The 132,742-nt window shown below is 41.5% G+C and overlaps 10 protein-coding genes across 15 annotated transcripts; 5 read left to right on the top strand and 5 right to left on the bottom strand.

The window, feature by feature from the left end:
• The first annotated feature begins 16,433 nt into the window (after window positions 1-16,433).
• Window positions 16,434-20,700, top strand: LOC139218153 (terminal nucleotidyltransferase 5A-like). Its single transcript, XM_070849709.1, has 2 exons — window positions 16,434-17,493; window positions 18,511-20,700. Exons 1-2 carry the CDS (start codon window positions 17,077-17,079, stop codon window positions 19,324-19,326), a joined length of 1,233 nt encoding a protein of 410 aa, XP_070705810.1. The 5' UTR covers window positions 16,434-17,076; the 3' UTR covers window positions 19,327-20,700.
• A 35,430-nt stretch (window positions 20,701-56,130) lies between these two features.
• LOC139217496 (very long chain fatty acid elongase 4-like) lies at window positions 56,131-63,659 on the top strand. Its single transcript, XM_070848808.1, has 7 exons — window positions 56,131-56,352; window positions 58,093-58,184; window positions 58,822-59,009; window positions 60,083-60,163; window positions 61,560-61,731; window positions 61,883-62,010; window positions 62,402-63,659. Exons 2-7 carry the CDS (start codon window positions 58,118-58,120, stop codon window positions 62,681-62,683), a joined length of 918 nt encoding a protein of 305 aa, XP_070704909.1. The 5' UTR covers window positions 56,131-56,352; window positions 58,093-58,117; the 3' UTR covers window positions 62,684-63,659.
• A 4,235-nt stretch (window positions 63,660-67,894) lies between these two features.
• Window positions 67,895-73,042, top strand: LOC139218169 (microtubule cross-linking factor 3-like). Its single transcript, XM_070849727.1, has 8 exons — window positions 67,895-68,683; window positions 69,330-69,554; window positions 69,881-70,039; window positions 70,221-70,289; window positions 70,897-71,166; window positions 71,255-71,635; window positions 72,127-72,789; window positions 72,932-73,042. The coding sequence occupies exons 1-8, from the start codon at window positions 67,895-67,897 to the stop codon at window positions 73,040-73,042; spliced, it is 2,667 nt and encodes an 888-aa protein (XP_070705828.1).
• A 2,169-nt stretch (window positions 73,043-75,211) lies between these two features.
• On the top strand, window positions 75,212-80,538 carry LOC139217449 (uncharacterized protein KIAA0408-like). Its single transcript, XM_070848746.1, has 6 exons — window positions 75,212-75,454; window positions 76,485-76,755; window positions 77,682-78,017; window positions 78,513-78,592; window positions 78,683-79,601; window positions 79,709-80,538. Exons 2-6 carry the CDS (start codon window positions 76,612-76,614, stop codon window positions 79,949-79,951), a joined length of 1,722 nt encoding a protein of 573 aa, XP_070704847.1. The 5' UTR covers window positions 75,212-75,454; window positions 76,485-76,611; the 3' UTR covers window positions 79,952-80,538.
• A 9,328-nt stretch (window positions 80,539-89,866) lies between these two features.
• On the bottom strand, window positions 89,867-92,773 carry LOC139217797 (E3 ubiquitin-protein ligase rnf146-like). The gene is made up of 2 exons (XM_070849255.1): window positions 92,625-92,773; window positions 89,867-92,220 (listed from the first exon to the last, which is right to left on the bottom strand). Exon 2 carries the CDS (start codon window positions 92,217-92,219, stop codon window positions 91,140-91,142), a length of 1,080 nt encoding a protein of 359 aa, XP_070705356.1. The 5' UTR covers window position 92,220; window positions 92,625-92,773; the 3' UTR covers window positions 89,867-91,139.
• A 1,082-nt stretch (window positions 92,774-93,855) lies between these two features.
• LOC139218126 (R-spondin-3-like) lies at window positions 93,856-95,795 on the bottom strand. Of its 2 annotated transcripts, none has more exons than XM_070849679.1 (5): window positions 95,479-95,795; window positions 94,911-95,106; window positions 94,665-94,805; window positions 94,407-94,553; window positions 93,856-94,245 (listed from the first exon to the last, which is right to left on the bottom strand). In XM_070849679.1, the coding sequence occupies exons 2-5, from the start codon at window positions 95,047-95,049 to the stop codon at window positions 94,046-94,048; spliced, it is 627 nt and encodes a 208-aa protein (XP_070705780.1). In that variant the 5' UTR covers window positions 95,050-95,106; window positions 95,479-95,795; the 3' UTR covers window positions 93,856-94,045. The 2 variants fall into 2 exon arrangements, with proteins under 2 accessions (XP_070705780.1, XP_070705779.1); XM_070849678.1 differs by having other exon boundaries at window positions 94,915-95,106.
• Window positions 95,796-98,853: 3,058 nt separating this feature from the next.
• On the bottom strand, window positions 98,854-100,603 carry cenpw (centromere protein W). Its single transcript, XM_070849778.1, has 3 exons — window positions 100,446-100,603; window positions 100,214-100,327; window positions 98,854-99,013 (listed from the first exon to the last, which is right to left on the bottom strand). The coding sequence occupies exons 1-3, from the start codon at window positions 100,530-100,532 to the stop codon at window positions 98,987-98,989; spliced, it is 228 nt and encodes a 75-aa protein (XP_070705879.1). The 5' UTR covers window positions 100,533-100,603; the 3' UTR covers window positions 98,854-98,986.
• A 324-nt stretch (window positions 100,604-100,927) lies between these two features.
• hddc2 (HD domain containing 2) lies at window positions 100,928-103,438 on the top strand. Its single transcript, XM_070849107.1, has 6 exons — window positions 100,928-101,005; window positions 101,621-101,742; window positions 102,089-102,195; window positions 102,323-102,387; window positions 102,466-102,604; window positions 102,966-103,438. Exons 1-6 carry the CDS (start codon window positions 100,931-100,933, stop codon window positions 103,121-103,123), a joined length of 666 nt encoding a protein of 221 aa, XP_070705208.1. The 5' UTR covers window positions 100,928-100,930; the 3' UTR covers window positions 103,124-103,438.
• A 403-nt stretch (window positions 103,439-103,841) lies between these two features.
• On the bottom strand, window positions 103,842-117,931 carry tpd52l1 (tpd52 like 1). 5 transcript variants are annotated; one of them, XM_070849109.1, is made up of 8 exons: window positions 117,818-117,907; window positions 112,186-112,206; window positions 110,797-110,909; window positions 110,551-110,699; window positions 109,068-109,169; window positions 106,959-106,997; window positions 106,425-106,485; window positions 103,842-105,622 (listed from the first exon to the last, which is right to left on the bottom strand). In XM_070849109.1, the coding sequence occupies exons 1-8, from the start codon at window positions 117,834-117,836 to the stop codon at window positions 105,500-105,502; spliced, it is 627 nt and encodes a 208-aa protein (XP_070705210.1). In that variant the 5' UTR covers window positions 117,837-117,907; the 3' UTR covers window positions 103,842-105,499. The 5 variants fall into 5 exon arrangements, with proteins under 5 accessions (XP_070705210.1, XP_070705209.1, XP_070705212.1 ...); XM_070849108.1 differs by lacking the exon at window positions 117,818-117,907 and adding an exon at window positions 115,482-115,591; XM_070849111.1 differs by lacking the exon at window positions 112,186-112,206 and having other exon boundaries at window positions 117,818-117,931.
• Window positions 117,932-122,773: 4,842 nt separating this feature from the next.
• On the bottom strand, window positions 122,774-132,177 carry rnf217 (ring finger protein 217). Its single transcript, XM_070849317.1, has 7 exons — window positions 131,160-132,177; window positions 127,005-127,226; window positions 126,728-126,892; window positions 125,738-125,835; window positions 125,535-125,638; window positions 124,368-124,439; window positions 122,774-123,637 (listed from the first exon to the last, which is right to left on the bottom strand). The coding sequence occupies exons 1-7, from the start codon at window positions 132,138-132,140 to the stop codon at window positions 123,558-123,560; spliced, it is 1,722 nt and encodes a 573-aa protein (XP_070705418.1). The 5' UTR covers window positions 132,141-132,177; the 3' UTR covers window positions 122,774-123,557.
• Between the last annotated feature and the right edge of the window lie 565 nt (window positions 132,178-132,742).

Raw genomic sequence — 132,742 nt, 5'->3', positions numbered from 1 at the left:
TGAGTCACACACACACATATTACTGTTATGTTGACAAATGATGTTTGTGCATATGGGATTTAACAGGATTTAAATATAGTAAACCACCTCAAAGTTTCTACTGCAAACATTTAAAAAAATTGTTCCGTTGTTATTTGTTTCTTTTTGAATACATTGAAGAAGAACACACAACATTCAGTGTCTCTGCCAGCAGGTTTGCAGCATCGAACAACTAATCTCCACCGTGGTCACCTTTAACACCTGTCCTGGTCATCCACCTCCTGCCTCCCAGGACTCCAGCGGTCTGGTCTCCGCGGTGGGGCTGTCCCTCGGCATGACCGTCCTCAAAGCAGACCAGCAGCACCTGTCCAGTCTGAGCTGAGTCTGGTGCTGAGTTTGGCCATGTCAGACCTGCTCCTGTGGATTTATAGCTATCTGTAAAGCTGGACCTTCATCTCGCTGACTGTGATGGTGCTGGGTGTCCAGCTTACCTGCAGAGGTGCTTACACCAGGAGGCAGCTGGTTCTGCTCCAGCTGAATGTAAAGATCCTGCCCATCCCTGCATTAGCTGTTGAACAGCTGATCACAGACCAGCACTGGACAAACTGCCAGCCTCACCACTCTTCTCAGGCCCAGCAGGTGGCCATGCTGCTCACAGAGTCCTTGCTGGGACTTGTCGTGGGCAGCTTTTTTCAACATCCCACACACGACCCGGCTGGTCACAAATTTCATCGCAACCTCTTTTGTTTTGAATGCCATATCATCACATAAATGTACATGGTGTTCCCTCTATTCCACTCAAAAATGAAGGCCTGTTGAAGTTTTGGAGCAGTGACATTTGTGAATTGCTGCCTTAATCCACTCCTTTGTGCGTTTGCTTCTAGAAAAAAAAATGTGCAGCGTGTGCCAAAAACCACAAACATAAGTATTGTTGTTAATACAATCGATCCAGGAAGCCTGATAATTTGACATATCATGATCGATGAAAAGCCTTCAGATATCTCAAGAGTGCAGGCGATGAAACCGTTTAGAGAAATGATTTTGCTCATGTGGAAATAAAGTGTTTTTGATCAAAAGATCTCATCTCCCCTGCAGATACACAGTTCGAGGGTGTGGTTCTCTCATTTGTCATAGAGATCCATGGATGATTTGTGGTTTAATGATGAATTTTGAGGTTAAGCAACGTCTTGCCTCAAATCAGCTGTGTGCTGATTACGACGCGGCCCTCAGCCAGAGCTATAAACACAGGGAAGATCAACATGGAAATAATACATTTTTTTCTGAATTTGCAATACAAAACTGAATTTGCTCTGCAATGGAGTTTGGCCACATATTTTGGGGTCCAAAAGTATGAAACTATGCGTTTGTTTTTACTGATAATGATATTGCCTCTTTAAACATAACTTTAATGGAATGAATCCAGTCAGAGGAAACAGTTAATGAAAAGATTGAATAAATGTTTGTGTTGGAGTCTATCCAGCCAGAGGAATGACCATTTGTCTCCATTGTTTACGGACAAAGAGACAGACAAGAGGACAGATATAGAGAGCGAGAGAGAGTGTTGTACTGATAATACAACAAACAGATGGGTAAACTCATTCATTCATTCTTTACTTTGTTTAGGACAGCTGGAATCTAGACACATTTTCAGGCAGGATATATCAGCTGCAACTGCATGTTTTTTGTTTTTGTCACATTGTAACACACTATTTTAAAACATAAGGAAATTACAGTTACGATAAAATGCTGCAATGCATTATCTGGTATTAACTCAAACACTGATATTCAGATAATTTACTAAAAGTAAAAGTAACAACTCTATATTGTAAAAAATACTAATACAACTAACAGCTCTGCAGTGAAAAAAATGTTTCAGTTATTTGCTTATTTGTCAAGAGTTAGGAGAGACGATTGACACCTCTGTCATGTCTATGCAGTGAATATGAAGCTACAGCCAGCAGCTGGTTAGCGTAGCTTAGCACAAAGACTGGAAACAGGGGGAAACAGTTAGCCTGGCTCTATTTAAAAGTTAGAAAATGGACCAATCAGCACCTCTAAAGCACACTTCTCAACATGTTGTTGTAACATCTGGTCCATTTAATCTGAACAAGAAACTAAAGTTTAAAATGACAAATGGACATTTATGGGGTGTTATGACGCATTATATCTCAGTTGGAACCAGTTGCCAGGCAACTAATGGACATCTAACGTGTAAATTAATGAACTTTACGGATGCTGGTAGGCAGATGGACAGAGGCCTGGCTACTGCTTCCCTCAGCTTCCTGTGTTTGTGCTAAGCTACGCTAACAAGCTGTTGGCTGTACCTTCATATTTATCATACAGACATGAAAGTGATACCAATCTTCTCACTAAAACCTCGGCAAGAAAGCGATTGATGATATTAGTATTTTACTGTTATAGCTGATTGATGTAGATCTCATTTTTTAAATAAATTCTCTGTTATTGTTAAAGGTTTCTTACTTACTTCTCTGAATGGCCTCTGTGACTAATCCTGTCACTGAACAAATGCTTCTGTATAAAGCTCTTCTATTAATGTGTCTCATGATTGTTGGCTACATCCATCGCTGTATCTTTTCGTTCTCATTTTCTTCACAGTCTCTCTGGCCTTCACCTTTTGTGCTTTTTTTTCATTTATTACCGGAGGGACTGGAGCTGAGTTTGATACGTTTGGCGAACCTGAGGGTCCAGGGGGTCTTTGGTATGGATGTGAAGTGGGGCTTTTTCCTGGGGAGACTCAGCTGGTTGCGCTCTCAGAGGCCAAGGAGGCAACATCGGTTATGTTCTCTCCTCAGGCTGTGTGGACAGCAGGCTGGGTCAACTCATAACCTTCTTTGGGCTGAACTGTGTCTAGACACCACTGTTAATAAAGAAACTGTCCAACCAAAGGGTCAGGACTGCTGTGGGAGAGCGTGTTCTTTGTTTGTTTGTCTGCGTGTGTGTGTTGTTTGTGACTCACTGCTTCCCCCAGCTGCTCCTTTGGGTCCAGGCACGGTTTTCTCTCAACAAAGAAAGCGTCCCTTTCCCATGCAAAGATGACTTCTCCTCTAAAGTCAGTGTATGTACTGCTGCCAAGATGCTCGCTTGCAATTTTCATGAGCTGTAACACACACTTTTGGTCATCAGAGGGGGGTTGTCTTGACCCTTGGCTGACAAAGGAAGGAGAAAAAAATCTGAGGCCGAGTCCTTTTTAAGTATATAAACATACTAAAAGGCTTATATGACAATATGTGTGTGTGTGTGTGCATGAAAACAACATGAGAACAACCTCTAAGCAAATCATTTTCATTCTGTTGTTTCCTTGTTAATGCACTGCATGCAGTTTGGTGAAAAGATAAAGTGTATGGTCATTCAAAGCGTACATTATGGTGTAATTATGGTTATGACGCCTATAAATCAAATCCAGGACTTTGTGCAAGAAGAAGATTTTAGTGACTCACAATGCACCATGATAAATTCAAGCACACTGTTAAATCCATCAAATTTGGGAGTATCAACAGTTGCGCAAAGCTTATTCCTGTTTTTGCTCAACAGGCTGATGTTAAATTAATGATTCTACATTTTGGGGAATACTCTCATGTGCTTTCTTCCCAAGAGTTGGATAACAAGGTTGATACCACTCTCACGTCTGTACGATAACTGTAAAACTACAGTTGACCAGTAGACGACAGACGACCAGCTCAGTGTAGCAAAAAAATTGGAAACAGCTACCGACTCCAGGAAGATAGTCTAATAGTCAAGTCATTTTTACACTTTTTGGACGGGCAGCACAAACCAATTACAACGTGCTCATGAGTATACGCTTTAGAGGTGCTGGTAGTTGAATTTTGTTACAGTCACAGAGTCAGGCTAGCTGTCTTTATGCTAAGATAAGCTAACCCTCTAGCTAACCATTAGCTCCATATTCAACAGACACTTAGCAAAAAAGGCAAATCAGCAATTGCCGTATTTCTTAAAATGTCAAACTGTTTTGTTAAACAGGCCTTATGTGTCTGTCTTTGGATAAATTGTGGTTTTAACTAAAGGCCTAGCCTGCATCCAAATTAGAAAGCTTAGTCAATCTAAGATTTTAGATCATTTAACAGCTGAAGACGTGGGAAGCAAGCAACAGGAAAGAAGCTGATACTTTGACGTATTGTGGATTTTAAAAATAAGTTGGGTCAAGTCTATGGAGGACTAGTGATAACAGTTGCTTTATTGCCCTGGGATGGTAGATGACTCATTGCTCCCTGCTCATTCCTCTCCTCTCACACATCTAGGATTTTCTGTCCTTTCGCCGCCTCTCCTCATCCCTGCCCTTCCTTTCACTCTGTCTATTGTCTCTCCAATAAGTTGCATGTTTTATTAAAAGACGTCAAGTGTGTTTTTCTTTCTTTCTTTCCTCGCTCTTTCTACTCTCCTCCAGGTTTCTTCCAGCTGGTGGTAGTCACAGAGAAGCCAGGTGCAGAGATATGAGTGAGGAGAAAGCAGGGAGAAGAAGAGGAGCTGGTTTATCTTGGCTCCCCACACCTCCCTGTGTCTTGTAATAGAGCTTTACTGGTTCCTATCCAACCATAACTCTTAGTTTTAGGGGGATTTTTCAGCTTAATGGAAAGTTTCTCCCTCAGCACCATCTAATTACAATATTCAGACTCAGTGTGACCTTTATTTTTGATAACGTGGCCTTGGGATGCTCTGATATCTCCAGCTGCAAGTATAAATCAACAAAGCTATGTAAATGTAGTGACATGCAATTGAAAGGCCTCCTTTCTTTTCAAAGTTTGTTTTGGGAGAAATATTTGTAAGATGAAACAATCAGAAAATATATCTTGTGATAGTTGCGTGGGTGTGTATTTAGCTAATACTTCATGTGTGTACATGTCGTTGGATGAGTTGTTTTATACAGACGACGGATTCCAATTGCTTAGAGACTGCCTGCTGCTAAAGTACATGCACTGAAAGCTATAATTATGCCAAAGCATTAAGTGCCTACCAGAACAATATACCAGTGAAGCAATTCCGTCTCCAACAATTCAGACATAATCAGTGGAGTATTCAGGTCCTTTACTTAAGTATTAATACCAGGCTGCAGAAATACTTTGTTACAAGTAAAAGTGTTGCATTGACAATGTTCCTAAAATAAAAGTAAGTGAGTATAATCAAGAAAATGTATTAAGTCTTGAATGTGGAAAAAAGGTCCTCTGACTGTTACACCATTATTATAGATAGATAGATAGATAGATCATATTGTTATGCTACAACAGTGTAAAGAGGTACACCGTTAAACCTTTGACTGCCTGATATAGAGAAAATCCAAAACATCCTGGATGAAAAGCAAGCATGAATTAGCCTGAAATAATCCAGACAACAGAACCGTGTGCTGCACCACAGCTTTCCAGAAAGCCTTGTTTTCATTTGAATTAGATCTGAGTTTTCTGATTCATCAGTTCAGGGACGGTCAACTTGAGTTCCTGAAAAACTCACAATAGGAAAATTTGCACAGCTGCTTACAGATGAACTCCATGGATATGCTTTCAGCTTACATCGATGATATGGGCAATTTGAGCTCACTGTGTTTTCCGGTTTTCTGCAGTCTCAGTGGGAGACTTCTATTGCAGGCCAAAGGAAGAGCTGCTCTGTAAAGTGTACTTTTTTTTTTGCCGTAGTGGTTCTCAGCATTCACAGTGTTGCACTGTGGACTAAAGGATAGAGGAAGGATACAGACAGCAGATGCAGACACTGTAAATCCTTTACACTAGTTAACAAAGAGCTAAAGATGTTATACATCATGTGTGTGCAAGTTGACCCAAATGTGTTTGGTATGAATACAAAGAGAAAGATGTCCTAAAACCAAAATCATAATCTGTCAGTTGGTCCCTGATAGATGATTTCACTTTTAGTGCATCTTTGTCTTCCATGTTACACTCCACTTCTTTCAACAACAACATAAATATGAATCAAAAAGTTCTGACGGCAGAACTGTAGAACAAATGTAAGGTCCTGAAGTACACTTTTATGCAAGAGGAATCCAATTTATTTGGTCACATATCAATTGAAGTAATTAGCAATACTTAATTCAAGATTTATTAAGTGTGAACTAACCACATAAAGTCCTAGTGACTTGACTTGACTGATCTGTTAATGGCGAGCAACAGAAATTCATGAATTCATGAAACATCCTGCATTAATTAATGCGTTAAATCATCATGAGTCATGCATTAGTCAAGCATTACTCAAGACTCATCTACTCATTACTCATCTATAAATTGTTACCGAGTATTGTACATGAGACTGGTTGTAAGTTTTTATTATTCAGAAGAGCTTTATTCCCTGACCACTACAAGCCAAGTATGCTCATCATTTCCACTGGTTATTTAGGTGTCTTTGCAGTCATATATTCAGGGTGGTAGCATATTTTAATATGTTTGTTGCATCACAAATGCTAACGCCTAAGAAATCTTTTTTTAATATGTCTCCTTTTTCAATAATCATTACACATTAATTAATTAGATGGCATTTATTATAAAATATTCTCTCTTAAACCTTAACTTAAAAGTGTTCTCAAGTCTTAGTGTAATGATAAGTTGGAATAAACAAGCTGACATGTGCGCTGGCTGTCACCATGTCATCACTCCAACAGGAGAAGATTTTGTTGTTCACTTATTCCAAATCAAAACAGATGTGTGTGTTTGTGGGACTTGGACGTACTGCTGTTGGTATGATTGTTGGTGTGTGTGCGTTTGTCTGTGTGTGTATTCCTCAGTACAAGTGTGTGTGGTCCATTGTTTCTGTTTATTGCATCTCTGTCATGATAAGGGTCAATTGTTTGTGCTGTTGTGGTATTTACTCTCTTTTATCATTCAGAGTTACGAATCACAAATGTGAACACCATGTGTTTACCAGTTGGACAGTCCAGAGAACATGTCATCCTTAGATGAACCTGGACATCTATGCGACAGGCCAGTCCTCACTCAAAAAAAGCATGTTTTAGGCCTGGTGTTGGTAAGAAAATGTCCTTCAATAAGCCACTTAATTCCTACCAGCTTCAGAACGTAGATCTATGACTAAAACTTCATTGTGACCTCCCAATATTTCCCTAAAGCCATGGTCCCTCATAGAACAGTGAAGCTCAAAATTATAGAATGATTTGTTCAATAATCGTAATCATCTGGTTGTTATGTTCAGGTGTGCACATACTTTTGGCTGCGCCTTCCTGGCTCTATGCTTGTTTGCTAAAAGGTGAAAGAGCTGAGCCCTCATCACTGTAATAAATGAGGACTGCGGTCATGGGCAATTTACTTACTCCTGCCCTGTTAAAATGGGAAGTTAATTGAATCCGTACTTGTCTGTAGCTAAAACCCATAAGCTAGGGAGTTGTAGTCTTGGTGTAATTACAACATCTGACATCTTGGAAAATAAAATCTGAGGATTATATTAATAGCATATGCACTAAATTTATGCCATGAGTCAAAATTTGAGGGAAGAAAAAAAGCCTGTTTGGAGCTTTCCTTTAGAAACTGATCTGGGATGAAATCCGGTTAGTTTTGATTCACTTTTTGGATGTAACAACCAGGTCGGTATTGTTTTGGATGTCTTCTATGTGGAGACAGATGTTTACTAAACTGTATTTTGTCTCAGGGTGCGGTGCTAAATCATATGTGTTGTTTGCATGATTATGAGGATTTAGTACCTTAAAAAGTGACACTACCTCATATAATCTATGCTAAACTTCACATCAGTGTAATTTAAGGGCAGTTTGTCTACATGATAATCTCTCCTCAGACAGACGCCCTCAAGCTGGTGAATCAGGACACACACACACACACACACACACACACACACACACACACCATTTGTATTTCCACAGCTTGCTGCTTCTATTTCAGTTCCAACAAAAGAAATATGATAAATGCAGGGTGATGGCCAAGAATTTTAAACTTCTCTTTTATGTGTCAATTAACAATGCATGCTTTTGAACTGGGTTAAAAAGAACTGTCATGTCGGCTGGTTACTCTGCTTGTGTTTAGCAGCACACAGCCTGTGCATGTCACATCCAAAGCTCTGACTAAACGGAGGGACTGTGGCAGCATATAAAACAATTTGAGTGCAACCAACCTGGCTTAAAATACAACCACTAACATGGTGGTTAACTATTTACGTGACCTCCTTTATTTTGGCAGTTAGCTCCGTTTTTGTGTTGCAGCTCTGTGCTATTTCACGCTATAGGCTTTGACAGCCCTCCAGCTTGTTTAAATAGAGGGCTTCATGGTTTTGGGAGTGCAGCAGAAAGTTCACCTCAGTCATGTGAGATAGTGGGAGACAGTTTGGCGAGGTGTAGACTTCATACTGAATACATAAAGACATATGGATAAATCATCCACCTCTCTACTGTATGTTTTTAAAAAAATCTTATTTCAAGCCATTAAAATCTAATCAAAGCAATACAAAAATGTAAATGTGCTATATTTCAGATCTTGTCTTCTGGTTCTGCTTTTAGACTTCCATTAGCCAAAACTAACATACGAACACTTATACCCTCTACTTAAGACCTGAATTCTAATTTTATTAATTTATATCTTTATCCAGAATTTAAATTGTTTTGTTTTTTAAAACAATTTCTGTGCTGTTTTTACCCATTTTTTCATAGTTATATTATGTCTTCATGTGCTTTCTTTAATTATCTTTTGTCTGTGTCAACCAACAAAGTGGTAGACTGAAGTGACTAAAGTGCCAATAACTGCATGGACTGATATAAATGAAACACTCTTGACTGAACAGAGGAAGGAGAAAGGATGAAATTAAAAGGCAAAACAAAATGCCATGCTCTTCATGCTGCAGACACACAAACTTGAACTGGCCAAGGCTCTTTAGAAAGTATAATGATGAGGTGAAATAACATGCAGCTGTTGATCCTAATCTGGCTTTTTACATACGAGTCTTTCGCACGTTCCCAGTATTGGGTTTCACAGAATCATCATCAGCCAGCTGGCAGGAAACTTCGATTGATTGAACTTCAAACTCCTCAAGTTAATGTCCTGTTTTGCAGCTTGACAAAGGTGTGATGACCTAATTACTCACTGAATTATACTTAAATGAAGGTAAAAATAACAGGGTTGATCGATGAGTTGCATTGTAATCAGCTGTTGGACCCACAAGTAAAAGTATTGGTCCAATTCAGCATGTACAGTCTACATGGTGAAGTCATCTTCTAATTATTTTTAATGAAAAATATTCCATCTGATGTAATTCTTTAATTTCTAACCCACCACACACATGTAAGGACACAAATACACACACACCCACTTCTCTCTGACCACAATCCTTTTTAAACGTCTTTTCCTCTCTGCTCCAAACAGGAAAGACGCTGATTATAAAAACACAGCAATTATTTATGAGGCAACAGCGAAGAATCCAGTCCAAGAAATACTTTTTCACAAAAATCACTCAAGCAAATAGTTGAAGAGTTGATCATGAAGAACAAATGATCACTCAAAGCTGTTGATGGTCCCTTGGCCATGCTATTTGGTACAAATTTGAATGTCAAAATTACAATCACACAGTCCCACACAAACACACACACAGAAATGATAAATGACTGCTTGCATGAGAAAATGCAGAACCTTTTAACACATGTGCTATTAGCTCCAGTTTGTGCCTCATGCATTATCATCACATTCAAGTCACAGAGCTAAACATTTGATTTTCTGAAAAATATTCGCCCAGTGAGATTTACCTGTCACGTAAAGTGTTTTATATGTTTCTCTAATTACATTATTTACCAATTCAGTAAATGCTGTTATGACTAAATAAAACACATGAAACGCATGAGCAAAGGGAGGAAGCATGCACGAGGGAGATGAAAACTGGCACTGGAGGAAGAGAAACAAGTTAGAGCAAACTCAAGACAGCAAACAAAGTCATGTGGAAACGTGGGACGGTGTGAGAAATAGGCCGTGGAGGGAGAGCACTCTCGTGTGAGGTAAAAAGAAAAAGTTGTGATAGATGGACCCAGCTGGCTGGATGCTATATGAGAGTTATCATTTTTATTTTAGGCTCTCCTCATCTATCCACCTCCACTCCTCGTGCTTTGTTTATGCTTCCCAACGCCCCCCTTCTCTCCCACCCTTCCCTGATGTCCACTTCAATGCTCCACATAGTCTTCACTTTATTCTACTGTCTGTTTCACCCTTCTGTCTTGTCATCCACAACCACAATTATACTCCAGAGACAATTTCTCTCTTTACATCTTTCATTCACTGTCCTCCTCCCTCCCATCGCCCACCACTGTTCTGCTTGGTGGGAGTGAGAGAAGAACAGCTCACCCTAAATTACTTTTCGCCAAGGTTGTACTCTAACATGCGTCGAGACAGAGGAGCAGAGGAGTGGAGCTCCGCCCGAAACCTTTCATGATAGAGCAAAGTGCCAAATGGCTGACCAAAATTACTGCCACATCACCTGCAGCTGCAGCTCCACCAGGGCTTCAAAAAACCTAGCTGGGGTGGATTTCCTTCAAGATCTCACCACTAAACTCCTCTTTGTTCCTGTGGAGCCGAACACATCTGTATAAAACCCACCATAACCTGATCTGAGCTGTAAACTGTCGCATGATGATCCTATGAACAGATTGATTACTGTCACCAAGAGGGTGTGACTGCTCATGTGTGTTTGTTGTGGTCTTATTTTCTTTGCCATGTCAACATACTGCATGACTGAGGCTGGAGATTATGTTTTCCCACTCATGATGGTAGCTAACAGCTTTCAGATGCTGAAGCACAGTGCAAATGTCGTCTTTCAACCCATTTACTTGTGCAGATGCAGAAGATACGTACTGTGAGGTGATGTCAATAACTGATAACCGGAAAACTGTCTCAGAAATGTCCACTGACACATACACACACAACTTTGGCTGATCCCTCAAAGGCATTAGTTTCTACTTTTGCATCATTTGTGGCAATAAATCTTTCGGCAGAGTCAAAACAAAGCTGAGCCTAAGCATTTGCCTGCACATGCAACCAGTCATTTGAGTCATCTATCCCACAGACCTGGAGCAGACACAGTTGTGAGCTGTTGCCATGACCACATAAAAATGCTGACAAAGGCAACAAAAAAATTCTGCGGAATAGATTAAAAGAATATTTAATTAAGAATTAATTTAATTAAGTTTGTGTGGTCAAATCAGTCGTGCAACCTGAGTGACACTGAGATTTCCCACATCAGACACCCACAATATCTACGAATGTCAGCATTATTGTAAAGAGAACAAGAGCTGTGTCTCACCCTAAATCACTCTTCACATATGATGCATATGCGATGGAAGCAGGAGAAGGAGAAGCTTTGAATGATTGATAACTAATCTGAGTTGTTTTGTCAGAGTTACATGTATTTCATTAGTGCATGTCACTGTTCCAGCTTTTAATATCAGAATCGGAATATGTCGCATTAACGGATAAAATGACCTAACTTGGCTCTTGGATGACACTGTTTACCCAACACAGCTGTACAAATACATGTGCTCACATTTCAGTGCAGTCTGAAGTGTGGGAAAGTCAGACAGAGAGGAGACATAGAAAACATGTATCATGACCTACCATGGAAGTAGCATGGGGAGGGCGCCACCCAGCGAGGGGTCAGAGGAAGTTTTAATAGAGCCAGTGTGTCTTTAGGTAGTTCAGGACAGCATGGTTTGTTTGCTTAAATGCAGCAGATGGCGCTGCAGTACCTTCATGCAGTGTGACTATGGCCTTTGTTGAGAGTATTCAGGGGTTTTCCAGTTTCTCCATGAAACTGGAAGAAGGATTTATGAAAAGGGAGGTGAGAGTACATTTAAAGATGATAAGGTACAGCAATGATCTGCAGTTCATTCTGATTTATCATTCAGTCAGTTTTATTACTGAGACTCTTCAGTAAGAGGAAGAAAACATGAAAATACATGAATGTATAGATGTAACCTTTTTATTTCCGCTTCACTGGTTGCATGCATCCATGGCTGCATTAACTCAATAGGGGGGCCCCAGGGCAAAATGAGCTGCTGGGACCCTATAATCCCCCGTGTCACCCAGTCTCTGTGCATTTGTACCCTTTTTTCTATGCTAGAATACTACTTTCATCATATTGTTTGTATGGTGCGAAGTAGAAATCTATTTTTCTGCTTTTGTGTAATGCTGGTAAACCCAGGTACCCTTCAAATTTTGTTTGCATCAACCAGTTTGTTAGGTACTCTGACCACTGACTGAATTACCGACTGGAGTACATTAACCCATTAACCAATTTTTTATTTCTAAACTGCATATTGAATTTATTTTGAGTCACTGCTGAGCACACATTTGTCCATGTGTTTCTGCATGTGTCTGTCTACGCAGGACAGAATCTCATTGCAGAATCTCAATATGGTCTTGACATCTCTGACCACAGTATCATATGGGAAGTCACACATAGAGCAATTCACTTCCTGTTTATTTTGTCACAGCAGTTTGCTGGCCACAGTTTAGACAGGTCAGGAAAGCAGAACAGTCAAGTGTTAAAAATGGGGGAAAATATTGACAGTGTGGCTACATTAAAGTGCTTCTGTATAAATGATATATATATATAATTTAATGATAGAAGAAACGCAAACTTCATTATTTTGTATTTTTTATCCTGTATGCATTGCATGAATACAAAAACCTTTTATAAACATTTTCACATAGGCAACTTGTGTGTTTTTTGCAATAAACGTCTGTTAACTTGTGCGCGTGGTTAAGTGTGGTCCGTTATCTTCTGTGGTTATTAGCAATAAAGTTAAACTCAAAGCCAGAAACTTAAAAACGTTTAAAGCAAATGTGTTATGACGCTGTTTAATCTAGAGTTCACTGGTCTGTCTTTTTTTTCCAACACAATATTCTCGCAGTTTATATGCGTCGTTAACAAACTCTAACACAGAGCGCTGTGCAGCGCTGCAGCATGGCTTACAGCGGCACGTCAGCGAATCTCATTAGTGGCTGTGGAGGAGTTTAGTGGGGGCTTACACTACTGAGCGAGCTCCTCAAGGTTGATTGGTGTCAAGAGAAGTCAGGGTTAAAACTGATTGAAAATACAATAGGTTTTGTCCTTACCTGGACACAGTTTCATTGATTACATTTGCTACTATGTGCTTTGCATGTACTGTATATTGTCAAAGGGAAGTGGGCCCGACACTGAGAATGTGAATTGCAAGCAGCAACCCCTATGGACCATTTCTGCTGATTCTGATAACAAAACTGGATATGAACAAAAACGTATTGAAAACGATGCGTTGAAGGATTAGAGTTCCTTGACAATTAAACACTGTGGAAACAAGTTGAATCTTTTAGGATGCAGGCATGCAAAGGAAATTAATGCAAAGTATGGAATGTCATGTTTTTTCTGTTTTCATTAAGGCGTAGAGTGTGAAGCTTTTTAGTTTAGCATGGAAGACAGGAAATCTGTCTTCTTGTTGTAGTCCTGCCTTGGTCCTTAAGGTGCAACTTTAAGACTAGACAAATAAACAGCTGTGCAAATGGTAAAGGGGGACTCCACCCGTTCTCCATTGTGGGTTTTTTAAAATGAAATGCCCACTCAACCATAAAAAACTGTGACGCAGGTCACCTCAACCTTGCACACATTCTCACACACGCAGAGGTGGAAGAGCTGTGAAATGCTGTCATATGTCAATTCTTGGACAAGCAGTGGCCTGGCTGTTCACAAGAGAAGGCCAAAATTCAACATATGACGCGTAGCTAAATTCTAACCAGCTAACGTTAACATCTTCACTACACCCTCTAGTGTCCTGTGGACAATAAAAACACAAACTAGCTCACCGTTAGCTTGTCTGTACTAGCAACTCGCTAATCTTCAGGTAACGCTAGCTTAAATCAGTTAAGGTTAGCGAGGTTAAAAATTTGATTTTTAGTAATATTTTTTGGGTAACTGACCCTAAAACCAACACCATGGGTTGAATTCGACATAAGTAGAATAAGTGGCATTTTAATAATTGTAGCAAACCTCTTTTATACCCCAATCTACAACAGTGGAGAGAAGTGCTTGTTAGATGGACCAAATAAAAAGTGAATGTTGGATCAATTTGGGATCACCTGCAGTTTTTCCCCTGACAAATGAATATCCAGCAAATAAATAAATATAGTAGTGTGTTAGTAGTGTTAAGGGAATGAATTGGGAAAGGTAAAGAGGAAGACACCGGAGACATGTTCGGTTAACGGGCTCACTGTAATCTCTTAATGAACTTCCATGTGTAGGAATGGTGAAAAGGTCAATGGACCAAGAGGATGAGCTAAAAAAAATGAGAGTTGGGTAGGATGGAGAGAGGGAACAGGGGATTAATAGCAGAAGACAGGGGTGCAAAGGGTGAGAAATGTTAGTTGTGATCAGGAAGCAGGGGAGGGGGGGGGGCACAGATCAAAGGATGTGCTGACCAAGTCTGACTTTTTGAATGGAGCTCTTGGTTTCATTCACTATCAAGAGTATAAAGACATTCAGCTCATATAAGTCACTCAAACTAACATAAAGTAAACTGCACAATAAAATTACACAATAATAATAAATAATAATAAACTGGGACATAACCTGACTTGAGTTTTACAGTATATAAAGAGTGATGTATATAGAGTCTTAGACACAACACATGCATGTGAGAACGCACGTACACACACACAAATTTGTTTCCATATGTGGCGACTGGTTTGGCAGCCTAATAAGGGGTCTGTCTGAAATCCCCTCGCCAATCCTCTGATGTCGTCAGACATTTGAAACCAAGCCAATGTCATCCACTTGACAAGTCAGAGGTCAGGTAAGTAGCCGCCTCATGGTAAGAAGAAATAAGCCTGACATTGAGCCTGTTGGTGAATGGGGAAAGTGCAGAGTGTGACTGACCTGCTGTCGTATGTCAACCCACAGTCGCCTTCATGCTTTGTATTGCACTGAAATGTATTGTCATTTCCATTTTTCCTCAGTGTGACCTTTGCATATTGCACACTCATAGTTGTTAGTGGCTGCTGCTCTGTTCCCAGAAAAGAAGCACTACAAAGAAGTGAAAACAGCTACCACACACTTCACTGAATAAACAAATGCTACATAAATTAGTTGCATTAGTCTTGACCTAAATGCCTCATGTGAAATGACACAGTATACTCAAAGGTATACATGCAACAGCTCAAATGCTTAAGAGATAAAGTGCTATCAGATACAGAATATATTTACAGAAATATCCAGATGCCACAGGTTTTTAAACTACTGTGTATAAATGTGGAAAATGTTTTAATTATTGCTCATCTCAGTTATTCCACCTAAGTGTTCGTATATTTCTAACATGCTCTGTTTGATGGGTGTTTTCTGGTTTTGTCTTATGCTGCTCAAAAACTTTGCTCATTACAAACATAACTTTATACACTATGTTTCTCTCAGAATATGCATGAACTGTACCTTAAAATGGCATGAGCTGTGCATTATCTGCAGAGATGTCAGTGTGCACGCATGTGTCTCCATGTGCACAGCTGTCTGTATGTGTGTGTGTGTGTGTGTATGTGTGTGTCATTGCACATACAGGGTAATCTGTGGTAAGCTGGTTTATGGGCTCGTCTGCAGTGACGCAGATATATGCGCCCTAGCTCTGCACTGATAGATTCTCCATGACAAGTAACCTACAGAGACTATGTGGCCTATACCCTACATCCTGACAGACATCTTACACGTTACATGTCAGGGATGGTCATCAGACAACATACACCGAATAATTAAAGTAGATTTACAAATAGGGTGTGTACTCTCAAAAGTTTTCTGCATGTCTGCCTCAAGTTTGTAAAGATTGAAGAGATGTTGCACATTTACCTGAGGGACCAAATGGTGCCTAACACCCCTAGCATTCCCAGCCCGACCTGTGAATGATCAGACTCCTGAGTAACTGTAATACAAGAGTGAAATTTGTGGTGCTATAATTCAGAGTGAATCATGATAGAATTACAGTTCACACAGCGCTATAAAAAACTGCAGAAAGCAGAGTCATTGTGCAGCAGCTAACGCATCCATTGTAACTGACCATAATTGTACCAGGTAAAAATTCATCATCACACTCTTCATAATTTCATCTTTCAGTTAGTTGTTGGAATAAGATGCACAGATTTCTGAGTGTGTTTATCCTCACTGCAATCATTAAACTGACCACTGAAAAAAAAGAGATGCAATACAGACAAGTGGAGGCGTTTGGAGAGCCAAAGGGTGCCGAGAAAGGGTTTTGGTGAAGGGTAGACGTCAAATCCGTCTCCGTCTCTTCTCTCATAACGCCCATTATCTAGACACGCCTCAGTCCCTGGGCTTGTGGCCACTCGAAGTAACTATGGGAAGCTACTGCATCTATTAGTGGGTGTGGGTTGTCAATCAAACCGACCCGCCCCAACGCTTCTCAGACGGGAAGCGCACTGTTCACAACTTCTCTTAGCAGTGAAGTGGGACCTCTGTGGCATCACGCAGTACCAACGAGCAACAAACGGCCAAAATGTGAGGGGAAAGAAGCCATACACCACTTTCTGAAAAGTAGGTGTGCAGGAGAAGCGTGTAGCAGTCATCAAAGGATGCGTAAAGTTTTCGTTACGCAGCAGGGACGCGCAATAATCTGTGCGTAAAAATGAGCAAAAGAGGACAGAAGTAAAACTTCTCCGGTGGGTGAAACGTTTTTGTTTTTTTTTTTTTTTACAAAATGGATGCTCCAGTTTGCCATTTGGACGAAATGAAAAGCTGACACTGTGAGGAACAATCATTTCGACGTTCACACTTGATGTACCAGAGTTTGGCGACGCGCCGGTGAGGAGCGGAGCGCTCAGCGGGGCAGCAGATGCTGAACAGTGACTAAGCCTTACGGCTGGAAAGCTCATGAATTGAATTTGTCTGGGCTGCAGACTTTATGTAAGAAGTAGGACAAGCACAACGCCGCCCAGCTAGTTCTTTCCGTCATGCGTACAGACGCATCTTGCTGTTATGATAGACATCAGCTCTGAACGTTCAATTCTACAGAAAGTTGCTGCTTGCTGATGCCACTACTCCAGCAGGAGTCAGTGAAAAGTTTTGTCGTTTACATCCTTCCGTCTACCTCTTAACATGGACGAGAGAGCTGCGGGCGACAGCTGCTCGGACGGGGAGACCATCAACCTCAGCGTGCTCAACTGGGAGCAAGTGCAGCGGCTGGACACCATCCTCACCGGCTCCATCCCCATCCACGGCCGGTGGAGCTTCCCCACTCTGGAGGTGAAGCCGCGGGATATCGTCAAGGTGGTGCGGAGCCGCATGGAGGAGAAGCGGATACACGTCCGGGAGGTGCGACTGAACGGCTCCGCGGCCAGCTACGTCCTGCATGAGGACAGCGGTCTGGGATGGAAAGATTTGGACTTAATATTCTGCGCCGAGCTGAAAGGAGAGATGGAGTTTCAGATAGTGAAAGATATAGTTCTGGACTCTCTTCTAGACTTCTTGCCCGAGGGAGTGAATAAAGAAAAGATCACACCAGTGACCTTAAAGGTAGTATAAAGAGTTACATCATATGATTTGCAAAGCAGAATTTACATTTGTCTCTAACTTTACAAACCTGACAGGAAACATTATGTATATTTTATTTCCATTCACATTCGCACACTGCTGAACTTATTCTATGCCTGTTTTCCAGCCAACGCACACATTTTCTGTTTGCAAATGCACTAACATTAGATGGAAATAAATCAGACAAATACAAGATTGAGATCTGCCCTGAATACCTCCAACCAGCACAGAGATATAAGCTTTCAAATGGTAAAAAGGTTCGTTTCCAATTCAAAGAGGATTCTGTCTAATCCAATTGGAGTCAGATCCACATTAATAAGTAGGCCTCAGTTACCTGGATACCGATGACTACCCAGGCTACTAATGGCCCACCAGCAGATGCTATCAGCAAAACATTATGACTAACAGACTAAATCCAGATTTTTATCTGGTGCAAATGGCATTAATGTCTGGTGTCTAGTTTGTAACATTTTTATGGAGTTCTCCATGTAAGACCCACAAATGGAATCATTCTTAGACATTACCATGGGTTCATATGTCTTGTAACCAGCTTTAGTGTGGTTTTCAGAAGAATAATGAAATCGTGTTTGATGCGCTGGTGCAAGAAGTAACAGGGTATTACTGCTGTGAAATGAGGAAGGAGGAGTTTATTAACAGACACAGGCAGTAGGCGTCTGTGTGGTGGAGGAAAAAAGAAAATCCGAAACATATTCTTTGTAACAATGTCACTCAGAGTTTGGAGAAAGAACTTATTCTGGACAATTGTAGCCCGTAATTTGCTCTGATTATGTTGCAATGGCTTTTACAGCTTGAATATAGTAAACAAATAGCCAAAAGCCAAACAGCCTCACTGCATGTGTATCTACAGACTCCATCAATGTCTTCAATTTCTTGACTTTCAGTAATTTCCTTGAAACTTGCACAAACCTGAGATGCTTTAGGATCAGATCAATATCACAAATGTGGTGACACCTGACGCTCAACTTTTGTATTTTTCAGGAGGCCTACGTGCAAAAGATGGTGAAGGTGTGCAATGACTCAGACCGCTGGAGTCTCATCTCCCTTTCCAACAACCGTGGCAAGAACGTGGAGCTCAAGTTTGTGGACTCTCTTCGACGGCAGTTTGAGTTCAGCGTGGACTCCTTCCAGATCCGCCTGGACTCCCTCCTCCTGTTCTACGAGTGCTCAGAGCACCCCATGGCTGCCACTTTCCACCCCACAATTCTTGGGGAGAGCGTCTATGGTGACTTCCCTACCGCCCTAGATCACCTGCGCAAGCGCCTCATCTGCACGAGGAGCCCTGAGGAGATTCGAGGCGGGGGTTTACTGAAGTACTGCCACCTGCTGGTGCGCGGTTTCCGTGCAGCTTCTGACAGTGAGATGAAACTGCTGCAGCGCTACATGTGCTCGCGCTTTTTCATAGACTTTCCTGATGTGAGCGAGCAGAGGAGAAAGCTGGAGTCCTACCTGCAGAACCACTTTGTAGACCTGGAGGACAGGAAGTATGACTATCTGGCCACGCTGTATGACGTGGTGCAGGAGAGCACGGTGTGCCTGATGGGCCATGAGAGGCGCCAGACACTCAGCCTCATCTCTTCGCTGGCGCTGCGGGTCCTGGCCGAGCAGAACGCCATCCCCAATGCTGCCAACGTCACCTGTTTCTACCAGCCGGCTCCTTATGTCTCAGATGGCAACTTCAGCAACTATTACGTAGCGCAGATTCAGCCTGTCTACCCCTGTCCTCCCTCGCCTCCTCTGCATTACCTTACTCCGACACAACATCCCATGTACGCCACCTGGTTGCCCTGTAACTAAACTTTTTGTCCACTGATGCACTTTTATTTAGCCGGTGGCCCGCATGAAAGGGAGGAATGATTATCTTTTTATCACGTCCTTGTGATGGGAAATTGAGGGAAACGAGAGAAGGAAAAACAGGAGACAAAATTAGAGCGCAGATAAAAGAAGAGAATAAAGGAAGCAAGGGGAATGAGGACAAGGAACCTGGATCAAGGCAGTGGGCCAGAGACAGGCTCTTCTCCGGGTTAGAATGCTGCAGCAGGAGGAGCTGAGCGCACAGCGAGAGATGCCAGTGAGCGAGGCTGACCCTTCAGTTTTAGGGTTCTTTCATCGGAGCTAAGATCGATTTTGTAGACCAAAGCACAGCTCTGCGTCAAAGTGACCAACAACCTGGATACGATGATATTTGTCTTGTCCGAATTACGACTCACAGGAACTCACGTAATAAACCATAACAGAGTGACATACATCCACAGAGAGTAACAGAGGACACACATGACTTGCTGAGGCTATTGATTTATGGTCAAACAACGGCGACCTTCTGACCTTTTCCATGTGCACTGTGTGTGTACGGGACTCCTTTTCACAGTCAATGCAAAATGAGGAACTGGATACTGTTTACAAAATCCAAAGATCTACTTTGATACTCAACTTTATCTGAATTCTGAGGGAAAAAAAGCAACAACTAAACAATGCATGCTTTATTTCTGTCCAAGAATAATTTTCTTTAAGTGCCTAGATAAAGCCTAAAGGGAAAGGATATTTTTGTGATTCATTGTCATAGAGAACTGTTGAGTTGTGTAATTGATATTTTCAAAGTAATGAATGTACTGTGGAAAAGACAGTTTACCTACAGCATGCTGAGTAAGGTCTCGTACACTGAGGGGGGCTTTGGACCAGCTGATTTTTTTTTTTTTTTTTGACAATGTTTAGTTGAGGACTCTGCTCTTATCTGCAGCCCTGCTGGATGAACACACATCCTGATTACCAAAGAGGAAGTAACAACATAATCTCATCATCTGTAGAGAGAGAGGGGGTGGAGATTGGATCAAAATTTCTTATAAGAGTAAAATAGATGCTAATTTTGAGAGAAATGTACAGAGAAAGAAAGAGATTTGGCAGCAATAGAGAATAAACTGCTTTTATATGCAGTTTTAATGGAGGATTGCAAAATAAGGTGGACCAGTGCACAGCTTGATAACCAAAAAAACTACTAAACACAGAAAGCAGATAATCTAATCATTTGTGGGGGGATTCAACACTCGGGAAAGAAATGTATTTGGATTTGTAAAAGTTCTGCCCATAATGCATTTCAAAAATAAAGTTTCATCACACTCTTTCAGCAACACGCTGAAGAGTTGCACATTAATGAATAGATCTGAGATATACAACTCAAGCTTACTTAAAGGTGCCCTGTCGAGTTTGCTCGTGAAAAACAAAAGTGTTAAGTGCACTTTCTTCCTTGCAAAACACTTTTTTTTGAATAATTGTAAATGTATCGCCCCATTGTTGCACATGTGCATCCTCATATGAATGCATGTTACAAACAAAACCAGGGCCGACTTGCAAAATCCTTGCCCCATAGTGCTACTAGTGGTCAAAAACTCTACAGGGTACCTTTAAGTTTCAAATACATATTAAATCATAAAGTAAAGTAGATTGTCAGTGAGTTTGAAATGCAATTTGAAACAGGTACAAACAGTTTTTCAAAACTACACTGGAAATTTTTAATAAAATTGCATATAAATTTACATAAAATGATCTTTTTCCATATTATTTCATGCAGTTTTACACATTTTTACATGTGTAAAAGTGTTTCCTCTCCATGTGTGGAAGAGAAGACGAAAACTTTCAAGAGACATCTGCAAATATCTGCAAACCACACAGTAATACAACAAGCTGTGTTTGTTAGAGGGGTGGAGGTTGGGTTGTGTATGTAGGGATGTAGCAGCAGTGCAGCCTTTGAGTAAAGGCATATACTGGCTATGTCAGTCAGAGGCCTAGTAGAGAAGAATATTTTTAATGAAAATGTGTTGCATGAAGCCCGAAAAGCTTCAAAGATAATGCAAGCTCAGTAATACTTGGCCAATGTATTTCATCTTCTCTGTAATGGAAAACAGTCAAAGTTTGGGATGTGTGGAAATTTGGGTGGCATGAGCAGATGACAGCTGTCAATATTTTATCTTTTCTTAGCGTGGAAAAGCACCAAACAATGGGGACTTAATAAAAGAAAAGGTCGAGTACAGATAGCCACATGTATATTTGAACAGCAATAAGACAAGTTCGCTAAAAGTTTGGTTTTTGTGACAATCATGAAAACAACAGGTGTACAAGAGACTCGGCATATACACTCAGACTCAGACATGTTGTCAGATCTCCTATTTTTCTATCAATCTCTATTTTTGTACAGTTTGTGTTTGGCTGATGTAGCAGGCAGATTCAAAGCTGTGTCGTTGAGTCTAAAAGTATTTTGTGGTGTGTGCGAATTTGTGTTTTATTTTGGCTGATGAAGAGCAGTGCAGGTGGACTCTGGTTATGTTGAGATGCAGATTTAACTTGTGCCCACTGTATGTGTGCTCTGAGCTGTTTCATGATTTTCTGTTGCTCTAAAGAGATTGTTTCACTGTTTGAGATGCATTTTTAACTGCCGTCCTGTTTGGACATGAAAATAATGATCTGATAATTGTGTTCAAGTTGACCAACTTGAGAATTAAAAGCAAAAAAAAAAAACAAAGACCATCAGACATGAGTTGTTCAGTTCATTTTCTGTTATCACTCACATCACACACACTACAAGCTACAACAACACATGATATTTCCATGACATTTCTTGGACATTTTACATTGAAACTCAGTTTAGGTGCAAAGCACCAGCATTTAGATGTGGTGCCAAGTCTCTGATGGTCATCTGCGGGTCAATGTCCCAAGGTGCCCACACAATCTCAATGGGCACCACTACTGCTGCCAGCAAGTGACAGCTGAATGTGGAGGATTTCCCCTCCAAGAGACGTCACGATAGGCGTCAGCAGTCGTCATCACACCGTTTGCCAGATTTCATTAGCTGTGAGTCTATTTGCAACAGCTGGTAGATGTCATGTATGACTACCAGCAGAGCCTTGGCCTCCAGAGACACTTGGTAACTGACTGAGTAGATTGGCTCCAGGTCTGCATTATCCTAATGCCCTGAGGCCTCAGCCTCCACATGTCACTTTCACTGCTGACCCTGAGACAGAATATTGTACTTTGTTTCTCTTTCACGATCTCTTTGATTGTTTCTTCTCTGTCTCGTTTTTATCGAACTTTTTTCTCTCTTGTTTAAACTTTAAACTAATTTCTTAAACCAACACATGGCTTTTCATGAGCTGCTGTGCGCAAGTCTAATGTCACTTGCATCTGGTTTGTCTGTTTTTTCACTGTGTCACTGTCAGTACAAAGCATTATGTCATCTTTACCTCCTGTTTTTTTTTTTGTCCTCACTCATTTCCCTTCATCTCTGCCTGCATGAGCTTCTTGATGAATTTAAGCAGAGAGAGATGAGCAATGGAGAGGAGAACAGGGCCAATGTTATCCCCTGTTAAGAGGGAGAGAGTGGACGCTAAATATAGGCCCCCCTCTCAGCCACTGTAAGGACATTAGCCCATCTGCAGAAAGCTGATTAGCCTCCCTCCATAAGCATGTGCTCAGTGCTCTGGTGTGGTTACCGCGGAGAGATTTACCGGCTATTGTACTGTAACACATACCTCCCCCATCTCCCGCCGTCTTTTAGGTCACTCTCACTGAAAAGGACAAAAAAAATTCAGTCCACTTCCTTATCAAGGGCTTAAAGGGAACTGAGAACAAGGGATTGTGGCGTTTAGTGTGTTGCACAACAAGGAAAAGAGCTAACCCAATAACACAGCTTAGGAAATGCGTTACTGTGTTGCTTTTAAGTTGTGTATCATCTTGACATTATAGAGAAGGGAGAAGTAGTTGCAACTGCGTCGGATGCTTATGTTGAAATCATAATCTATTCAGTATTGGTTGAACCTACATCTAGCTTATGAAATATTTCAGCAACTTCCTAATTTTTGGCATGGAGAACTCTGACACTAACCCTAAACCTAACTCTGTAAAGCACAACTGCAATTTGTTTGGAATAAATTGAGTGATGTAGAAGAAATATAAATTCTGGGATATATGCTTATTTGCTTTCATGTGAAGAATTACATGAGAAAATTGAACCCACTATCCTTCCTGTACGTTAACTATGAAGCCAGCAGGTGTTTAGCGAAAGGCTAGAAAGAGCTAGCCTTCCCACTACACTAACACCCATCAGCGCCTCTAAAACTCACCAAATACCACATTATATTATTGTCTGTCTGTACATCTAATGTATCTCATAGTTAATGAGCTTAAGAGGTGCTGGTTGGTGTTTTTCATTACCTTTTGCTAGCCTATACAGAGCCGGGCTAGCTGTTTCCTATCTTTATGCTAAGCTAAACTAAGTGGCTTGCTTGAAGAAGCTGTAACCCACATTAAGTATTTTATTAAGTCAATACTTTGGGACTGTACATGTGAAGCAGAGATCTGGGAATCCAACATCTGTTTAAGAACCCAGAGCTATGGACTGCCTTCAAAGACGACACTTAGGCCTATGTTTAGTAAAATACCGCAGCTATGACTTTAAGAAGAGCCATCAAAGAAATATGAGGACAAAATATTCCTTTGTGATTTATCTCTTCGGAGAAGTGCTGACAGATTTGTTTACCAGAGATTTACTTATTCCTAATTGTCCAGGAGGATATTATATCTATCACCATTCTGTTTTGGCAATAATTCTGACTGGAGACAGATAGATAGACACTAATATACTGTGCAGGGTGATCTATTGAGGCTGACTATTTGGAAAGTTTTTTTTAAAGTTAAAACATCATCCAAAATCTAAATTTTGTGATATGAGGATATGATTTTATAAATGAAATGATAATCACATTTGTAAGGGCCACCATGAAGAAACCTATCCTAACACATGACAGATTGTGTCTGAGAGCTGAAGGAGCTGTGGTGTGAAAAACGAGTGGGCTAAAGTGCCAAAGTGGACCACAGAGGAACCTCAGTCAAATTTTAAGTCACTTTTTATTCACTTGATTGAACTTTATTGTTAGTTTTATTAGTATATAGTTGTTTAATCAATTTAATTAGCTAATTATACCAATATTCCTCTGTGTGGGGTGCTTTTAAAACTGCTCTCTTGTGTTTTAATGAACAAACTCTTTCTTTTCTCACTGAACTCACACCTTTCTCTCAGGCTCATGTGTGGGTATTTTCACAGGCAAAGGTCAGATGGAGTCACATCACTGTTGCCATCTTAAATTGATTTGGGCTTAACAACAACAGGAAATGAATGAACACCAAAGGGTCAGTTAGCAGCTTGTAAAACGCTGGAATCACGGTTGTAGTGCTGACGATTTTCATTTGTGCAGAGCAACAGGACGATAACTTTATTCAGTTTAACTCTTATTTAGAAGCTTTTAACACTGGGATTGATAGCACATGAAGATTTGTGTCCAGACATGGAAATACACACAGGCACAGACACAAGTCCAGTGGGGTTATGTTGGAGATGAACCAGTTGGAGCAGCAGCAGGGCCAAGAGTCCATCCAGCTCAGCCCAGCCAGGGTCAGAGGTCACCGAGTAAATCAAACAACAGCGAGACAAGACTGTGAGAAACAGCAATGTGTGTGAGAGAGAGCAAAAGAGATGGAGGAACAGAAAGAGTGTGTGTGGGCATTTGTGTATTTGTGTTACAGGAATACTTGTGAGTAACTGTCTTAGTTTTCAGTGTGAGACATCTGTGGATGATGTTGCTTTTAGTGATTATGAATAGCAGCCATAAGCAAAACTTGATCCTCTTGATTATTAGACTACACAATGACAATAATTCATACTTGTGGAACAAACAAAGCACAGAAAGAGTTTTCACGTCAACAGATGCCAAACAAATGTCAGACTGTAGCAATAAATAAGACTCATCCCTAATCTTAAGTATTTATGTCTGGTAGTGTAAATAGTTTGGCCGCCTGGACCAGGGTCAGCACTGTTTCTTTGCAGTGCTAAAATGAGCTGCTAACAGAGAGAAAGACACTGATCGGTAAGCTGAGACATCAGCGAAAATGATTGGCTTGTTTTTTTTCTCAGTATGAACTGGAGTCACGCAGTAATAAATCCATAAATAGATCTGCTACATATCTGCACTCTGCATGCTTGTGTGCATGCATGTGTCAGCAAAACTCCTTTCAGTTGAATTCTGTGAAATTCAATTGAGGTTTTTGGTACCACTTTCCCAGAAGGGGCTCTTAACTAGAGGAGCGTTTTCACACCAGTGACTTTCAGTCCGATTAAATCAGACTCTGGTGTGTTTTTACCCCTTGTTGTGGTTTTTGTTTTGGAGTTGGGGGGGTGGTTGCTGTGGCAGATTTAAGTTCAGATCTGGTATTACAATGCAAACACAAAACCTTATGAACCAGTCATGCAGACATCCCAATTTAAAAAAAACATATGCACCAATCCTTCTCAGGCTGGTTGTGTTGGCAAATTTGACTAAGACGAATGTGTATGTTTTATTTTTGTTTGGTTTTTTGTTGTTGTTTTTTTTAAGTGCACAATATCATTTCTGTTAGTTTCTGATTTTTCTCTAAAGTCCAATTAATAAAGCCATTTAAAATGTATAAACCCTTCATAAAGGTTACCTTATGAGAAGGTGGTACCAGTTTTTAAATCAAACTGTCCTTGACTGCTGTAGCCTATGAAATGGTTATGTTTTACCACGTCTATGTTGTAACAATTCTGTTTTTTAGAGGCAGGTCTCGTCTCTCCTGCAAAATAACATCTGGTACACTGCTCTCTCTCTCTCTCTGTCTCTCTCTCTCTCTCTCTCTCTCTCGCTCTCTCTCACACACACACAGTCGCACCAGCCCACACAATCCCACTAAAGTATTGCCTCACTAGCACATAGTCAGAGCGAGAAGTGGAGAAGAAAAAATAGTGTAATGAAAGTACAAAGGTGGGACAAACCCTTCAATTGTAACATTAAAGCATCACAGATGTTTTACCATTTAAGTGCAGGAAGGCTTTGGAAACATTATAGCAACAAAACAAGCTGCTAAGAGTGCAAAAAGTCAGCAATAATACTCACTTCAAATATTCAGACCAAGCGAATCAGGGTTAAATTCATCGCAATTATCATCACCATTACCAGAAATGTGATTTAACTTGTCAATGGCGCAGTCAGTGCTTATCATACCATATGATTTGTCTTGGCCCCAGATTCCAGTCAGGAAAACATCAGTTTAGAAAATAATGCTTTCTTTGGAGCTTGGAGTCTGACTGTAGTACACCCAGGTCTCAAAGTGCATGTGTGTGCACTTATGTTTCTAAAGTTATGAAAAATAAATTGTAATCATAGAAAATCAAGGAAGCATTACAGTGTTTTGTTGATCCTAACCTCTTAAGCATTAGGTTAAGAGTTAGGATTTAAAGCTAGAATCACATGCAGGATTAAATCTAAATTTGATGTAGAGTTAGACCGTGAAAGCCCTCACAAGTATAGTGATTCAAAGATGTGTGTTTTTGTGTGTATGTGCACGTGTGTGCACATCTGCCTGTTTCTGTTTACAGCACCCATGGAGGCACTGAAAAGCTGTGATGAATTTGCCCTAGATGGTGAGGCAGCATAAATAAAGAGCAAGCCTGAGAAAATATGTTTGTTTCCTAACTAGTTACCTGGGTGTGTGTGTGTGTGCGTGTGTGTGTCATGTAGGATGACATGTTAATCCATGCCAAACATATAAACATAAAAAAAAAACTGTAAGAGAGGTAAAAAAAAAAGAAGAAGTAAATAAGTAAAAAACAAATAATTGAAAATGAGGTCACATCATTAATGTATTAAAGGCAGGGAATGCAACTTATTTTAGGAACATCTTTTCAATCATATTTATTGAAACAGCCCAACAGCAATCAACGATTCATGGTTTGACAAAAAAAGAAAAAACATCCCGTGTCTGTGGCTGTCATACATCTGTAACAAGCCACCTGTCTGCCTTCCTGTGCACACACTGCACGTGAATTCATTGCACATGAGCGGATTCTTCCACAAGGCTAGGCAGACTCAGCGCTAAAGCTAGCAAGCTAGTAAATGAATGGCAGAGAAAATGCTGCCAAAGTTTAATCCGCAGTTGCTCAGAACGAAGCACACCCCCTGAGCTGAAGAATGCAACGCAACAGTCTATTTGTTAGTGGGCTAACCTGTTAGCACAAAGCACAGCATCTGAGCTGAGTGAGTGGTAACTATGAGCTAAAGGTAAAATTAACCTTGTGACGGCTGTTTTACTTGTGTTTATGTGATTGTGTCATTCAACAGAGTTCGTCTCGTCAGGCTAAAAAGCTGAGAGGTTGTCGGTCATCGGTTGTGTACAGAATGAACGAGAGAAGAGACCCAGCCATGTAGCCATGGCGGTAGCAGCGGCGGCCAGTCTTTACATCACTGTCACGGTCCCGCTCTCCAGCAGTAATGTCAGTCAGGCGGCGTGTTCATGTGTTTCTGCCTGAAGCCTGAAGGGATGTGGTGGGATATTTTCGATAAGATATTTTAAAAATGTAGCTACTCTTGCTAGTTTCTCCAATGTTCCAGATCCTGCCCAAAATCATGAAAGCCTATTTTAATAAAACTTTATTCAGTAAAAATTATTTTCTAAAATGCTACAAGAATAACTTCAGCATGAGTTCTGTGTCATTACACTGCACGTTATCTATAAGCAACTAAAACACTGACTTGCACTTTCCCCCTTCAATGGAATAACGTTAATCTGTAATGGGTATGTATCTTCCACACCAATGCCATCTAAACGTTTCATTTGGAGCTAAATTTAAATCACCAAGGTGCTAATTTGTGTGAATTTTAGTTTATCTCTCTCTCGCTGTTTTAATGAGTGTGTATGTGTGTGCATATAAGTATGTGTTCATGGCTCTGTGTGTGTTTCAGGTGCAGAAATATCAGTTGTGCGCTCACATCCTGGTAAAAGCTTATTGCTTTCCTCTCGTCTCCGCCCCAGCCTCCTGCTAACACGCCTGTTCTTACCTACGCTGTAATGATAGTCATTATCACGTTGTAATAGCAAACACACCTGCCAGCTCGCTGCTGGTGCAAAAAACACACCTGTATGTGGTTAAGTATAGCTTTGTCGCTATAGGGAAACGGAAAGTTATAACTGGCCTCCAGAAACAACTGTGCATATGTGGACATGTTTAGTATTCAGCTTTATAGCACCATATATCATCTGATCTACACATCTGTGTAGCATTGATCATTTACCTGTTATTACTTCCTGAAGGCTCTCTGAAAATGAAATATCTTTCCCACTTTGTGGAGGAAAAAGCTGTCAGAGGGGAACACTATTTTAGTGGCTGTATTCTTTGTGATGAAGGACTCTGGTGTAATTAATCACGGAAACTGTCTTAGTCTCAGCTTGCCCCTAAACAGCAAACCCAGGCAAAGGTTTCTGAGGAGTTATGCATTATTAGTGCCGCTGGTCAGAAATCACAAGCAGACTGTGCTGTGTCTGCAGACTCTGGGTTTGTTGGTCCCAGTTTCACAACAATGTTCCCGGCCAGATAGAATCAAAACAAACGTATCCAAATTTCCACAGTCCGACACAGCTGCTCATTTTCATCAAGTTTCAGCTGCTGCAGAAACATGACGTTTGCAAATGACGTTAATAATTCAAACAGAAACAAAATAATACTGATGAGTTAATTCTAGAAGTGCACTGACAAACAAATCTTTAGGGTCCTAACAGAAAACGATGTTATCCTTGACATGTGTTTATGTGACAGCCTTTTAGACGGATGGATTCTGTGCAGAAAAAACCCCTCATCAGATAAGTCCTGCTGGCCTTCTTTCAGACCAGTTTTCTTCTCTCACAGTTTGAATCCAGCTTCTCCTAGACTCAAAGATTCAATCTGTAGCTCTTCTTTTTCATTTTTTGTCTGACTTTTATCCAAATCAGGCATTGCAAAACTTGAAACATTACCTACATAGCAAAGTCTGGTACTATGATGATTCATTTTCATACATGAAAATACAAAAATGTTGTGAAATGTGCCGTATCCAATAAAAGATGACTAGAAACAAGGATGACATCATGTCTGCGCCTTGCACTACACAAAAATTAGTCATGTTAGCACTTTCTAACCTGCCACCCCAAAGGGTTTCGTTTGGCAAATAAAAGTATTTAGTAAAAGTTAGGAAAAGATCAAGGCTATGGATTAAAGAAACCAGTTCTGACTGGATGGAGACAGGTTCACTGTGCAAACTGTAGTCTCTGGCAACAAAGAGACACTTTAGTATAACCATTCACCCAAATCCAAATCTAAGGGGTAACAATGTTGAGCCACTGGTTCCTCAGTTTATAAGATACATCAGTTATTACTTTATAACATCATTTTAAGGGTGTGAAAAAACAATGTATTTGTTGTCTTTATTTACTCCCTCTGTTTTTACGCTCTAGGTATAATAGCATTAGGCTATCTGTCTGTCTGTCCGTCTGATTGATCAGTCCACTACTTCCATCTAGACTGAAAAATCTCAGCAACTGTTGGATTAAACAGACTTTCATGGTGCCCAGATAATGAACCCTACTGATTTTTTTCTTGCACCTCAAGGTTGCCATTTTTGGTTTTGAGTGAAAGGTGGACATTTTTTTTCTTTTTTCTTTTGAGAAGTCTAATTTTGAACAGACTTCACTGGTGCAGGCAATCAAGAGAGATGCATCCTGTCAAGCTGTAATAAGTGGATTTACGGTGCATTTCTGGATAGCACAGCATGTAATTGTTTGTGTAATTTGTGAGATAGCTAAAAGGTTTTACTGATTAAAAAGCTATGGAAACCAGCTTTAAATCATTGCTCTGGTGACACTGATCTATCTCCCCTAACTTCTCCTTAGTTATATGCTCCAAACTGCAAACCTTTGACAGAGAGCTAGCACATGTGGGCATGTCAGCGTGAGCCTCGTGAACTTTGAACTCTGTCAGTCACAAAGGGGATGGGAGCTTGGATCGGGTTGAGCCTTCTTGGATCTGTTTCTCCTTTTGCTGTCTCACTTGCTCTGTGTATGTGTATATGAGTGTTTGAGAGAGAGTGTATCTATCATCAATGAGCAAATACTGGGAGATGAGTTACTCTGCAGACACACAGTGTTTATTATTTCATGGGCAGCCAAAATCAGCTAAAAGAATGATTTCTTAATTCAACATTTGCTCGCCCACCATCACTCAAGTATACCAGCTAATCTCATGGCCATCAATAAGAAAGTCAAACGACAAGCTAATCTACTTTTTAATCATCCACTGATGATGATAAAAGAGAAGAGTGACAGTTTTCCTTCTGAGAACAGGCGTGAATGTATCTCCCACTTCCTGGTCTTTGGCAAGCACCAGCATACATGGAGAGCGTGCAGTGTGCATGACCATCTGTGTGTGATTGTGAGCTGTGTGTGTGTGTGTGTGTGTGTGTGTGTGTGTGTGAGTGTGAGTGTGTGTGCGTGTCGCTGCCACTGCATGTGCATGGTCTCTGGCATGTTTGCACAGCAAACAAAGTGATTACCTTAAGATGGTGTTGATGTTCTTATTCATTAATCAAAAGCAAGTTCAGCTTTAAGAACTGCTCGACTTCCAGCAGTGTAGATATGGTGCTCAGTTACTCAACGTGTTGAAAGACAGACAGAATAGATACTTAAAGCAGGAATATGACATGTCTGCACATAAGTAATACGTTTTAGTCACACTAATAGGTAATAGCTAAGAGTTATTTTCATGCTATGAAACAAAAAATACTCAGTAGACTCAGTATATTAAATCAGCTTCTCTCATTTTTCCCTCATTCTTTTGTTGATATAATTCCAGAACGATCACAGAGCCTATATTTATGAAGTTTCTGAGACCATTAATTTGTTGCAGAAGGTTAGCGTGCCAATATCAACATCCCATTGTGACCTGTCAGACAAAACCAGTGATTCCAATCCAGCCATTACCAATCTGCACAAATTTGCTTTTCCTTCCTTCCTCGTCTGCTCAGATGTTTGCTTGTATTCTGTGCCATTCTCTCCCAGATTTGGAAAACAGCTGTAGGTGGTTGTTTACAGATCATTTACAAAAGCAAAATCCTTAAAAACAGAACAACTAATTGCATAGCAATGCGTATTTTAATTGCAGTCAAGTAAACCATGATGATATCTATCCAACCATGGCCTTCAAACCAAGTTCACCAACATGTCGCTTTTCTGTGAAGAAATATGAAAAGCTTTCAACCCCCTCGATTTCACCACTCTGACATTTTCTCAAAGTTGTTACTCCTTTTTCTGATTCTTTTTCACACTTTTCTCCTTTATTTCACTCTTTTGGTGTTTCTATTTTTCCCTCGCTTTCTCCTCAGCATTCCTGCTATTGTTTAATGGCAGTTATGGCTAATCAAGGGTAGTTTGGGGATTTCTGGAAAAGTTTTTGTTTTGTTTTGGTTTGATTTTTTTTTACACATATATGGCATGAATGCCTAAGAGAAAAATAACTATGTTTGTTGTGCTCATCAAGTGTTCCCTTCTGAAAATTGGCTTGCTTGATGCGCTGAGAGCAAACTATGTTTTGTGAGTCATATTTGTTGGAAGATAAAATGTCAAGCACAATTGGCCTGAAGCTGAAATTGTTGATTTTAAAGGACGTGTTGTTTGCGGTTTTTACTTCGAGTCTGTGCCCAAACACAAAAGCTATGAAAATCCTCACTTTAAAATACCACAGAGTGGATTCTAACAAGGACTTGTACATTTTGATCAAATTACCCCAGTGTCCAGTCTTCTTGCACTAACTTTTTAAAGTACCTCCTCGCTCATAAAATTGTAAATGTTTTTGTGTGTTCTCATCAGTCAGCACTCCATGCCGTCCCAATAAATAGGGACAAGCACTGGGCCTCCCCCATTTTTCATTCCAAAACAATTGTTACGGATGGCAGTGTCAGTCCAATTTGGTCCAAACTAAAATGTTGAGAACACTTGGATAAATTCCCATGAAATTGTGTAGGGACATTCATGTTCCCCAGAGGATAAACTGTAGTAACTTTGGTGATCCCCAACTTTTGATCTTGCTCCAGTATCAGGTTTATTTGTCCATTTTTGTTTGTCCAAGACATGGGTTTGTGTCTAAAAATGACATTCCCATCAGCCTCAGCTATACGTTTTGTTTACGTAGCAAAGTTTAGCATGTTCACACTAAACTAAGACGGTAAAGATAGTAAACATTATACCTGCTTAACATCAGGATGTTAGCACTTAAATCTTTTTTTGTGTGTAATTTTCCCACTTACTGCTATTATTGCACCCATAATCATAGCAGGGATGTTTTTTTGGCTCAAACTCTGTGGTTTTTTTTTCTTGTTTTAATAGAGCTTGGGCCGAGTCTGTAAATGTTATTGATGAAGGAGTGTAAAGCCCATTGAGACATAAGTGATAATGGGCCAAATAAATTCACTTGGCCTCAGTTGCAAATGTGTGTGTGTGAAAGTTAAAATGAAATGAGGGAATCAGTTTTTCTGAATTCTCACTAAGGGACTACATTTAGTTCTTTTGTAATTTAGTGCACATTCAACAACTCATCCCTCATAATCATCTTTATCATAACACAAAGTGTCATTTATTCTCTCCTGGTGAGTAACACCTCCTTTAAAGTCTGATGTCAGTGAAGGTTGAGACCAGAAACTAAACTCACTGATCCGCCTGTGTTCCTAACAACAGATTTATGGCCTTCCACTGTGGACTCTCAAATGACCTCAGGAAGGGCCTTGAGGTCAGAGATCAGTGGTGACCACAGAACAAAGGGAGACAGACCGCTGAGAGGAGAGCGTGAAGGAGAGAGCAAAGTATCAGCAAAAAAGTCTGACCAACACTTTATCCTTTCATGCCTGGAAGCCTCTCATGTCCTGATTGATGACCTGTGCCGATTATTTATCATCTCAAAGTTGAGAAATCCAAGGGAGATGGTCAAGGGGGGGTGGTTGGACTGAGGCACTCTGGGAAAGTAATCCTGATGTCCATAGACATGCACTCACACATACACACTTCCCTCATCTCACACCAGAGCTACGTTTACTCATGAGGCCCACCGCCTTTCACATCCCTTGAAACCTGTTCAGGCCATCCGCCCCATGACCCTACTTTCACCTTCCTTTTCTCCCCTTCAACCCCTCCTTTACTCCTGGCCGACTACCCAACACACACACACACACACACACACACACACACACACATATGGTTTGTCACCATCAAAAGTCGATCAGAGGGAAAACACACAGAAGGTCTGGTCACGGTTTACTCAAGGTCAGAGGGGCTGGCATCACCCTGACCTTCCTGTCACCATGGCAACAACACAGACTGGGTACACAGATTGCAGTTTTAGCAGTAAAATGTGAGAAATGGAGCTGATCGACAGTTCACTAAACCCCTCCCCTGAATAGCGATTATCAAATCACAACTCAGCAACCATAAGCAAGTCAGGACTGCCAATTTCACTACATGTTAAAGTGGTGTGCAAAGGGCACAAGTAAGATACAACTCTTTATATATGGAGTATTATCTCGAGGTTGAAGGGTCAGTTTTTCTGCTTGAATGTTAACTGCAGCTATTAAAAGACTGAGGAGGCATGAGGAAGAATTAAAAACACATAATTGAGTACATATTGATAATAAATTTCTCGTAAGATCTGGGATAAATCACGTTCAGCTCCACACATTGAGAAAACTGCCGACTGAACTTTAATACAGGTTATTTAACCAACCCTGTTTTTACCACAAAGTTTCCTCATTCTCTGGGCCAAAAGCTGCAGTCTAATCACTTTCATATTAGTCACACACAAAAAAAGGAAAGCTAATCCGATTAGAGCAGAGAAACAGCCAAATTCCTGACCTTCTCTGACCATAACCCATGTTTGTCTGCAGCCACTTGTGAGTTTGGGGCATCTGTTTCATATTGATGTGGTCACAGACGGTGAAAAGACAAGGAAAAATGAAAACAGAGAGAAATCTTTAAACTCGGGGACAAAAGTCCTGGATCCCCGCTGTAGCAGGTCACCCTCTGATACTCTGTGCCTGTATGTCTGCATGCACATCTGTGTGGGTGTTTGCGTGTGTGCACGCTCTATAAAACCCCATCCCGTCTGCTCCTCTCAGCCATCTGAGCGCAGCTGGTGAGCAGACATCTGGGTAGAGAGGGAAAGGAAAGAGAGGGACAAAGAAAGTTAGACAGAGGGGGAAATAGAGAGGGGGTGAAAGCGGGGACAAAGGTAATTCAGGGTGAGACAGACTCAACTTATGTAGAGAAACAATATGGATGTGTATGGTAGAGCTCAAGCATGGCCGTGACGTCTCAAAATGGATACAGCTGTGTTTGAGAGTTTGGTTTGATTTCTAGTGTTTGATATTCATCTCTTCAAGAATGACATTCTGCTCTTTTGTTGAATTCATCAAACCTTTTTGCCTGCAGAGATTAGGATGGAGTGGATGCCCAGGTAATTGTTTGGTTTTACTTTAATTAGTTTCATTACTTAACTGATCTGAATGCAGGGTTGTCTTTAAGAAGCACAAGCCTTTTTTTTTTGTAGTACTGCTTACTTTAAAATTTTGTTCCTCTCACATTCTCCAAAGGTCTTTCCACTCTTTTTTCTCCCGCCCCCACTCTGCCCTTCTCTCCCCCGATCATTTTTTTTTGTATGTGCATGTTATTTTAATCAGAAATAAAGTGAGCGGCAGTGGCTGCAGCCTGATTCCTCAACAAGAGATTCAAGATTCCTCCAACAACAAACAGTTTGTCAAAGGCCATGACCAAAAGTCCTTAATCCTCCACCACCCCAAGGATGTAACACTTTCTCAATAATGTCACAAAACTACACACATACACACATAAACACATCTCAGCCAATGAGAAGCTGCTGGCTATAGATTTAGCCTGTGGACTGTGCGGTTGCTGCCATGGAAAACTTCATGCTGAGATCAAATACAAAGTCGTGAATAGAAAAATGAGAGTGTATTCAAAAAGATGGAAATTGAAGGAAACGAGTTCCTGTCTTTTAAGTTCACAGATTATTATCCAACAGCAGCAGGGAAGGAGGAACAGATCACCGGAGAGTGGTGAGGAAGACGAGAGGGTTTTACCTCCCGGAGATGACGGCATCGTTTATCAGAAAGAAAAAAACAAGCGAGCATAAAAGATGATTCATGGTCTTAAAAGGCAGAGAAACTCTTTTCCATTTCAATGTTTGAAGCACGCAAAGCTTCTGAAATTACTGTTAAACCATTTTCTTCTATCAAAGATTCATTGAAAAATGGATGACAACAACATAATAAAACATATGTGGAGTGACAAAAACATCTGGTTTACAGAACAGTTGTGCAGCACAATATAGTTACTTATTGTTTACAGCCTTTAACTTTCATGGGGCATGACAGTCCTCAAAAAAGGAAGCTGTTTCAACTACAAATATTTAGATGAATGTTAACATCAATTTACATCGGCATTTTTGTTTCAATAAAGCTGTTTATTGAAAACAGAAGAAAATTCAATCTAGTCAATTTACTTCACCCTAAATGGTCATAAAAGTTACCCATGCGACACGCTGCTTACAGTATCCCAAACCACTCAAATATCCCTCTTTGGAAGCTAATTTTATCTGAGTGTTTTCTGTATGGGTGAATATATGCTGCTGTCAACCATAATGTCAGCTGCTGAAGTATCAGCCAGAAAAAAAGAAGCAGGAAATGAATTTATGTGCATAAAGGGAAACTTCCTTCATTGACCTTTGGATCTTTGTCACCTGAAAAACAACAGAAGAAATGAGCAAACCTGCCCATGAACTGGACTAACCTTTGAAAAGCTTTTTTTTTTTTTTTTTATTGAGCCTGACATCGACCCAGGAATGAATGCACACATAAAAGACAGACAGGTTGGAACTAAATGGCATAAGAAAAAGTAGATTTTGAATTGCTGGCTTTGAATGGCTCTGGTACATGAGGAACCAACATTTATTTTTCTATCTGGAAATGTAGAATAATGGATTCAAGTGTAAATACGTTCATAGATTGTGATAACTACAAATCAAACCAAAAATCTGATGAATTAATAAATTCACAATTAATTGTACCTCAAGGATGAGGCAGGTGACATTGTAGTTTTGTTTGTTGAAATTCCATGAAAAGATCAAAACCAATGAGGAATTGATCCTACAAACAACTATCCAAGCCTGATATATGTTATCCTCTGTGCCTCAGAGCTCTAGTATTGTCTACTAAACTATTAAAAACATATCACTGGCTGTAGTACAATGAGCAATGTATTTTACCACGAGTCAGTCCCACAAACACAATCCTGCTGCTGTAAACTCAGAGTATGACTCCGCTGCTGAAAGTAGTCCCTAACAAATTCACTATTTACTCCCATTTGAGTGATGTTTGCTAAAACCTACAGTGGCCAGCTGTTTAAGGGAAACGCTCAGCCTTTTACAGGAATAGAACATTGCATTTATGAGTTCTTTTTAAAGATTTAGTACGAATGAATGTGCTTGGGGCTGCAGATAGGGTTGTGAAGGAAAGTGGAGGGACAGACTAACATAAATTTTGATCTTTTCATGGGATTTGCAGACAGTAAGGACCATAGTGAATACTGACAGTCTCATCCTCTGACTGTTTCCTGTATTTTATGTTTCTGCATCTGTCTTTGTTACTGGCAGTTTCTTCCAGATTGGGATATACAACCGGCCTATTCCTGCTGGAATGAACACTTCCAGAATTCATTTTAAATCCCTGAAAAAAATACCTCAACCCCTTCTATGTACCCTGCACTGACAGAATCATAAATAACATATTGATAGCTGGTGTAAAGAGCCATAAAAATATAGCCGTGATCCCGCTCCTCGTACAAATTACAGCCTTTACCTTCCTTCAGCACATAGTCATAATTTGTGCTGCCCTCTGTCAGTACAACAGACATAATTTATTGCCTCAGAGAAGTGTATTTTTTTGAGCATAAAGGAAAACCAGACAGGTGTGTTACAGTGTGAGAGACTATACTAGATACCAAAACAGAAAAACGCTTTTTAAAATTTGCTGCAGCTGAGGGCTACATCTTTTTAGTCCTGGATCCTCTCATCTCTGTAAACAAAACTGACACATCCAGAGCCATATTGGTTGCCTTAGGTAGACCATACACTAAAGACCACCACAACTCTGTGACTACAATGGCAAGACATTTCAGCACAACACTAAAGATCTATGATAACATGTTATGGTGTTCCAGACTTTTTCATTTGTTCAGTGTGTTTCATCTGGTTCTCATTTAAAGACAAGTGATTGATGTGGTTCAAATCTTGTCCTGCTGTTGCTGGAGGAGCCCTTACCTGTATCACTATGTGACTGTTTATCCTCTGCTAAACTTTACACGCTGCAAAAGGTGCAGAGCTAGAACAGTCTGATGCAAGCACAGCTCTGCACCAAATTTAAAGTGCTTATCAAAGTTACTCATGTGGAAGACTGCTGATTATAATTGTTTGCATGACACGCTAAAAGAAGATGACTGCAAAACCTCCCATGCAGTTTTGACTAAACTTTTTTAATAGACCCCAAATTACTGCCTGGGGCACATGCTTCACCGACCAATCAAACAAAGAACAAACCTATCTATGCTTTAGATCATTAATGGGTTTTGAAAGTTCATATTTGATGAAGGAACAAATGAAATGCATACAGATTTTTCCCCCCACAGTATTGTTTGTTGTCTTGACTCGATCAGACATGGTTGCAACATGGAAGAACTGCAAATTACCATTTAATTGCAACTTCTTTGGCTCCTCACTTTGATTGTGACAGTTGTGACTATTTTATGTGTCATTTTGTGACATTTATGGCTGTGTACAGTATAAATCATTTATAGTAATCAAAGGAGATTTATAGTTAATCAAAGGAGGTCCTTTGATTAGGATGTCTGTAAAGGAATAGTATGACATTTTGCTTAATTGCTTTCAAGATTCATAAAACTCTATTTATACATGTAAATATAAGTATAAGTATAAGTAGTATAAATAAAAACTGCACTGTCCTGCTCTATTGCATTTGTTTAATCAGCACAAAAAGTTATGTGTAAAAATGACATGTTGTGATTGTAAGGTTGTTATTTTAGCTGTTAGCTGACCGTCTCCTGGCGTTTCATACTTAGCAGAAAGAATGTCAAACTATTTCTTGGAGTTGCATAAATCTTAATGTGTAAAAACATCAGCATCAGACAGGATATCAATCTACTGTCAAACACGGATAAAGATACATCAAAAGTTTTTTCTTATTCCATATGTAACCAAGGCAGGAGGGTTAATATAAATCAAATATGTAAAACCATTTTTCACTTTTTCATGTTGTGGCATACAGTAAGGAGTCACATACAATCAAACCCCACCAATTTTACACATTAAAGTCTGTATTGAGGTTAAATTAGTTGCTACTAGCAATGCATTGTGGATAACGTAGGTGCCATATTTTTAATGTGTGAAATAATAAAGACAATTTCTTGTGTTAGTGCAACAATTTTGATCCTTTTCTAAACACCAAGATTTACGGTTTCTAAACGTCAAGATTTAAACAATGTTACAGGACTACAGTGCTGAATCAGTGGCATACTTAAAAGCTCTTCCTAGATCTGTAAGGTATATCCACGTAATGCAACTTGACTTATTGGACAATCTAATGTCAAATATAATATTTACAAGTCAAGCTGTGCTGTTTCACTAGAGAAAATTTGCTTCTTTGGCTGAGTCAGCAACCACAGATAGAATCGTGGGAATGAAGGAAACTTTGTGATGACTCAGCTAATCGCAGCTTCTTAATCTATCAAGTCCCATGTGGCCGTGAGGGTGGAATCCGAGCAAACACGGAAACACTGGTCGACGTTAACCACATCAGATTCCAGATGAATCATCCCTGAGGAAGCTCAAAGGGGTGTCTGGATGGTGTGCATGTGCGTCTGTGGGCATGTGGTTTCTGTGTCCTCCTCCTCTGTAACAGAAATCTCTGCGTCCTTGGTGTTTTTTGAGAAAAAACCTTGAGGGTATTTTTCATCGCCGGTAGAGTCGTCTGAATCTCTGTATTTGTGGAATTTTCCACGGCATTGCCAACTCGCTCCACTTAGACATATTAATCATTGTTGCCTGCCTAATATGTTCTGACATTTTACCGAATCACCATGAAGAAAACAATCAAATGCAGCTATTTTGTTCTTTAAAATCCAGAAGAAACATTTCCTTGGGGTGAGAATAAAAAAAATCTCTTAGAGAGTACAGCCAAGTCTTCAAACTATCCGCCTGTCTGTGCAAGTTTTTCTCTTTTTCTAAATCCTTCAGCGAAAATGTTTGTTTCACAGCAACACAAACCACCCACAGCTGTTTCTTCCAGAGTTCTCATACCTAATCAATAATTTATCAGGAATGGTATTGGCTGATGTTGTGGCTGACATTCCCTGTTACAGACACTCAATCAGTCTAATTGACCTTAATCGCAGCACACAGACAATGGTTTGTTGTACCAAACACTTTAGGAACACAGATAATGTCGTGACTGATAATGTCTCTTTTAATCTTCAGCATGAAACATGTTGTGGTTTTCTGTGAAGAAAATGGAGCCTTTCTGAGTCACATTCCTTTATAATCATTAACTCCTCTGATGTAGGACATAATCTAGTGAGTGTCATTTTGAAAACATCGTAGCAGGAAAATCAAAATCAGCCCTTTACCCGAGGAAGCGCATTGCCCTGTCTGCCAAAAAAGGTTTTACATACTCACTCATTTTTCACTAACTTTTCAGAACTTCAAAGACACACACACACACACACACACACACACTTCTTCTTGTAGGTAAGGGATTTTTTTTAGGATGAGCTGATCTCTGCAGCTCCTACTCATCAATGACCCTGCAACATATGTGAGTATTCTGAATACAGCGCATGCATTCATTTCTCACTGCAAGCACTGTATATTTATCATCATAATTCTATATAATCTGCATCCCTAATGATCAAGCTAATTACTAAATTTCCCAATGACTAAAATATGCACAGACTGCATGTCCCGATGTAATGACTTCCTGGAGTCTTCCAAGATAACCCCACACCTAAGTCCTCTAGAACCACATCTTGTTTTTCGTTTTGATAAAGAATTAATGAGATATAACGTGTTATTTAGTGAGCTTTAGAGATGCTGTCAGGCAAATTTTTTTACCTCTGGACAGAGCCAGGCTAGCTGTTTCCCTCTGTTTCCAGTCTTTGTACTAAGCTAAGCTAACCAGCTGCTGGTTGTAGCTTCAAATTGAGTTTATAGACATGTGAGCGGTATCAATCTCCTCATCTAACTTGAAGCAAGAAAGTAAATCAATATATTTCCCAAAATGTAACTATTCCTCTAATGTTATTTTGTAGGACCGACTCTCCCATCTAAATCTTCTGTGATGCTAAATAAAACCCTCGAGACCCAACCACCCCCAAAGAAATGTTAATTATGTTATTCCCCAGCCATAATGACACAACCATAACAGAGGTTTTGGTTAACTGGTCATGAAGACTACAGTGTGTAGGTAAGAGCTGTGGTGTGGGCTGGGATGAGTCTACCAGCTGGCAACGGCCGAGAAACTATGCAACAAACATTTTTTCAGTCAACAAACACACAAACAAGCGCACACATGCACACTCCCAAACATTCTGCCTGCCTCACTTTTCCCTTTATCATATTTCTTTTTGCCGCAACTGCGAGAACAACACAATGTGACACATCCAACTAACAATGTAAATGTGTTTGTGTAACATGCAGGAGGCCTTAGGACAACTAGAAATGACTACACAAACAAAAAAATTAAACCCTGGTCGGAGAATAAACACATTAAAGTATTTTTTATCCATTTAAAGACAAACCCCTAATGATGGCTGCTTAAATGAAAAACTTTTAAATGGCATCAAAGGCCACAAACAACAAAGAACTTTCTTTAAAATGGTGAGCAAAAGCAGCAAGACAGCCAGTTTTGAGCTCATCCAGTAAAACTGAAAAGCATGGCTGTGCAACAGACCACTTCCTTCAGAAAGATCTCAGTTAGAACTGCACATTTAACTCTTAGCAGGAAAGGCACAAGGCTGATCATTCTCCCATGCAGAGTTTATGTCTGTTTTGATAAATAATCTCTATAAATGAGATAATCCTTTGGTGACTTAAGCTCATTGTGTTTTTGGCTTTGTTCACATTTGTTGAATCAGAACCCAGATAAAAAGAGGCACATCTCATACATGTGGCATCTCGCCTGCAGAAGACTTATCCTACTTAATGGTAACAAATGTCTCAAATCAGTGCAGGCTGACATTTGGTATGTAGCCTTAGATATGGACAAAAGCTCCAACAGTGTTGAAGGCCAGATCTGGCAGGGGAAAGTTTGGGGATTTCTTGGTTTGTTCTGTTCACTTCCAAAGAAGTTTTTCTTATGGGAAATCTGCTAGGGTTTCAACATAATTGTCTCATGCAGGCTTTTTAAACTTTCTTTTAAAAGTCTATTAAGTTCTAGTTCTAAGAAATATGGCAACAAATGCAGCTAGCAGACTTTGTCTTCCGTCTGCTAGCTGGTGAACATAGATGTAAACAATGTCGGTTTTTAGATATTTTTCAAAATTGGTTTTGCAGTTTAATGAGGAAGGAAATGCACCTCAAGGATTGACACAATATGTTGCAACCACATTCACATACTTTAACTTGTTTACTTGAGAGAAAACTTCACAGGGAACCTTTTAAACTGAGCTACTAGTTTTGTGTGCCTTGTTTCATTTAAAAAATACCACATGTTGAGATACTAGAGGTGTTTAGATGATATAGAGTGAAATGCTGGTATTTCTTAATCAATGGATTGATAAATAGAATTTGTTTTACATTTCATCATCATCAAGAGCATATGCTTGTCAATAAATGTCCATTATTAAAGACAAGGTAGGAAGAAAAATGTAAAAAATTGCTGAAATGAGCTAATTACAGAAACAGAGATAGACAGAAATGAGCTGAAATATATTTACGACATTTAGAACACATATCTAAGACAACCTAAGTGTGTTTTGAATGTGTGGTTTTTGATGAGTGAAGAGACTGCAGCTGCTGAAAGACACTGAGCCATTGGTTACACAGCAGGGAAAAAAAATCATACAACAGCTGTGTTTTGTGGCAGCCAATCAAACAGCCTTGAATGGATGGCAGTATTATTTAGTAATTTTTTAAAAAATAAGTGTAAATTTAGACTTTTTACAGCATGCGAAGCACAGTTGAAAAAAATAACATTAGTGATGGCTCTGTTCCATTTTGGTGTGCCAGTAAGACAGTGAGCCAGCACATTCAGTACTCAGCACTGGAACTGGCATACTTAAATCAATATGTCCAGTATTACAGTAATCTGATCTCTCTGTGGGAGAAATAAAAGGGGATGTTTAGTAAATAGGGATTAACATACATGGGTTATTTATTGAACATAAAATAGGAGTTCCATTCCCCACTAACAATGCAGCAAATCCTGCCTACACTTTGTTTTCTGCTGCGCTTCTCTTGCTCTGTCTTTATGATAGAAAGCAATGTTGTTGAAGATGACAGATATGTTGTTATAAGCCTACAGTGATGAGAAACAGGCACTTGTGGGACTAATGGCAATTCTTGGACAGCTTTGGTAAATATTTGCCAACCGCAGTGTCTAGAGGAAGTGTATTTGCTGATTTAGTTGGTCCAGAGGAAAAGTTAGCTTGTCGTCATATTGGCAGGATGCAGACAGTATGTACTTCCATATTAATCTATATGTAAGTTTTATTTAGATTAAACACTCCTGGTTTGTTAATAAATGTGCACACTAAAATATTATTCTATTCTGTACATTGTGCATTATCAGATACGATATCATTTAAGGTTATGTGTTATAACCGTTGTGCTATGAGCACAGAAGGAGCAGCGTCTGGTCTTTTTCATTGCTATCAGTCTTATTTATATAAGCACGGAGGCCCATCTAGCATCCACAAAGTCATTGACACTTATAATACATAATGTTTAAGCTATTTCACACACTCCTCGCCCTCCATAGGCTTATCGTTTAAAATAACAACCCCTGGTTCATTCATTTGATACTCACCAGCACATAGAGCTAACAAATGCCTACACGCCTGGTCTATTCTGTACACACAGGGGCTATACTGTCAGCTCACATAACTCTGAGTGACAGTAATTTGTTGAATAAGACCCACTCAAATAACTGAATTCCTTCCTGAACTGTTTCAAATTTCCCTCCTGGATGTAACGGTTTCACAGAGTGGCTGTCTATTAGGTACAAAGTGGTATTGGCTGCATATGTACTAAATTAAAGTGCCTGCTTCCCTTTGTTCTAAGTGTCTAAATAGTGAGCTGACAAACTGTGCCACTCCAATACACAGACCAGCGGAGATCTGCTTTCCCTCTGAATTAATAACTCACCTGAGATCAAAACAAAATTCCTTTTAAAAGTTATGTTTCTGTTTGGCTTTCTCACCTCTCTCATTTCTGTTAAGCAAGTAGAATTAAGCTAATAGCCCATGCATTCACACATATGGTTACACACTATCTTTTATTTTATTTACATGCCTTTAAAATGTGGAAACTGCAAAGTGTTACCAGAGGTCGCTGGCATTTTAGACCCAGGTAATTGGCGGTAATTCTCACAGTGCAGCACACTGGCACAGGTCACCCTGCCTCTCTGAGTGACGTCAGACACTGACCTCAGCCGTGGCAGGGTCGCAGGCAGTGGGTCAGCCCCTTGGCAGTGCATCCAGTTCAGATTATCATTAACAGAACGTGACAGTGCTGAGAGGCTTTCAGCTCTCTGGGGCAGGGGATTAACTACCGACTGCTATACCTGCGGCGCCTTCCTACAACTAATGCACTCCCAGTTCCATACGACATTCCAATACAAGAGGGCCATTTACAACAGAAGTGAAGGAGCTACTCACAGATACACATTTCAGGTTCCTCACACAGGTGATTCAGCTCCAGGAACGTCTCTGAAACTGAGGGAAAATAAAGTAATGAGTCTTTGGAAAAGCAATTTGCTTTGTGTTTGTTGAGAAAGGGGCACTCCGCCAATTTTATACAAAGTTCAGTGTCCTCATTAGAGAGAATAAACAGTCGTACAATGTCTTCTGTAGTTGTGAAGGGAGCTTTCTAAAGTATGAGAAAATAACCCTGATGATGGGTTATCTTGAGTAAGGCTTGAGTCTTCAACCTCAGTTTACTTAAAGTGTTGATCACCCAAAGAGTCTCTATACACTTTACAAGTCAGTGAGAGCAACAGTAAAGTCTAAAAGGTAAAAACGACAATACGAAAACAAAACACACATACAATATTACATGTAAAGGTACACGCACGCACACACACACACACACACACAAGTCATAATGTTAATATGCCAACAAGACTGAGGTTAATAATTCCAATGACAGAGATAATGCAGTATACCCGTAATGGGGTTGGGATAGCTTGCCTATTTATCAATGAAGAGATTAAAACATTCAGTCAGTCAGCGAAATCAGGAAAGATCACAGTGAATAGAGAAAATATGTGTTTTCAGTCTGGATTTCAAAGTATCAACAGAACTTGTGTCCCAAATGTGCGATGGAAATGTGATGGAAGATGAAGGGATGAAGTGATGAGGGGCAACGGCTCAACCACCAAAAGAGTTCTTATTAAATCAAGGAACAGTGAAGTAACAGGCATCGAGGGAACGTAAAGAATGTGACTGAGCTCATGGAGAACTAAGGCTGGAGATAATATGAGTGAGCCAGTCCTTTTAAAGCTTTATTGGTGAGAGGGAGGGCTCTGAAATCAGCTCTTACATGAGCCGTTGGCCAGTGCAGGGAATTCTGTACAGGTGTCATATGATCCAGATTCTTAGATCTTGTGAGGACTCTGGCAGCTACGTTATGAAACAATTGGATCTTTTGCTGCTGTCTTAGGTAGGCCATAGAAAAGTGTGTTATAGTACTATGTTCTCAATATTATAAAGGCACGTACAAGGATTTCAGCATCTGATTTTGATAAATTCAGGCGTATTTGGGCTATTTTACACAGGTTTACAGAGGTGGAACGGCAGTTTCCTGTTATAATCTTGATGTGTGGCTGCCAAGCATAGAGGAGAAGGACCCAAATAAGCAGCCGACGGGGTATAAATAAAGACTGACTGATCACTGATGAGGAGAGTGAAGACAGGTGAAGTGAACAAGGAACAGGTGCAGACAATCACAAGGGCCGGAAAACACACGAAGGCAGGAGGTAACAGAAACAAGAGAAGAATACTACAAAATAAATGAATGAATAACATGATGACGGGCAACTAAACAGAACAGTAAACAGAAGAGGATAATGTCAGGTATAAATGAAAAGGTGCCAGCCCCATAAGGTCAGTGAGGCTCTCAAGACGTTGTAGGTTGTGAACATTGTGGTCCACAGCATCAAAGACCATGCTGAAATCTAGTAACAGCAGGACAGGTGAAAGATCAGAGTCCTTTGCAATTAATAGATTGTTACTTACCTAAGTTAGGGCAGTTTTAGTACAGTGTTTGTGTCTGAAACCAGACTGAAAGAGGGTCATTACTGGATAAATGGGCAGTGAGTTGGCTGGAAACTACCTTTTCTAGCAGTTTGGACATGAATGGGAGATTTGTAATTGGTCCATTACTGTTTAGTGTTTTTGGGTCAAGGTTGGGTCTTTTTTATTAAGGGAGTAGTTTTAAGAGTTTTAAAAGCAGTGGGAGCACTGCACTGCAGGTTTCCTATCACCGTGAACAGATCTTTTACGAGGTTGCCAGGAATTAGATCCAGAATACATGTTTTTGGTTTGGCGAAAGTGACAATTTTGGGAGTCTGAATTAACTGGATCAAGCTGAAGAAGGCGGCTGATGGATCTGTGATCAGTATGAGAGGGACACTGCTTCATCAGCAATATCTTTCCTGATTAGCTCATTCTTTCAGTGAAATAGCCAGGATGAGGTTATTTTAGAGAACTTATCATCTAATGATGTATTGCGACAGTTTTCTCTCAACAGTTGAACATAATTGTTTAAGTGCCCAAAGAGACTTATTGAACCACGAGGAAAAGTTGAGGAGTGTTTCCTAATCTGAAGGGCGTTTAAGAGTCAGACACACTTAGTAAGGTGTTATTTTGTTTATCTATTAGGCTTTCCAGATATCCATCTGGATAGCTTACTCATTCAGTTTTGGTAAAGCATCAGGAAGAGATTCCAGAGCTGCTCTGGTTGATGTCTTTATTAACGCTGACCTTTTTTGGGAGGACAGAGATATAGACAAATGGGCAGCATATGAGCAGGAAACATATTGTGTCCAGTTTGGGGTTCATACTTTTATTTGGGGCTCCTACTAGAATATTGTAATATGCTATAATGTTAAAAAAATACACATTACAATACAAACTTTTCATACTGCATACTGTTCTTTTCACTTTCGTTCTGAACACTTCGGTTTAGCTCCTGCCTCTTCAAGACCCCCCTCTCAAAAGTCAAGTCTGCTCTTATTGGTCAACTGCGAAGGGAAACATATTAGCCGTGAAACCTGCTAAGTTCAACAGGCTAACCTGTCAAATAAAAGTCAGGTCGCAGACAGCCAGTATCAATCCATCCTAGTGCTGTACAATCACAGGTCGTCATTAATAAAGAAGTCCTGATTAAACAGCATTACACACTTATTCCAGTTTTAAGTTGTTATGGGGATATGTCTCCTTAACAATGCAAAACTGGAATGTGTGTATTTAGAAAAAAGTAAATCTGATGAGTCTTCACCTCTTCAAATGGTTGGAGGACATGAAGGCTGTTGTCTGAACTATTTGCATGCATTGCTCATACCTTTGGCATCTTAGTTTTATCTAGCTAGCATTAGCGAAATAACAGCAATGACGGACAGCGAGGTGGATTCAGGTTTTCAGTGGGTGGAACCATCAGCCTGTTGAGGGGATCACATGTTCAGGAGAAAAAGAGAGAGGGTGGTCTTTGGTCGTTGTATTGGGCCTGAGAGAACAATCTGTTTCCCTGAAGATAACAGAGAATCCATGTGAAGTTTTAAGGTCTCTTGGACTCCTGGCTGCTTTGATTGTAGACTCAGGATGTCATTTTAAGATAAACAGCTGTTTTTCAATTATGTCGAGGAATTGCATACCTGCGTTAGGAGCAGTAGGAGTGGGAGCCTTTTAACCTCTCATCTCTAATTATGGAGTCGCCAATAATAACAACAGAGACAGCATCTGAGGAGGAGGGCTGCAGGAAAAGCAGTACTTGTTGATGGGCTGGTGGACCTTCATGACTTTCAGCCAACAAGAGGGGGGACGGCTTTCAGCAGGGAATGGATGATGGGATATTTGATAGGAAACCTATGTTTAAAACTAGGGGTATGGAGTTTTAAGGATGAGCGTATTTACCAGGCTTGTATGGTCTAATGAAAAAAGCTGTTGAGTTGTATCATGGGAATTGTAGGACCCAGCCTTTGTAAAGTTTAATTCACATGAAGGACATAAATTCAAGATATGTGAGCCTCTGCTGCAACAGCACTGACCATTTTTTAAACCTGTTTTTCCTCTGTAGTATCTCTTTATGTTTAATTGGCAGACATATTTCCAAGTAATACGGAGACTGATATCAGTCATCAGTGCATATCATGTCATTTCTTGATAGTGAAAATGACACTGTACATCCATTTCTTCTCTACTTTCTACTGCAGATACAGTGTATCACTGTATGACGACTAGGATGGCACATGGATAGTATTAGTATTTGCCAGTAGTTAGCTCTTTGTCCAAGGCACACAACTAATGGCTTTGATGACTATTTATTATCATGATTTATGATAAATCATTGAGTGAATTGAATTTGGATTAATCTGTGAGTCTTAGGTAGCCATTTGGTTAGTGTTGTACTTATTTTCTACCTTGCAGTTTATATATAAACAATACACCTAAATTTGTATATCATATTTGATATGGCTTTGAGCTTTTTATTAATAGTTTTTCTGTTTTTATTTCTTCACTGAGCGTGACTGAGAGGTTTGCTGGGACAAAAAAACACGCCAGAGAGGAGAACTCAAGCTAATTTAAATCAGCAGTGTAGCCTATCTGCCCATTAACCATGTCCCCATTATGTGCTTATTGGCAGAGCTGGTCCTGAAGCAGCTGTAAATATAATTAGTGACCACATTGTGCTGGAAGTGCCTCATGTTGACTCCTGCTTTCCAGGCCACAGTTGCAGACCTTCTCTGCTGGCTACTCTTTAAACTTCTTGTAACACCAAAACTTTTTTAATAACTTTTGTGTTGTGTAGCAGTACTTGTTTTTTTAATGGTTTTACATTACACCATCCACCATGCACTACGACAAAGTTTGCAGACAAAATAAGTGGCTGTCCAGGGTGCCAGCGAGGAAAAATCCTGGGAATCAGATTTCCTGAAGTAAAGCCAAGTCAGTGAACAAAGTGTAACTGATTCCAGCTTTAGTCTAAAGAGAAAAATATTTTCCCTCAAAATATTATCATACTCTGACCGGCTTACACAACAATACTGTTAGCATCAAGAACAAACATGCATCGTACATCTTACATCACTATGTAAGAGGTCATAAAGTGGGTAATGAGGAGCTTGTAACAGTGTTTTTCACAGTAAGTAAAATCACTGTTAATATACTGCAGGTAGTTGAATAAGAAGTGGATTTTTACAAGTGGAGTTTGGTCATAGAGGTTATTAGGCTCCATTTCTGGACTCACACACACACACACACACACACACATATATATATATATATATATATATACATATAAATATATATATATAACCCTTAATATATTAGAGCTTCATATTAATAAAGAGTGACAAACAGATAAAAGATCATTAAAATTTAAGAAACTTCTTCATGGTATTAACGGGAGTGTCGAGCAATTATTTTATAAACCTGGTTTTCATTAAGTGCATGAATCAACAGTTTTTTGGGATCACTGCATAGGTTACGGTATGGTCAAATCCAGGACAAAGAATGTCGATCCTTATTAACAGAGTCTGCAGCTTAAAGCCGAGACTCACATTTCAGCAGAGGAGAAGAAGAGCACAAGCCCAGCAGCCTAAACCCACCCCCACCCCCTCGAACAAACACACACACAGCAGCCACCCATGGGATCTTCTTCTGTAGTATGTCTGTGGTTTGCACTCATCTGTGACTGACAGGTTGTACTATAGGTAATAAAAATATTACAGTAGACCTTATAGTCTTTTTTTAGTGTAATGTGCAGTAATGATCTTACAACCTGCTAAAGCTCTGTGCTTCAGACACAAAAAGCATTTACTGCAGAACAGACTTTTAGAAAATGGTACACACTCATATGGCCAATTGTCCAAATTGCTCAGTACTTTTGTCACAGGATGAGCATCCGTGCATCCGTGCAAATAGTGGGACCTATTTGTAAGAAATAGAAGCCATTTAAACATCTAACTGTGCAGAGGTTCACCCTCTTTTATCTCTGTTTTTGGTCTCCACCAGTTCCTGAGAGAGCAATCTAGCGTTTTTTATGTTAAATGCTACGCTACAATCCTTAGCCAGTTGTTAACTATGTCCGACTTCATTTTGGTGCTGAGCAGGTAGTAAAGTACACCCCTCTGACTTAATCATAGGTTAGGATCGTTCGTCAATCATGACATCACAACCTGATTTTATAGCATCAAATAAATAATCAAAACCAAACAAATAATAAATTAAGACTTGAATATTCATCACTGTGATAAGAACTTCCAAAAATGGCTGAAAATTTGTACTTTGATTTTCCCATCCGCCAACATAGAAGGGTTTAGGACCTATACTGCTGCCAGCCACCAGGGGGCGATCCAGATGTTTTGGCTTTACCATTAGGGAACTGCCATCCATCTTAAATAAAGGTCTATGGTTGAAACACTTAAACCCTTGAATTGAATGAACCATTCTGCTCTTAGCTTCGCTACAGGAGATAATTATAATACTCACCATTTAAAATGGTATGGTTGGTCGGCTTTCCCAACATGCAAGAGGTAATAATTACCAGTATGTTTTTATTTTAAGAAGCCCTTTTCAGAAAATCACCATCTTATATCTCATCTTTGCTTCACTGGAACTGTGATTTACGCTTGACTTGCTGTACTGATTCACTGATTCTGAAATTAACTATTAAATATTACTTTTACTGGAATTATTTGCGAAGCCACCTAAAACTAAAGAATTTATATCCCTCTGTAATTTCAAGATCTTTCTCAATAATCCCCAAACCTGCCTGTAACTGCTTGAACTGCTTTTGTTTATTGTTATGTTCTGTTTATGTCTGTTCTTGTTATACTGAATATTACATTCAGTTTTCAGCAAAAAACATAAACAGGATGTTGCCGCATGCTCAGCCAACTTACCCTGTATAAAGGCTAAAAAATGAGTGTGTGTATGCATGCAAAAGCAGACTAAACAGTGTGGATGGACATGTGACGTGGAAGAAAAGAAAAAGAAAAAAGCAGAAGAGAAACTACTTCAGAAAGATGATGATGAATGAAAATGGTTAAGAGCTGAGTGATCGAAAGCACAACACACTGAATGAGTGAAAGACAGAATAAATGGAAACTGTAGAATGAATAGAGCGGGAGGCTACAATGAGGAGGATGAGGAGAAAATTTAATTAGAACAGAAAGAAAGGTACAAAAGTAATAGTTTAACAGGAAAATTGGTGCTCCATCATCAGTCCTGTGTTGAGGCACTTTCTGCATGCGGGCAGAGGGCACTTCTAGCCACACACTACCACAGGGGAGGGGTTCCGCTTACTCCAAAGGCCAAATGAGGACAAGACACTGTGTGTGTGCACATGTAGAGTACATATATATGTGTGCAGATTAAATCCTGTTTTTATGGGAAGCAGTAAAAAAGCCCAGTTATCCTCAAAATGGCACAAGCTGTGACCTAATGCCACATCTAGTGAGCCACTATAGACAGAGAGGGATCAGCTACTGAGTGAAGCTAGTTAAATCTCAGCCTGATGCATATGCCTTTCAAATTAAAACCATATGAAATGACTCCAGTGGAACGGACTTGATCCAGATTACACAGAAACTGTGAAATAAAAAGACTCACGGCAATTAGATACAATTGGAGAAACCGTAGTTAGAGCAGGAGCCTTATTCAAAGGAGCACGAACTCAGTCGTTTATGGGAAATTGCTGCACTTTTCTGCCAATGTGAATGATATAACCCACTCTGTTTAACCTGAAACAAAAACACCAATTTATACTAAAATTCAAAGTCCTTTCTTAGGATGCATGTACATTGTGCAGACGCAGCCATAAAGTGATTCCACACGTGTTCACATGCATATCCACCTACTGAACATACATGAGAGAAACCATTGAGAAAACGACATACTGTATATACATATACACACAGTAAGTGCCAAATCCCCTTAAGCCTGTAATTTCCTGGCCGCACGTGCTGAAATGGAGGTATGAGTGGAGAATACATCTTGACTGTGTTATTCCTATCTGTGCTGCTCCTCTCACACATCATCAAAAAAATCACCAGAATCTTTGCCAGCGCTGATGACAGTGACGTGTTGACGTGTGTTCAGTGTTGTATGAGTTTTTCCACATGTGCACACGGATGCTTCGTGTTGCAAATTTTTGACCTTCCACCTATCCCAGTTACAGGGGGCCCCGCGTGAAAGAAATTACCCCCTTACTAGGTGAATGTTTTGGAAAAAGTGGTATTTCCCAAAAGGCTTTTTTACAGCAGTGCAGCGGTATGTGGAAAATGGTTCGTCCCAGGTGGTTGGCTGTGAATGTGGCCTACAGAAGGAAATTTCCTTCACTGAGATTCTGGTGGTTTGTGCACAGTGTGTTCCAGCATAAATCACAAGCTAATATATCTCTGATGGATGCTTTGGGGGCTAAAAAGAGATGGCTATGCTCTGGCATTTGCTAGATTGGAAACTGTGAAGTGTTTACCCTTTTGAAAATGGCACTGCCAGATGTAGAGTGAAATATGAAGACCATAAAGAGCGATAAAGAGGGCGTAAGATTAACAGACGCTAACTTTACAAGCCATGAAAAAACAACATACAGGCCAAAAGTGAAGTGAAAGAAAGAGCGAACAGGACGAGAATAAGAAAGAAAAGAAAGACAGAAGCCAGAGGGCGAAAAGAGGAAGTTCAGTCACCAACACATGACACTGCGATGTGACCACTTTGACACACACAAAAGAACACATTCGGATGCAGACATTTGGAGAAGCCTTCGCTTACTGCTTTGCTGTAACCATCTTATTTATAAGGTCTCCAAATGTTACTGGTACTTTTCAACATGAGACTCAAACTCTGTGGTAATACAACATGCTTCCCTAATGACAATATTCAAAACGCATGAAGCTCGTATAAACCTTTATAAATTTCAAATGGGATCATAGTAAAGAACATTTATCATGCCAATATGCTCTCTTCTTGTTAAAGAAGGCATGTTTGGCTCCATGTTGTCTAAAACCTTGCATACTGTGTCCTATATAGTCCTAGATGTCTTTTTTTTTATTTTCACCAACTTGAATATCTGATTTCAGATACGTTTTCAAGTTTCTCCCTGCATTATTATGGCAATAACACTATATAACATATGTTACTTCACAATATATATATAATATAATAAGCAACAATCTTAAATTGAATCTCTATGTAGAATTTTTGGACAACCACAGCTCAGTGGGACTCACTTTCCAGATGTCCCATGAGCCGTACCACTTTACACAGAAACTCTGCATTACTGTAATACAGCCAAGAGTTGTTAGTTCACCATTCAGGGCTGTTCTAATATTAAGTGTATTTATTCAAGCCGCAATCTGCAGACAACCCAACCTTCCATGTGATCCTGATGTGGTCGGTGGAAGTACAGACCAGCAGTCATGACTTTTCTGATTATAGGACAGCCAATGTGCCTCCTTCACATTCTGCCTTTACCACACTCTGAGTACACCAAGCCACACTGATGCGAGGACCACACAGATATGAATGTGTGTGCCAGGGAGGTAAGGCCATTGGTGTGCAGGCAGGCAGGTGAACCTGACAAAAAAAAACAAGTCGTGTCTCACTCAGAAACTCACACATTCACATCAAGCAAGCAGCTTTATGTTTTATTTCTCCTCATGGGGCGTTTGTTTGGCCATTGTCAGACTAGCTCTGCATGTGCCGACCTGCACCAACGATGGGAAAGGATGGGAAAGGATGGGAAAGTGATACCAGTAAAAGTTTAAGCTGCGGATGTAGCTACAGGTTGTGCGACCTTCAGGTGGTTTTTCTAATCACAAAAATGTATTAATCTACAAACAAACTGTACTTTTTTGAGACAGCCTGAATGGCAAACGCTCCTCTCCAAAACCAACCACTTTGAAGCAAGGACAGGACGGATACTCTTAAGATTGTCAATTTTAGACATAAGCGGTTTTCTCTTTCCTGAGCAAATAACTGCAAGTACCGTAATTACAGTGGAACAGCAGTTATGAACTGAACCATCCGGACAAATGTGGAACACATTGCGCCAGGAGAAACAACTTTTCTACTGCATTCTTTATAGTGTGAATACAGAATTTACTTTTAAATTTACACATTATCATTCATGCCAAATTAAGCAGACAATCATTAAGGTGATAGATTCATCAGTGGTAGTGATATGTTGTATGCAAAGTATAGAAGTATGGATTCCTATAGAAGTCTATATTGGACTGATTTATAAACTGTGAATTCACATTCACATACATGCAAAAATGCTTTGGCCGTCAGCAGGATTCAATAGATTTATGCCTCAGATTTGTGAGGAAGTGACAAATGTATGATCATGTATTCATCTTATAGGGAAAGTGGGAGACCTGTTTTTAAGGAATGTTTATTTTATCCACTGTTTAGGTTAGTTGACGTGAGAGGGCTTCAGACTCCTTCACACTTGGCACACTTATGCGAGGAGACTGTGTGTCCAGAGATAATGATATGATGTCGACCTTGTTGATGTTCCTGACCCCCTTGATAATAGTAGCACATTGTTTTGCCTCCTCTCTGCTGGTGTGATTAGATGTGATTCTGTATGATGTAGGACAAAGTGCAGAAATCTGAGAGAATGTAATGTTACTCTCACATCTCGGTATGAACTGTGTTATGTCTTCTTCCTCTGCTGTCCATCTTCTCTGGCGTCACATTTGTGTTGTAAGGAACATATGTAAGAACAACTTGGGCTGAACAAGTTTATTTTTATAGTCATCTAAGCAAATATTGATCCGAAGTACAAGTTTTTCCACATCAGGAGCCAAATGTTTCCTCCAAACACATGCACGCTCCACTCCTTCACTGTTTTTGGATAACACCAGGTCTTTGGTCTTTGGACCAGGTCCGTCACCATGGCTCATGGAAAATCAAAGTAAGAACAAATCCATAAATGACATCGGAAAAGGACAGAGCAGTGGAGTCTTTCTGGGAGCCAGGTGCTTGAAGATGGCACAGCTCATGTCATGCTGAAACCTCAAAGATCCTGGACGTACTGTAAACACTAACTATCCAAACAACTAAATTTCAAGCAAATGTTTAGTAATTTACTGGTGCGTGGTGTCTGTATGGTGACTTTGCAACATGCCTTAGCAGGATGTTTGGGTTAGGTAAGAAAAAAAACAGGAACTTAGAGGTTGTCTTAGTTTAAGAGAGTAAGTCTGTCTCCTGAGGCCCGATCAGGGCAGGATCATGGTTCAGGAGAGCTGCAGGCCCAATGGTAGCGTGACATCACCATCTAGTGGTGCTCAGAGAGGACAGGGTGACAACGAGTTACCACAGCCAAAGCACATGGATGTAGACTATTGTTTTTAGGATGTGGAGGCATATGCACTAAGCTTTGTAGCCCTAACAAAAAGCCCATGGCACACAAGTGGAACTCATTTAGATTTATTAAGTCCTCTGGTTGGTTAACCCATAAGAACCCGGACCTTTTTCTCCTTTGAGTATAATCACAGGAAACATAAAACAGACTAAACTGACCACAAGGAACACATTTCTGAACTTATTTTTGAGAATGTCAAATACATGTCACAGCATTACTTTTTGAAGTTGTTTCATGCCAACTTTTTCATATAATATGGTCTGGACAGGTTAATTATAATCTAGGACAGTATTAGGATTGTTAAATTATTTGAAATTTACCTTTCAATGACAACAGCTCGTTTTTGTCATTTTGTCTAATCTAAAATTGGCTAGTCGTGACACGTGTTAAGCAGGCAGACCATCATTTTGGAAATGGTGTCCTGGGAACACAAATTGACACACTGGGTCACATGACTGCACCAGGATGTTTAGTAGCTGTCACTTTGGGACTTCTTGAGTTAAATTCAAGGATAAAGCCGTAAAGGGACATTTCCAGAATATTTAAAAGGTCTGTGGCACCGTGGGTTCTTATGGGTCAATTCGTTTTTTGGTTCATTGCATAATTGTTTCTTCGTTTATAAAGTCGTAGTACCGAGGATGCACAAAAGGAAGTAGTTAATTGTCTTTATCACAGAGATCCAGTAGCCACGAGCTGCCCACTGCTAGTGCGCACACGCACACGAGACACGAGAGTGGATTCCCGCATGCGCAATGCCATCTGGCTCCTCGGCGTCTAGGAGATTGCAAAGAAGATGAGGCGGCTGAGCGGCCGGAACGGACTGAATGCATAATTGGCCTATCTTAGTCATAGATTTTCACTTGCCTTGTCCAGTTTCTTGCCAAATTGCTGTTTAATGTCGAACTGTAGCCGGTGCGCTGTAGAGACTGATTAGCAGTGAGAAGAGGACTGAAGCAGTAAGTGAGAGGAGTTGGGCATCAAATTGCACCGGATGTCATTACACGCTCTTAAATATCGAGGACGTGAGTAACTGCATCGTTTTTTATCATCGTGTGTTTGTGTGTGTGTGTGTGTGTGTGTGTGTGTGCATGTGTGTGCTGTGTTGCTGTAATTTGTTTTTACGCACGCTGAATGATTTACCGGCATTTATTTTCCAAACCTGCTTAGTCCCACCTTTCAGTCTTATTTGGGGGATTATTGAAGTAGCTTTGCTGGAGAAGAGCCCAGCCCTTTGTTCACGACATATCCATTATTTCTACGTCTGTAGCAGGAGACACGTTTCATGACATTTTTAGAGTTTGGAAGCTAATTTTATCCTCATCTTCATTCGCTCTCAGCACCTTTCACCCACCCACCTGTTAAGCCTGAGCACATTTGGATTAACCAAACATCCGCGAGATAAAAATAAGCCTAAATGATTTTATGGGATGGACTTATTTCAAAATACATCAGGCTGTCGTGAGAGGTATTTTTAATGCTGCATTATTATTATTGCAAATGCACAATAACAGTGTTATTCCAACAGTGTGCAAATTTTATTCTCCATTTTCCTCATGGAGGCTGTTTTAGTGTGCCATCGCACATGCAGGCAGATAACCATCAACAGGCGTGTGGGTCGTTGGGCATTTGTACTTAGGCCCACATCTAAGCTCGTAGATCAATTGAATTTAAGCCTCTTGAGCGGTCCGACCGAAACCTGCTGACACATGCGCCCCTGTCTTTTTGTGTGCGCACAAACCCCGTTAACCCTCTCTATCTCATTTCCATCCGCGGCCAACTGCAACTAAACTAAACCCTGAGTGTTATCATATGAGGTCCTGCAAAAAAAAAAAAAAAAAAAAAGGTCCATTCTGCAGATTATATAGTGCTCACAGCCATGTGCATTATTGCTCTAGCACTTTCCTGCCAGCGGACACTCATTGATGGCCACCAGCCGCTGCACAGAGGAATTAATTATTTAAGGGACAGCTGATCTGACTCATGGGATTAATTATAGATTAATATTGAGACACCTGCTCTCAGGTGGATGCGAAGTATTTGTTATGTAATGCTGCTTTAATTACAGTCAATAAACACATCTCTCTCTGCTGATGCACCATTATGACTAACTTTAAGGTAGATTTTACAAGTCATATTTGTCCTGTCAGTAACATATAAGAGGTTAATTGAGGAATTTTTAAATACATCCATCCATCCATCCATCTAATCTGTAAGAGAGAGAATAGTGTCAGAAACAGAGGAAATGAATTATCCATTATTCTCCATCCTATTTCCTACGATTATCTCAAACTGTTGTGACTGTGCAGCAATCATACGAATCAATGCAAAGTGCATTAGCGTCTTGTAGAAGATAATGTTACCATACCGTTTCAAACGAGGGCGAGCAAAGAGGGGCCTGGTGTTGTCTTTTAGGGTGGTTACAGCAATGCAGAAAAGAGCAAAATGGGAAAACTTTAGCCATGAATTTATAATGAGGCGAATAACTTCATGCTGTAGGATATTCTGTGACACAGCACAATGCAAATCCCCATCTAAACAGCTCTCACTTGGTACAGCCTAATGGCATGGTATGGCAGAGAAGAGTATTTGTAGAGAGTGACAAGTACTAAGAGCACAAAATGATTAAGTATTGTAGCTCCTCATGCAACTAGTTACACTTATAAGGAACGTACGGCCTGTAATTTCATTTGCGTGACTCTTTTGCCTTCCCCCCATCTCTCTCTCTCTCTCTCTCTCTCTCTCTCTCTGTCTCCCTCCCACAGTATAATCAAGACCAAAGATAGAGCCATGGAGGTTGTAACACATTTTGTGAACGACACTGTAGAATTTTACAAATGGGGCCTTTCTATAGCAGGTAAGATCTTCACTATTCACTAAATCACATAAGAGCACTGTGCCACTTCAGATGCATGATTATAGTTATGATTATAGAGTATAGTTTATCATTGTCATGGGGTAAATCTTGTGGCCAATGATAAGACTTTAGTCACCAGCTCACTTGTACAGCTGGGGAAAAGATAAGACAAGTATCCAGTTTGACCTTTTTGTCTTTTTAGAAGTGTGACTTATATAAATTACGATTATTCATTGCACTGGAGAAGGATAGCAGGTAACATGCAGAGCAGGAATCAGCCACATGCAGTTTATGTAATAATTTTAACATTCAATTTGTTTTCACCTCCAAATAAGTAGTTTAATATGGTCAAACTGGGGACTTGTTCCTGTGCACTGCTCCTGTATGTTTTGAGATAAAATGCACAAATAGGGCAAAATCTTGTTATAAATGTACTAGTAAAGTGTCAAGTGGTTTAAAAAAGTTGTGGGAGAGTGTGTGTATGTTCTATAGTTGTGTATATGGGAGGATGGGTGGGTTGATTGTAACAAGCTTAATACTGTATGCGTTAAATGTGTGAATCAACATTTACAATCGCCATCCCGTCTCTTTACCATTCTCCCTCCCACCCTTGAATTTAATCCCTTTTTCTCCCCAGACAAGAGGGTGGAGAACTGGCCGATGATGTCGTCTCCCCTCCCCACTCTGGTCATCAGCTGCCTGTACCTGCTTTTCCTGTGGGCGGGGCCTAGATACATGCAGGACCGCCAGCCCTACACACTCAGGAAGACCCTCATAGTCTACAACTTCAGCATGGTGGTCCTCAATTTCTACATCGCCAAAGAGGTGAGGCTCGGAAGGGCACGTGGATGACGTCATGTAGTACAGAGAGCACATGACTCATAACACAGATTCATAGTCTTTAAAGGGTGATGTGTTAACTAAGTAATAAGATCCTAATAAGTTCTCCCAATACCAGTGTTTCCAAAGGGCTTTTCCTAAGACTACATTGAAGAAACACCATGTAATGGTCAATCTGTGCTTTGCAGACATTTAGTAAAAAAAGGAATCCTGTGTAAATCCGTCCTGTGTTTCTAGACTCTGTCACTCTAAAAGGTTCCAAAAAATGTGACTTGTAAAAACTTACATTACATAAAACTTGCATATAGAGGGCAGTCATCTCAACTCTGCCACAATCTTCTAAAATAAGATCTCCTAACAAGTCAAAAGACACGTTGCAGGTGCTTTTTCTGTGGCTGTCACTCGTTTTCAGTAATCATGCATGTTTCATTTAGCTTTTTGTATGTTGTGTGTTTGCAGTCTCACAAAAAGCATCTGTCTGTGTTTTTTGAGAAAACAAGGATGTTGTAGAGAAACTTACACCAGTGACCTACTACTGAATGTAAAGATACAACATAATTACTCACATTTGAACCACGTTAATATGCCATTTAAATGGATGAATAGTCAACCTAGTCTACATATTATCTCAGCAGAGCACCTAGCAAACGGTTGTGTATCTGATTACTTATTTACAGCAAATGATGTACAAATGCTTTGTGTTTTGTGATGTATCCTCTCCAATGACACATCTCCAGCAGCAGAGGATGGATTCTACCGTAGCAAAGAAATGTCTAATAGCTCTCAGTTCTTTCTAAGAAAATTAAAAATTTGTTGGCAAATCATTAAATCCTAAAAAAAAAACACTTGAGTATTTTACATCTTGCTCTGTACATCAGTTCTGTGAGCATCCTTTAGTGTTAAGATGCTCTTTTTTTAGAAAAAAAAAGGGTGTCAACAGGGATTAATATCGTTCACTGCAGTTGGTGTTGCTTTCTCCAAATCAGAGTTAGGAATGTCAGCCATTTTCCTCTCATCCTCTTTCTGACCGCTGTCCTTTTCCTCCCTCTCCCCATCAGCTCCTTATAGGCTCTAGAGCAGCCGGGTACAGCTACCTCTGTCAGCCTGTTAAATACTCCAACGATGTCAATGAAGTCAGGGTAAGTTCCCTCCAGCACACACATCCCATGCCACTACATAGATTCACACGCACCAAAATCATCTTGGGAAAATAGACTTGATTTGACTAATCATGTTCTAACTTTAGCGCATGCTAAGCAGTGGAATCCTACTGTTGATATTAAGGAGATGGCCATTTCTGTGGTGTATATGTTTCAGTGAATTCAGATTACAGAGAGAAATAAACATTTGTACATCTCTAGTGAGTTCAGGTCAAACAGGGCGTGGTCGGTACTCAGATAGGCGGGAGTAATTGGTCTCACCACCGCAACACTCCACCCCCCCGCTCTCCACCTTCAGGCCTTACTCTTTCATGGTGGCACGATGCCAGAGAGAGCATCTGTGTGCACGTGTGTATCAGGATGAAGAGCTAAATAAGACAACACACTCGCTGCGTTCTGTGACATGTTGTTGTGGGACGTCCTGTTAGTGAATACATCTGCAGAGCCTTTGGTTTGCAGGTCTCCTCACATGAAAATCTATCAATGAAACTCTAAACTCTAAACTGATGGCCATCCCATCGTGTCTTATAAGATATGTGTACAGTTTAATACAATTTAAATATTGATTTCAGTTAACGGAGCTGCATCATTTTTTAACATCACTATGAATAGAATCAATATACTGTATGTGATACAATTACTCTTAATATATGATATCTGAGTGACCAAGTATTTATTGTGCTCTTCAGTGGCTCAGTATACTATGATCTTTACTTCTTAGTATCAATCCTACAATATAATATTACTTTACTGTATGTTTTAAGCTTCATTTCTTACTTTTCCTCGATTTTATCTTTTACCCGCGTCAAAGATTATAGTTTTGTTTTTCAGTATTTTTAAAAGCTGCTCTCAGTAGAAGGGCTGTGACATCTCAATTTATTAGTTAGTTGTTTGTCCTATATAATATCAGAAAATCAAAGAGCAAGGTGACGTCCTCAAATGTCTTGTTTTGTCCACACCACTGTCAGAAGAATAAAGAACCTAGAAAATATTCACATTTGAGAATCAGGATTTGAGAATGTTTCTTTCATGCTAAAATTACTCAAACTGATTAATAGATTAACAAAATAGTTGGGGATTAATAGCTGACAAGTAATTTATTAATCAATTAATTGTTGCAACTGTACTCTGCAGGACAAATACTTCACTTAACAGTCCCACATGTCTGGAATCAGACAGAGGCTTTAAAGGGCTGATTAACTTGGACCTTAAGTGACTGCCATGAGTTGTAGGTGTCTGCTGCAATGTCTGCACATTGTATTCACAGTCTGAAGCTGCTATCTGTCGAAGACGCCGTCTCATACAGTGCTGTTGGTGTCTAAGATCCAGCCCAGTGGGCTCCAGTAATTCACTCCACTCTGTTTCGTGTCTTTAGATAGCATCGGCTCTCTGGTGGTACTACATCTCCAAAGGAGTGGAATTCCTCGACACAGTCTTCTTCATCCTGAGAAAGAAGTTCAACCAGGTCAGCTTCCTCCATGTCTACCATCACTGCACCATGTTCATCCTTTGGTGGATCGGTATCAAGTGGGTCCCCGGTGGACAATGTAAGTAACCAGATCGTGATTTTTATAATATCCAGCTGCTGAATCCGTCCGACTGCATAAAGCACCGGCACTCAGTTACACGTTAACCGTTAACAAACAGCACCGCCTCCGTATCTGATACTAACTCAGATCCAACGCATTCTCTCCACAGCATTTTTTGGTGCGACTATCAACTCCTCCATCCACGTCCTCATGTATGGTTACTATGGTCTGGCAGCACTGGGGCCTCAGATGCAGAAGTACCTCTGGTGGAAGAAATACCTCACCATTATTCAGATGGTGGGTATCACTTCGGAGCTGTGGTTTTGTGTGTGTTCTGTGGCTGTCAGGCTCCAGCCCGAAGCAATGCTCTTTGAAAAACAAAGCATATTTGTGCAGATAGAAGACGCATTTGATGAAATACCCTCCTTAAAAGTATATTATGCTATAAGCAGCGATTATACTGTTATACTAAAGTCATAACATTGTAGTTAGAGGCACTAGAAAAAGACAAATACAGAGATATACTTAAATCTGTTGTCTTATTTGTCTTTGAGCAAAATGCACCAAATTTAAAAGCAGGAAAGATAAATTCAAGTCCATAGTTTGTTACTGATTTCTGTCTAGTCATTTTTACTGCGTTTCAGGCAGTGTTGTTGTATTATGTGTGTACATATTGTGTGTTCAACAGATCCAGTTCCACGTGACCATCGGCCACGCCGGCCACTCCCTCTACACTGGCTGCCCATTCCCCGCTTGGATGCAGTGGGCTCTGATTGGCTACGCCGTCACCTTCATCATCCTTTTCGCCAACTTCTACTACCACGCTTACCGACGCAAACCTTCCTCCACACAGAAGGGAGGCAAGCCCGTCGCAAATGGCACCTCCATGGTAACTAACGGTCATAGCAAAGCGGAGGAGACGGAGGATAACGGGAAGAGCCAAAAGAAAGGAAGAGCGAAAAGGGAGTAAAGAAGGAGGAGAGCTTGCTTGGCGATTAACAGGAAGAGGACAGTTGTTTTTAAGGGCCAGAGGAGGAGGGAGGAGAGGGGAGGGATATGCAGAGAAGTTGAAAACAAGATCGGCATCATCATCCCTGCGAATAATGTAGAAGGATGTGATTTTTGACCAACTTGGACAGGTGAAAGAGTAGCAGTGTGTGTGTCTGTAAGGGTTTCTGGATTTGAGGAAGAGAGGGGTGTTGGTTGTCTCCATAACAGATTTTTTTTTTTTTAATAATCAAGAAAAGCATAATGCTGATCATGTAGGCTCCGCGCTCTTCTGTCCAACTGTGTTTTGGACCGTAATAGGACCAAAATATTAAAAGACCTACAAACTGCTCAGCATCAGCTAACCTACCAACCAAAATTCACCTCCAACTTTTGTACTCTGGATTCCAGTATTGTTTTAAATGAAAGCTTAAATAGTCTTTAATATGCTAATTTATTTTATAGTGCTCTAAAAGAGTTTTAATGAATTTAACTATTACCAACAACACATGCAGATGTTTATACCAAAGTTTTTTTTTTTCTTGGTTCGGGGGGGGGGGGGACTTTTTTGTTTACTTAGAGTTGTGCAATGTTAGCAAACGAAATATCACAACACATTCTTGCCATCTATTTTATTTAACTACTTTTCATTCGTCTACACCATCTACAAATCCAACATGTCATGGACTTTACATTTCTCCGCTGTCTCAAACTGATATAACTGTGCTGCATTTACAGAATGACATGCTATTTTGTTTGTGTTCATTGTGAATTAAAAACCTGGTTTGAAACACTTTGGAGGGGAGACTGTAGTTTCTTTTAGTGTTTATGCAAATTCGTGGGTATCTTTGTTATAATATTTTTGTGTGGGTCCACATGATTTATTTATTTTTGCTGTGTGATGTAGCTGAGGTGCAAGAATAAGAGATTGAAGTTCAGCTCAATGTTGTCTCACTGCCATGTAGGACTGAAGGGAAACTCATCCTGAAAAGAGCTTTTTTTTTTTTTAAAGAAAACAAATGGTTATTTCATTGTCTTCAATCAACACAGCTTCTGGCTGCACACATAACTGAAATAAAGACAATGTCAGCACCCCATAGCTTATATGTGTGTGTGTTTGTGTTAGTTCTGGTGTGAGGATGTGCGCACAATCCATGCATTTGCAAAAGCAATTTAAATCGGATACTTCACTGCTAAAGTAGCACTAAACATATAGGATCAAGATGTCACCAATTAGAAACCTAATCTGGAGCTGAAGCCTTCACATCCCCCATCTTCCTATTTCCTCGTTCTCCTCATTCCTCTGCTTTCTTCTCTCTCCCTCTCTCTCTCTCTCTCTCTTCCATCCTAGGATCTACGAGATGGAAAGGACAATTATAGGTGTGTGTGAGAGGCAGAGGTAGGCTGTGGGTCTTTGGCCTGTCCAGACAGATCTGCCCTAATCTTTGGGGGTAAATTGGCTTTAGCTCCAAAAGAGCTTATTTCCACGTCACTCCATGAGTTACCCAGGAAAGCAGGTCACTGGAAGAGAAGCCTTTACTAATCTGCCATCAAGCCGCTACTGTACCTCTCAAACCATATGAGTTAGTTAACATTTGGCTTTGATATAGTGTTGTGCAAATTACCACACAATACATGAGCTTACATGGGATGGTGGACAGAGTGAATACGATTTTTAGGGATGTCTTTTCTTTGAATTTAATATCCTGGTTCATTCCCTCTAATCCATATATTTTTTCCACACACTCACCATCCATTTCTTCATTAGCCTTTGACAAAAGCACTGTATCCCACTGCTCCTTCATCACATTGTGGCTCTGCTAATGGCATCTATTAAATTATTCATCCACTATCCTTTTCCTGTTGTCCAAAAGCCTCATATCATACACATTCTCTTATTCCTGACACTTAATGTCTCAGGCCACTTATGGTTTTTTCATGCTTAGCCACATTTTTCCACATCCTCCTCTTTCCAAGCTACTGCACATGCACCACTTACATCTTATCCTGGTGCACCACCACCTGTCTCTTTGCACCCATGGCATCAGGGTGGAGGTGGAAGGTCTAAGGGTGTGGACGTGAATGATAGACTGGATGAGATGAGTAAGAGGGAGGCGTATGTCCTCCATGGGGACACAGAGGGATCTAAGCCAGGGACTAAGAGGATTGTAGAAGGGCTGAGGCTTTTCTATCAAAGGCATTTAGCACAGGTCACTATAACCCGCATCCCTGCTGCTGCAGGAATGTGAATACAAATACCTGTATGCACTCACATATTATAGACCTTAGGCACAGACAGCATAGACCTTGTTAAGAGATTAACTAATATAGGCGTACTGCAAGTGCACTTCGATATAGAGTAATAAGTTCATACATCCCTATAGATAGATGATAGATAGATAGAAATACTGTAATGATCCCCGGGGGGGAAATTCTAGAAATTTAGTATTTACATATAAAACAAATGACTGGTTCCTCTGCCTTTAATAATGTGGTACATATACAGACAGGTGATATATTAAAGAAACTAGAATTACCACCCAGTGATTGTTTGCCTCTGCCAACAAGTGTTTACATCCATGACTGTCTCCACCCAAGATTACTGTCACCAATTCAGTATCAAGCCAGATGTCGAAATTGTTACATTCTGTTGTTCTGTTCCTGAGTTATGGTGATAAATAATGACCAGAAAAGTGTTTTTACAGAACATTATGATGTCACAGTAAAATTGACCTTTGACCTTTTGGATATAAAATACCATAAATTCATCCTATTAGATATTTGGTTGAATATTTTGTCATTTTTCCATAAATAATGTATGAATTCTTCAAGGTACAGCCAAAAACATGTTTTGTGAGGTCACAGCGACCTTGACCTTTGACCACCAAAATGTAATTCTAGTTCATCATTGAGCCCAATAGGACATTTGTGCCAAAGTTGAGGAATTCACCTCAAAGCGTTCCAAAGATATTGTGTTCATGAGAATGGGACGGACAGACAGACGGACGGATGGACCACTGCTATCGCTGACATAAAGGCATAAAATGAGTTGTGCCGCCAGAGCAGCTTCATTGCACTTTGGAAGAGATTGAACTCTTTCCAAAAGACATTCCCCCATTTGGTGTTTTGTTGATGGTGGTGGAGAGCGCTGTCTAACACGTCCGTTCAAAATCTCCCAAACACTAGGCATTCAATAAGGTTGAGATCTGGTTACTGCGAAGGCCAGAGCATATTATTCTATTATCTTCATACTCATCAAAACATACAGTCACCTCTTGTGCCCTTTGGCACCTGGAAGTCACCCCGGAAGAGACCATTCCCATCAGGATAGAAATGTTCCATCACAGGATAAAAGTGATCACTCAGAACAACAGTGTTTTAATCTGTAGTGATCCTTCCCAATAAATGCAGCCAAACCATGCCAGCAAAATGTCCCCCACAGAATAGAAGAGCCACTGGATCCCCTCACTGTCAGGGTCGAGTATTCAGGCCTGCATTCTTCTCTCAGCGTATGACAAAAATTAACTTGCCCACTTGTCGAGAATACGATGAGGGATGACTCCACTGCACCACTTAACTCTCATATGCACATCCATCTTTGTAATGAGGGGTTTATGCACTGCACCACTCTTTATCCCTACGTGTCACACTAATGCACAAGCATGTGTGCCGTCAATCAGTTTCATTCATACCGCAACGTTAAACCTTCTTTTAAGGTCTCTTAAATCTTTTCCTCTTGCATCTAAATGCAAAATCAGTCAACTGGGCGTGTTTAGCATTTTTACACATGACACAGAACATGATATACGCTTAATCATACCATGCAGTGCTCCTGTGTGGAAGCAACTGCATTTGTTATGCTTCTCCGCTCATGTATTCAGGTTTTTCCTTTAATTTGACACCCATCTGCATATAGGCCTTCATCATTTCATCGACTGACACACTCAGGCTTCTCAGAGTCTGTTGGACGGTGAAGGGTCAGTTTGCAGAGGGTAAATCTCTGCAAACCTGACCTGTCACTCACTCATCTCATTAGCAATTATATGACTAAGGAGCTCATTCTAGCCTTACAGAGTGGAAACAGTCAGCGTTTTACTGCCTCTCCGTCTGCGTGGGACAGATTGCCTTCAGAGCTTGTGCTAACTCCGTTTTGTATGTGCAGAGCACCCTCTGCTGGGCCTGAATTTAGGCACATTGCATCTGTGGATCAGAAGCAGATGAGGCGTGATGGCACATAATGTGATTAAGTGGAAATATGGAACTTATAAACATGCTTGGCGATACTGTATCTACTGCTATGTAAATTGAACATTCTAAATTCAAACGATAAGGGCTTCAAAGTGTTATTAAAGTACTTCATATTGAGGTTCAGTCCTGCAGAGGGGCACTGAATTAAGTGTGATATTATTGCAGTTTATTAATCACAAGAGGACGGTCGAAATTAAAGCATCAGAGGCTGAGATGACCGTATTTTTAGTCCCTGCTATGGGTCAAACTGTAAATACGCTGGACACTACAGTGTCTCTTTTTAAACCTTGTGCGACCTGCAACACAGCAGCCTGCTTCATTGTAGCCAATAAGACTAATTCTACTTTGAGGGAAGGACCCCAGGAAGAGACGCTGCTTCTTTAGTGGTGACCCAGATAAGTAAAAAAACAACAACAACAAAAATCCAAGGAAATAAAGGAGGAGGTGGTGTTGGGGGTGTTGTGTGTTTGCTTCCTGGTTTGACGTACATCCATACGTCATTTGGTCAGTGTGCCCCTGCAGTGCCTGGTGGTGCCCCGTGTCAGCGACTCAGCACAGGCCTCTGCGGTAAGAACTCACCCATTATGTGGAGGAGCTCTGCGTGAAAATGCATTAGTTTGGACTTTGATTCATTTTAGTTTTTATAAACACGTCGGTCAGTGGATGTCGGTCCAGGAGGCTGCAGCCCATCTTTTCAGGTCCTGGTCAAAACAAGTAAACTAAAGTCAGGCTGTGGCTCTTGATGAGATGAGAAAGGCGGCATCTAGTGGCTCACTCACTCATCCACTGAGTTTAAACTTTTTAGTTGTTATAGTTTAGTTAATCCGAGCTTTGCTTAGTGTTTAAATAAGTTTGGCTCTTCTATGTAACTATTTTCAGTCCCACGAATGATAAATAACAAGGAATTATAGGTTTTGTTTGGAGTTTATTTACAGTGGAGCAGAAAATGAAGCCTGCCGGCAGCGGCGCTGCAGATCCTCCGTCATCATCATCATCATCAGCATCATCAGCAGACAATAGCGGAGGAAGGAGGAGGCAGCACCGGGCTCCCTCACCGGCGACAGCCCAGGAAAGGCCGACCAAGCGAGCTCAGAGGCGCGCAGGCAGGTCCAGGTCTCCTCTATCCGCAGGGAGGAGCAGGAACATCGGGGTGGGGGAGGGCTTGAGGTCCGCTGACGGAAGGGAGAGGGAGCCCGAGAGCCGCGGCGGGGCATCTGTTCATCCTGATGGTGCTGAGGCTGATGTGGTTACACCAAACAGGGCGGATGCTGTCGGGGAAGATCCGGTAGATTCATCGGCATCGGCCCGTCGCCACACTCTGCGCCTCTCCTGCCTTAAAGGTGACCCCTCCCGGCGTTTGTTGCCCGGCAGAGCCTCGTCTTCCTCTTCCGTGGAGGAGAAAGGGAAGAAACCCGGAGAGGAAGGCGGCCGGAGGGAGAGGAGCGGCGCGTCTGTGGGCTGCGGCGCGTCTGTGGGCTGCGGCGCGGGCCTCGGTTTGGGACTGTGGAGAGGAGGATGCTTACAGGCTGAACTCATCCAGTTCCATCTACAGAAGAGACTGAAAAGAAGCGGTGCGAAGATGCAAACCAAGACGGACATGGTGGGCGCAGAGGAGGCCGCAGTGGCGGAGCTGGAGCCGGCTGCAGAGGCGACAGAGGCGGGGTCCGTGACACAGCAGGACCAGGCCTATGAAGACGAGATGGAGAGGCTGCTAGAGGAAAATGAAGATCTTAAGGTTTAATGCATACTATTTTTTCTATGTGGGCTGTTGCTGTCATCAGCAAAGAGTTCATATACAATTTGGTGGATAAAAACATAATTTGCCACCTCACCAGAATTGTAAAGGAGTCTACATTTGATTAGTCATATAAGGATGGCAGAAAATGTTTATATTTGAAGTCTGTGGGTCCATAAAACCCTGTGTCATCACTGATTGAGCAGATAAATAAACAGCAATCTGTCTGTTGAACATCCGTCATGTCTTCACAGAATATAAAGCTAAGACCTAAACTGAAAATACACTGGCTACAGATGACTAATTGGTTATTGATCACATTGTTATTGATCTGCTAGGATCAATGATGTCTTGTGTCAAAATGAGGGACGAACAAGGGAGTCAGCAGCTTGGATTTGCATGTTTATATGTGCCACGTTGGCAGTTGCAGGAATATCTACAGCATAGAAGAGACAGTGCTAAAGATAAAACAGCTAACTGTTTTTTTGTTTTTTAAATCAGACACTAGTCTGAGTCCAAAGCATCCATCACTCCATTTGTGGAGTCAAAAGTCAGATTCTAAAATCATAAACAGCAGAGATTAGCCACGACTTAATCTTAACCATCTCATGACTGTGACACATACTCGTTACTGTGCACCCACCAGTGTGAAATTGAGGAGATGAGGACAGAGATGGACGAGATGCGAGACACATTCTACGAAGAGGACACTTGTCAGCTGCAGGAGATGAGGCGTGAGCTCGAGAGAGCCAATAAGAACTGCAGAATCCTGCAGTATCGTCTGAGGAAGGCGGAGAGGAAGAGGATGCGCTACGCCCAGACGGGAGAGATCGATGAGGAGCTGCTCAGGAGTCTGGAGCAGGACCTGAAGGTACAGAGCGAAGGGGAGGGTGCTCTGTCTGGGTGCAGTTTTCCAGAGATTTGGGTTCTTTGTGTCCCAAGGATGTGTGTTTGCACGAATGCGTATGCAGGCTTTCAATGTGGTGACAGCCACAGGTGAATACATTGCATTCGTTGTAGCTTTGATTCCTCTGCATTTTACTTTTTTTTGTTTTAATGCATAATGATAATGCCATTGTAGGACTTTATTAAAAAGTGCAGAAATGTGTAAACTACCACTGAGAGAAAATGTCCTAAAATTATATCTACACATGAGCTAAACAATGCTTTAATGAAATTGCACCATAACTGCTGCAGGTGGCGAAGGATGTGTCTGTGAGGCTGCACCATGAGCTGGAGAAGGTGGAGGAGAAGCGCACAAAGACAGAGGAGGAGAATGAAAAACTGAGGCAGAAACTCATAGAGGTGGAGGTGACCAAACAAGCCTTGCAGAACGAACTAGACAAAACCAAAGAGGTAACAAAGCCCATTAATCCACACAAAATAATTCAATTTGACGATCTTATAGCCTTGGATCTTTCTGTTGGGGTACAGTTCCCCTACTTAGCCCAAAAAAAGCTGTAAAGCATCGCAAATTAGAGTGCGATGAATGCACACGTGATGAATGTTTACATACTCATTCACTGTCCTCCTTCAGTCTCAAAAGAGAAGAGGAAGTAAGGACATCCAGAAGACAGACAGGAAAGCAGCACAGACTCCCACAGAGGTGAGATGTTTCCACAAATGAATAATCATTTTCCCACAATGTTTTCTTCTTTTTTCTTGCAATCAGCAGTCACATTAGCCCTAAGCACTGGAGACAATCATCTAAGGAGCTGCTGGATCTGCTGTTCTGTATCACTGTCCATAGTGTGTGATCTCATCTTTGCATAATTATCTCGTACTTGTGAGTGTCGTGAATATGTATGAATTCCAGACATCGATAAGACTTAAACACATACACAGATCCTTCAGGTTTAGCTCACGTCCTCATGTGATGCTCAAGTCAAACATTTCGCATTTTCACCTCGAGCCACAGAAGGCCAAAGTAAGGGCTCCAATCATGAGGAAGAAAAGTATATTCAATTGAGAGTTTGCAGAGCTCCAGCAATTACTTAGGCTTAGCAGACGTCAAACATCCTCTTGGTTGAATGATAGATAACGTTTTAGCTCAGACTGTGGTACAAAATCTTCTCTTTAAGCTTAAATCTTTTCATCTTTATGTCTTATTGCAGAGACCAACTTTGCCAGCTTTAGGATTAGGTTTTAACTGTTTCTGCTTTAATGCATGTTGGTATTTGCTGTAAGTACAGTCTGTGCTCTGTATGCTCCAGGAGGACAACGAGGACCTTAAGTGCCAGCTGGCTTTCATCAAAGAGGAAGCCGTGCTTATGAGAAAGAAGACAGCCAAGATTGACAAAGAGAAGGACCGTCTAGAGCAAGAGCTGCAGAAGTACCGCTCTTTCTATGGCGAACTGGACAGCACCCACCCTAAAGGAGAGGCTGGGGGTCCACCCACCACCCGCGAGTCAGAGCTGAAGCTACGGCTCCGCTTGGTGGAGGAGGAGGCCAACATCCTGGGGAGGAAAATAGTCGAGCTGGAGGTAAGCGCAGACAATGCTACATGGGTCTATTGAGGAAATAGTACCTCAGTCATGTGAGCATTGAGCTTTTCTCCCTGTAACCCCACAGGTTGAGAACCGCGGCCTGAGGGCCGAGCTCGATGACCTCCGTGGTGAAGGAGAGGGCGCCGGAAGCTCAGGGGGCGGAGCGATGGGCGGGTCGGGCACAGGGCGAGCCCTCGGTGATGACCTGACGGAGCTCCGACAGCAGCTGCAGTTGGTGGAGGACGAGGCAGAGCTGCTGAGGAGGAACCTGGCTGATGCTGAAGAACAAAACACGAGAGTGACCGCAGAGCTCAACAAGTTACGGTTCAAAGCCGGCACCCATGAGGGAAGCGGCAGGCATGGGGGAGGAACGGGAGGAGGTGCAGGGTCTGATGGAGCAAAGGCGGAAGCCCTGCAGGAGGAGTTGAAGGCAGCAAGGCTACAGATTAATGACCTCAGTGGCAAGGTATTGTTGATTGATAATAGTGACATTAAGAATATAAAAAAATATTCTGAAACTGATTTTACTATGATCATAAATATTAAGTATCTCACATTAAAATTATTTATTTAATTATGCTGTATTTTGTAGGACTTTGACCAAGGATAGAAAAACAAGCCTACAGTTAAGCTAGGCCTCTAGAAGGCTGTTCTTAGACACAACAGCACTTTGAGCTAAATGCTAATCTATTTATTAATTTAAGGATCAGCAAAGTTATTACAATTCATCCTGAGCAGAACATGAATATCTGTCCCTAATTTTATGGCAATCCATCCAATATGACCAAGTGATGAAGGATCTCTCTGAGACAGACTTTTCCCTCCATAGAGTCGAGTCGCTCATGTGGCTAAAAAGGATCCTGTTATGCCTCCTCTCTAAATCTTTGCTCATTGTGGCCTATTTTGTAAGAATCTGATCACAGAATGCTGTCACTAAACATCTTTGTCTTTATTCAGGTAATGCAGCTGCAGTACGAGAACCGCGTGCTCCTCTCCAACATGCAGCGCTATGACCTGGCCTCCCACCTCTCCCTGCGGCCCAGCCCGCGTGACAGCGACGCAGAGAGCGATGCTGGCGGTGCGACAAGTGGCCGCCGTGAGAGTGACGAGGACTCCACCTCCTCTCGCCTCCTCCCACCGCATCGCAAACGCGAGGGCCCTGTAGGTGGGGAGAGTGACTCAGATGAGGTCAGAAACAATAATGGCAGCAGCCGTTGCCTGACGCCCACGCGGGGCCTCTACACCCCCACGGGGCCCGAGGGCGCCGCCTCCTCTGCCTTGGCCCGCTTCCTGCCCGGTGGTCGGTGCAGCCTGCGCGACAGACAGCAAATGATTGACATTCGTGTGGAAGCAGAGAGGCTTGTTCGGACCATCGACCGGCTCATCGCTGACACGTCCACTGTCATCTCAGAGGCGAGGGTCTATGTTTCAAATGGCGACCTGATGTACGGGAGAGGAGCGGAGGAGGGTGGAGAAGAAGATGGGAGCAGGATCAGGGAGCATGAGCTGCTTTATCGCATTAACGCTCAGATGAAGGCTTTCCGGAAAGAACTGCAGGCCTTCATAGACCGACTAGAAGTGCCGAGGCTCGAAGACAGGGAGGCTGAGGAGCCACTGTCGGTGAGACAAAGATTAAAGATGTGTATGAGTTTTATGGTGGCATGTAGAAAGTCTCAAAATGTTTAATGCAGATTCTTTTTCTTCCTTGTTCTCACTTAATCCTACCCGTCATGGTTTGTCCCTTCATGTTTCCTCCGCCCAGATGTTCCAGCCTATCATTTTACTCATCCTCATACTCGTGTTATTCTCATCCCTCTCTTACGCCACCATCTTTAAACTAGTCTTTCTTTTTACTCTTTTCTTTGTCCTGTGATGTACGCCTCCCGTAATTCACATCATCCCCCGTTTGTTTTTGCTCTTTTGATTTTTTTATTTTTTTTATTCCTCGCATCCTTTGTTGCCAAGGTAACCAAAAGCACAGGAAAAGCTCAGCACTTGTTAAGGCTGCAGTCACATTCAAGAAGGAGTGGCTAGATTCAACACTGGAGTCTTCATTATCTATAACACACCACTGTCCACGCCAGTCCCTCAACAAGGTGAGTTACTGTGTGTATAACAACACTGGAACTGATACTATCCCAGTTCTGTTAAAGGTGACGATTGTCCCGTCAATGTGTCACAGTAGGGACAAGATTGTTGCATGACAGCAATCAACAAAGAGAATATGGTCACATAATATGTCCTCTGTTTTTGCAAGTGTTAGTAGTTTCAGGATTTATGTCAGTTTGAAGTTCAAGTGTGACAAAATAATTTTAACTCAAGGGTGCTAAGGAGCATTTATAGGACCTCTTGTCCATGTCGGCCTCAGATGGATGAGATGTCTATCTCGGAGGAATATTTGGACATTTGGGGAAATACAGTTAATTGCTTTGTCGCTAAGAATAATTTACCACTATATATACTAAGTCTAAATGCTAAACGTGGAGCTAGAGCCAAAAGCGGATTAGCTTAGCTTAGCATAACGAGAGGGAACCCGGGGGAAAGAGCTAGCTTGGCTTTTGTTTTTACATTTCAGTTTTTCCACGGATTAAACAAACAAGTTAAAACATGTTAGTGAGCTCAAAAGGTGTTGCTAGGTGCATTTTTAACTTTGGACAGAGATGGTTGTTTCCCCATACTTCCAATATTTATGCTAAGCTAGCTAGTAAAGCTAACTGCAGCTGGCTTAACCTTCATATTTAGCATACCTGAAAACAGCAACAATCTCCTCGACAAGAAAATGAAAAAATGTATTTCAAGAATGTGAAACTATGCAAGATAACCCACACATTAGATGTGGCTAAAAGTCCTGAAAAGCTAGTAAGTGGACCTTTGAGTTGAGACCATGTGGTTACACATATGATAACAGGTTTCAATACTTAGAGCTTTAAGGTCACAAGACTGTAGGGGAGGACGCCTAAACCGCCTTCACATGCTGCTTTATGTCCTGGTTTAACCTTGTTACTAAATATATTTCCTCATGTAACAGGTTATGACAGCCGTCAACTCTCCTTTGTTTTTCAGAACAACACTGTCTTTACTGCCCTGCTGTTGTTGCCTCAAGGTAAAGTAAGGATAAAGTTTGTTTTCATCCCCCTCCTTTACTCCTGAATGATTTGTTATTTATTAGGGAACACAACAGGTGGAGGAATAATGGTGATGATCCCGGGGCTTCGAACTGGAAGGAATTCTGATAATCATGTTGGTGCCAAATGTCGGAACTTGTCCGGAGGGGGGGGGGGGGGGGGGGGGGGGGCAGGCATTAGTAACTGATGGTGTGGCAGATGAACAGTAGCAACTGTCTACAGGCGTCACTGCAGCAGGATGAGTCAGGAGCACAGTCACAGGTTCTGGTTACTCCAGGATATTGTATGTTTCACACATTTTGCTCTTTTGCTAAATTTACACACAGTATCTGAAACCTGTGATATTTGTATTGGTTAGCATTCTGCAAAATGTGCCAGAAATGATTGTAAAACAATAAAAATGCCACTCGAACTTAGATGACATTGAAAGTCTCTGTAGAATAAAAGAAAATGCCTGACATTTTGCCAAACATGCCAGGCATCCATCTTGCAGTTTCCTTTTCGTGACTACCTTCAATAAAGATATAATTGACTGTGACACATTATTACTCAATGTGTCACCCACGTCCATTTGGCATCCCTTGAAAAAAAAAAAAGATTTGCAGTCGGACATGGTCACAAGACAAAATCTGCCCAAGCATCCTAAAGCAGAGTAGCAACAGAGAAGCTTATTGGCCGGGAGATTGCAGCAGCTGAAATAGCTATGTAAACACTTTCCCTCTCTCCGTGAGCCCCGGTAATTTTAGCCAGGATGCTGGTGACGACAGTTGTCCCATGGAGACTTCAAATGCTGGAATAAATTTGACATTATGACACATGATCCCGGCTCCAATGGCGCGCTCACGTAAACACTGGGGAGCGGTATAAAGGCTGGGTACCCCGGCTGGAACAGGAGTTGTTTACCCTTTAAGATCGACGCTCCGGACTTAACCCCGACACCGAGGCGTGACTAGAAGAAGGGGGCCCTTTAAATCCGAGTCCGCGGGGTTTTACGTAACACAGAGGAGGAAAAGCGAGGGATCCACAGGAGAGAGGGGACTTGGCACCTTGGCGACGAGGGGAGTGGATGTGTTGGAGAGGACAGAGCGCACAGCGCGCAGGGACTAGAGCAGACTGAGGATTTTTACCGGAGGGCAGTGAAAACTTTAGTGTTCAGCCAGGTAAGGACAGCTGTAATTATGTGGTTATTATGGTTTAGTGCAAAATGGAGCGATATAATTTTAATTTAACTCTACGGGCTGAACATTTTACATCGTAGACAGCAAGGATGGCAAAAGCTGAAGTTGCTCTGTCGTCATGTTTATCCTCATGGTGATTTTTTTAAAATTTGTTTTTTCTTCATTTCATTTTTAACCATATTTATTTTATATTGTATATCGTATATTATATTTTGTATGTGCATCTTTTTTTAAAATTTTCTGTGCCAGTGACACACATACACTCACTCTGTCCCTCTCCAATGCGCACAGGTCGTGCAGCCAGATTACTATGCATAGTTACAAGATTATTAATATCCCTACTCTTGCATCACACATGGGAGGGAAGTGGCTGGTACATAAGGGCACTTTCGACCAGGATGCTTGTCACATTCAACAACAACAACAACAAAACCCTGGTTGACTTAGTTTACTTGATAGGAGCTGACGCAGTATGTAGTGAATCGGTCCCATTATTGACCAGGTCACATTTACAGGGTTTGGGGAAACACCTGAGGCACAACCTTGATTATACTTCTAAGATACGACTTGACAAGACTTTGACTTTGAACCCTGCATTTGAAACCCAGAGGTTAGGTTAAGTTTCTCCTCTCGTGTCGCAAGGCGTACAGAGGCAGGCTGGAGGTCAAAGTGACCACGAGTCTCAACACCTCCAATGCTGTCATGCAATACTTGCATCCACACGTGCTGTATAGGTAGGCTCACAGTACATGCCAGTGAATTTTGGACCTGACACCCATGAATGCCTGACCTTGGTGAGGGCAGAGAGTGTCCAACATAACGAGTCATTTAAGCAGCAGAGACAAGTAACAGAACTCTAATTCAAGCATTGTAAAGAATGGTCAGTTGCCTAAGAAAAATGAGGGACTGAGTGACAAAGAAATAGAGAGAAAATAAGCTGAAAGTAGGATTTGTTTGGTTCTTTAAAAATTATGCCAACCCTCTTTTTCTCCCCTGCATTTTGTCTTTATAGTGTTTCCAGGCTATCGATCCTTTTGTCCCTCGCTGGCAGCTGACAGTGACCTCTGACAGGAAAGTGAAACAGGAGAAAGGGGAAATTGCCGTTTAAAAAGGCCTCTGGATATCGAGCGCCCTGCGTCATGGCAGCCATTGATCTGGAGCGGGGGCTGGAACACAGCGGCCGGGGATGGGGGCAAGAGAGGCCTGAGCTGATGGACAACTTTGACTCAGAGATGCAGGAATGGGAAGACCAGCTGCAGGACATCCAGAGAAAAATCGAAGAGGTAAGATTTCATATATAATAATGAGTGGACAAAAATATCCAAAAATGATTATCTCAAGCTGACTTTTTACCTGAAATCTCAGAAAAATCTCTTACACACCAATGTCAGTTTAATACATTTTTTCCTTTCTCCTCTGATTGATCTCTATTGTACAATCGTGCACCAACGGATACAGAAATGTAGAGTTTAAATTAAAGTAGCTTGTTTTCATGGTTAATTCTGTCCTGTATCTTTAACTGTAGAAGCCATTTATGACTTTACAAGAAACAGAGAAATTCAGCTGCATAGAATCACTAAGACTTTCTTAAGAGTTTAACAATTGTCCAAAGTTGGTTGGCCTCAAATACACCATTTTACTCACACATGTTACACTGGAGTGTGTGAACATGTTAATGGTTTTGTTTCCAGGTTATGCTTCTGTAATCCCTTGAGTGTGTGTTAATTGGTGTAATGAGTGTGTGTGTGTGTGCATGCGTGTCCGCCTGTGCACCATAATAAACTGTTGGCAGTGCAGCGACTGACTCAACCTCATGGCCTTGTTGGAGCAATGATACAGACAAATGTTAACAAGCTAATTAAACTCTGAAGCACTGACAGACATGCTGAACACACACACACACACAGAGTCTGAAAGTGGATACTAAAGGAAGTATTAAAAGTTGCAATGGGAAACAGATGCTTGTGCAAAGTGGAATAACATGTGCTGATCATAAATATAGGTTTGGCTGTGCAATGATTTTACGATAATTATAGGACTTGTTTGTTGTCTAAACACAGTTCCTGTCGTGTTTTGCATGAAGGTGTTTACAATATGCGTGTGTAGAAACGCAGATTATCGGGCTCGGTATTTGAGGAATAAAACACTAATTAATTAACAGGAAATCAGCAGGGAGTTATTTATGTTTTCCTCTGTTTTTATTTTTCAGTTGTACTGTGAAGTTCAGGCCCGCAGAGGAGCAAACGATATCACTACTGACAACCAGAAAAATGGCGGCGAGTTGGAGTGTGGCCGAGGGCACCATGGTAATGGTCTTTTTGCGCCGGGCCATCACAGCAAGAATCACTCTGGAGCTATTACTGTGCCACATCACTATAGTAACGGCTGTAACTATAGCCCCAATGGGTACAGCTACCCTGTGAGTCATCAGAATGGTTACGCTTACTGTCACAGCAGCGGCGTTTCAGAGATCGGAGACTTATTGCAGGATTATCTGGTGCAGGAGAAGCAAATGAGTCGAAAGAACAATGGAGCTCGCCATGTGGTAAGTGAAGGCAATTCTTATCATTTCCCTGCCTTATGCCTCATTCTGTTGACACCACGAAACCAGATAGTTGGATATGATATGAGTCAAAGCAGGGGTTCAGTCAGGAAGATATTGATTACAGTTAGCTGGTTCCTTCAAGTCTGCTTACACACACAGGTTACCAGATAGGAGTAAGCCTCACATACTTTTACAGCGGTCTTTCCCAACCCGTGCACTTTCCTAACTCCTGACAAAGCAGTCAAGACGTTCCCTAGTCCACATGAAAAGCCACGTGCGCCGCTAACATTGAAGTACAGTAGATCAGCTTAGTTTTAGCAGTGCTATATCGAGTGATGATCAAGGGTCAGGAGAGGTTCAGTTTTGGTAAGGTACAGTAAACGAAAGCTTGCCAGTGATCCTGAAGTAGCTCATTCTAGTTAAAAGCTTTTAAATATAGTATGTGGAGATTGATGTCGGATGGTTTTTTAAATATATATTTCCCATCTCTCCTAGCGCTTCAGTGACACAATCAAAGTGAGCCCGCACATTCCTGCATACCAGGATGAGATCAGAAGCAGCTCTGGAAATGAAAGGTAAGTGAGGTCACCCTGGATTCATGGACATTTAAAAGAGTGATGTGATGTGAGGGAAACAACCGTTAATCTTATTTTTGTTTGGTTCAGGGTTGGTCAGGAGCAGTTTTTGGGCAGTTTTGAGGAGGCTGAAAACAGGAAGAACCAAGTGTCTCACGTGAGGAGCTCGTCCCGCCGAGAGAGTTCCCCCAACAAAGAAAACACAGGTTCCAAGCCCCCTCTTGGACAAAGGGACACGCCTACTGTGCAGCCACGCTCGCAGCTCCCAATCACAAAAGCTGAATCTCCCGCTCTGGACAGGAAGCCCTTCAGTGCTGGCGTCCTGGGAGATAGGAAGTGCAGCAGTCCCTCAGTTCTCAGGAAGTTTGGAGCCATGCTTCATGAAAACGAGGGCAAAATGCTCACCGAATCAGGGGTGGTGACCCATCAGGGGCCGGCCCTGGAGCCAAAGTGCCCCACACCCGGCTGTCAGCGCAGAGCTCTGGGAGCCGCAGCAGCCACCGGCAGGGCGCCCGTGCGCGTGCCTACCCAGAAATGCCAAGCAGATTCTGACGTGCTGACAGCAGCGATAGAGCCCAGCCAAGAGTGGGGGTTAGTATCAGACTCTGGTAGACAGAACCACAAGGATCACAGAGGAGGCTACAGTGGTTCTAAAGGGTCCCAGCGGAGTCCTCAACAGTCCCAAAGGAGACCACAGGTGGCCGGGAGCCCAAAGATTAGACCCAGGGCTAACAGTGGGGCGGACAGAGATGGAGGACTGGCTCTTGGGGAGAGAGCTAGAAAGCCTGCGTCCCAGCATGCGGAGCCCAAAATGGACTACAGGGTCTCAAGTGCTTCTTCTGGAGCTCAGAAGATCCAGAGGGGAGGGTTAGCAGGACAGGAGTTTCCAGGTTGTGGCCGAGTGAGGGATGAAGGACTGATCGAGCTGCTGGACATGCTGGAGATCCAACATGAGTACAGCTCCAGTCCCAAAGCAGTACACACAGCTTACAGACAGGAGCCACAGCAGGTAGGGTTTTCACTGCTACTTTGATTCACTTAAATTCTGCAAAAGCAACCAATGAAACTGGTGCTGATACTGTACAAGCTGACACCGGTCCCATTATGTGTGTTCAGGTAAACCCAGCCGAACTTAAGAAGAGCTTCTCTCGTCCAGCACGGCCAGCCAACCAGCGACCTCCCTCCAGATGGGCCAGCCGCACCCCGACTGCCAGGATCACAGCCCCATCAGGCCCAATGTACCGTCCCCCAAGCCCCCTTACCCGCACCCCTAGCCCCATGACCAGAACCCCAAGTCCTGCGCTGAAGCATCGGCCTCCCATTTCCTATTCTCTTCAGACTGAGACTGTCATTATGTGATACCTTTCCATTTCAGTAGAGCTTGTTCCTTTCCTCCAAGAAAACTCTCTCTCTCTGTGTAAATAGTAAGGACTTTTGTCAGACAAAATGCTTTACAAGAGTTACAAAGAAATGCTTAATTTCACCTCGATGCAATGTTCAATATAAAACACATCCTCAACATTCTCCAGTGTTGCCGTGGCTTTTTGCTTCTTCTGTGCCAAACCTTTGCCAACACATCAGCATATTGCTTTGTTGCAGTTCCTCCTAATCCACTTTCCTCTTTTTTTTTTAATATAGAATTTCAGGTGTTTTCTGTATACTGAGATTTTGCATGCTGCCCTAGTTTGAGGGTGCGTGCTCATGTGTTTAATCCTCGTGGTGGCCAGGTTGAATCGAATTCGACCTGGCCACCAGTAGGAGCCGACTAACTCGCAACTGTGCTCCCAGCAGCAATCTGCTAACTGTCAACAACAGTGTGTTTTACTGTATCATATTGTCAAAGTAATATATTTAAGATGTTCGAACAACAGCTGTGACAAATGACTATGATATGCCTTTAATGTATTTTTTTCTTGGTAATAAATATGACAGTGCTTTGACATAAAGACTCTGTCTCTCTCTGTTGCAGCATCGCATTGTATTGTTCTATTAATGATCGGTCATATTTCATGGTGTTGATGATTTACTGCATGTCAAGTCTATGGATATCTGACACTAGCAGCTCCCTGCATGCCAGCGCAGTGGCAGCTCAAGTAGTGTCAGTCGCCGTTGCAAATGAGCTAACTGCCCACCAACTTCAACACATCAACTGGTTCAAACATACCTGAGGGACTACTCATGATTTTACTCTACACACAGTGATTTTAGAGGCTCATGTATGACAGAGAGCTTAGATTATATAGATTTAATTATATTTTTAGAGCCATTTGTCACACTGAATATAAGTAATCAAGAGCACTGATGCATCAATACCAGGATATCCAGTGTGCAGCACAGACAGACATCCCGCAGCATTCGGGATCATTTTCATGCTCTCTGTTTCTCGCCTCATAAGACTGCATCAACAACCTCTGGCCTCCCTGACATCTCATAGTGCTCCGTGGAAGGTGAGGAAACACACTCTCAGTTTCACATACACACACTCCCGCACACACAAGACCACAATTTCAACTACACAAGCACACGAATCGAGCAGTTTTCCCATAAACTATGCATTTTCTGCACACATAAGCACACGCTCTGCCACACATTCACGTAGAGACGCTCCCTTCTGGCAGAGGTGGCCAAAGTGTGAAATGTCGCATAAAGGCTTAGTGGGTGTACGGAAGTCCCTTGGCCCCATGATGCCTCAGCCCTGTCACCCAACCTCTCGGTGCTATGTGGCACCTCAGACAGAAATAGCAAGCGTGACGTGTGTTTTGGTGCCAGAAATCTTAGCCTGCTGTCTTTGGGGGTATAAATAAAGTAGGAGGGGAGCGTTGGTTCCTCTCTCTGTCTCCGTAGCTCTCTGTCTTTCATCTTGTCCATCGCTATTTCTGCCTCCCAATGAAACATCAAACATGTAATATTAAACAAATGTTGAGAAATTTGGGATTTAGTTTGGCCCCTTGATGGCAGGGCTTTGTCCTGCCATCAAATCTATCCATTAGTCAATTTTCTACACTGTTTTTGGTCAAATAATGATTTCTCCCTTTTTATTTCCACCCTTACTGGTTTTAAGACCGTCCACTTTCCCTATCTGCTTCTCTGCAGTAACCTCTTTTTCTTCTTGTCTCTCCCTGTCTATCCTCTCCGTTTGTGTGTGAGTGTGTGTGTGTGTGTAAATGTGAGCCTATCTTACAGGTTGGCACCTACTTGGGCCAGATGAGGGTATTTTAACAAGGCGTCCTGTTGGCCACCACTCCTCTGTCCTCATCAAACCCCCTGCTAACTCTTGGCAAGCTGCTGTCTGCATGATATAACTGGAGGCCTGCAGTATAAAGTGTACAGAAGATACATTCTTTGGTGTATACGTTTCCTCCTCCTGCTCCTTTGCCCTCTACTCCTGTCTTCCCCGCTTCCCTGACTGCAAGCAGACACGGCATGGCAGAGCTTGGCACAGCATGTTCTCTACTGGACAGGCTATTCATGAGAGCACAGACAGACAGATGACAGACAGAGAAAGAAAGGGAACACAAGAGCAGACAGCTGAACTGTAGCCATGGCTCCTGTGACGTCAGCAGGCGAAGTTAACGCACAAACTCTGACCCTGGAGGACGTAACACCCATCAAAAGTTTTGCATCACAGCACAGAAAACTTCTAGGACTCTAATGGGTTACACAACCTTTACATAATGCTTTTGTGTGCAGGTGCTCCCAATGTACAGGAATCCTGCACAACTCATATATCCACATTTATGAAGATATATTACCAACTGTACATCTGTACTGATGTAGAGCCTCAGCATCTGTCCTTATGACTTTGATCATTGTAAGGGTGCTGATATGCCCTTTTGAATGAGTTACTGGAGTGTGTGTGTGTGTGTGTGTGGCCAGCCCCGACATAAGAGGACACCCACATGCATTTGTGTCCTGTGATGTCACCAAAGACGTGAACCAATAGTGGTGGTGATCACCCCTCTGTTAAAACAATAATAGCTCATCAGTCTTAATTTTAAAGTACAGTGCCAGGAGACATCAGGGTATCAGTGTTATAAATAGGCCTTTTTTTGCAGCAGACATTTTATATTGACATGCAATAGCAGAAAAGCACAGGTGCAATTAATAACCATGAACATAATAAAAGTGGAATAGCTGACTGGGACTTTTAATGGAACTGAGCCCTCATCAATGTAAATAGTCCTACAGTGATAAGTCATGTCTGCTGTGAGAAAAACAGCTTTTTATATCGCCTGTCTTGGATTTGATGTTATCAGCTCAAATCAGAGCTGATTTGAGTTCGCTAAGCCTGCTGTTGACAAATAATTTGAGACTACAAAATTTGTTATATTAAGGAAAACAACCTTTCGTTTTCTTATAGAAATAAGAGAATAATTGAGAAAACAACTCCTCTATTCTGAGGTATTGAAAAAACTAACTTGTGATGTTATGGTAACATTGTAAAATCATTTCTTGCAGCCACGGCCATACTTTGCTTGCATAGATATGTGCATTTCATATTTTTTTACTTACAAAGAGTAAAGTACTTTTACAAAGAATAATCTCAGTTATCTAAATTTCTTCTACTACATAGGGTTAGGGTTACAGACTACACCTGGGTTTAAGTTCTCTTACAGAGCACAGTGAACACTAGTTGTTAGGCAGACTTAGAGGCCTCTATTCATGTAAGCAAGCTTCTATGCATGTGTGAATATGAGTGTTACATCTGTCTGAATAAGCCCCTGGTGGCTGACATAATGTCTTCTTAGTTGTCGGGAGGCACGTGTGAATCTCACGCTCCTTCCTTCGTCTTCTCGCCCACATCCACCTGTCCCCTGTCCTGTGCCCTCTGGCCCTGCGCTGCATCTCGTTCCTGACAAGCCCCTCAATTCATTGGAGCTGGGCTCGGGGGTCTACACTAAAATCCTCAGCATGTGTCAGTTGCTACTGCGACAGACTCAAAATAGATGGTTAACTGCCACTTGTATGTGTGTGTCTCACAAAAATGTGAATAGCAGAGTGACAGGACCATCCTGTTCCTGAGGTTAAACGTAAAGCGGACCGGACGACACGGAACTGAGCTGTTTTACAGCCGTTTAACAGGCTCCTTCCTTCTCTTTGCATTGCATTTTTTCTTGTTAAAACTTAACAGTCCAGAGACGTTTGCATGTCTCAAACAACATGCATTTTAGTGCACTTTCAAGTTCTACAGTGTTTGCATTTTTATTCTGCTTTAAAAGGATGCTCCCTCACTGGCATCCACCTGCACTTAACATGTGAGTGTGTGGCTTCACAAACAAGCTGACAAGATGGACACCTGCTTTGAGGCCTTGTCATGATGTTTTGGTGTTGAATGTTCTTTCAGATGTTTCGTACAAAATTTGGATGGAGGCCTGACATCAAAATACAATTTAGTGTCCCTTAAACACAAGGAGCGCTCACTCTTTGTATCTCAAATATATCAAATATAGAATTAAATAATTCCTTGATGACTTTAAAGATACGATTAGATGATATTAAATAAGATCAAGGCAAGTGAGGCTTCTGTCAGATTCACATAGCTACAACAGTTGCTGAGTCTATTCCTTTAGAACAGCTGTATCAGTAACGGGACAACATGGATTCCCAAGCTGTTGTTCACCCACACCACAAGTGTTGATGGCTTAAATTATGAATTTAGGGGTCAACCCTGTTAGAGCATAGGTGTAGTTTTAAATCCAACTACTCCACACTTCCATTTTTCACCTACTTTAACTACAAAGTACAAAACGTCACATCTGCTGGGATGTAGCGAGTGTCACGGTCCTGCTCGCTCTATCTTCGTCCACATGTCCGAACTGTCAGTGTGTCTGCGCCCATGCATTGAAATGGCCATCTCAAATGCCAGATGATGAGTGTGGCGGTACAAGAGGTGGGACCATCAAGGACAGGCAGGGGGACCCTAAAGAGTTCTTGAGAATTTCAGACCTCTCCATTAAAATAGAATGGGGCCCAAATATCTCCACTTTGAAAGACAACCCGCGAGGCTCGCCTTTCAAAACAAGAACGGGGCGCTCTCGTGGGATTAGCTGGTGTTGCCCGGCAGAGGTGACTATAGTGGTCTATTTATTGTGTGACGAATGACCAATTTTAATTTGGTTTCAGTGGAGTGGTCAGCTGGGAGCGACTACATGACCCACCGTCTGGCCTATGGTCCGTGCAAACATGTTCAACTCACACAAGCATGCACACACATACACACACACACGTAATAAAGTGCATTGAACAATAAGACTTAACGTCTGCAGCCAAACGACCAGCTGCATGAGGCTATACTAACTTTAGCTAAAGGCTAATGTCAGCATGCCAACATGTGACAACATTAACATGCTGATGTTTCTAGCAGGAATAATGATTACCATGTTTGCCATCATGATTTAACATTTGCTAAACCAATATATTGAATAAAATTACATTTCAAACTGATTATAGCACCAGATAGCAAGTCAGGGAATCACTAAAATGCAGCCTGACAGGAACATGCATTGTACCATATTTCACGGTAAGCTATCCAGCAGTTATTGGGACATTTAACTTAAAACCGTAAATGTCACCAGGACCACCAAAGGCAGTAGGGTTAATCCTCTGGGGACTATGAATGTGTGCACAAAAATTCAAGGCAATATCTACTATATAAATTTATGAAATCAATCTGTCTGCACAACTGGTTGAGTACCAGACTGACATTGCCATCCACTGAACCGCCCCACTACTGTGACTAAAAAGCAAGACATTCGCTCCACATTAGTGATGGATAAAACCATCACTCACTCTACACAGAGCACACACACACACTCACTGGCTGACATGATAAAAGGTAAACTGAAGCTGGAGTCGTGGGATCAACAGACAGATGTTCCTGGAGTGTCTCTGCACCGCAGAGGGGACTGACAGGCTGGAATGAGAGCCAGAGCTAATGGAAGAGGTGCAACTGTCACACACACAGTGAGCACAATGAGCATGATAATTACCCCGATAAGCCCACTTATCATGAGAGCAGTCCATCACACATCCACACCAACACTCAATTGCCAGTTTATAAAGTTCAGTTTCTAAAACTAATGCAGCCATAGCCCTGCAGTAAATCCCACCCTCATGACAGTTACAGTTCTATTTTGTACTCAGATTCATACTCAAATTATGGCACAAATAGAATTACAGCCTTTGACTCATAAAATATGGAGTTGCAATAATAAAATATTGAAACACATGGTTGTTTGTCTAAAATAGAGGGAGAAATTGTTTGAAGTATACTTGACTACTCTGAAAAAGGAAAGATGAGATGAGAGAAGCCTGCAGGGCTTTGTCCTAACTTTTCACACTATCCATTAACACTAAAAGAGTAATTTAAAAAAACAAGTTATAATATGTTCTTTATCAAAATGAAGACGCGCCAGTGGGCAGATTTCTTTTTTAGCAGTTTAGCTCCTCCTCCTTGTTCTAATCTTTATACTATCTAAGCTATTGGCTCAAGCTTCATGTTCACCATACAGGCTGAACTTTTCAAGAACTCTTGGCAAGAAACTGTTATTTTCTTTGAAAATAGGAACAAAAACACATTAAAAGTGGTCCTGTAAGCAGTCTTTGTCAGGAAAGAGGAGGAATAATCCAGATAAATGACTGCAATCTAACCTCCTTAAAATCAACTACAGAATCAACACAGAGAAATAATAAGACATGCATTAGACCCTCTGGGTTTACCCAGAAACCACAAAATCCTGATCACTACTGTGCATATAACTGTGTGGTAGCACAGGCTGATAAATAATGTACTGCAGTTTGTCATAAACAGCAATTAATGACTGCACCATGCCTTTTACAGCCTTTTATTTAAGTACTTGTGTTGGGAATGTTCTATTGGCAAAGGTCAGTCTTACATTAATGTAAATGACACATTCATTCATACATCATGATTCAGAGGACACCTCCGGTGAAAAATCAGTTAACAGCTTGATTGCGCTACTTCAAAGTGTGACAGTAACAGATCTGATTCCTGCAGGACATTTCTGGCCATGTGTAAAAACTACACATACCTCTAGCTTAGTGTATATAATAATGAGGACACTTCATGCACTCCTCTTTTCCATTTCTATATCTCACCTGACCCACTCTTCTTTAGATAGCAGAAACAATAGATGACAAACCAAAAATGGACTGTGCAGTCATATGGTGCTGTATTTAGACACGGAGAATACCCATAAATATTAACTTTATGATTTCAGAAGTCATCATAGTAATGACGTGACGCATGGCTGTTATAAATGGTTCAGTAGCACCAGGCTTAGCGAGGCGTGTCACTCGATAGGCTCTAATAGCGTGAGCTCGATGATGGTTACAGTAGGAGTGAGGTCATTCCTGGCTCCTGCAGCAGTGAGATACCCTGTCTGTGAATCTCAGTATAATGGTGAGAAATACTGATGTACACTAATGTACAGACACAACATGCACAGCTGCAGGACAGAATCCAAATACTAAAAGTTCTTCAAATGATACAGTCACTACACCATTGCATTTACACCGTATATATATTTATATACACATATACATGTGTGTGTATTTTTGCATACACTTAATGGACACAACCAGTCGACCTTGTTCAACAAAAACAAGGTCATAAATAATCCACGCAACAACAATGCTCTACTGTGGGCCTCTGGGTGGCGAAAGATGCGTGTATGACGGGACTATTTGTGGAGGGATTGGAGACAGTGTGTGTATTTTCTGTAGTGTGAAGAGGTAGGCTACAGAAGGCATTTAACCAAGATATGATAGCGCATATGAGTTAAAGGGCATCTATGTGTCTGAAAACATATAGTAGTGTCGTCTCCTGTCTGTCTGACTGACTGACTGGCTGTAATCTGGGTCATTATGACTGGTCCTATCAAGTGCATTGCCAGACCAGTGAACCTCATGTATCTGCTCTTCGTGTGTTGTTGTCCTTCACTTTGGCACCACATGTCTCATGCCCCCCCACCAGATGCTGCTCTATACATGTTCAATCTAAATACAGTCTCTGTTTCCATGACATGAATCTGCCTGTCTCATAGCATGTCACAGCAGGTCAGTGAAGGTGGCGCCTCTACATAATGTAGGACATAGTATTGATGTATCCGTATACAGTGCAGCTCCACATTGGAAAAATATCACACATATTGGTGTGAACAGTTTGTGGAAATTGGTTTGTGGAGATTGTGTACAGACATTGATGGTCCGCAGAGGTTCAGTGATCTGGCTTTACCTCCGGCACCCATATTAGGTTGTACTTTTGTTTTCAGGATAAAATGTCCCAACAACTATTGGATGGTTTGCCATTAAAATCTGTACATACATTTATGTTCCTCTTAGGATGCATTCAAACTGGCATTGTATTGGACTGCTTTTATATTAAGTGGGCCTAAGTATTTCCGTTATCATCATCATAATAACTATATTCCTGCAAATGACGTTCCCATTAGTCTCATCTGTAACTATTATAATTTATATCACGCAAATGTTAACGTGTCAACACTCGAACTAAGATGGTGAATCAACATCAACCATCAACATGCTAGCATCATCACTGTGAATTTGATAGCATGCTGACGTTAGCATTTAGCTCAAAGCACAGTACAGCAGTCTATTGATAACATTTTGATAATACTTGTGGAATAATTACTGTACAAAATATGGCAGTAATTGGATAAGTGTGCACAATAAAAGTATTTCCATGTGGTTTAGTGATGGGCTGGTAAACAACATGGGTCACATTAGAACAATGAGCGTTTGTCCATGTGGATCTCCAATGGTAGTAACAGATGGTCCCTAGCAGCATGATTTTTGGTTACCATATGGGTTCAGTTCAGGTTGCCCTATAGGCTATTGTGCAAATCTAAATTATAAATCAACTTCGGGCATTCTCTCTCTTTTTAAACAAGTCCCAGTAATTTATTGCCCTACCAGACCCACATAAAAGTGCTGACTGGAACCCTAAAGATGTAAAAGTTAAGATGCATTGTGTAATGTCTACCTCGTACTTGCACTGGGAAAGAAAAGCCTGCAAGAAACTATTTTGATGGCTACAACAGAAATCCCTGTTTTTCTTTTTACATGTCAGTAAATGGAAATATATACGTATAACATTGAAATGAACATCTGATTTCTGAAAAATTGGAAAACATTGACATGAATTACTTCAGAGCATCACAGATTTTAACTGTCAACATGGCTGTGTTGATTAGACCCTGTCATGAGGGTCAGGCTTTATTCAAATATGGAATAATCGTGTTTTGTGATGTCTGTGAAGGCCTGGTTTATAGGCTGCAGATGTAAATTATACACAAATTATCCAAAAGCAAAATTGCCAGTCAAAATTTGACCACCCTTCTCGTTGAAGTTACAGAGTACACAGTTATAAAGAGGCTCTGAAAAGACACTAGCCACAGTCTGGCTCATTATGCTATGTTTCTTATTCAAGTCACAGCCCGACTGCACAAACTGAGCCTGTGGTTTTCCTTCAGTTGGCAAATGCTCCAGCTCAGCTGCATTGGTGGCAGCGGCCTTGGTTTCATCTTCTCCACAAAACTGAAACAAATATAAATCATCTATTTACAATAAAAGCCACTCCACAATCAAATAAGATAATTTGCAGCACATCCAGGGTTACAGGTTAGTAGTAAATTATTGTAAAGCACAAAATGTAGAGTTTTGCAAATCATAAACATCCTTTTTTTACTTTCATTGCTGTCACCTTTTGCTTTGCTGCATCATTTTTGCTTGTGTTATTGTGCTTTATGTACAATTAAGTGCTCCAAACAATTTGACAAACTGTGGGATTAAGAAAGTTGTTAGTATTGTATTGTGTCCAAATGCTACAGATTCAGTACTTTGATCACATTTCTTTCAGTTGAAACTTCCAAAGCAGATGCAGACAAGAGGAAACCAATACAGCAGGTAAGTAATAAATAAATAGTTTGACACTTTGGGAAATGTGCTTATTTGCTTTCTTGCTGATCTTCATGCAAAATTCAGCAATAAGTTTGTATAATACTTGTGGGACCACAATAACCTGTTTGTTTTGGCTGGAGTTCTCAGAGCTACTTGCTCTGTGCAACAGCTCCATCCGGTGGAGTCTTACGGTTCACTGCAGTTAGACTGAAATCAGGACACACGTTGCAAACAGGCCTGTGGATCAGCGCCACTTCTCTTCTCATAATTCTGTAATGTGTTCCTCCATTTTAACAAAAAGATGAATCAGCCGACGTAAGATTTTAAATCATAGATAAACACCTTTAATAACTTGACAAAACACCACACGGGCAACACCACACAGACAGGAGTTTCTTATAGGTAATTCACATGGTAAGACACCGACAGTGAAACAATGACAATTAAAATAATACCAGCTGGAGCAAAAAGGGGGGAAAAAAAAAAACCAGAGTGTGTGAAGACAGCTCAAGCTCATCCACGCACGTGTCAATGCCAGTGCTTTGATAGTAGCCCTATCGAGAGTACTATGACAAGAAATAGAAATCCAAATGCGTCTCTCTACATATATAGCCTTATACTTTCCAGTGGTTCTGCCAGTAGCTTTTCAACACCCAACACCACTCACTACACAGATACACGCCATTATTAAAACAAGACTTTCACAGTAAAAGAGAGAATAAAGTCTCTCCACCACACACTTTAACACACACACACACACATTCCAGTTTACTTATTAATTAGGTCCTGATTAAAACTTCTTAACTTAAAAACTATTCAGCAGAGCAGGAAATCGTAAGCAGTTTTAACCCTCCAGAAGTGCTACATTTAAGATTTTTATACTTCAAAAGCGAAAACAAGGGATGATGACCACGTTAACCACGAGCTCGAAAGACAAAACAAAGAGGGTGTTGTTTCATTTCAGAGATCGTATTGCCATGTCAGAAACTGATGTAAAGGCAGTGGCAGATGGTAGCGGTCAGATAAAACTGTGTCACCTTATTTTGGCCCTAAAACAAGACAGTGTTATGCTTCACCAAATAACCTGATTCCTGGAGGGATGCACAACTAACAATGTATACAGTATATTGCTGCAGGAAACAAAAGGCATGTTTTAAAAGGTCCCTTGAAATGGATCTACTGCACCAAACACAATATTGGGAGGAGGACAACAAAGATGTGAGACATGAATTTATCCAAGCAGTTACGTTAGTGTTGGAGAGAGCTGTTAATGATGTTTTTGCAAACTAACATCCAAGAACAGCTGTGACCCACATCTCTGCTGCGACTGCTAGTTACCTTGTAGATCTGCAGATGTGGAAGAAATGGTTGGCAGGATTCCCCTCACTTCTAAGATAATATTTAATTGGATGGAGATCTTTGAACAACCCAGAACATTTCGATGAAAAATGAGGTAAAATGAGGGGGAACTGCATCTGGTGACACGAGTAATAACACAAATTTCATGGGACCTTTAAAGATGCATACTGGTTTTCAAAGTTTTTTGCAGAACTGATAAAGTTTAAGAACTATTATCTGTGGAGCAGATACCACGGTCCAGTCATGATCACACTTCTGTCACAGTACACTGTCCGTCAGGACTACGGGAGCGGAGATTAAGTGCAGAGTTGGAGGGTCCGCCCCTCGGAGGCATTCTGGCTGGCTGGCTCTCTCTTAGGGGTCTTTGCCTATGTCTTCTCCTTGGCATCGACTCCGCTCTCCCCCTCTCCCTCTCCTCCTCACTCTCACTGCTGCCTGATGCATACTCATACGTCTGTAGCTCATCGTCTCCTTCCACCTCCTCACACTCTGGCTGGCTGATTAGGAGCTGGGAGAAAGACTCCTCCAGGGCTGAGGGTGAGGGAGAAAGGGGACTGGTAAGATGGCGCCCCAGGAGTGTTGGAGGTCGAACAGGGGGAAGAGACACCATTATCCCAAAGGATGAAGGTTGTGATTGGGCTGCAGTGTCTGATCCATCAGCTGAGCTGACACGTTCTGTTGGAGCTGAGGTGACAACTGGTAAAGCAGGAATTGGGGCAGGTTCAGGGTCTAACCTCAGTCCCGCGACTCCCTTCTTGGGGATATCTAAAACGTCCCGCTTTATCTTGCGTCTGCGGCCATGCTCATTCCGGCGATATTGCACCATGTTCTCCAGGTCGGCCACATAAAGAAACCCTGCAATCAGCATCTCTGTGGTCTTCCTGCCCTTGGAGAAGGCCTCTTCCAGCTCACGGCTGGTCCTCTCATCATACTGCCACCAGCCGTTGCGCCCTTCATAGTACCACACATTGTCCCCCCGGGTACTGCCTGATGTCCCTACACTTCGGTTCACCCCTGCAGCTGCTGCTTTCAGTTCTTCAGGTGAGAGAAGAACAGGCCGCTCCAGGAAGTCTTCTGGGATCTCTTGCCGGCAGAGAGCACAGCGCTTACTGTGCCAGGAGGCGCCTTTCACACACAGGAAACAGAAGACGTGGAAGCATGGAAGGCGCACAGGGTGGATGCAGGTCTGCAGACAGATGGCACACTCTGGGGTGTTAGTGGTGGTGGAACTGGAGGGATCTGTCACACAGGTATCTCCTACATCCTCGATCAGCTTGGAGGTAGCCAGGGCATTCAGGGAACAGTCCACTTCTCCACAGCCTGCCATACTGCGGAGAGAAACCAGCAGCGTCACAACAGGTCTGCCTGGCAACACGTGAGTGCTGTACTACATAGCAGTATGAAGTATGAAGTATGAAAGTAGCTATGCAATTTGGTGGTGTTCCTACTTGACATGCGCGGTGTCTAAGACATTGCTAGGCTAACTAGGCTAGCTAGGCTAACTTGACAGCATAAATTTAAATAGCGTATATTCCAAGCAGTGGCGTTAAAGAGTCCTCTGTTTAAATGTGAAGTCACACTAGGACGAAGATACTGTAAAGTCAATGTCACGCTAACATTCATCTAGCTAACGTTGACTTGACAGCTGCTTTAGCTTACTGTATGGAGTTAGCATGCTAGCTGTCGGTGAGCATCCTGTCTGCTTAACTTCTCCGTTATTAAAATCACTCACCTGATCTTTGGGATGCCTCTGGAAGCGTCCTCAGGAGAAGCGCGGATGAAGATATTTATAAAGCTGCATTTATATTTGGTTGTGAAGTTAAGTGCGCCGAGGAGTGACTGCGTTGTTGCTGGGGCTCTGTTCCAGCCAAGCCCCGCTGACTTCAGAGCTCCTGGATGGCGCTCACCTCATCTCCACTGACTGTCCGTATGTTCTGTAGATCTACTGTAGCTGCGCACTGTACGTACGGGGCCACGCATTTATAGGCCAACCATAGACTGTATGTAAGGTAATATTCTTCTATACAGTCTATGAGACCAACATTAGAAAATATCCATTCTCAAAAGAAACTACACATTAAAATTATTAGAATAATTTTAATGTGTAGTTTCTTTTGAGAAAAAATTATTAGAATAATTTTAATGTGTAGTTTCTTTTGAGAATTATACATTTTCTTTCATATAGATTTCTAAGTCTATTAAAATGTGTTACTCTTGTAGCCTATGTTCAGAGGTATAGGCCTGCTATACTGGGAGGTGTTGATATCATTACATACAGATTAAAAAGTCTTATGTCAGAGAGGACAAAAGAAGACCTTAACGGTCTTCTTTTGTCCTCTCTGACATAAGACTTTTTAAGGTTAAGGTCTTCTTTTGTCTTCTCATGCTAATGAATGAATGGGTTGTGGGACTGATTGAAAGTCCTTTTTCACAGCAGACATTTTGAATTGTCACGGTAGGAAAAGTGCAGATGTTACTAATAACATTAACAATGGCTCTGTTACTGTGTCCCAGTAAGTCATGACGGTGTGACAGCGAGCCAGCATGACGAGCACCAGGCCTCTGAAACCAGAGCAGCTAAATGGAATTCAGCCAGCATTCATCTTATTATTTACAACTGTGTTTTTTCTGGTCTAATATGTCAGAGTTTCCTCTGTGGAAAAGGCCTATTGGCCTGTGCTCAGATAAGTGTTGGCTGTACAGTATATGCTGTTTTATCCAGTTTTTACATGAAGGGATTATGGCCAAAACTTTAAGTCAAGTTAGGCAATCACTTCGCAAAACAATTAAGTAATTTCACCCTGGCTGACCACAAGTGGCATTAATTTAGCATGACTGCTTTTCATATGAAGTGTGTCAGATTCAGCCAAAGTCCAGATGAGGCCAAACGATGCAGGAAAGGTGTTGAATTTGTTGGCAGACAAGAATTTTAAAAAAATCATTAAATCCATCAAACCCTTTTATTAATTTCCGTTGAAGTTCATTATATAAATCGGTCTTATTTTAGATTGATACATCTTTACTTTCACATCTTTACAATTTAAAATAGTTTTCAAAGTTTTTAAATTACCAACCAATGTGGAATGTGCAATGACATGTTGTATACCTCTGCAATATTAACAAATACTTCGTAAGGGGCTCTCCTTCAGCTTATTACAACCTGCTTGGGCTCTTCAGTCTCTTTTTGATGACACACTTCCTGATCTCTGACACGTGTGGACAGGGGTTGCCGAACACACTCGGGGGCTGCAGAACTTGTCGGGTACGTGTCTCCTGTCCCCTCCTGTAGGATCGCACGCTCTTTCTCCGAACACATGGACCCCAGTCTGTCCACTCCCCGACCTCACAGTGCACTGTGAGGAGAGAGATGGTGAGACACATCCTCATAGTCAACAAGACGGAAAAATGTGGGACAGTGGAGACACAATCAGAGACCTCTATACTGTAATGGTGAGTTGATATGCACTGTTGGATTGGATGTTTCAACTGTGTGGCAAAAGGGAATTTCTCTCACCTTGAGGGGTGCATTGCATAAGCTGCACATCAGGCTCGAATCCCTTTGGGCAGGTGAGATGGCACTGGCCGTGGAGGAAGTACAGGTCTGCTCTGCACCGCACACACATGTTCCTCCTCACACACACCTCACAGCCTAAAGAGCACTCTGACACAGAGAGACACAACCGCCTTATATTGTGCTGCGCTACCCCGACATCACAGAAGACCTCATATCAGCATTACATGCATTCAAAATAACATGACATAACTGTCTCACCTGTGCATTCTCGCAGTGCCGTGTTCGCCGTCAGTCCGTTTGGACAGCTGTTTTCACATTTGCCCTGGAACAGGAAGTGGCCTGGATGACAATGTGTGCAAAAGTTTTCACTGAAGCAGGAAGCACAGTCTTCCCTGCACCCTGCAGGGAATAAACTTTTGTTAATATCATACTGTCAGGACACCAAAGGATGTTCCTCTTATTATTTTACATCATTCCACTGCTCCTATCTTTGTTGATGGGTACCTACTAGTGCAGGTGTTGATGTGTGGCGCTCGCATGTCATAGTGACCTCGGGGACAGGAGGACAGACAGGTGCCCCTCTGCCGCATCCCATCCAGCTCCAAGTGGAAGAAGAGGCGAGGTTTACAGGACAGGCAGCCATTCGGGGCCGAGCATGTCGCACAACCTGCTGGACAGATTCTGCTCACAGAGGAGCTACCTGTGGATAAACAGATACAAGATGTGTGTGTGTGTGTGTGTGTGTATGTATGGAGGGGGAGCCTCACTGAGATCAGATACTGTGCACCATTTACAGAATGCGATTTCACAAGAAACTTGCTTTTACGAGATCAGAGCCAAGAGAGAGAGCCAAGCCTTCAAATTCATAGTGTGCAAGAGGGTGAAACAAACGGAAATCTATGACCACATTGTTCCCTGATAGAATACACTTATTGTCTCCATATGTTGTGTCCGTCTACTGTTTACTATCTCCTACTGAGAAAATGGGGCGAGATAAGACACATTTCACAGGAGCCAAGTTTAGCAATAGTATTAGAGAGGTGGAGATGACAAGTCATGCTGGAAAACTCACGTCTGTATCGCAGATCACTTGTGTTGTCGAGGCCTTCTGTGAGATTCATCAAGTGCAGAATCCAAATTAATGATGGCAGCCGCATTTTTCTTCACCTTCAGTACAGCATTGATCCAGTCAGCAGAGGGAGCGTGCGTCGCATCCCAAATACATTTCAAAAAGTCTGTGAACTCCTCCACAAAATTCATTCAGACGGACCCATGCAGAGACTACGGTCTGTGTAAGAGAGCAGTTGAGTGTAGAGTTCGGCTAAAAGTTTTCTTGAAGAAAAACCCCTTGTGCATTCCATGAGATCACACAAGTCGGCAGAATGCCATGAAGACTGCAAACAGGAGAGAAACCATCATATGATAGCCGCAACGCAGATCTAATGCAAGTTTGGGTGAGCTGCTGTGGGCTTGTCTCCGTTTCCCACACACACACACGCACACACTCTCTCACACTCCCAGCCTCCTCTCCTGTGTCACCCTCCCTTCACGACCCTCCTCCCCGTCAGTCTGAAATAATAATGCTGTCATTTCTACGTGATTATTTGACTTACTGGAAACCTTAATCCTCATATGTCACAATCACTGCATTTATTAACTTAAGTCTGCAAGTCTGTCCTCTACTGAAAGACGTGTTTTGATTTTTTTTTACTTGGAGGTTTGACCTTCACTCTGCAGAGTTTGGGACTGTTTTCACACATCTGCTGAAGGAGCAAAGCTTCTCTGTGCTCACTTTAAATACAAGTTCATCACAACTGGAAGTCAATGGTGATCCAATAAGCAGCTTACACAAATGTGGTGTAGAAAGTTATAGAATCCAGTTCACACACTGTACACTGCCAGATGGCCGTATTAAGTATTTAAACTTTTGGAATAAATATTTATATAACATATAATAATACATATTCAGTAGTAGTCCCTCATCATCTTGTTAAAATAAAATAATGGAGTTATTTGATTCAATAGTGTGAAAAAGCTATATTAGACAATAAACATTGAGTAAACATTTTTTATTTTATGCGTATGAAAACACATCTGGTTGGGGATCTTTAATTATTGTTTGACTGCAGCTCAGAATTCTCATAAAAAGAGCTACACTGATGTTTTGGCCCAAAAAACATTTGGTCAATATTTTATATCAGCATACAAAACTGCTGTTACTCTTAGACATATCAAGTACACAAAACCCATCTTTTACTCATGTCTTTAAACCACACACTCTCTGTTCTGCCTAATGGCAAATAGTGCGAGTGTGTTACCATGACAACAAAATATCGACGCATTTGGTTCCATTTTAAAAACAACAAAAGCGCAATTGTGTTTTCAAAGCTTTTCATCACAACATCAACACCAGCTTTTCAAAGTCTTCTCACACGGGCTGGATAAAGTGATGGCGATGGAATGGAGTATAAAAAAAAAAACATGTGCCCACACTTTTTAGATTTGGCTCAAGCCGTGACAGGGCACTTCATGTTCTCCATGAAGAGTGGATTCTGGAAATGAAAAACAAAAATACCAGCTGATTTGACTACCTCCCAATGAGAGAAGAACACTGCAGAGCTGGAGGTGTCATAGAGGATCAGCGATCCCCACAAAAATGCTGGAAGGTGATGAAAGCTTCAAGTCCTCCAGACGATTTGTTGTTTGGCATCCCGGTGTGTGTGTTATCGCCTGTTTTGGGAACTCTGCGATTCTTCCCCCCCCTTCTCAAAAACAGATTTGAACTCTTCACATACCCCTTCCTGGAACTGGTTTCCCTCTGTAATTCATGCCTCTTTGCTTCAGTCCACAGTCCCTTCAAAGCCTGTCAAATCTTATACAATCACAATTTCTAAAATTTGCTATTAAGCCAAATTTTCTGATGTTGCTTGGGCTCATTTCTAAACATCTTGTCAAATGGTTGTTAGACCAAAATTATTCGATTTCTCTTCAGAGCAAAAAGACATGGGCAGAAACAGTGACACACTCGAAACCTGTCAAACCATGTGCTGCTTATTAAGAAAAGCACAGCAAGTTATCATAACAACATCTCTGCCAAAATGGACGGCCGTGCTTTCTTGGCTTGTCTGGAAAAATGTCAAAAGAGGAATCAGCAGGAGCTTTGCAGTGGGATTTTACACTGGAGCTGATTTATCTGGGAGAGACGGAGCTAAAAGCTACACACTGCCAGACGGAGGAGCTGCACAGGGCTACGCTGGCTGGCCTAAATTGTCAACAGGTGCTTAGACACGAACATGCAGCGAACGCAAGAGGAACGACTACTTCTGTATTTTGACAGAGGAAGAAAGAGTGTTTCTCAAATCCCTTAAGAATAAGAGTAAACCTAGAGAGGAGGACGATAAAATAACACCTCAGAGGAGCTTGTGGATGTGCAGCCAGCTGCTGCAGAGCAACGGCCTCCAGGAGATTTATAGATTTGATTGTGTATGCACAGCACATCTCTCCAATCGGAGAGTGTGAGGAAGTTTAACTCTATTATCACGAACAAGGACTAAGTGCTGGACATTAGAGTGAAAACACAAACTGAATGGAAACGTGCTGTCAGAGCTAGAGGGCTCTGTCATGAGAATATAAAAATGAAGGAGAGAACAGCAGGGCAGGGGTTCAAAGGTCAGATTAGGTGGGGCTCCACAAGCCCAGTAACACCTCCTAAACCTGACTGGGAACATAAACATGACAAGGCTGTGCTCACTGGGGTGCCAGATCAGATTCTTGAAGAAAATAACCGCTGGAGCCAGAGAATGTCGTAACTGCCAAAAAGACAGAGGGGAAAAGGGAACGCGATAAAGACGGCGGACACCGAGCGAAGGAGCGAGAGCCAAGTGAATAAAGTTAATGACAAATTCAAACCATATGGACATATACCTGCAATCGTGTTCACATTAGGTCATCTAAAATACACGCACTGATGTAAATTCTGCTTTTGTTTTTATATTGGCCAAGACTTTAAAAAGGATAAATTTTGGATTCAGATTGGTGCTGAAAGGGGTCAATAAGGTCCGGTCAACTTTTACAGTCCAACTTTGGCTGCTTCACTGCTCGCACACCTGAGGAGGCAAAAGTCTGGCTGTGAGGAACCCTGCAGTGCGAAGGAATGAGCACCTCGGCACACAGATAATCTATGTAGCGTGAAACAGTGAGGAATTTGGGAGGAGCAGAGAAGAAGCTGTGAAGCACACAGTTTAAAACATCAACCATGACGGATGACGGGAGAACGAGACAGAGATCTGGAAGTACTAACGCACTCAGATGTCCACAGCTTTGAGATCAAAACTTTGTTATTGCTTGTTTAGTATGTCTTTTTAATGCTGCAGGTAATTTGTTTCTGGTCGACCTGGTTGCATTGGAAGTTTTGGAACAGAGAGATCTAACACATGAGCCATTCTAAGATTTAGAAGAATTTAATAAAGAATAAAAAATTCTTATGAGAGGAAAAAACAAATACAGAACATTTACTTGTAAAAGAGATAAAAATTTAAACAAAAAAAATTGAAAAAAGACGATGAGGCACTTCACTGTCTTCATCCCCTTGCTTTTTTCAGCACTTTCTATAAAGACAGACAAAAAAAAATCTCTGTGAGTCTTTCTTCCATTAAAAATGGAAAGACATTGAAAAGCGTTGAAATTAATAAATAAAATATAGCCATTAGCCTCTTTGATAAGCATGATTACCTCAACATCAATTATAGACATCACATATTTACTAAACATGTGCATTTGTGTGCGTGTTTAAAAAAATTTAATATTATTGTTTTTGAAATATAAATAAGAAACAGGTATACAAGACATGAGAAGGTGTTTAAGACTTACATCTTAATGGAAAAAGAGCCTATTGATGTTCATTGAGCAGCTCTACCACACAACATGCTGCTTACTGAACACTTCTCATGTGTTCTAATGAGTCAACCTTTCAGGTGCAGCAGCCTTTAAACAAACACCTATTCAGAGTCTGATCAGGATCTAAGAAACCTACTGTAACTTCAAAACACAAGCCATCAACTGTATGTAATATAAAATATGTAATATTAGTGTGAGCCGATAGTGGTGACTTTTCAGAGTCATGAAGATGTGGACCATTTCAAGAAGTCTGAGACATTTCCATTCCTTTTTATACAGACCATACCAATAAAGCAATGGTGCATAAAGCAAAAAAATCTTCTTGGAGTAAAGGGCCACCAGAAAATCATCTGGACTATAAAAAGTCTCAGATTTACATCAATATAAAACCTTTTGTCTCATGAACCTTTGGCACGATCAGATGCTCAGCCAACCACCAGAAATTGAATCAGGTAGTATTTTGATAATTTAATAATTTGATAATTTTTTTTTTAAACAAAATGCCCAAACAGTCAGTGATTGTGGCCTCTCACGTATGAATATTTGTTATATATTTTATACATGTATTATTTTTCTTACTCCTCTATAGGGAGCTGAACATCTTTGGGTTCTGGACTGCATTTGTAAACATCACCTTTGGTTCTGGGATTTCTGTTTTCTTTTTTCATTATTTTGTGACTTTTTATAAACCAAATGAGTTTATAAAATAATAGCTCTAATCAGAGGTCTTTTAAGCATGCAATGAAGAAATAACTCAAATGCAAATGCAGTCTGTGCATTCGTAATTTACGGATCTGTTTATGTGTAGCCGTCTCACCTTACATGACATTTTAGAGTGCTGTTAAATCAAGTTGCCAATACAGCTGCACCTTGGACAGTCAGGGCTGTGTTTTGCACCTTTTTGAACTAACCTTGGAGACTGCTCTGAGATGTTGACCTCTAATCGTTGCAGATTTGTCTTCAAAAGCTTTGGCTTTCGCCTCCTCCGCCAGGCTGTTTATAAACAGCAACGTTAGGAGCTCAATCTGAGAAAAAGGGAGGAAATGCACTGGTTTATTTATCAGCTGACATGCCAGTAAGCTAGCTGACATTAGCTACAAAACGAGCAGAAAACCATTAGTAACTCAGACATCTGCTACCTACCATCGCCTCGGACGCCGGTCTCACGTTTATGTTACTCTTCATTTTCGTTTTAACTGTTTGTTTCAGTTTGGGAGCCTTGTTCAGCATTTCGGTAAATGTGCAATGTGAAACAAAAGTTCACGCTGACAAAAAGTTTGTTTATGTCTTCCAATCTCCCGCTTTTCTCACTTCCGGTAAAAACAGCTTCTTCTTCGTGCCTTTTACGTTGTAGCTTGTTGCACTACTGCCATCTACCGTTTTTTTTAATTTCACTACTTTTAGTAAAGAACTTAAAATATATCATTAACGAGGACAACGTCATATCGAGTGAAATGTAATATATACACATCTTCAAGCAAACATCAAAACATCACAATAAAAAGTTAGGTCTGACACAACGAGGCTAAGTTAATCACTGCTTGTGTTGTGTATGCTGCCCCCAGCGGCTGCTCTGAGACACTACATCAGGAAACACGGACCTTCTGTTTCCGGGTCAGCTGGTAGTCATGGCGGCCACCATGGAAACAGCAGCCGGCAAGAGCGAAATGCTGCAGTTTATGAAGCTGGTCGGACAGCTCAAAGTAAGACTTCTCCTCAAACTCTGGCCTCTTTTCTTATGAACTGTTCCCTGGTCAACAATGATCCAGAAAACATGTATTGAGGTTTAATCTGCGGCTCGTCCTGTTCAAAAAAATAAAAAAAAAAGTTGTTGGTCTAACCTAAGTACAGCTCAGCCAAGAAAAACAGCCTGCATCCTGTCATGCAGCCAAAGCAGCTGGAGTCATGATTATATGTATACAAGGAATTATATATTTCATTAAACAATATGACTGTCAAATATCCTTTTAGGGTCATTAAATATGGTGTCTTGATAAATATAGTGATTGATCTATCGACTAAGTGAATGATTGACTGGTTCATCGTTTAGTCTACAAAATGCAGTGCAGTTTTAAAACCTCTTGTTTTTTCCCAACAGTGCAAAACATAAAGAAATTGAGTTTAATATCATAGAAGTCTAAGAAAACCAGAAAATATTCACTCTCCAAACAAAAAATGGCTAATAAGATTGATTTATTGTTAAAGCTCGTGCAGTCTAACTAAAATGTTTCAGTGGTTTTGTGTAGTGAAGTCAATAATAACAACCTGTCTCAGTATTTTCCCTCCACTGATGAGCTTTGTGTTGTGGCTTCCTGCAGAGGGTCCGGCGGACCGGCTGGGTGTACAGGAACGTGAAGGAGCCAGAGAGCGTATCAGACCACATGTACCGCATGGCCATCATGTCTCTGACCATCACTGACCCCACAGTGGACAGAGACAGGTGCATCACTCACAGAGACACGGGGGCAACTTTTCAAGATTAAAAGGACGATATGAAAATTCAGTTATCTGCTGACATCAATTTCTTTCAGTGGAGACGCCTCTGATGTCAGTTTGACCATCAAACAGCAACTCATCTCCTCATTTCATTTAAGATCCTTTATTGGTCACACAACGGGGGGAAAAAATGGATTATCGAGAATGAAATGAGGGGATGAGTTGCTGTTTGATGTTTCTCTTGAACTGTTTAAATTAACGGAGTTGATTAATAAAATCACATTTCCACTTTGCTCATGCTGCATAGTCCAAACATTTGGTTACTTATAAATGCTTTTTTTCGTCTTTAGATGTATAAAGCTGGCTCTGGTACATGACATGGCAGAGTGCATTGTGGGTGATATCGCTCCCTCGGACAACATCAGTAAAGCAGAGAAACACAGACGAGAAGAGGCAAGTCAACAACAGCACTCTCGTTACGTCTAACTAGTCTGTTAAGGCTTCTTAAAACCAGACCTGCTCAGGCGTTAACCACACGACATGATGACGGCTTACACTCTGTAATCTCTCCTCCTCTCAGGAAGCGATGAGACATCTATCTGGTCTTCTGCCGGAGGGACTCAAACAGGAGATTTATGGACTGTGGGAGGTACGACTCTGGATTGCTGCTGCGTTTGTAGCTTTTGAACGATAACTGATGCCAGACACACGTTTGTCTTATTTGCAGGAGTATGAGAACCAAAGCAGTCCAGAGGCCAGGATGGTGAAACAGTTTGACCAGCTGGAGATGATCCTGCAGGCTCATGAGTACGAGGAGCTGGAGGGAGCGCCGGGAAGACTGCAGGAGTTCTTTGACTCCACCAGCGGTAATAAGTCTCCTGTCTGACTCCCTTTTTTGCTTTCAGTCACTGTCTTCTTCTCATTGCTTGACAAATTTTGGCACCAGAGATCAATGTTTCTTTATGTGTTTATTCACCATATACATGTGCAACTAAGGAGTTTTGTTATTGTATTTGAAACAGTTATTTGATTAATAAAACAATCATCCATAGCTGTGGCTTAGTTTCCAGAGGCCGCATTTTTTTCATTAAAAAACAAATTTTGACATGTTGAGGAGACTTTTTATAAATTGTGTGTGTGGTCAGTAGAATAGACAGTAAACTAAAATGCATATTTCAGTGTTTTTGAAGCAAATTGCCTTTTTTTTCTTTCATTGTTCTTTCATAGGTCGTTTCCACCACCCGTACGCGCTCCAGCTCGTCAGCTCTTTGAATGAAGAGAGAGCTTGTCACATGACCAAACCTGATGAACCAAAGACTTCTGGGAACTCACAGTCTGCCGGTGCGGTATCTTCACAGCCGCGTCCGACCTCACACAACTCCTGACCGTAACACGCAAACGCCTCCTTCGCGATGGGACTGCAACGCAAAGCGTGTGTGTGTAGATGGATGCACAAACACACCACCGGATCAGTTTTCTGCTTTTTTTTTTGAGGCATTAGCTACAGTGGAGCTGAGGATGATGGTACATGGATATCTTCTATGAGTTCAGTAATGGAGGACTTTGGAGACACTGTTTTAAAGTTTCACACATACTGTCCAGGACAGTATAGTCTAAAGTTAAAAACTGCCAGATAACATCCAATAACATGCCAATATGTAATAAAATGTCCTTATAAATGGGTTTAAGTTCCCAGCTAATGTTCCTACATGATCACTTTAGATGTAAAGTTCACCCCCATCACGGTTTCTGTTTGATGAACTATTTATGTTCAGAGAAATTATTTAACTATGCCAACATTTTCTTTACATCAGCAGACTTTATTGCACATTTCCAATCTGTTGACAAATACATTTTGACATGTTATTGTGTATAGGCCTATATATATATATTATCTTGCAGATATTACATTAAAAATGGTGCTCAGTATGTTGCATTCACATACACATTATCACTTGTATTACTGTTATTGTTAAATGTCATCAGGTTCAGTCTCTATAGTTCTGTGTGCTGTACTGTAAAATCATCTGTGCTACTTAGTTTATCTTTAATACCAATACAGATTTTTCATAGTGTGTAATTAACTGTATGAATGCAGATGAATACGTTAAACACAATGTCATTTTATTCAAATGTCACAGTTTTGTGTTTGGGTGTTACGTTTCAGAGTTTTGGTAAAAACTTCGGTAAAAAGGTCTTTTAACGGCTTCAGTTTGATTTCAGCCCAACAGAAGATACAAAGGTAAAATATACTGTATGCTGGAATTAATTTTCCAGTGTTAGAACATGCTTTACCTCTTACCTCAGTTATCTGGTGACAGGTCAGACCTGACAACCTTCAGAACGTCAGTACTGACATCAGTCTGAATGCATGTCACAGATGGACTGAACTAAATATGAAATGATCTGGAGGCATCTTCTCAAACCACAGCAAAGAAAATAAAATCACGTGAAAGACAATATGAGAAAACAAAACAGATTATATACTGAAAACAGGACGTTACTTTGATGGCAGAGTCACACAGCGGCAGCAGAGGCCACTCTTCTTACGGTACTTGGATCTCTACAATTTAAAATAACTTTACCTTCAGCACTACGCCGAGGCTTAACAGTGCAGCTGTGGTGTGTTTTAATCTCCAGCAGCAGACGTATGTGTCCAAAGTGATTAACCAGATTCTGTGTGACTTCCTGTTTCTGGGCAGAAAAACATGCTCAGTCGTTACATTTACTCAAGGAAAAAAAAACTACGTACGTATGATCCAGCATTCAAATAGGCCCCAATCTAAACTGTGCTAACAGTCAGCTGTCATTTTCAAAAAGTAGTACGACTGGCTGCATTTGTAAAGTCGCTGCAGCCCACAAAAGATATTTTTTGGTGCAATAAGAAAATTCTGTCTTAAAATTCTTTACACAAGTTTACAGATGTTGGTTTAACCTGGGACTCCTGGTTTGACCACATCAACTTGGGCTATATACCCATTTTTTTATGTTCTAGTAAAAGTACGGAGTAGTTGAAAATGTAACATAAAACATATTTATTTATCAAACACAACCTAAAAATGTAGTTTTGGTTTTTCTGGTATGAAAGTGGTGGTGGTGTGGTGTTTTGACACCAAGTCCAACATGGTTGGTTCCACTTGTGTCGAACGTACACAGCAAAATCAGGAATTAATAACCTCTTACTGTGTGAGAGGAACTCCAGCTGTGATTTGACAGCTGAGGTTTTCACAGCCAAACCACGAGAGGCCAGATTTAAGAGACGGAAGAAAAACAGGCCAGAAATTCAGGGTTTTGGTTGTTGGATCTGCCTCCCAGAGCTGACTTGGACTTGTGTCATCCTCTTTTCATTTAACTTTTTTTTAAACTAAGGCTTAGCAGCTTCTCCCCTTCGGCCCCATGTGATCAACATCTGTGGTTTAACGCGGTTTGGAGGCCACTGGAGGGCAGGTGACGTTTGCCTTGTCTCTTCCATATGGAAACATTTGACAATAACTGTCTTGATCTTTCAAAATAAAGGTAGTTAACGGCTACATTTAGAATATTTAGGATCAATTTGGTCCAAATGATAAATGGTGCCAATTTTCTAGCAAATCTAATAATTTAGGGTTGTAGGAAATTCCATCTAAGACTCAGTCACAAACATCTTAACAGGTGTGATCAAATAAAAGTATTCTGTAACATTTCAGTCAGACCCTTGAGTAGATATGAGCCGCAGGTTAGCGTTCCTGGTTGGACTCCAGCCTCGTGGTGTGGATGCAGCTCTAACACGGCCTCTCAGAGCTGTCCCTCAGGTTGTTAGCAGGCGGGTCCTGAGAGCTGGCATTCGCTGCCGAGGAGAGGACTTCCTCAAAGCTGCCCCCGGTGTCTGAACTACCAACCTTTGTCTGTGAAAAATGCAGAAATAAGGCATCATTGCATTATATTACAATGCTGCTGCACTGCTGCAGAACAGACTCAGGGTGGCAGACTTTTACAAAGACATCAGTAGTGAGCACATAAGATTATTTAAAAGCTGAAAAGTAAACTTTTCAGGAACTAATTTAAACAGCTTTCATTTTTAGAAATTCCCACCATAGAATGCAGCTTTGAGCATTCCCAAGTTTTATAAAATGAAGAAGTGGAGGGCCCTGTTATCCTTGAAATTATATTAAAACTGAAAGTCATAAAGTAGGAGAGAAGTCAGCAGTAATTTAGTAATTCTCTGCTCTGTTTCTAACCTCTGTTCAAACTAGTCTACCGCAAAGTATAGACAAAGGATGGAGGTCTGCTGCTCTATCAGGATCAGAGTGAATATAAATAACCAACCAGTCAGACTGTAAGCTAGCAATTATACATTACACCCATGTTATAGTGTTCTGGTCTCTTTGCTTCGCTGACATTTTATAACAGCAGGCAGCAACCTGACCTGCTTCTCTGTGTGACTTTCACAGCTTACTGCTAACTAAGAATAGCTTACATGTTATTAATTAATGCGACAGCAGGACCAGCAAATATGTTCTTACAGTAAATTAAACCAGCATGTTTTTTTTTATTCTAGCAAAGTAATATTTATATATATATATATATATATATACACGCTTTAAATTAGGTGACGATTCAGAAGTTAAAATTGTATTTTGGTCTATCATGACTTAATAATGCAAACTCTCCCTCTCACACACACACACACACACACACACTGTTCACCTTGATACTGGACACTGTATTCTCAACTTTCTCCTCAAAAGACCTGAAGCTCGGAGAGTTTCTGTAAAGAAAAGAAAGAGATTCTTGTTTATTATTTTGCACTGCACAAAATGATTGGCTAAACTATTCTCTAAAACAATAATATAAGTAAAGTCCTTCCTGCTAAAATGGTTGTATTAAAATGATGGTTTATAACGTGGTTATATGGGATAAACATTCTGGGAAACATTTTCCATATATCAGTAAGTAAGAACTGGAAGGGATATATGTGCTGAAGTGAATTTAGCTAGTAAACGGCACTGAAACCAACAGTATGGGGCGAAAGGAAGCATCAACACCAAGTGAAAACATCAATGGTATCTTAATTATTTCCATATTTCTAATTATCAGAATGAATTTATTGGCAGTCAGCCAACTGAGTAAACGTCAATAGAGGGACAAAAAAGACATCATACAGAGATGAGAAAAAAAAAATGCATTAATCGACCCTCTCTCATGTATACACAGAAAAGCAAGCACACACAGTGTGGTTACCTCATGGTGGGCATGCTCATAGAGTGTCTGATAGAGTATCTGTCCCCAGAGAGCGTGGTGAGAGAGGAGTTAATGATTAGTGCAGGTTATACACACACACACACACACACAAAGCCAGAGTAAGATAGAGAAGCCATTGTTTTTGTTTTCTTCTGATGTTGTGCTCGTTAGTCAGACGCAGACCTGCTATTAGAGGATGATATCTGAAAGATACTCTAGTGGTGTATGCATTAGATTTGCATGAAAGCTGGCCGTAGGAAACAGCTCCAGCTTCAGCAAAGATAAAACATCTGTGGCAGGATATCATAAAGGGCTGCAACTCACAATTAATGCCATTAATCTTCCACAGTCGGTTCAATCAAGTACATAAAAGTGAAAAAGCTGGCATGATCTCAGTCTGTACTGGCTTCTCTTCAATGATCAATCATATCTGATCCTGATCTGAGAGAAGGGACCTGACTGGCTGCTGCAATCCAACATGGCGGCAGCTTTTCCTCATCCAGACTCTGTCTGTTCGGTCCACGCTGAACCAACCAGTTAGTGCTGTCAGCTGATCTGACTGAGAACTGTCGAGTTAAGACTAAAGGCCATCTGAGACGCCCCACTTAGGGCAAACTAATGTGCCCTAATCAGCTGTGTGATTCTTACCCTATAGAGTTGGACCTTTGGAAAGCATGGAGGAAGATGGAAAACACTTTAAAGATAGTTTTAAGATACTGATCTGTTAGGGGAGGTAAACTGAACAACATTACTGTGGACACTAGATTACTAGACTAGTATTTGACTTGTGCTTCATCTCACTTGTGCACACACATGCCAACAAAATGAAATGTTCCACTACAGTTAAGCATTACAAACACACAAAAACTCAAGCCTGAGTCCATTTACAGTAAAGATAGAGTCAAAGATTACCAAACACACACACACACACGCACAGCAGCTATAAAAATAGAGAGATGGAGTTAGCTGTACAAGGCACAGAAACACTGCTAAAACAGAGGAAAACCAGACTTTTAACTGCACAAAAAATTACAAATATTTAATACATTTCTGGCTGATTTGATGTTAGAAACACAGCAGAGTTGGATTTTTCAAGGCTGAAAATCAAATCAAAAAGGCTAGTGAGAAAATCAATTTAAAGATGGTTACACATTTCTGACTGATGGGACAAAATGACAAGCAAGACATGCGAGAACACACTCTAAACACATCCACAGCAAAAAAAGAAAAAACATGCTTCATGTGTGTGTGCTGTCAAACCAAAACTATGCACACAATGAGCCATAAACCACATGAACATACCTCCGAGGGAACAGTAACTCTAGACCAACCATGCTGCAATAATCAGACATAATGCATTGTTTCCTTTCTGCAATTTATATTCCAAAAACATAACAAAGCTGCAGTGCAAACAGAACACTCTCAAAGTAAGCACTGTTCCTGCTGTTTCAGGCGTTATGTGTGAAGTTTTCCTCATTTTCACGTAGCTTTAAAATCCAAATGAGCTGTCCCTCCAATCAGCTTTTCTCCTGCACATATTGGACCGGCTTTCAGCAGCGTGCTCTCTGTCTCATACATGAAGTCCCACAGGCCCACATTCTCTGGCTTTCCCTCGTCGCCACGCACACAAACACTGTTTATTTCACCCGTAACAATGCAGGCCTACACTCTCTGTGCGGACTTTCAGTGTCTCAAAGGGAGCAACGCAGAGCAGCAGAGAGGCAAAGGGACAAAATAAGAGGGAGAGAGACTGAGGAAGACAGACTTTGCCTCTGGCTCTTCAGCTCCCACAGAAAGCAGCTTAATGTGGGCTTATATAATCTCAAGTTCCCCTGAGCAGGATAGAGCAAGAGTCAAAAGTCTGCTCGCTGAGAGACGGAGATGGATAAGCTTGAATAAAAACGAGTCTGTGAATTGGACGAAAGTGGAGATGCGTCAGTGGTGGACTGAGTTATGATGGGTTTGGACATGCAAACGTGTTGATGGCGGACTTTCATGATGGGCAGAAGATAGACACGGCTGCAAAAGACACATTTTATCTCTGTGCTGAAATGAGAGACACATTGTCGGCAAATATAAAAAAAATAAAGATGTGACATCATTTTGTACCTCATGTCCCCGAACTTCCTGGTGATGGCGCTGCCCAGTGTGCTGAAGGCTGCTGTGGTTTTCTGTCCCGCCGTGGACAGCGTCTCTGATGTCTTCTTATAGCTGAGACACAAGGGGGGAGCATTCAAAATATAACTGTTACTGGAACAAACACAAACACACACACACACACACACACACACACACACACACACACACACACACACACACACACACACACACACACACACACACACACACACACACACACACACACACACACAAACTTTCAATAAAAGCAGACAGAACAAATGGGACCATCAAATCAAAGCGCATTTGGGTGATTTGTCCGACCATTAGGACTATTCACATCAATTTTTACTAATCGCCATCCTAATCACAGGCAATAAACCTCATGTAGCTTGTTTCAAAATGCTTTGTCATCATCCTAACCATCACTTACTGCACTGCATCGGATGGTTTCATTTTAATCCGCCTTTTTCCTTACAGTTGAGCCAACAAATCCACAAACCTTTAGTGTTTACCGTTACTGTCATCCATGGGAATTACTGATCAGCAGGAACATCTCCTGTTCCCATCACTAATATTACAATCAACGTTGTGTAATCAGGTTTTTTTCCTGTGTTTGAATGTTTGCTGCTGTGTCGACACCTTTGTTTACCTCAAGGATCGCAGCTTCCATCACATCTGCGTTTCCCAGTTTCTCTATGATCTTACACCCATGTGGTCGGTCTGGTTCATTATAGATGAGGACGGCGACTGTGTGTGTAACGTGATCTTCAGGTTTGGTGCGTAACTGGATAAGAAGGCAGGCCTCCAGAGACTATCCCCTTGCTCCTGTCTGTCTCTTGGCTTAGTGCTCATAGCTGATAGTCTAATGAGGTTATTTCTCTGCACGCTAAAAGGCAAAATATTTTAACCCTTTCCTGGTCTACTTCACTGCTGATAATGCCGTAAAAATCATGTTATTTCAGCGGAATAATCAGGCGACATTTTAAGATAATATTGTCATGGTGATGGGATTTGATTGCCATGTAAGAGTCAAGAAAATGACAGGCCAGATAAGAGATTATCATCATTTCCAGTGAGTGGACAGGGTATGTTAAACTAATTGTGTGACGAGGATGGTGATAACCTTCAGCAGTGTGGCCATTTGATATGCTTTTAATCAGGTTATTGATGCCTGTTACAGTAAGCGCAACGAAGATAACAAATATATAATGTAACAAATAAATGCTGTGCAGCAAGGAGCGGAGGATTAGGTCTTTTTAATTGGGTTTCTGATATCTGTGTGCTTATAACAGACACTGGATATGGTTTTCTTTAGTGTGTGTGAGGCCTGTAAAGGGCAGCTATGTTGACAGCAAACAGGGAAGTCATTCTGTCATGTGTTGCAGACACAAACACACACACACACACACACACACACACACACACACACTTTCTCCCCTTCATTTTAACTCCGTCAAACCTGCCAACTTACGCCGTGGAGGTCTGCATGTCGTGCCAGCCTCTGCTGAAGTTGTTTCTGAGCTCGGCTAGAGGAGTGATGCCCAGTTTCTGTTTGAGGTCTGCGTGCTGCTTCTCTTTGGACAATAAAACCTGCTTCAACGTGCTGATCTCCTCCTCCAGCTGGACTCACAAGAAAAACACAAAGAGCTACTTAACAACACTTGTTGTTCTTTCGAAACATGTGCTTGAAAGAACAAGAACGTGTGTGACAACATACTTTCACTAATTCCTGCTGAATCTCTTCTCTCTCCTCCTCTGTCATGTTGTTTAAGTTGACTTCAGACACCAAATCTTCATCGGCCTCTCTCAGCGGCTCCGAGTCCAAAAACCCTGAATGAGACGGACACACACACACACACAGACACACACACAGTGAAATGTTCATTAGAACCAGTGACCAATGAGGGAGACACACAAACCGTTAGGAAGAGAAAGACACATCTGTGAATGAAAGGAATGATTTCCTCAATAAATATCAGAGAAAACCAGTTCCACCTCTGAACTGACTGCACTGAAACAGAGCTAATGTAGACGACATTATAAAATGCCCCAAAATCTGCATCAATTTGTCACATTTTAGATGCACTTTAAGATGCTTTGGACAAAAGTGTTTTACAGTTTTGTTTCTCCTATTTAAAATCCCAGAATGAGTTTGTTAAAACGTGTCTCTTAGCTTGTTTTGTTGTTTTGTCTGTGTGCTGCAAACTGGCAGCCTCTATGTTTGAGTCCACACGTCGGTCTGTCTGTCTATATCTGTTTGTCTGCTTGGCTGCATCTCTGTCTGACAGTTATGTAATCTGTGACTGCAGCCTGCAGTGCTCTAATCTGGATTAACTGACGTGGATTATCTTGCTTTAACTCTGCTGCACACTACAGAGCGCCGCACGCATAAACAAACAACATGATGTTTCTGAGGACAGATTGAATTTAAAGTTGCAGTATTGGACTTTGGTGGTTTACAGTGCAAATAGATCAGGAGGTGTTTTCCTTAGTATGTCTTGAATCTAAATTAAATAAATTACATTTTGACGTGGCATGCATTCTCAAGAAAACACCTTCTTTCGTAGGTTTAGAAAACACAAGAGAAACTTCAGAAGATATCGTCTCTTTCTGCCTCTCAACTCATTATACTAGTTGCACTTACTTCTGAAAACACCACTTTGTCTCATACACATAACCACACAACCGCATCCACACACACACTCTTTAAGATGTTGATCCTAAACCAAACCACTGCACCCACTTCCAAGAAAAGAAATTAACGAATGAAACGCCGCGTTCAAAGCTGACACGCACAGTCAGCAAAAGACCCAACATAAGAAGAACCACCACCCATGGAGAAACACTGAAAATAAAACAATTTCACGCATTAAAACGGTTTCCGTCTGATAAGCCTTGTACTTGAAGGATTTTCCCCATGTTTGTGGAGGGCGAATCAAGACAGGCAGGTACCACACAGCACAAGGCAACGGCAGGACGACCGTGTACACACAACCAGAGGAATGCAAATACATGTAGGTCATCATGTCACTGTGTTTGTACAGGAGCTGCCCAAATTTTGCATGTAAGCTGCATTTAAAAACAGAAATGAAAAGGATTACTGTACCTGCGGTGAGGTGTCCTCTCTCTTAATGTGGCAGCAGTTGAAAACAGACAGAGTAAGGTTAGTGAGGACTCATAAAAACTAGCTTTACTGTCCACTGACTAAAGTAGATACTACAGCAGTTCAATGCTCTAAAAACTCTGAGGTCAAAAAGGGGCACAGCACCACAGCCAGCAAACACAAATACACACACACACACACACACACACTCACAGTTTGCAAAAGTGTAGCTTAGGGCACTAAAATCAAGCACAGCATGCAGCAGTAAAGGACAGGCCTTTCTATAGTACAGAGCTATTTCTGCCTGCATCTCACAGCAGCAGCACAATCACAGTTTTTAAACCCCCTCGGCTCAGATGGAAGCTTCTCATGTTTCTGTGCACGTCTGAAAAACGTTAAAATGCCAGAAGGAGCACTAATTTAAACATTTTCTACCAGCGTAATTACGACATTAACTATGTCACTTATTTACTACAATGGACTTGAGAGATAGATGCAATATGCTACACACTCACACATCCACGACACAACAATAACAACCTCCACTTATTTAGATTTGTTAAGTTATGTTCATGCAATTAGACATTTTTTCCAAACTGATAATGATTTTATTAATTTAAAAGTAATGAGTGACTTATTTGGAGCTACATTTTGCGTAACTAATAATTAACGTAGGTTTCTTAATAGCAGACACAGTTTTTTCCCCCCAGTTATCTCATTGCATACTAAACTTGCAGGAAGAAAAACTGCTTATCGATAAATCAGAGCATAGCATAACATAAAGGCGTTTCTCCAGTTACAGCCCAGAACAGGCCATGTCTGTGTGTTGTGGGAGTCTTTACTGAATGTCTGAAAGATATATGAAGGAAGTGTTTGTGAGAGTCACATGTTTTACAGTCTGCCACTGATGGGAACAAAAGGCACAGTGTGTAATGCAGTGACATTTTAAAAAAAATATATAAAACATCAAAGATCTGGTCAGATTTTAAACAAAACAAGTCTTATGTTGGTTTTGAAAGACGGCCCCTGTCACTTGTACTGTGATACTCTGCTGTATCATTGCCATTTCTCTGGAATGTGAAGAACGCAGAAGCTCATTAGTTAACCATCTTAGTCATGGTTCATAACATGAAATCAGTTAGATACGAAAAAAAACTAACTCTGACAAAACCATACTTGATAAAGTTACTATTTCTGCCTCGACTAGCTCTAATTGCTCTCTACTAAACTGAGAGGTGGCTCAGTGAAGTTACACAGGCAGCTTTTTAAAGCAATGAGATTCTTCACTGAATGTGACATTGCTTCAAAACATGCTCCTGCACATCACTTGTGTCCTTTTTTCTTAGTAGCTAATCAGCTTCTAGGACACTAAGGGATGCAACTATATTTTAAAAGCAACATTTCACTTTGGTTGAACATTTAAAATAATGATTTCATGGTACATGCACTGTACCAATTCAGTGATTCAATGAACAGCCAATAGTCAGAGATTATAACTCTCTGATCATTGGCTGCACTTCTGCAATGAAGCACATCTCCAACAGACCTGGGAATTACACTGTCTAACTACTGTGATTTATTGTTTTATTCAAAGCTCTGACAATACTTGAATCAGCCTGTGATATACCCATAATGTCTATGTTTTTTTAATCGCAGAATTTCCTTCCTAAGCTGCTAAACCTTCCCAAATAACCAGATAAAACACAAAGGACTCCTCAGCGGCAGCTACAGCCCTGGTGTGTAGGCTGCCACAGAGGTCACCTCTCATTCAGAGTAAATGTTCAACCGAAGAGAAAGACGGTTTATCCTACAGGCTCTCCTCTACACCCCCTCTTCACCTGAGCTGTGCAGCTGCATGTCCCAAGTGGTGGACATGACCCAGTTGTCAGAGTGGGACACCGATGTGTGCCCCCACTGATCGTCCCCTGACGACGAGGTTTTACCCCATTCTGTCAGGCTCTCCCCATTTTGGGCCACTGGAGCCAAGTCTTCGCCAAATGAGCTCCTTTTAACTGATTCCTCGGCAGAGGGGCGAAACGCACCCTGACTCAAACCTGAGCAAAGTTCAATACAGTTTCAGTATCTTAGACAAAACAGAAAGTGCTTGATTCATCTTATTCTGCGAGTGATGAGTCTGCTTTTATGTTTGACGTTTTAGCTTAAAAGACAAAAAAAAAAAAATGCAGAGTTCAGCACACAGTCTGCTTGTGAATCCAGCTTACAGGAAGTGTCTGTTAACAGATCAGAGAGCCACCTGGTTAGTGAGCTATAAAAGGGAGAAGTCGCAGTTCCTGCAAAAGAAATCAGTGAATCACAAAAACTAAAACTACAAATAAAACCTCCCAAAGCTAAAATATACTAGTTCTACCCCATGTGGCACTAAATATCTGATGTTATTGCACCTTTTTTCTTTTTACTTGTATACACTTCAGGCTAGAACTGGGAAAGCAGGTAAATGGGTTTCAGTAATTTGATGAATTACAAATGTGTTAGTGAATTTGTACCACTGCTGTATGTTATCAACCAAGGCTGGTAAGATTAGCTAACACTGTGGCTGTCTGGTAGAAGGACCCTGTGTCCTTCAGGTTATCTCTCTTTTTATAGTATTTAGATATGCTGCAATTTGTTTTTTCAGAATAAAGCTCAAGTAATTAGTCAGTTAATAAATCTAAGTCAATTAATCTTTTGAGTGAAGCAAAAATGCTAATGTCTCTTTCTTTCCTTCTGTGTTAAATACATGTTCTTACGTTTTCACAATGTAAGAAAATCATTCATCAATAACAAAAATAAATGTTAGCAGAAGGCCAGCTTCAGAGAGAGTCCCAGTTAGACTGTAAGGTCACTCCTGAAGGGTCATTTTATCTTGGTTTAACATAGTGGAATTTAATTTCTTCTACTTTAACATATTTAATTTTAATACTTACATTTTTTTTAAATGGCATAGGAACAGTCATAAACATATAGAGGATTAACGATCTGTAATTAACAGATGAAATACAGTTTCAAGTTTGTCTAAAAGTGATTTGATCGCAGCTTTTCTGTGCTCCAAATTAAATGCACCCACTCAGACCACACTCATGACCCGTTCTGTTAGCAGTCAAATCAGCACTGAATCACAGAGGGAAGAAAACACTCCTGATGATAAATATAAAAAAAAATAAAAAATGTTCAGACACATTTTTCCTCCAGCACCTCAGTTAGTGATGTCACGCGGCATGATGTCACTTCCTGTGATGCAGCACTGTGATTCAGTGTGGATTTTTTCTTTTCTTTTCTGATCTGGGAGAGTTGAGGCTTACCCTGCTCCCCCTCCTGTGTGGCTGAGTTAACCCATTCCTCTCCGGGTCCCATGCTGCCCCAGTCCACCACTGCTTCACTCAGAACACTAGAGTACAACTCTGCAGCAGGGCAAGGCAGCAGGGCGAGAGGAGACAAGAAAACGGGTTATAGACAGACACGTGTGCACACACACACACACACACACACACACACCACTCCTCTCAAGGGGCTTTGGTGTTCCTCCAGTGTCCATCCCGGCCCTGTCAGTAACTTGATAATAGTTGAGGTCTGTTTCGTTACAGGAGTTGGTGTCTGCGTTTGCACAGGAACAGGATATCTGACTTTTCACCCTTTGATGAACTTCTTGAAGCTGTTTAAACAGGATACACTTCATTCTTTCCATTTAAAATCGTACCGGGGGGTAAATCTGCGTCACACAGAATGAAATCTTTTGTAACGTAACTAACTTGAGCTTTTGTAGCTAAAACATTTAAACAGCCAAGGTTATTGAGCAATTGGAGTCCTCTGGTTGCTGATGAAATCTCATTACACCATACTCCAGGACCACAGGAGGAAGCAGACCTGAAAAAAGGCCAGTGTTGTTTCACTAACAGAGATTTCCTTCTGGTTCCACAGTTTAACCTCTGCGTTTAGCCCAGAGGAACCACTCTTTTAAGGGAGAGAAGGTCACAGATTTCAGTATAAAACATTAACAATATCATACATGTTTACATTACGCTGATTTTAAGAAATGCCATTTCATAAACTCTGGTTCTCTTAAGATTTGTGTAAGTGAGTAACATCTACTGTATTTAGTAAAACACCTCTGATGATACAGCAGATCAAAACAGGCCTTGATACTCACTCTGACATCATATCACTCATCAAGCCCATCTGATCTATTTCATAGGCTGTCTGGCTTCACTATAAAGCCACTGAAAAATATCTGATACATATATATTCTAACGCTCCCCTTCTTTGCTCTCTTTTCTCTGTTTCTCTCCCCCTTTCCTTTTGTCTGGGGTGGAATACCTTCAGTCACAAGACTCCCATTTGCCCCGCCGGTCATGTGGCTATGCTAAATCAGAGGCCCGGGGACGGTCATATGGCTGCAAAATCAACCGAAGCTAAACCGTAGGCCAAGCTGCACCTACTGAACGCTGTACATAAACCTGTCTAACACCAAACAGGTGGATGAAAAACATTAGAGATATTTGCTGGAGCTCATATTTCCATTAGAGATGCAGACCATAATGTCTAGTTTGCCCTGTTGACTCCCAGTTAGCCTAAGTTATGCATTCAGACCTGGAATGTAAAGGAATGCAATTTACCAGCGTTAGAAGCAAACAGAAGCTTCATCCCAGCTGACTGCACTCATGTGGGAGTCACTGACTGGTTCGTGTCTCATTTTTCACAGTCAAACTCCCACTTCTTAATAAACGTGGGCTGAATCAAAGAGAAATATGCCTGTTGGCAAATTAAAATTATTTTAATGTAACTCTTAACAACGCCTCTATTAATGCTACAATTTATACAGCAACATCACACAATATGAAAGGCCACTCAGTTTGTGGACTTAACAGCATCATTTATGAATTAATCAAAAAGGTGGCCTGTTTACTGGAAACAAACTCTCTGTTCTGAGACATCTTTCATCAGTATCTGGGTGTGATTCGCTGCATTGCTTCGCTCCTTCATGGTTCAATTCTGGAAGCTATGTGGAGATAACAGGGCGATTGAACTGATTTCAGAGGTCAACAGAAAACTGGCACTTCTTCTGATCTTCTATAAATACCATAAATACCTGAGAGCTCATGCATTAGACCACCAGATCGTCTCTGAGCCGGGAAACAGTATCCAGCTGCAGGTTTCCATGCTGTCCTGAATAAACAGTAACACAAACCTGCAGCACAGTGGCTGTCTGTGTACCTGTCTTAGCTTCTATTGGAAGTCTATTTAGGAAGGGCTGGGCCAAATTACAGCACATGAAAGACATATTTTAAAATACAATAAATAAATTAAAACATCTTAGAAACACTGTGCTGCACAAGAAGTGACACATTTCAGTTTAAGCATTCGGCTATAATTTAAGAGCACAAGTTGCAATAAATCAATGATTAATCTGCAGGTTTTCACAACAAAACTGCGCCTTAATCACCGCGGATGTTTGGACTTTCTGGCTTATTTTGTTAGTTTTTTTCCCCACTGGCATTCAGGTTGTGGACAGAGTCGTGTGCAGCCTTCGTTCAGCTCGTTATCAGATCAGCAGCGAGAGACGCAGCTGCTGGTTTTAAGTTCTGTCTGAGAAATAATAAATAATAAAGAGAATAAAAAGTTGTTTGCGACCCGGACTCACCTTGTTGTCTGGTCTCCATCGGTCTCAGGCGGGCGGTCACCTCCCTAGATCACCTCCCAGATCACCAGGGGCCCTGCAGCTCCGGCCGTCGGGTCACTGTGAGCTGCACGCGGGCTTCCCCGGCTGTCACGCGCAGCTCCAACGCTGAGGCGGAGCTTGGAGCACGAGCCAATGAGCTCGCGCTGTTGTAATTTGCTTAATTTACTTACCGGACGTATTTCTGTACTGCGCTCATTGAACGCAACAACACAGGCTGCTGTATTCTAATGGGATCCAAAGAATGAATGAATGAATGAATGAATGAATAAATAAATAAATGTTTGTCAGCGGTGGAGGAAGTACTCACATCCTTCTATATAAAAAAATACTCTATTCTTATAAGTACAACGTTTTTTATGATCATCAAAATGTATCTAAAGTATCAGAGTAAGAGGAACTTTAATCTGAATTGTGGGAAGTTAGTTCCCTCTGTTAGTTCTCCCTTTTCCTTGCACAAAATAAAAATACTGTGAAGTAGAAGTAGCTCAGAGTTGTACACGTAGTACAGTACTTGGGTCACATTACATGCAATAGCTTGTGTTTGTATAACAATGTGTTTCTGTGTATTTACTGTATGTGATCCTTCAACTATTGCATTTATTTTTACATTTTGCTTTTGCACTAATTCTTTTACGGACACTTTATTTCTGCACCTTTTCTGCCTCCTCTGTTGCTGGAACAAGTGCATTTCCCCGGTGTGGAATAAATTAAGTCTCTCTTATATTATCTTGCTAATAATAATGGAATTCAGTAATAAGAGGAAATTAAAGCAACTGACCTAAATAAGCATGAAAATGTATTTGTAAATTAATAATTACTTGTTTTTATTTAATGTTCAAATACTATGAATTAAAGTGGAATTATGCCTGTAACACATGCACTTTAATTTGCTCAAGATTAGAGGGATTTGCCTCCTGCAGAGTAACTGTGACCCCTGCTGGCGTAAAACTGTAGTCAAAATTGTGGCTGCAAGTAAAAAGAGGTTGACCGGCCTGTCTGCGATTCACAAACATAAAATAAATCAGAGAGCAAAACAATAATAAACCGTCAGCATAAAGGGGCCGAATCGAACAAATCAATCAAACCAGGCCAGTTTGGCATTTGACCCAGTTCAGTTTATTCTTCATCAGATCCTCAGACAAAGTTTGTACCAAGTGAGCAGTAATAACTCCAGCAGACATTTCTAACAGTGGCAGCAGGTGGACGAGTCTGATCTCGGCACACACAAGGAGCAGACAGACATTCCTTTGAATAGAAACAGCCTTGAAATGAAAATGTCGCTGTTTTCCACAGAGGCTGCATGTCCAGATGAGGAAAACTCATCCTGATGTTACTGATAACCCACAGGCCTCCTGAGTTGAAAGCAACCAGTGGCATTTAATTTGTTGAAAATGAAACATCTTTTTGGTATAATCACTTCCTTCACTGAGCATGTTGGTCCTGGTGACGGTCACCCAGTGCAGGAAACAGGGCTCGCTGTGCCGCTGCTTCCTCGTATTAACATACAGAGTCCAAAGAGTGCGGTTCGCTTTGGCCAAAAACAAAGTGACAGTTGACTTGTGCAAAGGTACAGGGGTATTTGGGACGTCGCTGACACCCTGTATTGTGGTAGCTGTAACAATTTTAGAGGTTTGGTTTAATCTTCAGCTATTAAAAACACAGTTAAAGCAGAAAACAGGCTTTGTTACTGGAAGGCCTGATTGCACTCACGTCGCCCTGCCTGTTAGGGGTAACAGATACATAGATATATTTAACAGTGGCTCCTCACACTTTTCTTCTACTGAAACCATTTTAAAATGTATCACAAATCTTGGTTGGGTTGTGATAACATTTTACTCCCATTTGTGAACCACAGGTTGGCAAACCCTGACCTATAATGGCTGTGAAGGCACTCTTGCATAGTAATGCCAGGATCACGGGGATTGTAACACAAACAAAGAGACCAGGGGTATCAGCCAGCCAATACACCCCAGCAAAAGAAGAATCGTTGGCCAAAATAACTCTCATGTCACTGAGCTGATTTACAGAAACTTATAGTTTTGTATGTTAAAGCTCCAACAGAAAATTAGATAAATGTCAGCGACCACGAGAACACAACAAATTAATGATGGCATTACAAAATAGCGTCTTAACATTTAATTAACACACTCGTATGTGTAGAACAGTAACAGGAATCAGGTGTGAGGGGCTGACCGGGACAAACACCAGGCTGTGGTGTTTTATTCATCTACATTAGTCCTTCAGCTGACCAGGCAGATCATATTCACCATTTAAATAAATTACTGTCTGACAGCTAAATTGCCAAATAAATCTGACTGTAAACCCGAGCTTCTAAGAAGCTGAGTGCTTCTTATGCACGGTAGTTTTTACTTGACAAATAATGTAAATGTTAATCAGTTCTCACAGATGCCGTTTGTTAATGAGCTGAACACTTGTCTCAGCGTGCTACAGTGTTAACGCCTTGCAGGGTAAAGTGCCATGAATACAGTGATAAATTAATGTTCATGGCATTGTCGGATATCAAACTGATTTCCCTCAGCTGATTCAATTGTCTGTGCTGTAGACATTTTTACATACAAAAGTCTATTACATGTCAGTCATACGTCTTTCAAACGCAAAAAAAAAAATTGCAGCAATCCAACATGTCAGTGTAGTACTCGCTGAGCAGGAAGATAAAACATGTGCATATGATGCAAGTCAACAATTGTTAAGTAGATAGTTTTGATTTGGCGTGTAACTTTGAACACATTTAATTCCCCAGTGCTGTATCACTGATGCATGTTTTCTTGTTCCCTTTTTATCTCCTGATCAAACCCCTGATCCCCACACAGTGACTGGGAAACAGACAGTGGTTGCATCACTGAGATATTTGGATCTGTTCTGACACTGCAGTGTTTTTTTCCCTCCTGGAATTAAATATGGTTGCTAAGCAGCTCTGGACAAACGTGATTAGGAAGCATTTGGAGTCTACGGTGCAGTTCGGAGATTTCTGTGGCACAACTCGAGCGGATGGAGGGCTCTGGGTACAGTGAACAGAAGACAAACTCCCTGAGAGTGGATTCAAACCCAGAGTCAGGACCTACTGGAAGCAGTGTGGAACAGCACATTCTCTGTGCCCTTTAGGATCAGTTGGTATTTATTGACTCCCAGATGTAGAAAATGTTGCACATCTCTGGGACAAAAGCCAAGCTCATAGCATTGCACTGCAAAATGTCCAACATGCATGAACATCATCCCTGCTTTTTCCTCCTGCCCCAAATCTGGGCTTTAGTGAGGATTCAGTGATGAAATGTGCTGTAACACTCAGGATATACTCCTCTGGTAACCGCTTTCTATATTAACTGTGAGTGTTTGTTTCCAGTGGAGACATCTCTCTATCTTTATCATCTTTTTTTTTCTCTGTAGCAGCTCTTATGTGCAGATATATTGTGCTCATCCTTGTTTTTTTGTTTGTTTTCCTGGAGTCTTCATGTTAGTGACCGTCTCACGATGGAACGATAAAACAAAAAAACAGATCACTTCATGGAGTGGTGGGATGAACACACACACACACACACACACACACACGCACACAGAAAAAAAAAGGGGGTGACTGATGTGGAAACCACTTGTATCTGACCACAGCGTGCACCACAGGTACCGCTGTTATATTCACATATCAGAGACTCAAAAGCATCCAGCTGGATGATTTTCGTAGCCAGCAGCCAAAAAGCTCCAGTGGATGTGCAGCCATTTACAAAACTAAGGACTGACAGCAGGGAGGAGAGGATAGAGGGATGAGTGAAGGACAGCAAGCTGGCTGCTGCCAGGTGACGACCTTTAAAGCTCTTGAAAATCTCCTGCTCTCTGGCAGCACTCCACCGGGCACTCTTGTCTTGCAGTGCGTGCCAGTGTGAATGAGCTACGAGGGTGTGTGTGTGTGTGTGTGTGTGTATGTTAAAGACCGCTATGTCGCTATCCGTACTCTCAAGCAGACAGACGTCCTCCTGCCACTGCAAAGATCCGGCACAAACCAAACTCTGTGCATCAATTCTTAAAAACCTGGAAAAGCTGATCACCTACTAATTATCATCCAAATCTAATCTACCACATATTCAGTGCACAACAACCTGATGATGAACTCGTTTCTTTAAAGAAAAAAAACAAACAAACATCCTGTTTAGCTCTTAAGCAAACCACCACCCAGGCTACATAAAACTGAAAAGAGAAATCTTAAAGACTTTATCCTGTTTATCTGCTGGTACCATTTTGCAACAGTATGCTTGGTTATTTCCTCTGGGAAGTTCACTTCTGAGCTGCTATCTAATGTGTATTCCTACAGCCTGTGCAGCCCTGCAGAGCCTCTGAGTCCACTTCGTTATGCAGACCCCACGTTACACTGACAGCGTCACCACCCAAACCTCTGCGACAGGCAACCCCTAAAAAACAATAACAACAAAAATCTAACAAAGGGACAAGTCTGTCCTGCCACATTCAGCGTTTTGTTTTGGCACAATTGCCGCACAGCAGCTTTGTTTTTTTTTTTTTCCTTTTTTTTTGATGATGCAGATACTGGCAGAGTGTGTGGGCACAGCAGAGACAATCTGGTCTCCCAGGCAGGGAGGGTGAGCCACCATTCAGCCAGGCAGGCAGACAGGCAGAGAGGACGGGCCAAAGGAAAGTGGGGAAGACAGAGACAGATGGAGGGAGAAAACAATGGAGGCTTGCGAAATTTCCACTTGGCGTTTCCAATAATTCATTTAGTGGTCACTGGACTGAATGTGTGTTTTTAAAACTTGGGTGGATGTGACCTTTAAAACGAGCTGTCACTCTCAGCGTAGGGACACAGCTTTCAAACCTTCTCGCCAAAACCCGAGATCAGGCAGAGTCAACATTATCCAAGGTAACCAAGAATAGTTAAGAATCCATCCTCTCATATGATTTTGAACAGTGTGTGCTTTACTTAAATCGCAATGGGAATTTTCAATATCCAATGAAAACTGAGTTTCCAACAGTCGAAGATGAACACGCTCAATGTCCAACTTTGCAGCACCTGGGAGAACTAACTTTTCCATCATGGCTTGTTCCAAACTCTGTTTCTATCTAGGATTTTTTCTTCAATAAGAAAGATAATATTTCCTCACATTTCTCTGTTAAGTCTCTCATAAGTGAGCTCCTCCGATTCTTTCCAGCAGTCAGTGTTCATCATATCAGACTAACCAACAGGCTCCTGGCTCCCTCTTTCAACTCATCCATCGGGCGCAAAGAAAACTGCATCCATCCATTACCTGCGTTCTCCTGAAAGACGGCTGCTGTTAAATGTGTGACAGAAGAGTGAAAAGCTGCAAAAGTTCACAGCCGAAGCTTCCTGCAATATATCCGGGACAACAGTAAGATAGTTCTTTGATTAAAATAGCTGACGGCTGTGATTTTAATAGAGATTTAGGAGATTCAAACGCTTCCATCGTGTGGGGAGCGCTGTACAAGACAGCGGATGATTTTCCAGCGCCCTGATTACGCATTCCTTTTGCAGTGCTGGTCCCGTGAGACACAAATGTTCTCGACGTGATGATTATCCAGGCATCAATCTACTGGTTTATGCGCTTCACTAATTGCCAGTGTTAATTTTGATGACTCATGCTGGCGTGTTCATCCCTGAGGAGATGGGGGCGTCTTCTTTCAAGCTGTGTGCGTTTGGTCGGGGTGAAGTGCTGGGCAGGTTTCAGATCCACCGTCCGGAGCCCTGCGTGCGCTGCTTCTTCCTCCTCTTACACACATAGTAGACGGGGAAAACTACCAGACCTGCACACAGGGAACGGGGATCGGCGGAAAAAAATGGAGAAAGATGAATTAAAGCAAAACCGTCATTGTTTCTAATGACACTAATGATAATTTGGATGAAGTATTACTTGCTCTGATGAGTTTTCTATATGGATCTGATTTGATTATTCCATCTTATAGCACACTGCAAACAGATTTGGCTTCTGTGAAATTAATTGAGCTGAAAAAAAGAGAACACTGACTAATAATGATGAAAATAAATATGAATCTGCGATCATGGCACGTTAGCCTGCAGCGGATCGTCTGTCAGCGATACAGACACAGGAAAGAGATTAACACTAATTACAGTTCAGGCCGAGGCCTCAATAGTTCACAATGCTGTCTGACAGAGTGCTCATAGACTGCAGCTGGAGGATATTACTGCTAAATGTAGCTTCAGGAAGTAAACACCAGTCACCCAGAGAGTGATAATCCAGATCTGCAGCTTTGGCATTTTATAAACAAGAACAGTTTACATGTCTTTCACACGAGGACTGTGCACATCCTATGTCATGCACACTAATTTAAAAGCGTCTTCGTGCCACGATTTTGTCTTTTTCCCCCTTTGCGTAGACAGTGCTCCTGCTTTGCGGTGAGGAAAAAAAATATCTGTAATAGAGTCAAACCATTTAGCTGTTAATCTGTTTACCGCTCTCTCTGGAGCTTCACCCTGATTAATGTGTACGTGTGTTCATGCGTATAATTATGTTACCTATCACGAGCGCAAACGCTCCGAGCACCGTGACCAGCAAAATGACCACCGGAGCTATCAGCACCTTGGTGGCTGCGGAGAAAAAAAGAGACAGCGAGAGGAGCAGAATAATCACTCAAAATGAATAACGTCAGGTGGAATAGAAATGACATGATTCAAAATTCATGTGTTGTTTTGTTACACTTTCTTTAAATTTTATGCATCCTGCGGGGAATTTAAGATGTTTAGCATTAATGTGACTGGGGAGGATACACTGAGCGGGTTTCATGGAAAACTATCAACTCCATCTACAGTAGAGCGTCAACTTATTACGTGCTGAATCTGATGGTCCATGGCATGAAGACAGCGCTGAGAGCTGTAATGGCTAAATGCCTCTTGTTAAGGGACAAATTAGCTCCTAGTTCCACAGGCACCCCGCTGACATGACTAGATGTAGCTGTCACGGAGAGCAGAATCAAACAAATCTACCAGAAGAGCTCAAATTCCTGGAGGCTTGTTAGCACGCGTGCTTAATAACTGTGAATAGATAATTATAACTAACATAATCTGATATGTGATGCCTTCACACTTCATTATAAAGCTCTCCGCAGTGGCCCCTACGGAGTTAGATACGGAGGTGTTGGTATCAAGAGGTACATTCACGTCCGTTACAAATAGCATGTGGTGGTCTGCTCTCAATAAGAGCCTCCACAGGCCATTAGGCAATGGAGCAAAAACACATTAGAAGTTCTTTTTTTATCCAGTATAGGCTAGATAAAACTATTTCACTGCTATTTATATCGCAATTGCTCTCTCTAATCTACAATTATAATCCACAGCTGAGTGGAACATAGTAACACCGATTTATTTTGGGTCATGGACACTCTGAGAAATGCAGGAAATCACTGACTGAAGCAGAATGACAGAAAATAAAGCAGGCTGAGGGAATGTGGGTACACCAGAAAGGTAAGCTGTTTATTATAAGGCTTCTTTAAAGCCCCAAACCACTTGAATAACGCAAGTGCCACATCCTAAAAGACACAGTAGCTGTTATACTGGGAAGCTTAAAAGTATGAATAAGCAGCTGTATCGATGTAAAACTCAATATTCCTGACTGTATTATAATTTATCACTATCTATAGAAAGTTTGGATTCAGTTTCCACACACACACACACACACCAACTTACCACAGACAGATCCTCTAATCAGCCGTCTCAGATGAGGTTTATCAGGTAGGTAGCGATACTTGCATCCAAACACGCTGAGGTTGGATGTATGGTCCCCAAAAAACCTGACAACAGGACGTTTAAGATTAAATCAGTCACACATCGTCACGCAGAGGGAGGCGGAAAAGGCAGTCGGACAAAACTAAAAGGTGAAAGATTCAAACCGTAGGTGTCGGTAACGCTCTCCACAGCGGTAACAGAAGTTCGTGTTACACTGCGTACATGTCATATGGTCGCATCCCTCTGTGCGCTGGATGTGGATCTACAGAAACACAGGAGTAGAGACGAGGCAAAACCAAGACGGGAGGGTTAGTTTTCTACGACGTATCATATTATATTATATTCACAAGAGCTACATGCATTATTGCAAAAGTCAGAAGTTCAAGGTCAGAGGAAATGATCTTCTTCTCTATCCGGACTCAAGATCATATTATAATGACAATATCTGTCTTCTCAGCTCAGCTTAATGTAAAATGAGCCCTCTTCCTCAGTCTTAGCAACACTAGCAACGCTTACTCTGATTTTCAGTATGAAAACTATAAGCGTCTGGTTCAGCATCTACTGAAAAGCACTGCAGTGAGCATGCAGCAGCACGCTTTATGTATCTTTGCTTTCTGGCTGCTGTCGCAGTGAGCAGTCTTTCCATAAACTGAGCTTTAAGTTCAGCTGCTCTCTACCTCTTTTCCAGCTAAACACAGCATGACACTAATTTGTTGCCTTTGCAGTCGAACAGGATCCACTCTCCCTGCTTCCAGAGCGGAAATTCGGAGGCATGGACGCAGATGGAAAGTGTTTGCTGCTGTGAGCAAACAGTTCCCACAAACTGGTAATTAGCTCTATCTATGTCTTCCTTTAGTCATTTTCTGACAGTCAAATTAGATGTTAAGCAGACTTGGTCGTAATGACACTGAAGAAATTTAGTTTTGAGCGGAAGATGCATCATTATTTTTTCAATATGTTTGCTGTCTCAGCATCTCTGTTCCAAATGCACTTCTTGTTCTCTACATCTCTCCATCCATCACCTGTCCTTGCTCTCATGCTTCTTAACCCCCATTGATTTATTCATCTGCAACGCTGCCACCCTCCATCAGTCAACCCTCTTTACAATTACCCACAAACCTTACATGTGTTGGAGCACAATTATAATTTCATACCTTGCATTGTGGACATTTCTGGGCATTTCTCTGCCCGTGCTCTATGACACTAGCCCAGGTTCGTAGCTGCTTGTCTCCTTTCCTGTAGTCGCGACATTTGAGCCCGTTATGCCACGGCGCGTGGCATTTAAAGCACCACACGAACTGGCAATTGCTACACTGGATCTACAATAGGGACAGAAGACAATAGAGACACGCTTATGTAACTTTTAAACGTATATACCAGCTGTCTTACTAAACCTTTGTTTAGTCCCTTAACAAGAGGCCGTCATCTTACCTTGAACTTGTGCTCGGAGCGGATGGGGTTGTGCTCCTTCAGCGAGGTGAAGTGACGGCACTGAGGGCAGGGTTTGGTGCTCGAGTCCAGCTGACTCAGCTCCAGAAAGTAACGATATTTCGCCACGTCTTCATCGGCTAAATGAGAAATCACCAACCCCTCCTCCAGGGAGCCGCTGCACTCTGGGATCGGACAGCGGATGTAAGATTTGGCTAATCGCACCTGGTGAAATGTCACAGACAAGAGAGCTCGTCACTGCAGGAAAATCAGATTTCAAACGGATTCAAGGTGGCACGTTAAACAAAACGTGTTCAAATATGGGAAAGTAACACTGATAAGTTAATACCAAACATATCCTTGGTATCAGTGTGCTTTGTGAATGAGCGGTATGGAAAGCACCTGCTCCACAGTGTGTGTATGTGAGTGTGTGTGTGTGTGTGTGTGTGTGTGTGTGTGTGTGTGTGTGTGTGAACTTTGGCTCTGTCTGTGGTGAGTTTCTTTGTGGTGGACTATCAGTACCAAATCTACATGTGGAATATAGCCACACCACTGATGGAAAACGGTTAATAATTTACCAAAGAGCAGAGGGAGTAAACGGTAGATGAATGGACGGCTGAAGGAGGCCGTGGAGAGAGTGGAAGTTAATATGTATCAAAGCACACACACACACACACATTAGTGGGTTATAGCGGGTGGACATTACACACACACATACACACGATTCGCTGCCTTCAGGGTCTGACATTTTACTATGTGCACACAGGACTAAAGGGACGTTCTTGCTTTAGAGTGCACTATTTCATAATCACTTTGTTACATAAGAAGACACATTTTGTGCTCAGATCTCATCTAATCTGACCTAGGAGTGAGTTTACAGAGACACTACGTTAACTTCACCTCTTATTCTCTTGTTTCCATTTCACCATCTAGGTCTCTTTTTTGTCTTTATTTCCTCCCAGGGCATATCTCCCTCTCTACTTCCTTCTCCCTTTCCCTTCCTCATTTTCGTTCAGTCTATCAAAGCCAGTGAGACCTGTTGTAACGACACACGATAAGGCGTTTTGTCAGTGTATGTGTGTCTGGTGATAGAGTGTGTGAAATCACAGCAGACAGAAAGCAAAGAACAATAGCATCAGCCTCTCGTGGTGCTACACCCAACCTCCCCTACAGCACCCACACACACACACACACACACACACTTACACACAGCCTAAAAGCATATTACATGATAATGAAAATGTATCCTCTCTGAGAGCTGCTGTGTTAGTACTGTTGCCACAACACTGACACTGTGATGACCACTGGCAGACTGGTTGGACAGGTTAGGACTGTCTCTCTCACACACACACACGCACAAACACACACACACAAACACACGTGTCGTATGTTTAAAATGTGGGTGAGTTTGTTCTGCATCTTCTCCGTCAGAATAAAACAAAACAATTAAAAGCTTACAGTGGACATTCAGCTGTCTGACTAAAACTGGCACGTCAGATGTTTGTGCACATTGTGGTGTTGTAAGCAACTTGGAGTATTTGACCCTTTGGTGTACTTCTGCTAAACTCAGCTAAAACAGAGATTAGGATTTGATTAAAAAAATATAGCTGACTATCATAAATAAACAGCCAAACAGAATTACAGACTGATGTGAGACAGATTTTTACCACATAACCAGTAAGATATGTGTCACATTTACATCTACTGGTTAGCAAGTGAACGGTCAAGAGGAAATAGGTCGCTAAAAACAATGGTTAAATAATTGAAACGGTTATCTAAAGTAATGAATTAACAGTTTACTTCAATTACTACTACAATTACTATCAATTTTGAGATTTTGGGCTATTTTGCTTCCATAACATGTCTTCTATCAAATTAGTGAGAAGAAAACATCCAAAATTGCCACAATTGGTTTATTTTTGTCTTATCTTAAACTCTTATCTTTAAAGTCCATTTTCTCAAAATCAGTTTTTTCTCCACTTCAACAGCACTTCAGCACCAAACTTTCTGATGTTATGCCTACAGAGGTGTTTGTTTATATATCATTCAGTCTGAATTATGTATCGTTTAATTCCTAGAAAATTGTGAAAATTGCTTTTTAATGGCCGATAATAGTAATTTTCTATTTATGGAGAGATAAAAAGATATCAAAAATCCCCTCTGGAAAACGTTTTGGCTCTAATCAACAAAATGAAACAAGAATTTTTAAATTGGCTACATCCAATGTTCACTTACTGTTCTGGAAATGTATGCAAATTAGTGCATCATTAATTACTGCTGCCTCATTTACATATTCAAACAGAACATTTTGGAAAAAATTTAAAACAAAAAATATTTGTCGTAATCTAAGTAACCAACTAAGGAATGTTAAATAATTAGCTAAAGGTTATGAATAAAATGCCTTTGACTCAGTGCCAGCAGTACACATGCAAACTTGACCAAATCGTAAACACTGACAGCCCAGTTGTGTTTAAAATGTGTCGTAATAATATCCATGTTTATGTAACTGACAGCATTAAATTACAGCCAGTTTATAATCCGTCCACTTGGGTGATGCCAGTGAGGAGATGCTTTAGCTGAGCTGACAGGATTGTGGAGGCGGGTGTGGATAGAAATGATTGGGCTATGATGTAGAGAAGCTCATTTTCCCAGTGAATCTAAACACATCATCTGGTACAATGGAGTCAGAATAAATTCTAAATTGTCATCTCAAACATGTAAAACTGACAGCCACTATGTCCCTATTCATAATTTTTAAATGAGCCAAACAATATACTGCCTTGATTTGAGGAGGCTGGTAAATAACATGTAAATTGCTGGTTAGCACCAAACCAGTGAAGTTCGGTTTCCAAAAGCCATTTCTGCCCAAGTGCCCAAGAGCAACGTCCTGAACCCCCACCAGACCGCAGACTCTGATCTCCCCCCCATAACATTTGCTGCACCTACTAAGGGTTAACACCGAGATCGTGTGCTGAAATAAGTTAGGTGTGCATTAATGGGAAAAAAAATCCGCCTACGCAGGACAGTTTACATGACCCGTATCTCATTCTCAGTGTGCTTATCAGAGAGCCTGCTTCTCCCCGTGTCTGCATGATTATTCATGCCTTGTTATCAAAGCAAGATAATTGCAGATAAAAGGAAGTCTGGATGATAAAAACTGTTTTATCTAAACAGAGCAAAGCAGATTGTAGCGACAGTAGCAAAGGACCTGAGATTGTAACTTCTCCCCAACTCGTAAAATATCTGGGGGAGCTACAGGTTTATTAAAACTGGCAGTATGGTCAGAGGATTGCTGACTGGTACCAGTTCATGACCAACACTCTTTAAAAAATCCATCCAGAAACATTTGGCAATCCGCCTGTCGTTGCTGAACCCTTTTTTCCCCCATTGTGGCTGCACTGAATTAATGGAAGTAAATGTTTCACCCATCTATTGTTTTGGACCAACTTTCCAAAATCAATAGTATAAGAAGCCAGAATATGTTGTATCTGAATTATGACCTATTTTGGCTGACTTTAAAAAGTCACTACAAAGCAAAGGGCATTTGGGGAGGAGAGGTAAATAATGTAGAAGACGAGCCAAGTTGAAGGACACAGACATTTTGGTTGGATTGTAACTGGATCAATACAACACAACAGAATATAAGTAGTGTATGAGGGTGTAATCTTCCTTTAATGGGTGAGATCAGCCCAACAAAGGAGGTTATTGTGATAACTGTATGTGCCCTGGTCCCATTTTAAGTGCAGCGTGTGTCCGTGAGCCAGATTCACAGTAAAACAGTTGCTATCAATAGATAAGAGGACCTGCAGAGCTTGGCTTTTAGTCAGAAATTCAGGATATATGTAAATACCTTTAATCAAAAAAACACTGGGGCCAGATTGTTCAGTGCCAGCTCCTGGTGAGGGCCTGGGGTATATTTCACCCATGCCCCTGCCTTGGGGTAAATAAGATGCCAAATATAACACGTGAAGAGTGTGACAGAGATGATTCAGTGTGTGTGTGTGTGTGTGTGTGTGTGTGCGTGTGTGTGTTGTTGCTGCTCAAGGACACTTCAAACAGCTGCTGACTGACCCAGCAAACCTTGGTTGTGGGACAGGCTCCACCTCAGCACTGTGTCACCCTGCTGCACTAAAACAACCCCTCCACCCTCCTACCAACCATGGAGCGGACGTAGAGTTTCATACACTCATCACACACGGCCGTCCTGCAGCAGGGCAGGGGTGCGATGGATTTCCCTTCCAGGCACACCCGGCAAGTCTCCAGCAGAGTCTCTGCGCCGGCCTGCTCCACGGGCAGCCGGTGGGCCATGTCCCCGAAAGGATCCACAAGGTCGTCCACTGTGTAGAGTTCCGGCTCGGGACTCGAACCCGCATCCCGTCCGGTCTCCAAGTCCATTTCTGGTGCGTCAGACGCGCCCGTTTCATCGTCCGTGATTTGACCGTCTTTCAGGAGGCTGTCGTTGTGGATGCAGTAAACAGTGCAGTAGACGTGCTCTTTGGTCTTCACAGGCTCCCCTGAAGTGGCCGTGTTGCCGTCACTGTCACCTTTACACAGGCGCTGACCTGTGACTAATTCAACTCCTTGTTCACCCGAAGTCAAGCCGCACAGGGTTGGCTCGTTTTCAGTCCCAGCTCCGCCCGTTTCCCGCTCGGACTCCTTACAGCCGCCGCACTCGCTCTCATACCCGCTCGTAGCGTCGCTGTTACCGCCTGCCTCGTGGTGCTCAGGCTCAGGGCCGCACGGCATCCGACTGCTCGTGTTCAGACGAAGAGAGGGAGACTTTGACACCCCGAAATTCCTCCTCAAAATCTCCACAGCGCTCGCCCTCCTCCTCTCCCCGCCACCTCCTCCTCCGTTGCAGTTGTTGTTGTTGTTGCTCCTCGCATCCTTCTCCTCCTCACCGCTGCCCCTCTCCTCCCTCTCTCCTCCGTCCAGGGATAACCGAGAGTTTGATCTGCTGACTCGACGGCCCGGATCTCTGACCGACCGCTCAACTTTGCCGTCCGTGAGGGAAGTTTCTGTCGGCAGGTTGCGGGACAGTTTCGCCCTCCCTTCTTCGAAGCTGCTGATGAAACTCGGCATTTTACAGGCGTCAGCTATCGGTCCGTCATCTTCCATCCCCGATGCGGCTCTCCCCATTCAGTGAGCGGCTCTGTCCCGGACGGTCTGCCCCCGGAACTCCTGCAGCCACCAAAACAAAACAAAGCAGCAGCGGCGCTTCCGGGTCTCTGCGTCAGCGTGACGGAGCGCAGCGATAGGCCGAGAGGGGGAGGGGCCTAGTACTGATACCACACTAATACTACAGTACACAGTATCTAATACTACAGTACAAATAGTACAGGAGGAGTACCACAGCACCAATCTAATACTAATACTACAGTACAAATACTGCAGGACTGATACTACAGTACAAATACCACAGGGGTGGTACCACAGCACCAATCTATACTAATACTACAGTACAAATACTGCAGAAGTAGTACTACAGGACTAATATTTAAGGACCAATCTAACACTACAATACTGATACTACAGGACAAATATTACAGGATAAATACTACAGGACTAGTACCACAATACTATTACTGCTGGACTAATATTTAAGGTCTAAATCTAATACTATAGTACTAATACTACAGGACTAATACTTTGGTATTAATATTACAGGACCACTGATATAGTAGTGATACTACAGGATTACCACTACAGGACTAATGCTACAGTAGTGATATAACAGTATT

The sequence above is a fragment of the Pempheris klunzingeri genome, chromosome 18 (assembly GCF_042242105.1).
Source record: "Pempheris klunzingeri isolate RE-2024b chromosome 18, fPemKlu1.hap1, whole genome shotgun sequence".
In the NCBI taxonomy this organism is placed as follows: Eukaryota; Metazoa; Chordata; class Actinopteri; order Acropomatiformes; family Pempheridae; genus Pempheris; species Pempheris klunzingeri.
The sequence above is the reverse complement of the archived record's forward strand: the minus strand, read 5'-3'. Positions and strand labels throughout refer to the sequence as shown.

Excerpts from the sequence above, each read along its gene's own strand:
- tpd52l1 (XM_070849108.1), bottom strand. The coding sequence starts at position 115,533 with ATGGGACCCGGAGAGGAATGGGTTAACTCAGCCACACAGGAGGGGGAG. Across the intron at positions 110,910-112,185 it reads GAGAGGACACCTCACCGCAG|GGTTTTTGGACTCGGAGCCG; the intron begins GTACAGTAATCC and ends CGTCTCATTCAG. Across the intron at positions 109,170-110,550 it reads GACATGCAGACCTCCACGGC|CTATAAGAAGACATCAGAGA; the intron begins GTAAGTTGGCAG and ends CTTGTGTCTCAG.
- hddc2 (XM_070849107.1), top strand. The coding sequence starts at position 100,931 with ATGGCGGCCACCATGGAAACAGCAGCCGGCAAGAGCGAAATGCTGCAG. Across the intron at positions 101,006-101,620 it reads AGCTGGTCGGACAGCTCAAA|AGGGTCCGGCGGACCGGCTG; the intron begins GTAAGACTTCTC and ends GGCTTCCTGCAG. Across the intron at positions 102,605-102,965 it reads GTTCTTTGACTCCACCAGCG|GTCGTTTCCACCACCCGTAC; the intron begins GTAATAAGTCTC and ends GTTCTTTCATAG.
- LOC139217496 (XM_070848808.1), top strand. The coding sequence starts at position 58,118 with ATGGAGGTTGTAACACATTTTGTGAACGACACTGTAGAATTTTACAAA. Across the intron at positions 58,185-58,821 it reads ATGGGGCCTTTCTATAGCAG|ACAAGAGGGTGGAGAACTGG; the intron begins GTAAGATCTTCA and ends TTTTCTCCCCAG. Across the intron at positions 59,010-60,082 it reads ATTTCTACATCGCCAAAGAG|CTCCTTATAGGCTCTAGAGC; the intron begins GTGAGGCTCGGA and ends TCTCCCCATCAG.
- LOC139218126 (XM_070849678.1), bottom strand. The coding sequence starts at position 95,563 with ATGCGGCTGCCATCATTAATTTGGATTCTGCACTTGATGAATCTCACA. Across the intron at positions 95,107-95,478 it reads AAGTGATCTGCGATACAGAC|GTAGCTCCTCTGTGAGCAGA; the intron begins GTGAGTTTTCCA and ends GTTTATCCACAG. Across the intron at positions 94,806-94,914 it reads ACACATCAACACCTGCACTA|GGTGCAGGGAAGACTGTGCT; the intron begins GTAGGTACCCAT and ends TATTCCCTGCAG.
- LOC139217449 (XM_070848746.1), top strand. The coding sequence starts at position 76,612 with ATGGCAGCCATTGATCTGGAGCGGGGGCTGGAACACAGCGGCCGGGGA. Across the intron at positions 78,018-78,512 it reads ACAATGGAGCTCGCCATGTG|CGCTTCAGTGACACAATCAA; the intron begins GTAAGTGAAGGC and ends CATCTCTCCTAG. Across the intron at positions 78,593-78,682 it reads AGCAGCTCTGGAAATGAAAG|GGTTGGTCAGGAGCAGTTTT; the intron begins GTAAGTGAGGTC and ends TGTTTGGTTCAG.
- LOC139217797 (XM_070849255.1), bottom strand. The coding sequence starts at position 92,219 with ATGGCAGGCTGTGGAGAAGTGGACTGTTCCCTGAATGCCCTGGCTACC.
- cenpw (XM_070849778.1), bottom strand. The coding sequence starts at position 100,532 with ATGCTGAACAAGGCTCCCAAACTGAAACAAACAGTTAAAACGAAAATG. Across the intron at positions 100,328-100,445 it reads GACCGGCGTCCGAGGCGATG|ATTGAGCTCCTAACGTTGCT; the intron begins GTAGGTAGCAGA and ends CCTTTTTCTCAG. Across the intron at positions 99,014-100,213 it reads ATCTCAGAGCAGTCTCCAAG|AAAGTGCTGAAAAAAGCAAG; the intron begins GTTAGTTCAAAA and ends CTGTCTTTATAG.
- LOC139218153 (XM_070849709.1), top strand. The coding sequence starts at position 17,077 with ATGGACGAGAGAGCTGCGGGCGACAGCTGCTCGGACGGGGAGACCATC. Across the intron at positions 17,494-18,510 it reads TCACACCAGTGACCTTAAAG|GAGGCCTACGTGCAAAAGAT; the intron begins GTAGTATAAAGA and ends TGTATTTTTCAG.
- rnf217 (XM_070849317.1), bottom strand. The coding sequence starts at position 132,140 with ATGGGGAGAGCCGCATCGGGGATGGAAGATGACGGACCGATAGCTGAC. Across the intron at positions 125,836-126,727 it reads AGAAATGTCCACAATGCAAG|ATCCACATCCAGCGCACAGA; the intron begins GTATGAAATTAT and ends GTGTTTCTGTAG. Across the intron at positions 124,440-125,534 it reads GATTAGAGGATCTGTCTGTG|CCACCAAGGTGCTGATAGCT; the intron begins GTAAGTTGGTGT and ends TTTTCTCCGCAG.
- LOC139218169 (XM_070849727.1), top strand. The coding sequence starts at position 67,895 with ATGAAGCCTGCCGGCAGCGGCGCTGCAGATCCTCCGTCATCATCATCA. Across the intron at positions 70,040-70,220 it reads AACTAGACAAAACCAAAGAG|TCTCAAAAGAGAAGAGGAAG; the intron begins GTAACAAAGCCC and ends GTCCTCCTTCAG. Across the intron at positions 70,290-70,896 it reads CAGCACAGACTCCCACAGAG|GAGGACAACGAGGACCTTAA; the intron begins GTGAGATGTTTC and ends TGTATGCTCCAG.